Genomic DNA, 112,490 nt, shown 5'->3' on the forward strand with positions numbered 1-112,490 from the left:
AAAAGCACTTTGCGGGTTCAGACATAAATGCGAAACCAATGTTCAAATTGAATTTCTGATCTATTACAAATTGCTTCAGGTGTAAGTGGAATCATTCGGAGGAGTAAACACATGATCTATGATTTTCCGGCATGCTGCATCTCGTACATGCACGCACACTGAGGTAATTTCACTCTCAATGATATTCCACACTGAGCACCATTGATGTGTCAACAGGCATGATCACAAACACGGTAATTGCCACATTACAAAGAACATAATGATCATTTTTGAGGTTGGCAACATCATGTCACTTTCCTCTGAGGGTGAGCTGCGTTTAGTTTTACCTTGTGTGGCATTATCAATTTTTTTTATTTTTCCAGGAGAGATCATGTAAAAAAACAAAAACTGATCCAGAATCTCAGACTTTATTTCCACATTTGTGTAGTATTTGTAAACTGCTGAATCAGTCAACTTTTACAACCTCTTTGGTTAGGTTGGATGCAGTGTGGAGGTGTTTTGTTGTGCCTTTTATAGGTCATGACTAACAGGCTGGTCAGTCGCATGGATCAGCAGGCCTTAGTCAAACTCCTAATGGCTGCCGACGTGGTCGTCTTCGTAGCGCGGGGATAATAGCTGTTTACCAGATGGAGAGCAGCACCTTTAAGCAGCGTCATAAAGACCAGTGGTTTCCACTCTGTTAATGTCTTTATAAAGAAACAATAACACCATAAAAACACGATTCTGTGGCTTGTGCCTTCTGTTTCTGGACACGCACACCAACACTCTGGTAAGCAGAGTCGAGAAACCGTAGCAAACAATTATTACAGATGTCTGTCGTACAGTTATTACGCCTGACCAACGCTCTAAAGCAAGCAAAGGGAGTTAACCTGTTGAGGGACATGAACGATGAATACCTAAATGAAAATCATCAAGAGGTTCGAGCTGAAGTCAACAAATCGCTCTTTCTAATGATTCTCTCAGGTTTGTGTTCACATCTGTCTCTCCTTTTGATGTCAGCGTGAGACTAAATGGGATTCTGTGAGGCAATTTTAAATTTTAGAATGTATTTCTATATGATTTCATAAAAATATATATAAAAAAAAATCCCCTAATTTTGCTTTACGTTCCTTAAAAGTTGTTTGGTAAAAATAATATATCCGTCTTACCAAGTATTTTTAATATTTGTAAGAAGGGCACACAAGAAATGTTTGCCTTGTTTTCCAAGACACTAAATCCCTAATATCTTTAATAATATATAGCTTAAATGAAAAACCCTTGACCTTTCACCTTGACCCTATACAACTAAAATGTTACTGTAGTATGATGGAGCAGAAAATAACTGCGTACCATCAGACCTGCAGGATCACACTGGGCTGTGTGTAAGCGGTCGCGCTATCAGGACGGATCTGTTGTGATATCAGCAACGGAGGGACGTGGGAAACGGGTGTGTGCCGCTCTCAGCAGATCCAAACTCAGATTCAAGGCAAACCTGCTGATGTACTCACTCTTTTGAGCGTGAAGGTGATATTAATACATCTCGGACATATAAGCATCTATAATGAAGCCAAATGTATGAATTTGACCATCATTTGGAGTTAAAATATCCTCTTTTTTTTGGATGTGTTTGCTGGTCTGTTAGTTTTCACTTTTCAGGGGAGTGAATCTTCAAGATAATGAGAACTACAAGCCATGCACAGCTGCGATATATCTCCTGAGCATTTTCCGAGGAACTATTCTTTCTCCACCTTCTGTGCTGTGAAACGCGATGTCAGAACGGCCTGAACCTTTTCTTTGTCTATAACTTTTCAGCTAGAGACATTACCAGATCAATAAATTTAATATGATCAATATATGACCTGTAAAAAGATATTCAGCAGTCAGTGTATTATGTTCATTCCTGATGGGCAATGTTATAATAACATTATAACTACTAAATATTAGCCACTGCTATTTTTTGCACGTTAAATAAAATAAATAATTAAATACAAGATGCATAAATACCTTTGTGTGCCACTTTTTTTTACATTTATATCACATGCATTTGTTCCCAAATGCTTTCCATTTATGGTTGGATTGCAGTTCAGTTTTAATCGGATCGATAACTCAATCTAAAATAAGAAGGAATGCAACATTTTAAATAAAATCATTTATTTTACAAATTTGCACAATTATGGAGTAGTGGTGAACACTCATACATGTAAACACAGCTAATGACGCGTGTAGCCCGACACACACACACACACACACACAGCATCATGTACAGCATAGACCTGATGTACACACACACACACACACACACATAGGTACAACCTCACAAAGCATTTTACCTCCTTCCTTCAAGTGTAAATCAGATCAGGCCGTTTCCATCGTTCCCTTTTCACACATTCGCAGCACCTCCATGACTCAGTGTTCTGACTCGTGCAATCAAACACAAAGAGGTGAATTCTGAAGGTGGGTACTCTCCAGTTCTGTCCTGCGCACAGACGGACGTTTGTGTTCACAGCTCAGGTGTAGCATCACAGCACTGTTGTCACCGAGGGAGTGAGAGTGAGCTGTACAAACAGGGTTGCTCTCAAACCCCGAATAGGCCTTTAAAAGAGGGAGAAATATGGCTTGAAGTTAAAGCATATTCTGCTTTATGTAATGGCAATAACAGATCTAACCTATGGGTCAGATGTCTTGATTTTGGACTTGTGTTTTGTTGGACACACTAGACAATACCTTATAAGGCAAACGAGAGGCTGTGAACGTAGGTAGTGTGCTCTAATTTATGCCAACAGGCTTTATCATTTGGCAATTTAGGTAGAGAAAACATGAGAAAAAAAGTTTTGATTGTTCTCACGCAACTCTTTGTGTGGAGAAATCTCCAGGACTGTTCTGCCACAAAAAAAACAACAACAAAAAGTTTTTTCTTGGTGAGAATATAATTTTTTTTTAAGAAGGAACAGGAGTTGACGGGAAAGTGAGAGAGGTAGGGTTGCAGCTGGGTGACGAGCAAAGGCAAACAACACTAAAGTGAAATCTTGTGAAAAACATTGAGGAAGTCCTCATCCTCATCATCATCATCAGCTCCCACTCTCACTTTGATCTGAACTGCAGCTCCCATAGTGCATCTCTCCTCCGATGTTTGTCTTGAGCGACAGTCAGAAAATCCGATCCCCCTTTTTCCCCCCGTTGAAGTGTCAGGTTGATCAGAATACACACTCAAAGAAATACACAACTGTACGCCGATTCTCTCTCCGCTTTGCCTTGAAGTGTGCTCCACTGACACGAATGTCACACAAACCAGGCACGACGAGCAGAGACGTGAAAGCCACAGGAAGACCCTGCTGCAGGTTTGTAGGTGGATGTCACACCTCCACCTGCCCCTGCATCAGGTGGGCCCTGAGCTGCTGGGCTGCATTGAAGATCTTCCTCTGGTGCCCCAGCAGGTTCACCCCGAGGTTCTGGACATCACTGAGGGAGAGAGGAGGAACGAGGACTTACGCCATGAACGAACTTACAATCCCCAAAATATCTGATCACAGAACCCTGAATAATCACAGTGTCGTCAAGCTAACAGTGAAAAATCAATAGCTACAACGATAGATTAAGAAATGCACCACTCTATACTCACTCCATGGTGAGCAGGCTGACTCTGTCTAATGTGTCCAGGTGTGCTTGATCAAACTCTTCCTGGTATCTCTCCATCCTCAACGCTCTCAGCCAATCAGAGACCGATGTCACTGATGATAAGTCTGTGGGGGTGGGGCTGAGCAGCGGCTGGGAGCACCTTCTGCAGAACATGAGAATGTACACACCATCGTTTTTTTTGTTCATCATCTGCTGCCTCTGCTATGCGTTCAGCTGCCTCACCGCGTTGGCTCCGCCTTGAGGGAGGCGGGGTGCCTGATTAGCCGGTCCAAAGAGGACAGGATGGAGTCGAAGCCTGGCCGGTCCCCTCGATCAGCCTGCCAACACTGAAGCATGAGGGAGTGGAGGGCTGGGGGGCAGTTGTGTGGAGCAGGGAGGCGATACTCGTCTGCTACTGCCTTCATCACCTGCCAAGAGACGCAAGTAGGAGTTGTGGGTAATTGCTCTTTTCAGAAACAGTCGCTGGCCATGTTTTTAGTTGTAAAACAATGGCCTTACAACCATAAATATATTTACATCTTGAATTTTTGCAAAACAATTTAAGCCAAAAACACAATTCTGACTTCCTGTATTCTCTCATATACTCACTTCTTGATTGCTCATGTCCCAGTACGGACGCTCTCCGTACGACATCACTTCCCACATGAGTATGCCGAAGCTCCAGACATCGCTCGCTGAGCTGAACTTTCGATGTTGAAAGGCTTCGGGCGCCGTCCACCTCACGGGAATCTTGCTGCCCTGATGGAGGAAGTGAATCAGTAACGCGTCGAAACAACACGGAAGCGCCAACGTACACTCATGCGCACCAGCGAGGCGGTGTATGTCGGGATGTTGTGGTCCAGGCCCCTCATGAGTCGGGACAGGCCGAAGTCGGACACTTTGCAGACCAGGTTGGAGTTGACTAACACACTCCTAGCAGCGAGGTCCCGGTGGACAAAGTTTCTGTCGGAGAGGTAACGCATTCCTGCGCCGATTCCCCTGAGCATCCCGACAAGCTGGAGGATGCTGAACTGACCCTCATTCTCCTGAAAGAATTAGGAGCGCAGTGAGAGGGGAGGAGAAGAGGAGAAGAGGAGAAGAGGAGCGGAGGAGAGGAGATTCTTTCATTTAGCGAATTGAACTGGGTTTGAAGTCAAACTGTTGGCGGCGTGTTGCTGTTTCACCCTGAGGAAGGTGTCCAGGGATCCGTTCTCCATGAATTCAGTGATGATCCTTTCTGGCGGGTTTTGTGTGACCACGCCCTCCAACTTCAGAACATTGGGGTGGTCAAACTGTCCCAGGACTCCTGCCTCACTGAGGAACATCCCCTTCTCTCTGTCAGATGCGCCCCAGCGTAAAGTTTTCACTGCCACCAGCGACTCCCTGCGCCCCAGAGGGCGGTAGCGTCCCCGAGAGACCTCCCCAAACTGGGCTGTAGCAAAGAGGAGTGGGGGGGGGGGGGGGGGGCAGATTTCACTACACTGATCGTTGTATGTTTGATACATTTGTAAAGACAAGCGCTTCAGGCCTACCTGCACCGATCACCTCCTCACTCTTGAGATGAGTGGGATCTATTTCACGGGCGAACTCTTTGACGGCCTCACTGGGGTCCTCATAAGTGGAAGGATCCACGTAATACTTGACTCTACCTGCATTACGAATTAGTTTTAAAGACATTCATAGTTCAGTTCAGTTTCTAAATAATGAAGTCTGCCCTATTTATTTACATGAATATTTTAGTCAACGACTTTTTTTTTAGGAAACGCAAAACCGTGAAACCCTAATTAATGATTTGTTTCCGAGAGATAAAAGAACTTTGCTTGAAATCAATTCTGTTACATCTATAAATTGCCATCAAATTAAATTAAGTGACACCAATGACACCAATATTCACGAGACAGAGTCTGAATATTGACGATGCCTCTGAATTAATTAAAATGTAATGAGAAAATGTCCTTAAGCACATATCGAATATGCCACTGCTTAATTTGACTAAACTAAATAAAAACAAAATTAAACAACACAGAATTGATCATTGTAATTCTCACCTCTGTGACTGATGTACCTCTGGAGTCTGTCGCTGTACGGACTCTCCCTCCTCTTACTGTAAAAGCAACACAAATGTGTGAATAAAAGCACCCGATTAGAAAATAGATCACCCATGAGATGACACAACTCGATTGATGACTTATGCTACCTGCGAAAAATCACCACAACCACAATTGCTGCAACCACCAGGAGAAACGCCGCTCCGCCCATCACTGACCCGACCAGCAGAGGAAGTCGATTCTGGATCTGCTGCGAATGTTCCTCTGGGAGAGAAAACACTTTTCTCACTGGAGCTGAACACATTCCTTATTGTTCTTTTTTTTCAGGCTTGAGTATTTAATTCAACTATAAAATAGTCCAGGGTTAAAGTTTGAATCCTAAACTATTTTTGCACTTGTAAAATAATCTCCAAGGACTCCCAGGAAGGGAAGTACGAGCAGATCCTCATGTTGAAATACGGTTGATTAACCTGAACTCAAGAAGCTTTCTAATAAAAGAAGATGAACAGACTTATCTTATCACTTTGGTTGAAGCTAAACTCTTTAAAAGATGTAATCTTGAGTGAAGGTTAAACCAACCTGCACTGCAGCCTATTACTAATTAGTGTCCTATCTATTATTTATTTTTATATTGAGGCCTCCGTAATTAGGGTGAATTCTAGCTGTTCAATCATGTGTTAAACGTGACGAAGGAGGTTGGACTGTAATGGATTCTCCACATTTTACAGTGACTATATACCCAGAGGCAGTGTGGTGAAGTAGATGGTGTTGCTGTAGGGGCCGTAACCCCGCTCATTCCGAGCTCTGATCTGGAAGGCGTAGATAGAACCAGGAATCAGCGAGTCGACGGTCACCGTGTTGGTCACGCTGGACGCACTGGTAGCACTGTCCACATCTGAACCCTGGGGGCATGCAGAGGAGGGACAGCTTGAGTCACGTTGCCACTTGGGGCAGTTGTAGCAGCATGCATAGCGTTTTTTTAGGGCATGTACCTTGTCGTAGAATCTCAGCTGGTACTCCAGGATGTCTCCGTTGGGCCTGTCCGGTTGAGGCCAGGAGAGAGTGATGGACTCTGGGGCTCGACTCAGCTGATGCATGACGGGGACTGTACTGGGAACTATGGGAGAGATGGTGCATGTGTGACTGATTGATTGATTGATTGATCACTGATCACAGTCGTTCTGAAAACCCCGTCAACAGTAGAGCAGAAAAGTCGTGTTGGACAGATGGTGACCACTAGGGGGCAGTGTTATAGAATATTTTGTAGAGCATGAATACGTCATGGGCCATTTTATGGACCAATTAAGATCTAGTTACATTTCCTGGCCGTCATTCTGAAGTCTCTTTCATATAATCAATAAACTCTTTAGAGCAGCAAGAAGGTTTCAGACTATTTCGTTTCAGCTGATCTGTTTCTTGTAATAAACTGTGTGATGTTGCACTTTGCTTCTGCCCTCCTCAACGCTCTGTTTGTATTGCGCTCTGCCCGTCCCTTACTCGTTCCACAGTGATTTTAATGGCTCTGACAGGAAATTGTAATGTCGGCCAACCTCCCGTCCACAAAGCAGGAGCAAAAAGTTGGAGCAGAGAAAGAGAAAGAAGGAGAGAAAGGAAGAGAGGCATGGGCTCGATACAAAACACAGCATTGTCATTGGAGCTCTCCTCTTTCATCTCGACCCCGCTGCCCGTTTCTTACCTGACTGGCTCGTAGTGAAATTGATGCTCGCCTGTCGAGCTGGAAAAGGACTCAGAGCTGACACCTCATTCATGGCTTGCACCTGTCAGTGAGAAGAACCGCAAGCATGAAGCTGGATTTGAAGCTTCTTCCATCCCTGACATGTGCAGCTGTGTTGGCTGGTAAACCAACACCAGTAAATGGAAAACGCTGTATCTATACCCACAATGAATAAGAAATAAGCTGCGATTCAGTTGAGCTGAGATAAATAATAAATGCCTGTGTGTATTTGCTGATGTACATCTTATGGAATAATACAGTAGGGAGACAGGAAACGTTTCATCATTCACAGAAACCACTTATAAACAACTGGCAATCACTTCAGTGTAAAAAAGATATTCCCTGGTAACCTAAAATAAAATCAATTACAGTTGGAAAATGACACTTTTAAGCAAACTCTCAAACATTTTTATGCTATTGTGAGATTAAGGTCATTATGTCTTTACCGGCGGTCCTTCCACACTACCTGTATGAGATAAGTGACTCTGGTCAGCAGGTTGTTGAGTGTGACCTTGGTCTGTTTTAGGTTCGTCTGGGAGGGGCCAAAGGTTACCCCCTCCCCACACCACGAGCACAACGTGGGGTTTGTGAAGTTGGCCGAGGGGCAGATGCGACACACGACTCCGTACCACACTTCGGTGCGGCCGCCCATGTCAACTGGGGGGCGCCACCTCAAAGACACGCCCCCGTCCCCACTCTCGTACTCCCAGGACAACAAGACCGGTGCAGACGGAGGAGCTGTTGGGAAAACGGAAAGACAGGGAGGTACACACATGGAAAGAACTTCATAAAGGTTTGGCAGTGACACAATGAATGAAGGAGCTAAATAAGTAGCAGTGTGTTTGTTCTTTTTTCATTCATTCATCTCCTTAACAGCTTTTGTCCGTTACCGGGTCGCGGGTCGTGCTGGAGTCTATCCCAGCAGTCAACGGGGCGAGAGGCGGGGTACACCCTGGACAAGCCGCCTGTTCATCGCAGGGCCACACACAGACAATTTGGTGTAACCAATTCACCCAAATTGCATGTTTTTGGTGATGAGAGGAAGCCAGAGAACCCGGAGAGAACCCACGCAGACACGGGGAAGAACATGCAACGTGCTGCCGTGTTTTTTGTTTGTTTGTTTGGGATTGATTATATTGCATTAATATGCGGGTTCTAGCCAATGACGGTACATCTAGGTTCCCACAGTCTGAGAAAATTACAAATGGCCAATGAACACCTCCCAGAGAGCCAGGCATAAACAAACAGACCAACAAAGCTCACTTGTGCAGGCAGAAGAATTGGCATCGTTGGCTGCCCGATAAAAGCTGCTGCGACATTCACACACAGCCGATCCCTCCTGGCTGGTTCTGCTGTTGGAGGGACACGCTGAGCATGGAACAGAGCCCGGGTCCGACTTGAAGTAGCCCACTGGACAAGCTGCAGAGAGGAGATGCACGGAGGGTTGAGCTTCATCCTCGGCTCTTAATGAAATTGATAAGTTATTATGTTACCACTGTTTCTGTGCGACTCTTTGACCTGCCGTTACTGGGTTTTATTGTTTGGTCAGTTTTGCCTGCATGGGACAAAGTCAAACACCAGAAGCTATTTTTGGGTAAAGCATCAATTTCAGCTTGGCTTGTGGTTCCCTTTCAGTCAAAAGTTCATCTCAGACATAGCGCTCCGTTGTTGCTTTGTGCTGCACAGTCATTAACTTCTGTTGGCAGAGAGCAGCAGAATGGCCCAAGATGGCCCCGCTTGAACCCATGTCAGTGTTTCAGAAGAACAATCTGATCTTTTGGGGGAATAGAATAGAAACTAAATGAATCCATTTCTCCGGTATACATTGTTTACTTCTACGATTGGTTTTTCACACAGTCTGGATGTCCTGCTGTCATCACGTGGTGCTGTCAATTGAGATATCAGATGCTCACAACTTGGTCAAATTGAGACAATAGCGCAGTGATACGTCATTGTTAGCCAAACATCTTGTCAGCCATCTTTTTAAATATTTTCTCTCTGTAACACAATATATTTCTTTGATGCTGCTATTATGCTGACTCTCCACCACCCTCTCACCAGATCCCCCATCTAAATCAGGTAATTAACCGACCTCATCAGATTCATCGGCCACCGCCACCATCCACCAGCGTATATATAGCCGAGAGCTTTGTCTTGCTGCAGATGCTCTTCAATCATAACCTCTCTAAGCGGCAAAGACTTTCTGACAGGGCAATTATCACAAATCATCTTCTGCAATAAACAATTTCATTCACTTGTCTCTCCTGATTGAAGTGATGATGATTATTCTGACATCAATTAAACATCAAACACACATCTCTCTCAAACCACCCACCCACCCCCACACACACACACGCCGCTGAAGGAGTGGAAACAGCAGGTGTCACAGATCAAAACAATGTCTCTATGTTGGCGACACATTTAAAGCAGAATCAACGCCCACTGTTTTAAACAGAGGATGAGGGAGTAGGTGTGAGCTCTTTAAAGGTTCGTGAGACTGAACCCTTCACCTTGTTTATATAAGCTCATTAATAGCATGTACCGTAGCTCAGATTTAACACAAGTCTATTTGTGTGGACTCAACACGAGACAAAAGTGCAAGAAGTGGAGAAAAAAAGGGAAGAATAAATAGGTAAAAGGCTTTCCGTGTTCTCACTTATCTCAGAAAGCCGACTTTGCTTTCAAACAAGTGTGAAGAGGGAAGAAATGGGGGTAAAAGGATGTTGATGGATCACAGAAGGCGCGCATAAATATATAAAGGGGAAGAAGTGAACATGGAGATGGATGGGCCAAGACAGATGCATGATGAACAGTGGGATTATTTAAATGATTCCCAGATGATGGGTGGAAAACAAGGAAATAGACAAGGAAAGAGGATGGGAAGACCCTCCCTCTTCCATCTTTTATGTTCTGGCTCCGCATTACCAGACCTGTCCGCTTACAGTTCTGACGTGAAACATGACTTTGCTACAAAGCCATTATGAATCCTCCTCTTCCTCCCATCATCATCAACCAGATTAAACCAGGCAATGAAAATGCAAGTCCTGAGCCATCTCCCTTCAGCTGCAACCCAACCACCACACCATTTAAGACAGACAGACGGACGGACGGACGGATGGATGCCTGGCACATACATACAGGAGGATACCCACAGCCAATACAGAAAAGTATTTTGGGAAAAGAGTAGATCCATTCATCACAACCGTAATGCCTCTCCCTGCGTCATTCAAACCTGAGAAAGCGATTTACCGCTTCCTCAGCTGGGAGCCTTTTCATCAGCATTCAGTTCCATTCGGCGTCCCATTCACCGTGACGACGTCGCCAGTTGTCTTATCACATCACTCAGGAAAAGATGATGTCACTTTACTCAGATCTGCCTTGATCATGTAATTCCCGAATTACTGAATCAAGTGTTTTTCATCAGCAGTTTAAGACTCATCCTCAAAAATATGCTGTGAATCCTATTGAATGATTCTAAATCTAGATTCGTTACAATATCCACAGATGATCAGCAGTAGCGTATCCTCTGTCCTAATAATGAGGAGGAATCAAACAGACGGAGAGCTTTGTCTAGTGTTGCAGCTCTGACCAGTCTGGAGAAGCCAACGCTAAAGGAATGTTTCATGTGTGACTGAGCAGGTGTAATTGTGTCTCATGCTCAGCTGTGTTTTTTGTCTCTGCTCCATGCCTCTCCATCTCCCTGGTGGGATGCAAATGTCAAAGGAGGAAAAACATATCTCGGTTGTTTAGTAGCAGGAAAGAAGAAACTAAATCCGCAGACAGCTGACGTCTGCTTCTGACGAGTTTTTATTCCAAACGGACCTTTCGCATGTCGCCGCGATCATGTCGGCACCAGATGTTCTTTTATACGCTCTTGTGATAAACAGCTTCATAAATATTTGAGGTCTGATCTTTAATGTGTGTCTGCCAATAAGCCGGCTGTGGTTTTGGATGTTTGATGTCTCCATTCGTGTATTTCATTTATCGGCCGATCAAATGGCGGCGTGTAGCTTTGGTGAGGTTAAATTATGAGAATAATCAAGCCTGTGATTGAGACGTTCTCATTTTATTCCAAACAAACTAGATCTGATGATCTAATAGAGGGAGAAACTATCCCAAGAGTGAGTTTTTTGGATTTTCATTGACATCCGGAAAAATCTTCTCTTGCTCTCCTGACGCCAGCATGCAGGCGCGTCTGCTTGAGGTGGTGAAATTAATTTGATTGACCCGTCGCTGAGTCCCCCAACGCCTCAAGCAGAGACTTTCTAGTCATAGCACATCTTCGACAGATGTAGCTGAACATCGACTACGGTAACAACCCAGACAGGATCTTTATGGTTGTTACCTCTGCCAAGGAGGTTTTTTGACAGTATCTGTCTGTCTGTTTGTTAGCAGGATTATGGAAAACCTGGAAACACATTTTGAAGATGGATCTTGGTCTAAGTTAGAGCCCATTAAATTTTGAGAGCGATCCGGACACCTGTCTGGATATAAAAAATCCAGACTTTCCTATTTATTTAGAATGGAGGATTTAAAAAAAAAAAAATCTTGTAAAATATGCATTCAATTCACCCACCAAATATCACAGTCATAAAGGGGTCTAATATTCACTATCATGTAAAATGTCTTCTGGATCTGATCCGGCATGAGGCCAGGAAAAAATATTACATTTTAACATTGAAAACTTTACGGATTCAAAAATCAGTTAAAAATGCACATCGACTCTGATTCACTTTTACTTTTCATGGTTGGTGTATAAAGATACCACGAACAATTTAGAACCTTTTGATGATGATCCAGATCACCATGTGGACGGTGTGAATCCAATTAAGAGGGGAATGAGCTGCTTGGCGGCAGTCTGTGCTCTCTGAATGCTTTTTAGTTAAATTATTACACTACTGATGACATATTGACTGTATAAATGCTGCTTTTGCTTAATTATTTCATTGCTGAAAAAAGACACATTCTGATTTTGACTGTTTGCTTGTTTTTGTGTGTAAATGACCAATTTGTACAAAAAGGTTTGAGCTACAGGACGCAGGGGCTGCAAAGCGTGTTCAAATCCAACTGTCACGGAACAGAATAAATTGTCCCTAAATGGGATGTCTTGCTTGAGGGGAAAGCCGTGCTCAGAATTGTATTCTCACATGAACGTTAAACTGCATCGACTTCTTTTAGATTTACACAAACAGCAAGAAGTGAGTTCAATGCAGTGGTGAATGTCAGTTATTATCTTTATAAATTTCTCTCTGAAGTGTTCTAAGTGTCTGTAGCAGAAAAGCATTTTATGAAATGTTGCGCCAAGAAAATGTAGTCAACACATACTTTGCATACATAACGGCTTATTTCCTCACTTCGTGCTTCTCTTTAATGTTTTGCGTGGTTAATCTAAACAAGAACAAATTTTTGCTGTAGCTGGGAAAGTTCGACGCTCCACTTTGTGAAGTGAACGCGTGTCAGCTGCTGCTGCGTGGCCAGTTAACCACCTGCCTCCTTTCTCAACATTCCAAGGGAGCCGGAGATGACAACAATGGCGCGATGCCAACCTCATTATTATTCAGTGAATTGATCAACAAAACGTAATCGTATCAGATGTTGGAGCAGCGTGGGCGGCGATGTGTTCGAGCATCCACGGGAGGCGGGAGCCTTCGCTCTGGCAGATGAACTGTTTTGAGTCAGAATTTGTAAGTGGATTTCAATCAAACGCAGACGAACAAAGCGCTGAACCAAATGAATAGGAGCAGATTCCACAGCTGACTGGGCAGGATTGGAGAATCATTTCCCACAGATCAGATTCCCGGCACACATGCTCTGGCGATCCAACAGAAAGACACACGTAACTATCCATTCATTTCTTTTGCACCTTACATTTTGCCTGCTCAGTTCCTTCAGTCATTAACTTGCCTCCTCCCATCGTTCAGTCTCCTCCCACCTCTCCCCCCCCCCCCCCCCTGAGGTTTTCTGTCACTTGTTCACAGACCAGTGGCCATTACATCGCCGTGACCTAAATGTGTCACATCTCTTTCCCTCTTCCCTCCCTCCTTTTGTGCCCTCCCCGTATATCTTCCTGTCTGTTTGGACAGCTCTCAAAAATGTCCAGCCTACATCTCCCCCCCCCCCCCCCCCCCCCCCCGCTATGTACTGTACTGTGAGATGCAGAAATGCATTCTAACATTTTTTTTTTTACACTGGTCTATAGATGCATCTATAGATTGTCGTCCCTCCTCTTCCCTCCTCTCTGGTTAAGTTGGTGATAAACAGTTAAAGCATCTCTATAAAAGTGTCTTTTATGCAGAGATACCACCTCACCCCTTCTAATCTCCCCCCCTAACCCGACCCGCCTTCCCTCTGGTCTTTACATCAAACACATTTATGAATCAGAGCGACAGCAGCTCCTTTCAGCATTGATCCAGACGCTTTGCAAGTCAGAACATACGAAGAAGTGACCTGACAGGAAGTCAATATCAACCCCCCAAAAAGGTCAAGACTTATTTCCAACATGCTAAAGCATATGTTAATTGAAAGGAGCCACTGCTTAGTGCTGAACATGTGATGCTCATTATTATCAATTCTATTTATCATAAAGTTGAAAAATATGAAAATGAGAATAAATTATTTGATTCATATCCAGCCCTGTTTAGCCAAGAAGAAAAAAGGATTTGTGTGAGGTCTTGCAACTGTAACGTGGTGCTTCGACGAGTCAAGGAAACAACCCCAGTGATGTCATCGGGGGGGGGGGGGTATCTCATGCAGAGGAGGTTGTTTGATGAGGGACGTCGGTGCTTTGGGTGGGGATGCTTGAGATAAAGGAGAGGATCAGCCTGTGCTGATTCATTTTTGTCATCCAATTTTAACACCACACAGTAAATTAAATGGCCATGATGCTGAGATTAGAACTCAACCTGAGTACATTCCCTCCTACTTACCCAAGCAGGCAGATCCATTAAGATTCGTCTCATAGCCCGCATCACAGACGCATCCCCCGACGGGAACCATCCACTCGCCTTCAGCGTTGCAGTGCATGCGAGGCGGAGCGCTGCCCTGTGTTCTGCTGTTGGGAACACACGTCCCGTTCTTGGGAACTAATGCCGTTGGCTCTGCCCCCGAAGGAGTTGCCGGGTAGGATGCCAGGTAGACGCTGGCGGCTGGACAGCGGCGGTAGAAGATCGATACACCCATGAGGGAAACACAAGCGCCACTGTCCACGACGGCCAAGACGAATCTGTAACAAGGGTCACACATTGACACGGAGATCATCCAAAACAAGGAATGAAAAAGTGGATTTATTACCCATTGCGTGTGAGTGGTGCAAAACTGCGCGTCTTGATGTTGATTCGGCTGTATCTGTTGGGTTGATATTGATGAGGGGAACTGGGCTCCACCTTTGAGAAACTCTTATCAGCTGCGATGGTGTCGACCTTAACCCAGCCTTCCCTGGTCTCTCGTTTGCCGGCGGACGGCTGCAGCGAGAAGAGAGACAGCGAGTGGCCATGAAAGTCAAAATAGCGTGGACAAAATGTGTGGCGGTGGTGGTGGAGGAAACGATAACAGGGTTGTGAAAAGGAAACGGAAAATCTAAAGTCTGTTAAATACAAAGAAAAATAGGACAGAGTGAAGAGATAAAAGAGTAGCTCCACGTGTGCGTCCTTTAGAGAGGACGAGCAGAGACCTTTGCAGCTCCTGGTGGGCGGTTCACATCCCTGCAAAGACTGACGGCGTTGCAGTGCTTCCTGCTCCGCTGTGACTCTCCACTGATTCCTCATCAGGCTTTGCATTTGCATTTTTAAAAAGCATCTCACTTCCCCTCAGTAGAAATGCATTCATCTATACAAATAAAACCACACCCCTCCCGCTGTGACTGCACCACGTAGGCTATAAGTAGACGCGTAAATAAATACATCATCTTGGGCCAAATCAATGCCAGGCACTTTAAATATAAAGACGACTCATAGATGTTCTAGTAGAGGAGCGGGTGAACTTCCAGAGACGGGTGTAAAATGGTCACAGTTTCTGTGCCTTAGAGCTGTGGTTGGTTTATGTGGCGTTTATGGAGGCCACAAAGACACTTCTTTCCATCTTGTAAGCAATATTCCCAGAGGAACTTCACTCCAGTGCTGCTAAAAGAGGTCATTAATCCCAACTGGCTCTCTTGACGAGCATAAAAATAATCACATGATTGCACAATTACTACTTATCATGAGATAATGAGAGGCTTTGTTTAGTGTGTGTGTGCGTGTGTGTGTGTGTGCACGTGTGTGTGTATGATTCCATCTGATAGTTGTTCCCATCATGCTGCGATAATAACAGCATGAACAAAACTAAGAGGATCGAGGCCTCGTCTCGTTTTTGACTTGACATCAGTGTAATCCAACGCAGCTTTATGATCGGAGCGACGCTCGTCACCTCACCTCGGCTACCCACGTCTTCTCCAGCTCTCTCTGGCTGTCGGCCTGCTTGTAGAAGAGGGTGAGCGTCTCTCGGCAGGTGGGGGACGGCGATCGCAGGCTGGCACAGTCCCGCACCGAGAAACGCAACGTAACAAAGATCCTCGGGGCAGAGTGGCGGTACAGGAACGGCGTGGCCAACCAGTTATCTTGCAGACGGGGATTCTGGTTGATGTTGCAGACCTCGAAGGTTCGTATGATCTTCCCCCGGTCGTCCAGGATGCTGACTTCATCCCACTGAGAGACACACACACACAACTGGAGTCAACTTTAAACATGGAAGCTGTTAAAATCCTTCGTTCATTCATGGTTTTCAGACTGTGATTAATCTTCCTATTTCAGTATCCTTGGAAATGATTACATGATATAAGCAATCACCGCTGCAATGGGGCTGAGATTGGGAGCATGCCCTTTATATGATTAACAGGTCCGACACAATTGTGTTTGATCAGGATTATTGCTGCTGCAATATTTCCAGCGCTATTGCAAACCCTGTTTTCCATTTTACTGATGCCATCTGCTTGTGCATGTTCTTCTTCTCATTTTATTTACTTAACTTTACCATGAACATCCAGTGAAATGAACACCATGGATCATTTAGGAGTAACTCACAACGCCACATTGACAGAGCAAGAGCGCAATAATTTGACGAAGGCTTGTCAAACCTGATAAAACTTAAACAACAAATCTTAAAAGGTCCCATAATTTATCCTTTTTCCACAAGTTAATGCAGGTCCCAAACAGTTTTATGAAATAGCTGTGCCAGTCTTTGGTCAAAATAGCAAACAGATGCTGCAGGACAGCGACCGTCGTTTCTGTCTCAAACCGCTCCGCCAGAAACGCTCTAAACCCGGAAGCAAAAGTACATTCATAGCGACAACGCGCGCATGCACGCTACCATGGTAACCCGTTTTGCAGCATTCTCACAATGACTCCCTTTTATGGGACGCGTGGTCAGTTTTTCTCTTCTACTGATTTAGAATTTGCAAGTGTTTCATTGTTCTCGTGTGACAGGCGGCAGATATTTGTGTGTCTGACATGTGGCAGCTGTTGTGTAATAAAAAGAGCAGGTTTAAACTTGTAGATGTGCATATAGTGGTAAAAGGACAGAATAGAGACATGACTCTAAATGAAACTCTGTGGCACGAATCAAACTGTAAACGGTGCAGGACTTAGTTTCACCAATTGTGCAGCACGATGCATTCGAGGATGAAATGGCTCTGCTCTAAGCCTAACCGAGCCCAGGGTGAGGAGCGTGGCCTTTTCTGTTACAACACAGAGGAATTATGCATTAGTCTTCATCATGATTGCCCTTCCTACGACGACATTGGCGAGAGGACAAACGCTCAGGGTGCATTTGTGTTTGAGGATGTATTTCTGCAGGTGGTTGTCTCTCTGCTGCTGACAGACTGTAGGAAGATGAAATCTTGAACTCGTATTTGGTCAAATGATGGGATTGGTGAGCGGATAGAAAGAGTCTGATGTGCTGTCAGTCGAATGGATTGAAAGGACACATTTTTCTCTCCGCCAGGCCGTGATTCATTCTGCCAGACATGAGAACGAGGGCAATCGGATGGGGGCGGGGCAGCAGTGGGCACAGGGTGAGATGGAGCTGGGGAGATGGGTTCAAAAAATGTGTAGAAATGATAAACAGAGTGTGCGTGAGCTTCAGGTCCAGAACGTAGCCTCTGGTGTCTCTGTGTGTCTATAACCTTTGTGAATAACCCACAGCTTGCATTTGTTGTCTGACCCCAAACCCCAAATCCCTTCCTCCCCCTCCCGCGATACCATCCTCTATGTATCCCCGTTTAGTTTTCTCCCTCCCTAATGGGGGGAAAGAACAGAACGGGACAAATAGGGGAGGAGGGGTGGAAAAAATAGGAACGACTCATCCTCAAGATTTAATTTGAACCGAAATGCCAGGGAGCCAGAGAGCAATCTCTCAAGCGACGGAGGGCAGGAAGGGGCAGGGCCTCGGACACGCCACACACACACACACACACACACATGAAGCGGTAGAGCGAGGCAAGCACATATACGGCAAAACATATGCACGTGCACGTACCCAAAGCAAGCACACAATGGACAAATAGAGTGGAAACAACAAGAGGGGAAAAGAGCAAAGCCTGTGATGGAAAAAGCAGGAAGTCAAGAGTTTTAACACTGAAGGGCAGAGTTGAGATTAAGTTTGGGGGGGGGGGGATTTAAAGCAGCGACCCAGTGGCTGTGGGACGAAGAAGGGCAATGGGATGAAAGGTAAAAAGAGAGCGAGGGGGGAGGGGCGAGACAAAGAAGCAGAGGGACTTCTTGTCATTACATTAAAAGAATGGAAAGATGGGTAGAGAGCAAGAAGAAGCAGGAGAGTGCGACGAGAATATCCACAGACCCTCGAGCAAAATGAAAGATGGGATGTGAAGAGAAAGTGAAGACAGAGTTAAGAAAAGAAAACTCAAACACACACACACACACACACACACACGCACACACACAAACAAACACACACATCCTCCCTTTTTCCTCTTCTCCTCGTCTGTCTTTCTACTTCTCTCAGCTTGATGCCCCGGGTCAAATAACCATATCTCCATCTGAGAAGCACTTCTCATCCAGGGACCATAAAAAAAAAATCATGCAAATGCTTGACTTGATGATACACACACACACACACACACACACACACAGCGCCTCCTATTAGCAGCATCCATCATGGTTCAGGAAACCCAAACACACATGCTGCCCTATGCAGCATCAGTCATGGCCCAACAAAGGCTGGCCGACCGGGGCGATAATGACGACGCAGAACGCTAATGTTTTGTGCACGGTGGGATAAAAGATTTGACATATTCATATATGTATTCTACCGTGACCAGCGTGTCTTCACTGATGGTTTCTGACGGCCATCGTTTCTGTTTCCAGCTCCTTTTATTTCCTGGCTGTACTGATTGACAATCTTAATCTGTAAAACAAGGTTTTCCACATACTGTCAGAAGTAAGGATAGATCGTAAAAAAGGTTCAACAGATGCATTAGAATTTCCTCCACAGTCAGAGTATATTGTCCTTTAGTTCCTCACGTAGTTTGACTGATTATCTCACAGAGGATGACACGAAAGACGATGCATGTGTGCAATTATGAGCCATATTAGAAGTGAAACGCGATTGCTCACACATGAACGAACTCAACCGACCCCGGCACAGTCACGCAAGCGCACACATGCACTCAGACATGTAACCCCCCCCCCCGACACTGCCACTGCACACAAACACACACATTTAAAAGGGCTCAAGGCGACACAGACACACCGGTGTAATAAAACATTTCAGGATGCCGAGGTTGCTCCACTTGCAAGGCGATCGCCACAAGGCCTCGCTCATTCTCCGGCTGTGTGCCGCCTTGCCAAAGTCCAAACAATCAATGTCAGTTATCGGACATTCAAAGGAGGTAATAGCACTGCCCTTAACCCTTAAATCAACACAACAGCTCACACCTAACCCTAACTTATTCCTTATCTTCAAAGTGAGCTCTTTAGTTTTTTTTCCCCTGTTGATATTCATTTGAGGGATTGAGAAGACAGCAGCAATTATGATGTTAAATTTAGGGAACACCTGAGAATGGCCAGCAACGCATCAAAAAGATGGAAAAACATCACCGGGCTGTACTTACAAAGTGCTTTTCTTGTCTGACTCCAATTCTAGCCAGCATTCTCCCTTCATTCACACGGTGCAAGAGGCATCTCCTGCTCTTTAGGAGCAGCACGCATTCACACCATCACTCACACAGCAACAGCCACTGGGAGCAATTTGGGTTCAGCGTCTTGTCCAAGGTTACTTCAACATGTGGGCTAGCAGGGGATCGAAACACAGACCTCAACTACAGAGCCACAGCTGCCCTTCTGCAAAAAAAAAAAAAAAACATCTGCCTTCTAACTTGGACAATTTTTGAAAAAAATGTCAAAGACGCAACGAGAAATGTGAAACGCTGCAAAAGTTGAAACAAGATATTTTATCTGCAGTATTCTTGGAACTCAATTGTACACTAATAACAAAGATCGCCACAAAATTCCTGTGGCCTGCTGTGCTACACGCACACACACACACACACACACACTCAGTTCCATTCATGGTGGGGATAATGATTTATAGCTGCTTTCCCTGACATAAAACAACTGTTAGTAACTTAATGCTTTCTTAACCAACAAGAACATTTCTGTACAGAATGTTTGATGTGTTCTTGTGTTTAACCCCTCATTACAGTTACGCCACCCACAAACGGCTGGGATTGTCATCATACACTTAAAACATAACCATATGTAGCATGTGCTGAACGCATCGGAGCGGCCTCCAGCAGCTGGGAAAAAGCACGGCGGCGCCAAGCGCCCTACTCACCCCCGTGTCTGGGTAGGTAGTCCAGCCCAGCTCTGAGGTAGACTCTGTCGTGTCCAGCAGCATCACTGTCAGGTACGTAGAAAGCAGAGACAGAACAGATAATGAGAAAACAGACGCAAGACGGTCGAAAGCGTGGATCTGCACCAGTGATGCTGAGAGGAAAATTGTAAAGGAGCATTTTTTTGTGTGAAATTAAAAGTTTTATCCTTTTTGTTTTAAGTGTTTGGAAGCCAGTCTCATGTTGGCGATGCGTGATGAATAATTCTGGCATAAAGTTCTCATGTTTAACAAATTAAACTCATTGACCTGAAGAGGCGCCACAATTAAAGGTCACATTTCCCAACTTTGAAAGGTCAGAACAGTCTGTCAGCCGGCTAATGCTTCCTCAATTTAGTCTAAAAGAAGCCCCCCCACCCCCTCCCGGTTTCATGGGGAACTTTACGTCTTGGTTCCCATTTTCACTCAGGTTTTACCTAATATTTTCTCATTTCCGAGGTTCTGGATTGAGCGCACCATCACAGCGTGTGACTTTTATGTTGGAGTGCATTTTCCCATCATTTGCTTTTCGGGCTTTAAAAAGTAAGCTGGCAAAGAAACTGCACGTAGACACACACACACACACACACGCGCGTGCGTGCGTGCGTGCGTGCGTGCGCTGACTGTAATGCTGAGCGTCGTGTGCTGACACATGGCTGCTTCCCAAACAAAACTGAAGGCCTTGAATTTTCCATTAGTATTCCAAACCCGGCTGCGGTTCCTTCAGTCTCTGCGTGGCTCTGTTCAGGAGATAGCAGCTGAACGCAGGCCAAGGTTTATCATGCACACAGAGGAGGGGGGGGGCGGCAAAACATCTTCAAGTTCGGGATCTCACAGATGGCGTTAATACAGAGAGAAAATAAAACAATGCCTGATTCCATTAAGCGCAACACTAATCAACCAAAGGGAAGTAGTCACACACACACTATCTGCTTGCACCTACTCGCTTGCTTTTATGTCAATCGTACTCAATTCACACATTTTACATGGAAGTCTTCCAGGAGTTTGGAGGGATATGAAAAAAATACAGATGGGCTGTGACAGCAAAAGGCTTAAACGCAACCACAGGCATCAGAAGAAATAGTTGTGGGTGCAGCGTATGTCTGGACAGCTTGACGGCTGGAATAAAATCCGCTACAGACAGAAGAATGAATCCCGCAGGCCCGGATGCCTAAAGCCTTTCAGAGGAACGAAGACTGCCATCAGGGGCACGCGTTTCCTGCTGTGTTTGATGATGCGTCTTTGGAGGACAAGCCTTTGAACTGATCTGTGAGTCTCTGTCACAATGTTTGTGTTTCTGTCCTTTAGCCCTCCTTCGTCGTTAAGCAGCAAGAGACAAACAGCTTGTCAAGATTTGGTCTTCAGTGTATGAAAATATTCACATTGATAGTTTCATCTCATTTCAGACACACACACACACACACACACACACTAACACTAACACCTGCACACACACGTGCAGCAAATGTGTCATTACAAATTTAAGTAAGCCTCTGCTTGAGGGCACAGGCATGCATAAATAATATATAGTAAACATTTTCAACGTGATTATTTGTGCCTTTGCTATTTAGCATCTTATGGAAGGGCTTCAGAGAAAACAAAGCCCCCCCCCCCCCCATCGTCCTCTTCTTCTTCATGACAAACCGATACATGAGGATTACATTGAGAGATGTTCAGAAACTTTCATGCATGTCTCATTGCGTGTCATTATCATGTTGAATAATTCCCAGTAAGCGCTGAGCGCCTCACACACACACACACACACACACACACACATACGCACACCTATCTCACATTGACTTGAGTTGATGCGCCGTGACTGGATGTGTGCGTGTGTGGTGAATAAAGTCAAACAAAAGACAGCACGTTTGCTGTCAGGTCTGGTAAAAGCCCCTTTATTTAACTCCGAGACACTCGGCCATATCTGTTATTGACCCGTCTCAGGTCACACACACACACACACACACACACACACACACTCAAAGTTTCTCCGTGACAGTTTGGAGAAGCGCTGAGTCTGCAATCTGGACCTGAGTGCTGCGCTAATGCACGCCGTCTCCCACTTCTCCATGCTTCACTATGGGTTTTTTTGCTCACTCCCTTTTTCTGCCCCCCCCGTCCCGTGTCCCGTGTCCCTTCCACCCAACGACACACCACCACCCCTCTTCGCATGTGTGTATTATTAATCTAAACAGTGACAGCAGGCCAGTCGTTTCTGTATGTTAACTAAGGAGACCCTCTGTTCGCCATTGTTGATGCCAGCTTTGCTGTCTGTTGAATTGGAGACCATCAAATGAAACGTCGGGATTTTAAAGCCGGAATGAGAATAGGAGGACAGGATTGTGTTTGTGCATACAAGTGTCCCTCTTACGCTCTTCCCCGTCTCTCTCGCTCCGTGTGGCGTGGGTGCAACCTCTCTCTCTTCTGTTGTGCAGAGGTGACCTGCATTAGTTCATGACTGTCCCCTCCACCACTCAAGTATTCACTCCCGCTGAGTGACCCGCTCTCTCTGCTCTCTCCATCCCTTTCTCTTCGCCCCAACACTTTGCCTCTCTGTGTGGCGATGCATGCGCTGACACTCTCCAGCGCTAAGTGTGCTGCTTGTTGTTCATGTCGCGCCTCTTTGGTGGCAGATGTACGCTACTTCACCACGCATTTTCCATGCAATGGAGTCCCCCCCTTGACAGCAAAGAATTCCAGCGTTAATATTAATGTAGGCTGTGTGTGTGTGTGTGTGTGTGTGAGCCTGCATTATGCCATTGCGCCAAAGAGAGTACAGAATCGCGGAGCTCACGGGCAACTAAAAAAGTTTCAGGGACACACACTTTACACACACAGTTTCACCCCCCCCAAAAATAGACAAATAATACAATCCTGCAGTGCCTCTAAATATTCTTGACTCGGTTGTGTGTTTTTCGTTCTTCCACTCATCCACCCTTCTCCACCCATTGTTCATACACTCCAGATGCTCCCACCCACAGACAGTCAGTCAGTCAAGGACAAGGCCTACACCAAAGCATCATTAAAACCAACCACAGCGAGAGCATGACACACCAAGACAGAGAGGGAGCCGGAGGAGGAGGAGGAGGAGGAGGTGAAGGTGAAGGAGTAAAGGAAGAGGGGGGGGGGGGGGGGGGGATTAACGCCATTCCAGAAATAACATGCACAAGTCAAAGGGAGTTATCAAAAATGCTCTGGCAGCTGCAACAAGCAGCACTTACTGGTTAGATGACAGAGAACGTCTGCAATGAGCCGCTGAACAGGCAGCAGCAGGCCCGGGTCGGAGAACAGGACACAGGAACAACTTCTACTTGATCCCAAAGCTACTGTAAAGACTAGTTCGGTTAGCGTCTGAGGCTCGGCTGCTGGATGAGCAAAGGAAGCTGCACATCTAGTCATGGAAGGAAAGACCGGCTTAATGCGGGGATCATACGCATGTTCTGTCTCTCGCCACACACATTCATTATAAGTCCAGCTTACTTTCACACGTCCAGACGTTTATTTTGATTGGCGTGTTCTACTTTTTTTTTTTTTTATTCATGAAAGTGCTGAGATACTTTAAATATCTTGTTTCTTCTGGGTTTATATGAAAGCGGCACACATGAGAGTGTCGCCTCATGCACCAGAATTCTCTGCAAGACTGTGAATAAGCATACACCCCAAAATACCAAAGCGTCTTTTTACCCATTACGCCCCCTCCACGCCCCCCTACTTGGATTTGTCATAGCATAATTCAATGAGGCATAATCCGCCGAAAGAAATAAAGCCTATCAAAAACAGAACCTGTTTCAGCCGCTAAGAAAGACTGAAGCATGAGAAAAGATCAAGTTGCTGCTAACTCATTGTGTCGCTCATGAATAGCAAAAGCCTTTAACAATTAAACTTTGCTCTCGCCCTCTTCGGTCGGTGCCAACAGGCAAAGCGCAGCTCCAGTATGAAATTCAAAACTGCAAACTGCATTCCTAAAGTGTCCACCCCATGTGTTGATCTTTCAATTACATTCGGCTCTTACTCTTTGCTTGTCTGCACAGGCACATTATCCATGAGTCCGTAGGCAATGACACTGACGGACTCAAAGTAGGGTCTTGGCTTGCGGCCACCCGAGGGCTCCGACCCTCGTATCACCGAAGGGCAGCTATGTGATGTCATTTGGAGTGGCCTGTGTCATTACAGGCCTCTCAGCAGACAGAACATTCGGCTGCTTTGCAAACGACATGCAAAAAAAAGACAGCTAAAAATAACGCCCGGTCACAGCTAAATGATGCAGCGTCGGTGAATGGGGTGCAGCGTCCTCCCCTTCCTATCCCGATGGGATTTCTCTCGTGCTGCAGCTCTGTGCAAGGCAGGAGGGAGGAAAAGGTGTTCAAGGCTGATAGCATCCATCCCGCATCCCTTTTCATAAGTGATAAATGCAATCAATAACTCCTCCAAGATGTGTTTGTGCAGAAATAATTTTGATCTGTTTTATGTCAATTCATTTATTTAGCATATTGTTTGTTTCATTTTAATTTTGTTTTATTCATTTTATTTTAAGTTGGGAACACTCTTGTCCTTTAAAGCGTGTTTGTCTGCTTATTGATCAATGAGAACTACTGAACAATTGCAAAATGAAGTAGTATTGACTGCAAAATGTGTGAAAATTAAATGAATTAAACAGACAGATTTGTTCTGATGTATTTCCTTAAATTGAATCAAATATCATCCATCCATGCTAAAGTACCTGCAAATAATGAAATGCAGAATTACTTTCCACCTCTGCATTGCACCAGTTGAAACTTTTCCTCTACGTTGATTTTTATTTTTTATTTTTTATAGAAAAAGTGCATTCAAATCCGTTTTCATTTTACTCTTCAGTTTGTGCATCCTGCTGGCTTTTGGTCACAATCAGATTGCATGCTCTTTTGGGGCATGAGGTAAGAATCACTAAAGATACTCGGTTAATTTCTGCATGCACACAGGTCACCGAGCATCGCCGCAGCTCCACTCACGCATGGCAGGAGGAGCTGGAGGGGTCATCAGGTGCGCCTCCTGCGCTGGCCGGCTCTCTCCCTGTGGTTTGTTCATCCGATGCGGCCACATAAACCTCAGCAAAGCTCCAACAGTTTCGAGGTTTGCCTTGTGGCTTCACGTCAGTACCTCAAATTAACAAATCATGTCAGTGAACAACGGGCAGCATGTGAAAAGAAAGCCCCGTCACTGAAAGTCCTGTCTCAGCTGGTCTGTGTCCAAAAAAAGTGGCAAACTTGGTTTTTACTGTGAGGAAATATTCTTTTCTGTCACGGTATCCCATGCGGTCTGCTTCTCTGGCCCTGTTCTAGCCATGTCTTGCAGTGTGGGCGTGGCCAAGGGAGCGTTTGGCTGAACACCTGGAGACTCACCTGCCAGTCATTTGTCACTTAGAAATGGTTTGTTCTTTAGACCCTGCTCTGCTGATGCTCTGCTGCCGGATTATGATATCGGGCTCATTGCCAACTCGTGTGTTTTTTTCCTACTCTTCCGTGACTGTAAGATTGATATATTTTTGCTGTTTTTCCCATCGCCTGCCTGCTATGAGTATTAGTATTTAGTTGTGTTTTTGTGTTATGGGACCTCAGCCAGTCCAAGCCTCAGTTCTTTAGTGTAGCTCGTGTTTGTTTTCTGATTTTCTGTTATCCTGTATCATCATTTGATTTTCGTGAGTGAAGTATTTTTGTTCATGCCTCTCTCTCTTTGCATCCTGGGCTCCACCAGCTTGATCATTTCTGTCCGTGATCATTTTCAGCGCAAATGTGGTAAAGATTAGAAGTGCTAGTTGTGGATACACAGAAATACAGCAAATGCAGTAGACAGATAAAGAAGAATAGGAAGACAGATGATAAATATATATATATATTAGTTTGTTGCAGTACAGGCAGACAATCCATCAACGATCACAGAAGCCAGAGCCTCGCTTTGTGACAAGCTAAATGCTTGATTCCATGCTATTGGGTTAATACTGTCTTATGAAGAGCTCGAGTGCAATTACACAACACAGGCCAGTAACACTACGCAGTCCATCTCTGCTATCCTGCCTCATCTTAGTCCAGGCCATCTGTTACTAGCACAGCTCATATAATGTGCTATGAGGTTCATATATTTATATATAATATATACACACACACACACACACGCACAGTCAAATAAAGGCAGTGGGAGATGAGCGTGAACAGGTGCAGGTCTTTCCAACGTGCAGCCATTATCCTTTGAAAGTAATTACAAGCCGACTGTTAAAATCCTTTCAAGGGTTGAGGACAGGATGTGAGAGATGGCGCTCGGGCAACACGCCAAGGCACACATGCACCTTCAAGAGCACTAACACAGGTGTGCGGATGCACGCACACGCAAAGGCAGCTTGAGTCATCAAATTAGTTCGTTTTCTAAGTCAGCCCACTCTGATATGTCTCTCTCTCCCTTTCTCTCTCTCCCTCTCTCTCTCTCTCTCTCTCTGTAGCTGACTTGCTCATTTAATTTAAAATTAAATGCATGGAGCTGAGAGCAGAGCAGACAGATTCACTGGGGAGAGGGGCCAGGGGTCTCTGGCTGTCACATACATGGGATCATGAGTGACACTGGGGGCGGGGTGGGGGGTCACTTAATCAAATGGGTTGCGCAACTTATTATTCATTTGTGTCCCACCTTATTTCCATATTCTTTTGTCACAGGAGCTTTATGCGCCTCAGCGCACACCTGGCACTTCCATGCCGGTGAAGTCCAGCCAGAGTGGCACACACACACACACACCTACACACACACGGAATACGCTACATAGAGGACTCACACGGGTTGTGCGGGATAAAGGAAATATGTTAAGCATTCGGTGGTTTTCAAGCGTTAGGTGGAGTCTCCCCAAATTATGAGTGAAACTTTCTGGAGGTGCAGCAGCCAGTTTCAGACATGGCCAAAGTGCCCAGTGGTCCCAGTAAGCCATCCTTTACTTCTGGACCCACTATGTGCATGATGATGGATGTGCTGTGCAAAGTCTCCATCACTCTTTAACAACGAGAAGTTGCAAGCGATCGCAGATGCAATGAGAATCAATTCCAGTCAAAGTTTAGTCCTTACCTTCCTCCGCTGAAAGAGGCTGCGAAAACAAACAGAGAGACAGAAAGACGCTCCACATCGCCACAACAGAAAATACACTGATGGAGAGAGAGAGAGGGGGAGCATGAGAGAGGGAGCTAGAGTGAGCGTGTGTGAGGGGGGTGAGGGAGGGGGCGGAGTCAGTTTGCTTTATAGTGAGAGAGGGAGAGGGGAGGGCAGATGGATGAATAGATGATGGGAGGAGAAAAATAGTTGCAGAGCAACACAAGCAATAAATACTCTGACAACAGAGGAAGGGGAGAAAGAGAGAGGTCAGGGGGAGATAAGGGAGGAGTGGGAGAGAGACAGCGAGAAAACAAGAGCGAGTCAATAGGTAAGAGTGGCAGGAGGAGGAATATGAATAAACAAGTTCTAGTGTTTCACAGCGCGCACACATTTCTGCAGACGGACTCTTGACACCCTCACGTGTCTGCGCAAACATTCAGGCTTCAAGCTGTGGCACAAAGGAGGATCCAGCTCTTCTTCCTCTCCTCCTGTTCTACTTTTTACAGAAAATAAGTATCATTGAGTACATTTTTGGATGTTTTCCATCCTTCATGTGGCTACTTTTCCCAACAGCCCCCTCAGACACACTCCTCGCCTCCCTGGATTGCTCATCCAGACTGTCTCTCTCTCTCTCTCTCTCTCTCTCTGAGGGTCCTTTTGGCCCGTGCACGCCGCTCCCTGGTCAGAGTGCTGTACTGCAGACATTGTTCATTCTTAGCTTCATTCATTCATTTTCTGAAATCGGGGTCGTGGGATCTACTGGAGCAAATCTGTCATTCAAACTATAAATCTATGTGAAATACTCTGACAATTTTTTAAAAAGTAATTAATTCCAGCTCAGCTTTGTTTTCCTTTAAATTGCATAAACAATATGCACCAGAACAAAAGTCTGTAATTTAGTCGAATGTTTTCTTTTCAGAAGAAATTCTCTGAAGGTGAAAATATTCCCTTCAAAATGTGAATCTCTAAATGTTGTCCAAATGCAAAAATGGGACTTCATGGCTCCTCCTCCTGCATTCACTCCTAAAAACAAAATGTCAAAGCAATCGTGAACATAATTTTCTAAACGTTCAGCAGTAGTTGGAGTGAAAACTCAAATCGTGAGCTCTGTTTCAGAATGTTAAATTTTTATGGTTATCGCTGTGGTGCAGAAAGGAATAAAAACCACCGTGCAGAAGTACCAGACAAAACTCTCACACGTTCACAGCCTTTCATAGTTACGTGAACTATTCATGAGAAGAAATGTACTTTGACTCATTGCATCGCAGAGAGAGAAACAAAACAGACCACTCACGTAATTCAAGCCGCACAGGCCTTTAAAAGGTGGATAACTTTATTTATTTGTTTGTTTCTCAAAGCAAATGTCAACTCATATTATTACAGCAGGGGAACCAAAGCCATTAAGACAGTAAAGGCCGTCTTTTGTCAGACTTTTGTCTATCGTGGAGTGAGATGGCGACATTCCTGAGACCGACCGTGTGTGTCAAACGATGAAACCGTGCCCCCCCCCCCCCCCCCGACACACAGCTCATTTACATGCAACAGGGTCACAACCATCTAAAGAAATCATTAGAAAGTAGTCGGAAGTGCAAATAAAAATGCGGCTAAGCTCAAAAGGTGAAACGTGCTTGCTTATGACTGTGCACACATCTAAAGAACATCATTTCTGCCACTCATGAGCATACTGTGCCGTAACAGGCGATCACAACGCAGTCCGTGCTGGAAACAAACTCCACTGATGAGATCTTTTTTGTGCTTTAACCACTGAAATAAATACAATCTGTTTAGGATTTTTATTCCAAATCACCACACCATGTGGCTTAAATCTTAGTGCTTGCGATACGTGTCATCGTCAGTTTAAACACATTCAGCAGAAACAACAAGAATCAAGAACCGCCGATCGGTTTTATCTGACATTTTAGAGATTCTATAGGTGTCAAAGGGGTTTCAAGTACCGTGATACATAAGTGCATTTTCAGTTGGAGGCTGATTAACAGGCACAGTGTTACACATTGAATCTCTTCAAATCCACGCTCCGACAATTTGTCCTCTTGGCAGTGAAAGGAAAGCTTATAACACACGGTTTGAGTTCCGTCTCTGAGACAATGAAGCCATTGTTAAGGCTAAATTATATCCCATTCTAGTCAAAACAACATACAGTGCTTGTTCAAACACCACAAATTTACTGCACCGCCCTCCTTCTTATTCATTTACTCTAATGATGTAGCAATATCTGCAATGGTAAACATCTTGTTGCATAAGCGTCTCAATCCCACAGTGCCTTTTAAATGTATCTTTTTGTACAGAACCCAGGTAGCACCATCAAATCATCAACCATCACTGTGTCATTACGATGTCGGAGCCACAGTGATGAACAAACCTCAGGACTCATGATTCAGGAATAACAGCACAGACCAACCGATGCGCCGCAGCAACCTCCCTGTCGATGCGCTCTCTCTCTCTCGCTCTCTGCTGCTCCTGGATGGAGAGGAATGGCAGCTAACAAAGTCGATTTGTGTTATATTTGGTCCTTTTACTAACAAGGAGGAATGCATCCCCTCTGAAATCACAAAAATGGTACGTTGTGTTCCAGGATAAGACAAAGTATGTCTCTTCCACCGACTGCAGCAGATTCTCCACGGCCGTTCTGTCTGCTCGTTGCAACATTGCTTCTTCGTCCTCCTTTGCTTCGAGGCACATCAGGCGGCCAGACAGGACGTCGGGTCAGTCTTGTTTCAGGTCAAACAGCCAGGCTCCAAAAGCCGCTTTTGCACGTTTGACCTCAAAATGTAACGCCGGGAAAAGCTGAGGACTTAACACGGAACACGCGTTCATCATCTCGCATGGCAACGTCCGTGTTTAACAAACATTAAAAGGCAGTAATTCAGTGAGGCGTGGCCCCTTTTTAAAGTAGGACTACGCATGCCATGGCTGACTCCTTAAAACACTATTTAATTTGAAAAAGCAACACTAAAACATGTTAACAAAAAATAATACTGCATTAAAACACTAATTTGCCTTTTTCTAAACACTATCTCATCTCTCTTTCATCATATGTGAGTTAGGAAAAAAACACTCTTGTTGAACCATCTCGTCTGCGTCTGGCACTTATGGATTCTGTGGAAGAGCCACCATCGGGACCTTCTCTGTGGGGGACAAGGGCGCGGCGTCTTTGCTCCCCGGAGGGCTGACGGCCATCGACTCGGGCATCTGGGATTGGAAGGATTTTCCTGCTTCGGCAGCAAATCCCCGAGCAATGTCATCAAAGGTTCTTCCTCTGGTCTCAGGCACACGCAGGAAAGTAAAAATGAAGAAGAAGACGAGGAGGACTGTGAAGATGATGAAGACATAAGGGCCGCAAAGTTCCTGAGAAAGCAAGAAACATGACATTTTGACATCAAATTTCTACTGCTTGAAGATTTTAGTGACATAAATGTCTCAGTACCTCTAGCTTTGGGAAACCCAGTCCCACCAGGAAATTGGCGGTCCAGTTGGAGAAACCAGAGACGGCTATGGCTGCCGGCCGGGGCCCCTGAGAGAAGAGCTCTGCCACAATGAACCAGGGGATGGGACCCGGACCCATCTCAAAACTGGCAACAAAGCCAAACACAGCAACTATTGCCAGGTAGCTCAGAGATTGATTGGTCTTCTGCTCACAGACAGAAACACAGGAAGGAGGTGATGTAATGAGGGAGAAACGGGAAAACAACAAGAAGAAGAAGAAGAAGAAGAAGGAGAGTCGTGGGAACCCAACTCACCACCAAAGACAGGGAGATGGTCATGATGAGGGCGAAGACCGCCATCCCAGCGAGTCCGATCAGGTGCAAAGTCCTTCGCCCCGCCCGCTCAACCAGGAAGAGCTGGAGCAACACAAGAAAGCGATTAATGCTTGATTATTAATGATCCAATAAGCATCATAATACCCGGAATGTGTCGCCACCCACTTACAGAAACAACAGTGAACACCGTGTTGACCACTCCGGCTCCAATGGTGGCATAAATGGGTTGAGTAACGCCAGCTGTGTCAAATATACCTGTAGAGTAGTAGAAGACCTGAAAGCCGAGGTGGGGGGATGGGGGGGGGGGGGGGGGGAGTTACTGCTTATTCCAACCAATCGTATTCGCATTGCAGGTGTAATATTCACTCACGGCGTTGATGCCGGAAAACTGCTGAGACAGCTGGAGCACGATGGCAATGACGATCGGTTGGCGGTAGTTACGGGAACGGAAGAGCTCAAGGATCGTCACTTTCTGTTCCATAGCCATCCTCATCCCTTCTTCTTTCATTTCCTGAATATCCTCGCTCACATCCTCACAGGCGCGCAGACGGACCAGAGCTGCAGAGAGCAGAGGAGGTGGACGAGCAGAAAGGACTGTCTGAATGAATTATGAAAATATAAGAAGGGAAGGGCTTTTTGAACACATTCAGCGGCTCTGGTTTAATACAAGCAGACCCAGCATACGATGCATTCAGGGCCCAGCTCTCTTCAAGGACTGTATTAAAAATTCAAGTTATTTTCGAGTGCAGTCTCATTAAAAAATCATGTTTCCATCTTGTTAGCATAGTGTGAACTGTTTCACAGCTGACCTTTTCTTGCTTCCTCTTCCTTGTTGAGGGTGATGAGCAGGTAGCGGGGGCTTTCGGGGCAGAATGGAAGCATGATGCTCTGCAGCACTGCAGGCAGGATGGTGAGCGCCAGCAGCAAGGGCCACAGAGCGTCGGAGCCGAGCAGGAACTCTAGACCGAAGATCTTAAACACACAGATGCCAGCGGAGGAAGTGTTTATAGTGGACTGTTTATTTACAGCGTGCTTGTTAAGCCCACTAAACATTTCTTTTTTTGGGGGGGGGGGCTGTCTTGACTTTATCAGGCTTAAGATTCTGGCTGTACTTGTGTACTTTTATCAAGAAACATAAACAGATGTAAGGACTGTGAAAAATAAAGTTATCTAGTATTTAAAACTATCGAAATTAAAAAAGCTTTTTTTCTCTTCTTCTCGGCCGACTGTCAGCTTGTAATATCCCAAACATCATTCCATCTCAAAGAAGATGCAGGAAGATCAATCCTTGCATTTGTTACTTCTATGCTGAACTTTTGTTATTCCCACTTTTCAAGTTATCTTCAATTCTCTGAAGATTCTCAAGTTAATTGAGAATGCATTTTTGGTGTTTTGACCAGAACCAGTGTGAGAAATCACCTCTCTGGGTTTGACCTCCCTTCACCTTCTCCCTGATAAAATAATAATCTCCAAAAGTAGAAGGCGTGCCAGAAGCTTATGCTGTCGGGCTCCTCTCCATCTTCCAGTTTCTGCCCAGGAGGCAGACGTCTTCTCTAAAGCTTACAAGGCTGGCGCTTAGCTATGTTGCTATCGGCTTAGACTGCTGGATGACTTCCCAATGATGCACTGGGATGTTTATTTAATGCCTGTGATAAGCTTGGCTTCATCCTCAGTTCTTGTGTGTTTTGGGTCCTGCAGGTTACCGTGGAGTGTGATTGGATCCACCGCTGGGATCATGCATGAAACTCACTGACATCATCAGGATCAACATCAATAATATTATTAGCAGTTTTCTAATTACAGTTGCTATTCTCAATACTACAAAACTGTGGCTCTCTATTACAATAGCTGTCCTTGTTATTGTGATCACACACATTCCTTTCACTCAAGGCTGATCAATGAACTTTATATTAGAAACAACATACAAACTCTAAATGATGGCAGTATATTATATATTTTTTTGGATGCAGCTTTTTGACCATGCCTCCCTTTATCTTGTGTAAAAAAAAAAAAAAGAAGCAAGCATTAATAATAATAAAATCCCAGTAACACCCCACAGATTCTTACTTGTGCCACCAGGATGCCAATGACGACACCCAGCTGGTGCAGCGTGCCGAAGGCGCCGCGTACAGCAGTGGGCGAAATCTCACCGACGTACATCGGCGTGAGTCCCGTGGACAGACCGCAGAACACGCCGATGATCAACCGGCCAATAATGACCATCTCATACGATCGAGCGAGGGACGACAGTCCCATCAGACCCCCACCAAGCAAAGCCAGGATGTTAGCCAGCATCATGGACTTGCGCCTGGCGAATGGGAGACAAGAAATGACGCAGGTCACAGTTAATGAAATTACAGAAAGGTATCAAAATAAATAAACACAAAAGATATGTCCGAGTAGTGTTAATAAGGATGGCTGCAATAAAAAGTTGTTTTTGCTATTAATTAATGAATTTCTCAACTAACCCCCCCCCCCCCCCATTTCAATCTCATCTAATAAATTCAGGACCGGTCGATTTACGGTCTGTCATCTCTTGGTACCGCAGACGTCTAAATCCCGATGTTCTCACCGGCCAAATTTGTCAACCATGGCTCCGACAGAGAACGACCCGATCATGCCTCCCACACTGAAGATGGCCACAGCAAAACTCCACAATATGGTGTTGGCCCCTGCACTGAAAGGTTCCCCAGATCGCTCGATCGACACATTCTGGAAAAACCTGCGCAGTTTCTGTCAAAGCACAGCAACATGGAATGAGAGGCGGCTGAGGAAGTGTTACCTAAAACATCACGAGGGCTTTTATCAATTACATTTGTATCAATGCACATGAGCTCTTCTATCAGTTCCCGTCAACTGCGCTCTGACGTTAGACCAGACTAGCAAAAATAAGGCCGACTCACAAATTCTATATCTATTAATATCCTCCGACTAGAATGTGTCCAGCCGTGTTGCTACGGTGATGCAAGCACACCTGCTCTGGCGCATTGATGACCCCTGTATTGTAGCCAAACTGGAGCGAGCCGATGACCGCTGTTGAAACAGAGTAGAGAAGGTACAGGGTCACCTTCTGCTTTGGCTGTTGAGAGACACAAATGGAAAATTAGCAGAGTGAACAGATGGAGTTTATGTACAAGCACCCCCACAGTGTTGGTCCCACAAAGCTCTTGTTGTTTATTGAGGCACCGACGACACACAATGAGTCTTTCTGCATCTGCCCGCCCTCGTTTGTGCTTCTGCGCTATAGGTGTTACGACACAGCACAGGCGCCACGGTTTACAGCGCCGAGGTATTTCTCAGTAAGCAGCTAAAGAGAGAAAATACGACCGAATACCATTGTGAATGTGTGTTTTTTTTTTTTTTCCCTGCTGGTTTTGGAATTAAAGTGGGTTTAGCTCATAATAACGAGCTAATACGCTCAATATTATTCTCTGTTCATGCTGTGGAGGGAAATATGTAAAGGTTTCCAACAAAGCAGAACAGAGCAATGGGTGAAAGATGTAAAGTCTACAGTGGGGAGGTATGGAAGGAAAGGTGTAATCCCAAATGATGTTTTATTTTGATTTAACTACTGATCCAAGGACTACATCTCTTTTACGTTTTGTGCAATACTTCAACCATTTGACACATTTTGCAAAGCCTCGTTGTTTGAATCCAGCCTGTGATAATCAAGGACCAACATCCACGTAGAAAAAGTCATTTCAATCATTCAGGATGCACCGTCGGAGAAACATTGATGCCGGTAGATGTGCTATTCTTTGTAATCAAGTGGGTGGAAGAACAAGCTGTTCTAGCAAAAAACATTTACATCGACAAGCACCAGGAGCACCAAACCAAATATCTGCACAGATAACACTATCCGTCATCAGACACCATGAAACAGCGTGTTCACTGGAGAACTCAAGAATGCGTCTGGAGACAAAATGTTTGTTCTCTTATCCTATCAATCGCATCCTTTAATTAATTTTCTTAATTGCAAATAGAAAACCTAAAAATTCAAAACGTGTTTTTTTCGGTGCCTGATGTTAGCGGCTGCTCCCATCACATGCTCAATAGCTTAGGATGACCCATGGCATAGATCAGAGCAAAACACTACATGATATAATGAACATGCAATGATAATAACACATTATGCCAGCTGTAATTATAATACAGTGTGTTTCTCGTGACATATAACAAGGACAGCAAGATGCTCTGCTGTGTTGCAGTCGTTGGGACAGTGTGTGAAGAACAGACAAAGTGACACAGGAAACGCTGCAGGCTTGATAAAGTGACAGAGAACAGGAAACACAACGTTCCAGAAATAGAACAAACACATTATAAACATGCAAATAGAAAATGTGGCTGAACAGGAGATTACATGCATGAAAAACTGCACGTGGGCACGTAGCTGTGGTTGCACATAGCTGCATGCGTGTGCGTGTGAAATGAGCAACAGTATCTGCAGCGACATGCTGGTGTTGAGTAATCTCTAGATGGGATGGATTGCATGCCAAATGGCTTTGGAAAGACATCGTCCATTGGGGAGTGGCTGAACGAGCAAAGGCGTTATTGGGTCGCACAGACATGTCTTCTTGCTCTTCAGGCTGCATGATAGGGGGAAAACTGCAATACTTGCAAAATGTATGGCAAAAATCTGGAATAATAAAATATTTGTGTTCTTCTTTCTTTTTTTTGTGAATGCTAATATTCATTAATATTCATTGTGTCTTGGGGGGGGGGGGGGGGGGGTTTACATAACGACAATTAAGTAGCCTCAAGCAATATATGTCTCAAACTTGACTATCTAGAGGAAGTAAAAGTCGTAACAAGGTTTCCGTCTATGGGGCGACGGTGGCGCAGGTGGTTGAGCGGGTCGTCCTATGATCGAGAGGTTGGCGGTTTGATTCCCGGCTCGGGCACATGTGTACACTGTCGTTGTGTCCTTAGGCGAGACGCTTCGCTCACATTGCCTGTGTGAATGAGTGAGCGCTTCATTGTCGGTGGTGGTCAGGAGGACTGGTGGCTGAGATTGGCAGCCTACCAAGTGTGGAGTGATTGAATAATGCACATACCATGTAAAGCGTCTTTGAGTACCCAGAAAAGTGCTATATAAGATCAATGCGTTATTATTATTATCAAAAGGCAAACCACATGGGCGGTTTGCAAATGCAGATAGTAATAGCTTGCTCACTTTCAATGTTGTCAAAAGAAATTTAAATCTGAACTTTTCCGCGTTCTTACAGGCAACACGCCCTGATCCAGTGTTCTGTCTCTTATATCGCCCTGTTACAGACTCCTCATTCCACCTCTACGCAGCGTGTAAATAAAAGCCACACACAAAAACGCACTCAAGTTTAAACTTGTCACTGGCCAGCCGGTTCACAGCTCTTCCCCTGATAGTCATGTTCACGAAAAAACACTCGACTCTGACTCCCATCTAGTGCTCTATGAAAGGAAAGCTACAGAATTCAAGGACTGTGATAGTAAAGAACGACAAACTCCATTCATTGTGAGGTGTTATAAAAGAATGGCACAAGCAGGTTGAGACTCAGGTGTAGCGCTCAGCAGGTCTTAAAGACTGAAAGTGGCTTTACATAACCCTAAATGTTGAACCACTGAGCTCTATAGCAGCAAAAGAAAAGGTTATCTTTACCTTTTCATCGCCCATCCGCTCCATCCTCTTTGAAAAGTAGCTCTTCAGAAGCTCCTGTTATTCCGAGCTGCAGCTTATGTCTTATAAACACAACGCGTTGTGCAAACAGTCGGCTGGGAAACCTGACAATAAACAAACACAAGAGATCACATGGGAGCAAATATTCACTGCACGACTTCCAGAATTCCTGTTTATCTGAACAGCTCGAGCGTCAAGGTGGAGGATCAGCTTTCATTCTAGTAGACTGTAAACTACAGACCTAGTGTCAGACACTGCTGTGCAATAAATGGATTCAACAGGAGCCGGAGCCGGAGCTGAAAAAGGACTCAATCTCCTCCCTCTGCTAATTAGTAAAACCAGAAAGTCAAAAGATAACTCCTCCTAAAATAACGCACGTAGGTTGTGATGGAGTTGGGTGTGATGCAGTATTTATATTAAAATTAAATACATATATAACTTTAAAATCAGGTACCATGGACACATGACTTAACAAATTAGAAAGATGAATAGATTAAAACTTACTTGCAGCCTACCGTTTTCTGAGTTCAATAAACTGTGTCGTCGGGATGTCTGTTGTGACAAGTGTGCAGCCCTTTGAGTGCATCGGTGTGTGTGCGTGTGCGTGTGTGTGTGTGTGTGTGTTTTATACAACGTGGTTCACACGTTCTCCGGCCGCTTCTTCTTTACGCACACTTTACCGCGGTACTAACGCGCGCATTCGGAGGCGTTGTGGTCATTTCGGGTTTCCACGTCCGAGGTTGTAATTCCGCATTTCCGCTCAGCTGCAGGATGGGGGTCGTGCGCGCGCGGGTGTGCGCGCGGTGCGCATGCAGCAGAGATGGAGGAACAGAAAGCGGTCTCTGTTGCTGCCCATTGGCTGCATCCCACTGGGAGCGCGAGAACAAAAGGCGACGTGCACGGAGGTCAGAAACAAAGCCCGGTCACGCAGAAATCATAAGACCGGCTCAGTGGGAGGTAAATAAATGGGAAGCCCTTCCAACTCTTCATCAGATAATCTTCACAGCCCACCTAAATCCCAGTCTGGAATTTGACAAATTCTCCAGACGCATGGATCCGCGTAACTGGGATTATTATCAAATCCACTGATTGTGTTAATAATGTCACTTTTAATATTTGCAAATACCCGGGGCAGCACCTAAGAGGAAGGTGGATGGCATGAAAAGAAATAGTGAAATTATCATTAGAAATGAAAGATTTCAAGGTTCAAGGTTACTTTATTTGTACCCGGAGGTAGACTTGATTTGCTGTGAGATAAGTTAAAACATCCAATATCCATTTAAGATGTCTGCGTGTCATTAGTTCATAAGTAGCCCGAGAACCAAATAAGTCAAGTAAGTGTGGACATTACAACATCTTAAAGTTCATTACTCTTGCATCATATTTAAACGAGTCACTCTTAAAGTACATGTGAAAGAAAAACCACTATGATGCCACAGGAAAGACCAAATATGCACATCTCTAGTCTTAAACTACCGGTATGTCTGATCATAGTGACCAGGTTATGATTTACCATGACCTGCAGAGCCCTATGTCGAAACCCCACTGCTGCTATACGTTGACATTTTTTAAGAGGAAGACCTTTCCAAAACAACGTGGGGGTGTTTCCTTATACTTTTATACACATTTGCACTCTGTAAAATAACATATATTGTATTCAGTCTTGAAATAATCACTTAAACAATAAAGGGACAACGAGAGAGGAGGGAAGACATCCCCTAAATTCTTGCAGCACTATACTTGTACCCCCCCCCCCCCCCCCCCCCCCCCACACACACACACACACACACACATTGATTTCCTACTGGTTCCGGATCAGTATGGTAATAGTTATTTAAAAGCTGATGGGCAAACTTGTTACACGCTAATTTAGTGTAACATTTACTCACTATTTTGGCACAACATCGCCACCCAGTGTTTGAACACTTGTCGACTCATGCTGACGCCAGATAACCTCTCTTTAAAGTTGTTAGAATCTCTTCAAAGAGTTTTTACATTTCATGGCACAAACTTGATATTTGTGTCCGTTTTACAGAGTTCAGCTAACAGAAGGGAGAACAAACCCTTTCTGACATGTCAGGACAAAATCACAGCATAGCTGAGATGAATGGCACGACAACGGCAGATGTGGCAAAGATATAAGAATATAGGAACATTACAACCGTGACCTGACCGTAAAAGCGGCAATTCTGTAATACATTACAATTAAGTAAATCCAATACATTCACGCTTAAAATGACATATTATGGGAATGTGATCAACACATAACGAACAAGTCCCTGGCAAAGGGGTAAAGAGGTAACATTTATTAGTCAGGCTCATGTCATGTGTGGTAAATATTCAACTTTAACAGAGGATCTGCGTTAGACACTGAATCGTAAGACAGCAGGGCTGACTGTCGCATCTTATAAATCATTGATATTCTGCCCCTCCAAAGACAGATCTACACTCGAGGGAGCTTCCACAATTCATTCTGTGGCCAAATTGAACCTTTTCTCTATCTGATTAAACATCTGTATTTCAGGCAGGCTTTGTCATCATTCTCAGCATACAGTGTTTTGTCACTCAACTGATTTTTGCAAGAGAATCTTTAGAAGAAATACCCACAATGTCTTTAGCCGAGTGATCTCGAATGAGCGCGTCCTTGTTTAGAGGACAAGAATGCCAGAGCTGGGGCAACATGACCAGGATTGTGTTATTGGCATGCTGGAGGCGGGCGGGGTGGTCCATCAGATAAATTGTAAGGCTGGCAAATGCTCACCATTCTACTGGAGTGTTTCTACATGGGCGTTATGTAAGGAGAAATACCAAATATACTGTATGTAATAACCCAGAGTCATCAGAATCATGCAGCAGGCGCTGGTCGTTTCAGTGCATGATAAGGATTACTGCTGAACCCACATCTGTCTCAACTACACAATCACAAAGTTAATGAGGAAAAAAATACAGGTTGTCATTTTCAGTTTAATATATATCATACCATGAACCTGTGCATTTTCAGACTGTTCCAGGACTTCACCGTCATTTCTCTACTTCGCTCACAGAGGATGTAAGCTTATAACGTGCAGTTCCAATATTGCATTTGTCTTCCAGACCGCAGCCACTGGCTGCACAACAATCCTGGCCTCTAAATCAGGGGTGGGCAAACTTTTTGACTCGCAGGCCAAAATTGGTTCTAAAATTTGACAGAGGGGCCGGGCCAGGAACTGATGGATGGAGTATTTGTGTGAGCTAATATAAATGACACATGAGGTTTAATTATAATACAATTGTATTTAGTAATATAATTTGGACAAGATTGGCGGGCCAGATTAAAAAGCCCAACGGGCCGCATATGGCCCCCGGGCCGTAGTTTGCCCATGCCTGCTCTAAATCCTCCCACTACTCAAGATGTCAATTTGAAACACTGCCTCAACACATTTTAATCCAAGTACTCCAGTGTCAAGTAAAGGATTGCGACTAAAGTTAATAAAAACCAATAGATCTTAGCATGAATAATGTACAGTTAGTTCAGAGTCAATAGAACCTGTGGTTTTGTCACCACTGCCACCTTCTGGAAAAACTTTGTAGCACAACAGAGACACACACACGAGGGTTATACTGTGTCGGTGTAGGATGTTATCTCGTGCACAACGGGTTAATCCAGAAACTACAAGCCTCTACTGGATATTTTAAGTCTTGATATTAAGACACGGAATGCATAATGATTTGGAGTTGTGTAAAATATTTCCCCTTCAATACCCTGGCTTTTAACAAAGATCTTAATTAGGATTAGGATTATTGCAAGATATTTTCACTATGCTCATCCCTGAACATGTCAGTCACTGAACACTATAAAAATCAGTGGCAGTGCCTCAGTCTTGTTTTGTCTTGTTACAGTTAACAACATCAAGAAAATGATTTGCTTGGAGAAATGACCCAAAATCAAGTCCAAAAAAGTCCTGAAATTGAATAATGAACATCCTTTCAATTGAATCCAGATTGTATTTATTGATAAATCAATGTTGACCGGTACTTTACAATAGAGACAGCAGAAAAACCTCAGACGCTAACATGCAGCGTAAAAGGTTGTGCATGTTTAAGTTAGTAACAGTAAGATCAATAATAATGATGACTGAAATCTGTTTCAATATGCCCAACAACACACAACAGAGGTACAGGTGCAAGTAGAAATCTCCCACAGTGGACGATCCTGTTCAGAAGGAGTCCGGAGATTTCAGATCTTTCCTGGGAAAGATCCATTTTCCACCTGGTCATCCCAATTGGAAACCTGTTGGGAGAGATAACTTAAGTATGCATTTCAGCACAACTATGTCAACAAACAGGATTTGACAAACTTCAGACAAACTTAAACATAAAAAAAGCTCAATTTTCAAAGAGCAAAACAAATTAGAGAAGTAAATATGCATACCAGAAAAAGGGAAATCAGGTGAAGGCCTGTCTGGGCTATATATATTAGTCTTAATTATCAGTATGAAAAGGTATTTACAAAGAAAGATTATTTGGTTGCCCTCGGTAATGTACTCTGAACTGCCGGTTTAACTTACCCAGCTTGTGGGACAGAGGCTCTTGTAAACCTTCTGGTACCATTCACAGGGAGCCACATCTTGATCTTTGGCTGACAGGGCCTTGTTGCACCTGTGGAAGTCTGGAGCCAAAAAAAAGTTCAAAAGGTATTCATCTGACAGATCACTCATCCTAAAACTTTGATTAATAAAAAAAAAATCTAAGTGAGTACAAGCATAACTATATGTCAAGTCTCAAAAATGCTATTGTACAAGTGTCAAACCAGAGGTGCATCGTTTGTTGCATCTACTTCACATCATCAATGTTATAATGATACAAAGTTCCTGTTTTTAGCGAAAGTAGCTACAATATAATTTCTAACCAAAAATTAAGTGACTTGATTTTCTATTGATGCGCCATAGTTTTTTTGAGCTCTCTCATTTTCATCTGCACACTTTATCCTTTTAAAACAGTCAAGTAGCTTCAATTTATTGATCCAGATCCTCACCCAAATAGTTCTGGAAACAGTTGCGGGTCTGATTGGTGTTGGGGAATCGGGCGTCAAATGGAGCTGTCCTGTAGCACTTGATCTTCTCCTCAATGGTTTCAGCCATCTTTATTAGTCCAACGAAATGAGAGGTCTGAACGGCAGAGAAAACATACAGTATGAATTAATTGGGCACATTAAATGACCCTTTAGTCACATCGTCATCTTTGTAATCCCAACAATACGCTATGCAATATAGCTGTGGATGCTAATGCCAGAATAGCCTTGTTTAGGCTACTAGCTGTAGCCTGTACTCTGTGCGACTTAATTATCAGGCTCAAACATAATGTTCAAGTGGGATATGCATCTCTTGACAAAACAATTACAAGAATCGCACGACCACATCAATTCAAGTTAACATAGTTTGTGTAGCTTTGCAAGTCAAAAATGGTTAGCTAAATCCAGTTATTAGCAAGTTGCTAACTTGTCAGCATATCCGCACGGAGTCGACTATCAAAACAATGACAACGCGTGAATGTCCCACCGCTTAGTGGTCTCTATATTACAAATTAGGTTAAATATACATAATGTCAGGATAAATAAAACCAATCTCAGCCATTATCAACAGCTAACCTTGGACGTTTCTCGATGTGTCCTCGGTGCAGTCCTGGAACGTCCTTCTTCGGCAACGCGCAAAGGATAATGGGAAACCGGATGTTCGCTGTATCCGTGAACAAACATCCTGTTCTTTACGGTAGCTACTTCCGGGTTTGTGGATAACTTTGTTTTGATGTCAGTGTCTGCATTTTAAGTGCCTAAAACTAATCATAGGGACTCAAACGCAGAAATTAAACAGCATTTGTATATAGTATAAGGCCTAAACTGTGTGTAGTATACACTTTATACTATTGGCCGTTTGCCGATACCTTCCTTTGTTTGTTAGTTATGTGTGTTGCAAAAGGCGCTAATGAAGTGCTACGATAATGCTAACAGAGCCATTGAAAAGCATGGAGCATTGTTAGCCAATGCTACCACTGGTGCTAAAATGTTTCGAATTATTGTGATTTAGTGTTGCTGATTTGTATATGTATGTTTACCTAAACAACTGTTTTGATGTATTGACATATTTATGAGCGTTATGAAATTTTACTAGTAACTGATTTATGGTATATTTTTGTCACTTTATTGTCATTGCCAGCACAGTACGTACCGAAATTGTTGTAAATAATTTGATTGTTTATAATACTCATGGTGGGTTTTTCTCGACCTTGTTTTTTGGTCAGGTTTTTTCCCCCGACCCCAGACTCCTCTTCAAGAGGTGGCGAGCTGGACCCGCTAGGACGTTTTTTGTCTTTCTAATTTTCAATCTTCCGGGCATCTTCAGTTGATGTTCAGTTCCCGTTCCCAGAAAACTGCCAGAAACACTCAAACGACGTGACCGAGGCTTCGCTCAAAGACCACATTATCATAATTCCCTAACTCTTTTTTCATGGATTGGGTCATTTGTCAGCAACAATCACATTACTTCCACCTTTTTGAATTCTGATACTGAGCAAAAAAAATAAATCGTCTCAGCCCCAAAACGCTGGAGAAATCATTTTTGAATAAAAATGAATGAAAAAAGTTATGAATTGACATTGACAAGAATTCGCATATGTCTGGTCATTTTTTCAAAACCTTTGATTCCAAACCTTTGATGGAATAGTTCAGAGTGGAACATACTAAAAGGCTTTGAGTATGTTCCACTCTGAAATCTTCCATCACACATCAACCTGATCAACACGTTTACCATCCCTACAGTACCAGCTTTTTATTAGAATTTGTAATATATTAAAATCAACAGCAGATGGTAGCATTTCGAGGCTTCACTGATGAACCATTAAGTGAAGCAAAGGGCTGAGAGGCCCCATTGGTTCATGGCTCTTCATTTTTCCCATCACTATCCCCAACTCACCTGTGTCCAAACCTTCAGGACTCAATTCTGCAACTATACTACACAAGCCGAAAGTTTGAAAGGGGAGGAGGGTTATCATTGTATTCAGTCTAAAAATACAGAATTGGGAGGATATAGTTTGTGGTCTGAGACATGGAGGCACTACTTTCTCTTCCCATCACAATCTTTCTATGAAAGACAAGCTCAACGCTCACAGATGTCTCTGTAACTTCCTGTCACTGTATGTTTTCCTTCATCTTTTTAGCAAAACTTCCAACTGGTTTCTGTGTTTGTAACACATGTTCTCATAAAATGCTCATCATTTCAAATCAATTAACTGATTTCCTTTGTGATGTCATTTAACCTCTCGGGTGAAACAGTGACCTCCGGTTTCTGTTTAATCCAGCTTGAGAAAAAGACATATAGATCTAGCTTCAAATATGGCGTAGAACTGAGTGCATAGGATTCCTGATGATGCTCAGCTCTGTATAAATTCACCCTTTTCTTGCTTTCTACCAACCCCCCAACTCAGTCAGGATATAGGTGTTGTCCAGTGCAAAGGAAGGAAATTCTGTCACTTAGAACAATGGGCCCGTTTCTCTATCTATAGACCCAGAGAGGCTCAGAGCCAGATGGCGAGAGGGACCAAATGTTGTTCAGTCAGATGAAACGAGTATTTCATGAGTTAAAGAAGATATGAAATAGGAATTAGATATGTATCTGTAGACTTATGATACACTTAGGTCTTTTGAGAAATGGCATTTTTCTGCAGGAAAAAGAAACCATTCAAAGCTGTTAGATAACTTTCAGCTGGATACTTTTGCATTTTGGTAGTGGTGGGAAAAAAACTCTGTAGCGCACGACAGGAGGATCAGAAGGGTAAGTGTTCTCACATTCAAATACATAAAAGCGATTGACTTTTGCATCGCACTGATTTCATGCATTTCAAAATGTTGCATCATGGATCATGCGGAATAGGCGCTTGTCAAAAATCATGACCAGATTTTAGGTTTGATGTTTCAAGGTTCCGAGATGGGCAGTGTATTTCGTATAGGCCACTAAGTTCCACCAGTAATGGCAAGAAAGAAAGTGTCGTCCGTCATAATTTACTCTCTGAGACACGGAGTGGCCTTTGGAGTGGGTTCTCCCAATCAGTGTAAGCTGAACCAGAGTCCTAGAAAATGCACTTCCTGTTTGTTTGATGGTGACAAACTCGCTATTTTCAAGGGCTGGTTGGATGTTTTGAGTTAATGCCTTTCCGTCTGTTTGCACCATGTTGATGACTGCTGTAGGTATCCTGTTGATATTTTTTTTTTTTGGGATGGTGACATCAGGCCATTGTTTTATTGTTTATATCCGGTCATTGATGATAAATATTCGTCATTACTTTCTGCAGGCGGATAAGAGATAAGGGGAAACGTGACATTTGCAGTATCTTACACACATAGCGCACATTATGAATTTGAAAAGCGGCATTTGTTCTTAGTGTCAGCAGGTCTTTTTCTCTCTCTCTTTGTCAGATGGAGGGGTCTGGAAGTCCTCGTTTCAGAAAGCTCCATTTCCCAGTGGGCCTGTGGATCAACTCACCCAGAAAACATTTTGCCAAGCTAGGGGGCCGTTGGCCGAGCGCTATCTCTGTCAAGTTAGTTTGAACTTCTCCCAAACTCACTTCTTATCTTGATTGGGTTTTTTTGTTTTTTTTATTCCATGTGTATTTGTTGTTAGGGTATGGATGTTACTTAGAGTCTCTAGTTTCCGTTGGAGTTCAGTGCCGGATAAGTATTGTGTACTTCTTATCTTGTGTTCCTTCCACTGTCATCAGTATCCTTCCAACTCTGTAACCTTTGCTGATTTTATTTTAGCCCTTGTTTAGTCAGTCATAATTCACAGCTGACTGGCCCCTTCCTTTCTCCTTCCTCTCCCCTCTTTCTGTCTGTGTTGCTCCAGGTCAACCACCAGCTCTGATGCAACCTCCCTCCATGAGGCCCCCACGGCTCCTTCCTCTTCCCTTTCTAACTCGACCCCCTCGCTAGCCTCCCCTACCCCGTCCCCATCTCCATCTCCAGCCTTCCTCAGGCCACGGCCTGCTGGACCCCAGTCCCGCACAAAGCGTCTTTCCCATCTCTTTCTGCGTGGCCGCTCTAATAGCGACAGGGACCGGGCGGTTGGGGAGAGGGAGAGGGAAATTTGGGCTCATTCAGCTGCTCCCTCTTCCCACCACTACTTGCCCCCTGCTTCTTCCTCTGCCCCAGGACTGATCAAGATCTACGGCGATGCCCTCTCCAGCGGAGCGAACTATCGCTCCCTCCTGGCCAACGTCCACTCTACAGCCAGGCAGCTCATCGCTCAGGTCATCACTCGGTACACTGAGAGAGAAAGGGAGGAAACAGATGACGTAGTAGGTATGAGAGGGGGAAACTTTCTTCCATTTGGACCGCTGCAGCAACCCATTACTGGGAATTGTTTGCCCAAATATCTTTAACCAATTGGGACTGGCTAAATACAAACACAAACCACAGCATTATGGAAAAATAATTACCCTCCTTTCCTCCATTACCTTCTAGTTCTTCAGAAACACAGCCCGGAGGACTTCCTGTTATGTGATGTCATTGGAAAACCCATCCAGCAGGCAGATGGAACTCTCAAGTGGGAGACAGAGTGCCGGAGAAGCGTTGCCCCGTGGGAATGTCCTCTGTTGTTAGTGGACATGTGGCGGCCCAAGGACGGATTTGAGCGACGCTTCGAAATCCAACGAAAGGAAGACTATGAGAGAGAAGAGAGGGAGAGAGAGAAGGAGCGTGAGAGGGAGGGCGAGAACTGTCAAGGTATGCTTAAGACGCAACAGGAAAGTGTGTTCGCACACAAAGGAACAACCAAACACTTACCTAGTCGGTCTCTAGACTAACCAGTCCTCTGGTTACCTGTCAACAGGTGTGCGCTGGCGGCAAAGCAGGATGCAATCAGGGGGCGGAGCAGAAGAGAGCGAGCGTGGCCACCGCGGTAGGAACACAGAGCTCAGGAGGAGCATCAGTGACATGAACCTGAGTCTGCGGCGTCGCCAAGGTAACCACGTCAGCAAAGATCCACCTGGCTCTAGTAACCCAGCCAACAACAACGGAGGGGTACAGGACAGGAAAAACATTATAAGCATGATCAACCCACTGCCAGGGGAGGTAAGGAAGATGATGCAGAGAGAATTAAACGGAACACCTCGAAGCGTCTGGTGCTTGAACCTTCATCTCTTTTTCAGATTAGAGCATCAAAAGCTGAAGCAAAGGTCGGGTGGACAAACCAACCTCCACAGGATGAGAGCGATTACTCAAACTGTGACCTGGAAGTGATGTCACAAAGTTTAATCCTTCCACCCACCGACCGGCCGTACTTCCTTTTGCTGCAGGGTTATGATCAGAGCAAGGCAAGACATGCTTACAGATGATATCACACACAAACACTTAAAAACAACACCCACGTACAGGTAAACTTCGGAAACACAGACACACACACAAAGCATGGAATACTTTATATCAACGTGCTGACTAACAGACGCGTTGCACAGGCTTGTGAAGACGTGCGTGCGCGCACGCACTCTTTAGATGACATCATACCTACATGTCTTTAATCGCCACGTACCATCAAGGTTTACGTTGCTCTCAAAGCCGCTCCTATTCAGCGTTCTGCACAAAACCGCCTCAAAGCAGCACAATGCCTCCCTCTATCATTATGCAATAAAAGTACAAAAGCCCACTGTGTTTCGCACTCGCACACAATGATCTCACTCAGGTCTCCATAGTTGCAAACTGTGACACACTTCTTACCTTATCAGCCACTTTCTGTTCATCTCAAAGATGGAGGGTGGAAAAAAAAAACTTCTAAGATAACAGACCTCCCTGACGTTCTTCTACTCTCAACTGTCTTTTGTTTAGGATTTTGTTTTGTACATTATGGTGGGACATATGCATGTGTTTGGGAGAAAACCTACAATGAGGGAGCGAGAGAAGGAGAGAGAGAGGGAAAGGAAAGGGAAGAAGTCTATGAAGGTGGACACGTTCCTCTCTGCGCCCGACCTCTTGGCCAGACACTTGTTGGTCAGGAGAGACTCGGCTGTTCCCGAGACACCCACTGGTCAAGGTAATAAAACAGTCACATATATACACGTAGCACTCGCTTTTTAAAAACCTTTTTTCAAGTGTCAATCTAATTTTATTCGATTTTAGCTCTGATGAGGCCTTTCAGAGGCGGTGAGGTCACGCACAATGGACTGGCCCTTTACAGGGAGACAGTCCTAAAGCCTGGGGATGTGATTGGTCTCGGGAAACACTTCCTTTTCCTCTACCGTGACCCCCGTGTGACTCCGGCTCCACCTCTGGCATTGACCTTGCCTTGGCAGGCAGATGTTTCCACCGCCTGCTGCCCCTCAGGTTTGGTGGACAGACAGGAAGCTCTGAGGCAGTACCTGGGATCCACCGAGGCAGTTCTGAACTTTCACCCCCGTCATACAGATTCCCTGTTGCAGGTGAGAGATGAAGAATAAACGTACAAACAACCGCACTGCAAATGATCTTGCATTCTAGAGAAAGTGCCTTGATGATCCCTCACTTTTCTCTTAGGAGATAATCTCCAAAAATTCCTCTCCAGACTCCGGGGGTGGGCCTTTAGCTCCTGCTTATCTCCTATCAATCATGATAGATCATGCATCCAAACACCTGGACCCTACACTCACACCACAAATATTACTTAAGTCAGCCAATCTGATTAAAGAAATTGTTTGGGTAAGTGAAAAACAATGAATTGTGATATATGAAATATAAATTCTATATGACATGCCCTGGTAGCCTAGGGTTGCACCATCGGCTGGATGAACAATGGAGCTTTGCTGCATGTCAGATAACTTTCCTGTTATCCTTCTGCGGTAAATATTTAGGCAAAGCCGTGTTTTGTGTGATTGTTAACAACAGATATGCTAAGATTGTCTGAAAAGTTAACACAGAACAAAAAGTGCATGACCTACATAGAGTGTTTAACTGAACTTTTGCCCCAATGATGGTACAACGTTAAATAAAGGTTACCAGAATCATTAGGATTTCAATCTAAGAGGAATATAAATGTCTGAATTACATTACTTAGGAATTTCAGCTAAAATAACAAATGTCAAACTCATGGTGGGCCTAAGGATTTTATCCTTTAAGATGTGTCAATCCATCCATTCAACTATTTCTGAGCTAAAGTAGTGCACAGAAAGTGCATATTTCTCCATTGAACAATGGTGAGGCTAAAAAAAACAACTAATGTGGAAAAACTCTAGAAATAGATCTGTAAATATGAGATGAACTTGTTGTGAAAGTTATTTACACATTTTTGTGTGACAGTGTGCTTATGTCTAGACCGGAACAAATATATATTTAAGCTTACTAGACAAGTAAAATAATTTTGCTGCATGAATTATTCATTTCAATCATGTAAATAAATGTCCTGCTCCGATGTCTTGTAATTCAGCTGCTGTTTATTTTTAGGCATTTTAAGTAAGGTAATGAAATATCTGTATAGCTCATAAAAAGTAACCAATAAAATGTCTTTGGGACAGTATTGCATAACAACATGGTCATGCTCAGACTGAACTGAGAATCACCCGTTAGTTAGAGTCAGACCAGATGCTTATCAGTCTGTTGGTATGCACGATGAATAAATACGGCTGCGAATTTAACATTAACTTTGAAACATTCTGAGGAAGATCAAACTTTGCAATTATTCAATTTGAGTAAGATGGAATACATTTCTTAAAGCTCTGCCTTGCTTAGGTTTCCACTGCTGTCCCCTGATGGGCTTGATGGTACCTCTGGAGTGTTTGCATAATTATTCCTGCAAGGCAGATTGAAGGTGCCAAATGAAGTCAGGCATGAAAATCATCAGGCAGACATATCGTGGCCTGTTACATTGTGGACAGGAGAGAGGATGAGCTGATGTCACTGCCATTCTACTGGAAAATGTGCTGTAATTGTCCTGGCTTCAGGGCCAGACGCTGCTCCCCCTGCTCCACGCCCACACTAAGTCAAGATGTCTCTCCTCTCTTCTGTCTCCAACTCTCTTTACAGGATAACATTAAGGAATTTGGGGATAAGCATCCCACGCAAAAGTAAGAACATTTTTGATCTACGTCATGCTCCCTCTATTTCGTGATCTCTCCCTGACTGATTCATGATACATTTGCGCAATTCTGTTGTGTCTTTGGTAAATTTTTGTTGTGTGATGAAAGCATTGTGAGACAGTGATGTTGTAAAATAGTTTAAATACAGTTGAGCAAAGAAATCAATCCATTTTCACTCCTACAACAAAGCACTGACAGGAGAATGTTCACAATCGTTTTAAAGCTCACATAACTTCAGCATTACATAAATGTGTCTAGTTCCACAGAGCAAGAGGGCGAGATAAGCACGTTAAATGTCCTGAAACTTTCATCTGACCTTCGACCCCTGATGTTCTGGATGTCAAATGCCACAGAGCTCCTTAACTTCTTCCAGGTCAAAGTAGAAGCCATGGAGAAAGAGTGGGAGTTCGAAGGTGAGAGTGACCTACAAACACTGTGAATTCAACGTTTCAGGAAGGTATATCTGAAATATAAGCAGACATGAACCTTTATTTTAATGATACATTTTCTAAAGCCCCCGGGGATCCACTTCTGACGGCCGACATGGATACCTGCTCAGAGGCTCTGGCACAGTTGGATGATGTCATTATGCACACCTTCCAACAGTGTGTGTATCACCTCACCAAGGTACAGCATAAAAAAATAAAAAATAAAATCATTGATCCAAACCAACAGGAGATGTTATTTCTATACAGTAAGACATTTTTTGTCATAGTCACTGCTAAAAAATATCCCCCCCCCCCCAAAAAAAAAGCCTTTTTCCATTTTAAATGCATGACCCAGCTGACAAACTGCAAATGAATGAAAGGTCTTAAAATTAAAATGAAATCATGTCTTTCTTAAATCTTAATATGGTTCTTTTTTTCTCATCTTTCTTTATTCATTGCATTCATCAACAAATTGAAAATGCATTTGTTGACAGAGACAGAAAAAGGCCAGCCGATTGCACCAGAGATGTTTCAATTCTAGCCACAACTATAAATCTCATGGTGATGCTAGAGGATTACCAAAGACAGCAGGATGCTACCGCTGGGAATCGATCGATCCAGCAGTGTCTATTATTTCCTTTTCATTTAATCAAACATCCTTTTTAATCGAACAAATCGCCTGTCTTTCCTTTATGTCCACAAAGACCCTGTACTCACTACTTCCAGCTCTCCTGGACACCAACCCATTCTCCAGTGAGGAGAAGGAGAAGGATGCCGTCCGGGCTGCAGAGGGAGAAGAGAAAAGAGAAGGGGGAGGAGAGGCGGACGACGTGTCCGCCTTGCCACCCAAAGTTGCCGGGCTAATGGAAGTGTATCGCTGTTCCCTGATGCTGTCGCGCGAGGCGTGTCTGTCCCCACCCCTCACCTCGCAAACCTTTGGCTACCTCTTCTTCTTCACCAACACCTCCCTGCTCAATACTTTGTTGGAGAGAGGTGAGAAGGCGAAGGTTGAAGAGAGCCCGTGAACAAGTAGCAGAGACTTATTAATCAGCAATGCAACTTATAGCCATAAGACACATCTCACTTCTTGCTAAGAATAAGAAGCTGGCCGTACCCGACCAAGAAAGTCTTGCAGAAGTTTTGCTAGCGATGGCTGGTTGCTCTATGCAATGCAATGTAGATTAAATATATATTGGGTGGACTTGGAAAACAGTGGAGGAAAACATAGAAAAAGAAAAAGGCAATCTGAGGTGAATGTATTTAATGGGCAAGGAAATATTAAAAACACTTTATTATAGTGGCTGAACCATTAAAGTGGCCAGAACGTTAGAAAAGCCAATATATTTTGACCACTAGATCTTCATCGCAAATCCACTCAGCGATATGGAAAAAAAGTGTCTGGAGTGATGATGGGGACATAGCGGTTGAAAACAGTTGCTGTTTTATTGATTCAGCCTCTATAATAAAGGCATTTTAATACTCCTTTTCTCATTTTGCACATGGGCTTGTGTTTAGAGTAACTGCATTTCCTTTTTTTTAATTTTTTTTTTAAAGATCTCTCACGTTGGAGGTCAGAGTTCTTCTGAGTCACACATTATCAGATGAGGTCATTCGGTTATTCTGTTCTCTCCCTTTAGATGGTCTGTTTTCGTGGTCTAGAGCAGTTCAGATCCGTACAAACTTGGACTTGGTTCTGGATTGGCTACAAGGGGCAGGATTAGGAGACATAGCCTCCGAGTTCATGAAGAAGCTGTCAGTCACGGTCAACTTCCTCTGCATTCCCAAGACTCGACTTATCCAGGTAGAAACGCCACATATGGAGCGTTTCCTCTCAGATTGTCATCTTCCGCTCCTTATGGACCTCTTGTCTTCCAGTCATCCTGGACCAGTCTGCTGGAGGATCATGTCTTGTTGAGCCCTTCGCAGTTGCACCACCTCCTCACTCATTACAAGCTGGGACCAACCAGAGCACCACCTGCATCCTGGGCGCCTCCACCAGGCACGGAGCTTAGTGGAGGTAAGGCATAGTTCAACTAGACAGCACTCAGACAGGAAGTTCAGTTTACATGTGATGCCATTGCACCCAAAAGCAGAAGTCCCAAGATAGTTTCAACCTCCTAGTAGGACTCAAAGTCCATGAAAATCTGGCCTTAGAATTTGGAATTGCTTTGGTGTCATTATTTGTTTCATAGGTATTCAAGCAAAAATGTGCTTTTCTTCAGGATGTAGTTCAAAATTAAATGATTCCTTCTGTGCTTCTCCCTTCTACACAGTTTCATGATAATACTTCAAGCACTTCATGTGCAACTGACACATTATTTTTTCCAAAACATTCTATCATGCAATGCTCAAAAACGTTCCCAACAAAATGTTATGCGCAAGTGACATAATGTGTGGGTCAATTGCTTCTTTACAATCTTCCAGACATATTTGAGAGTTTCCTGGATCACCCTCCTCTGATCCTGCCGAATGAGACCCCCCGCCTTGACCTCTCCCAGCCAATCCCCAGCCCTGAGCTGCAAAAGGAAGTGACTCGTCTCCGCACCTTCTTGTGGGGACTCGACCAGGATGAGCTGCCTGCCAATCAGCGGACTCGACTTTGAGGATGCCCATATTTGTCTCAGTGAAAAGGATTTTTACACAGACAAACAAACAGGCACACTGGATATACTTTCGTTTAATCATTTGTTGTTGTTGTATCATAACGTTTCCATAGCAATTGATTCATTTAGACATTTTCAAATGTAAAGGCTTTGCCGTGTCTTTATAGAAACAGCATGTCTGTCAGGGCATGCGATGTTGTCCTGTCCTGATTGCTAAACTTGGCTTTCATTTATGTTTATAAACTTGTTTTTAATAAAATACCGAATTCTAGGTTAAAAGACGAACAATTTTCTCATTAACTTCGCCGAGCTTGTTTCCCACAGCCCCGGCCCCCTTGGGCTTGGCACCCACTTTGACTTCAAACACCAAAGGAATATTCCACAAGGTGGCAATGCAGGACTCGTTCCCCTCTGATGTTAAACGATGAGTCTGCAGGTAGAATTGCTTGACGAAGGAAATGATTGTTCGACCGGCGCTACTGTCTGCTCCGAAGGCTCGTTCCCGTTTCCTGTAATAACGGCAGTAGTTTAGGAAAAGGTCGTGACTCAGGCAGCAAATGGGACCATGTGTCGACCACACACAAAGGGGCACCTTCACCAATGTGAAACTGTTGTCAAGGTGAGTTAGGAGCAGGGGAGACTTTCATTTCCCTTGGGTCGATGTGACGCACTAAAGTGGTCCGATTGGTCGGGTTTCCCCGTTTCATTATTGAAACATCCCTCACCTCGTAAAAAAGTCCAGCTCATTAAGCACAAATTAGCGAGCCCCTGTCATGCACAGACATGAGACGGGTGACATCATCAGGAGTGAGTAAGAGCTCGGCTTGAACTTGAACTGTCACAAATTTGTAATATCCAGTCAATTTCACTGTCTAGTCGGCCAGACTTGTTTGGAAACCACTTTTCTTTGTTTAAAAAGTGAAGCTCTATATGACGGCTTTACGAACTTGATTTCATCATCATGCCCCTCCTCTTCTGGCTGCCTTTCTTCCGGTCAGCTTCACAGATGAATTCCTTTACGGTAAAAGACTACAAAAATGCATCAGTCCCGTGAGAGACCCCCCCCCCTGCTTGCATCATCACCGTCGCCCCCGGTTCTGTCTGTCTCCCCCCAATTTCTTAGTGTGCATTGAGCGAGGCTGCTTATAGATTATGAATCATGAGAAGAGGCTCTCCGTGGTTACATTTATCAATTAAGTGATTGTAATCACGCTCGATTGAAATTCGCTGTGGTGAGCGAATGAGAAGTGAGACTGCGTTTGTGTGCTAATTTCAACTTTCCAGTAATGCCAAACAGATGTAGCCTGTAGCTTCATAATGAAACACAGACGGGGTTCAGACGGGTAGAGATACACGCTGCTTGTATGATATGACACGATACGGTGACCAATGTCTGAGCGCATTAAGTAACATGTAAGGTTTAGTAAGCATGTGACACACACGCCGTTCACTGTGATCTCAAGCGCTGACGCAGACGCAATGTCACACACACTTTCACCCACAAGTTCAGTTACACACACCAGCTATCTGTCTCCCTAACACACACACACACACACACACACACGGACTGAAGATGACTGTTTCCCCAGGTGCAGGGTCCCACACCTGTTGCAGCAGCTCTCTGTAATTAGCCGATACACAATTATCATTGGTGGATGTGTGTGTGTGTGTGTGTGTGTGTGTGAAGACAATGGGCCAGTTATCGCCTCCCTATCATCTCCTTCTCTCTCTCCCTGCTGTCGAGTAATGAAAGATTCTTCCCTTCTTCAAAGAGACGGATTTTCCGACAAAAACAGCTGAGTCAGAGGAGAAAAGAGAGAAGGATGAAAAGAAAAGGAGAACAGTAGGGAGGCGAGCGAGGTAATGCAATGCTGCTGGTGTGAGGCCCAGCAGACCACAGTGATTGTGTTCAAAACGGGAGTCATTTTCAGGGAACCAGAAAAGGGCCCATGGCTCTCACATTTTACTCTAACAGCTACAACCTGGCACGGCCGCAGTATCTATTTGCGATCTGGTAGCATTTTATCTGAGCCCTGCGTCATCCTAAAGCCCGCAGTGTAAGGAGGTTTCTCAGCCCATACGTCAGGGGAAAGGGCAGAATATGATGACTGTCGGGCTACAAACGGAGGTTGTGAGACACGTTTTATCAGGAAATTGGAAGGGAAAGAGTGAGGATTTAAGTCCAAAGGAGTCATCATGTCTCTCATGGCATCTCAAAAGAGAAGCAATATTACTTTTATGAGTTTGGCTCCCCAAAAATAAAGTTACATTTCTCATTTGAGTGAACATTTTTAAGGACCTGGCTCTGCAAGTCAGAGAATCAGCTTCAGTGTGAAACAAAATTAGAATATTACACGAGTCCAGAAGGGAAACAAGGGATCTGGAGAATGTCTGCTCTGTCACAGGCAGACAGAGGAAAAGCCAGACTGGGGGGGGTGGAGGAATCTGCATGAGGTGTGAGACAAGTGATGTGAAGGTCAGAGGTGGTCGGGACAAATATCAGTTGGATCCAGACAGATGACAAACTGTGGCCATGAGGTGGACAAAGTGGACAGCGGGGACATGACTAAAAGGCCGAGGGAAAAATATTGGCTTACTTCAACGCACAGATTTGTTTTCTGCTGGTTACGTCGCCCGAAGATGAAACACATATAAACCTATTTCTTTATTTTTTTGTACACACAAATGCACACCGGGACATGTGAGGATATAAAAGATCCCCTGTGAGGCCAGATCCACTGGGCTGAGGCTGCCCACTGTTAGGAGGACCGGCCAGCTAAGCCTCGCAGTCTCACTGGCAGCTAAATCCACCACCACCAACCACTATGCCCTGTTTTGCCCTGCCCTGCCCTGCCCTGCCCGGCCCCGACCTTCTGCCCACTGGGGACTGTCTGTCCCGGCCTCCTCTTATTGGTTCTCAGACAGGAGAAGCCGTTTGTGGTACGTGGTCAATTGGTGACAGGGTCAGTGCCACCAGTTTGGGCCTGGCATGCGTTTCCTCTTCTCTGAAATGTCCTCATCTACCTTTTACCTCCTGTCCTCTTCTTTCCTCCGGGTTCTCTCTCTCTCTCTCTCTCGTTTGTGTTCAGTATTTTTCTCTCGGACCAGGGGGCCTGTGGGTAGGGGCCTTATTCCATTTGCCTGGGGCTTCTGTCAGAGGCTTGTTCCATTTTGCGTCATGGTGTTGACTGAGCGGACCCCACACTTAACTCCCATAGAGCTCTGGGGTTGGGCGGCAGGGCGGCCGGCGGAGGCTAACGCGGCCCCATGTTCAGCATGGTAATCTGATGGCCATATTTATTTTATGCAGCTCTCCTTTGATGGGGCAGAAAAAGTCTTTGGGCTTTTTGTTTCAATACTTTCACTGCCAGGTCAGAGGTGCTCGCCGTGGTTACGCTCAGGAAGAATAATATTTGCCCTTATATTCGCTCCAAACAGGTTTTTTTTTTTTTCCATATTAGTGTCAGGGATACTCTCCGGGTTTCTACCTTCCACCGATTCGGCACTTTAGAGGTGAAGGATGATGGGGAACCGCACCTCAAAAGCATTGTGCCCTGGGGGTCAACAGGGGTGTTCCATAGGTCCCCCCCCCCCCTGAGTGAATCCCCGTCACACTCGGCAGCAGACCTGAAAGGCAGCCCGGCTGCAGCCATATATAAATCCCAGCGGTGAAGGAAAACACACGTAAACGCATGAAAACTTTCTCCCTCCTGCTTTGGCTGCCCCGACTCCACCTCAGCTGTCAGTCGTCCAAAACTCCAATGGGCTTGTTTTAATGGAGTTACACACACAAAACAGAGTTACCTCTCCTTGTCGGCCTGCTCAGAACTCACACACACCCACCTATCTGCCTTGTGTCAGCTGTTTAAGATAGGTCCGAAAGCCAGGGGAACCGCACAGTCATTCTGTGTGGCTGGACCGTCCGCGTCCAGTGGATCTAATTCTCACACAAATGTGTGTTGTTGTTTTTTAAACCACACCATAAAATACAAATAAAGTCTGAAGCAATGTCGCTCATCCCAACGTCCCGCTCCTACCGTGCTTCTGCCGAGTTCTACAATGTTGATCTGACCTGGGAAAATATTCCCTCCGACATGAGTCGGATTCGTCTCGTCATGCAAGAATGGGTTTTACTTTGAAGATTAATTATTATGCAGCTCTCGAGAAAAGAACCCGAGATTACGGCCGTAATATTATTTACCTGGCCAATGACTATGCTGTAATAATGATATTACAGAGCTGACTCATTGCCAAGCAAGATAAGTCACCCTGGGGAATTTCAGCGAGATAATGTTTCATTTCCTTCTTGGCTGTGTATTATTTATAGTCTGAATAAAGAAAAGACTGGGTTTAGCCCAGATAGGAAGAACAAGCACACACGGACACAAACTAGCGTCATGAACAGAAACCGGATCGCCACCGTCCGACCTCTACAGTTCTTACATGAATAGAAGATCACGTAGACGAACAACTGTTCACGCTCCCTGCCCCCCTCCATGTATCCTGTTATCCACCTTTATGTGACCAGACATTAGGCATGTTTCTGCCCCCCCCTCCCATGCAATGGGGAGGTATGCACTTATTCAATGATGCCGCAGCCTGAACTCCAGAGGAAACAGGGAAATGAGAATTGACCTACCCTGGTGGTAGGTAATCCAATACCCCCAGTTGGAATTTAGCAGCTCAAAACAGTTACCGACTGGTTGTCCCCCAAATCAGCACCAGCAGCCTCACAAGAGGGCTGCCGACTTGCTATTGGCCCCTGTAATGCCATGTCAGATTGAGACCTCCACTCCAGAAGGGGTAGCCAATCTGGTTAAGCATTTTCCAGTGCCGTGTTTGCTGTTCAAACTGATCTTTAATCCCTCTGCAGATGGATCAGGGCGGGACACAGTAGGAAACTTGAGTTACTGAGTCACAAAGAGGCGCCATCACTCAAATCCAAGGAGTCACCAGCCAGAAATGTGCCCAGGAGATGTGTGTGGATCCTCCTCCCACTCACCGTCACCCACCCGGGGACTGATTAATGCAGGTTGCCCTTCCTGTGATCTCTATTGCCTTGCCCTTTCTGTACTTCTGCCCTCTTCCTGCTCCGCCGCTGACTCCCAGCCTCACCCGACGCCCCTTCAGTTGGGGAACTTGCATGTTTTATGTTTTTGCCGTCTTTATCTGTGTTCAGTGATTCTCTTCCATGGCATCACTTCTATCTCATCCCAGCTCCACATCACTCACTGGTTCCTTGACTGTCTTACCATCCCTCCCTAATCCACTCAACCCTTCCTATTTCTGTCCTTTCTTTTCACCATCACGCCATCGTCATCATTCCCAGCTTCCACGTAAAGCCACAGTTGCTGTGTTTATTGCCTTAGTGTCAAATATAGGCCCTATTGTCAGACCAGGAATCCTGATCCATCCCCTCCTGCGCTACTCTTTGTCGTCATCCCTTTCATTTCTTCCCAGCAATTGTCCGTGTGCGTGTTGCTTTTGGGCCGCTGGTCCAGTGTGATGTGGGGAATTTCCTTCTTATCATTCACTGAGCCATTCCTTACATTCCTGGCATGCTTCCTGGCAATACCAGGGGTCCAGCCATACGCGAGGGCGTCTGTAATGCAAGGCAGACGCTGAGGCAAACTGACACCATTCATGCATCCAGTGCGAGCCTTCTAACAAGAAGGGACAGCGTGATTAATGAACAGAAAGAGGATGGGGAGGCACTGAGGAGGGAGGAAAGGAGGAGATATAAAAAGACAGAGGCAGCGTGGGTGTAAAGTCTGTGCCAAAAATAGAACATTCTGGACAGCTTTAATTTTTCTGGTCCTTCAGTGAGACTGTAATGATAACAAAAGACATGTTGAGTATTCAAATATCTCCAAACAGGACCATGTTTGGGGACTAATTGGAAACAGGAGGAGGTCAAAGTGCACGCAAACATTCAGAAGAATGGCGATTAAAAGAGCATTCATGTCATTCTTCTTAGTCACAGGATAACGCCAGTTTGCTAACTATGGGCTGAACAAAGCTTTTGTGTGTTCCCATAATAAACAAAGGTTAAAAAAACAAAATTAGAACTGGAGAAACGTCACAGAAATGTTCCGGCAAAATAACGTTTGTCAGACTCCGACTGGAGATAATAATAAAGGTGACAATGAAGAACGCAGGCAAACAACATTACTTCCATCATTCAACTCACGATTCCAGAGATAAGCTAATCGATCCAACGGATCCGTCACCGTTTGTGTCAACATTGATATGGTGTGTTTCTATCAATCCAGGAGAGAATGCAAAAAAAAAAAAAAACATGCAATATGACAGCAGCTGCAGAAATGTCTATTTAAAAAGAATCAAAGGGAAGACAGTGCATCTTCTGTGCCGCGTTCTCGCCGCGCTAAGTTAAACCAACGGTGACATTTCAGTGAACCTGAGGTGCAGCTCCCCTCCCTGTGCGGTCAGAGCACAGCCAGCGGAGGACGGAGAAAGGACTTTTGGGATTAGGAACATTTTCAAAACGCGTTCTGCCTCCAAACCGTTGTGCTCAGCACCCAGTCCCACTTTGTTTCAAAACATAAACAGTGACAACATGCGGATATGAAATTTCCTTTCCTGTGTTTGCTCTCCGTTATGATGAAATTTACACACTCTGCGTGGCTGACGCACAGGAAGTGGTCGACAGAATGACAAGCAGAATCAATACAGCTGGCCATGTGCTCCTTTACAAGTTATGTTATCTGCTATCATTGTTGTGGGAGGTTGATTTATGGTCGTCATCACGTAAACGAGCGTTAATTTAATGAATGACCAGTGACGGAGGGGTCTGATGTGCGTCAGCGGTCACAGAAGCAGGCAGGCCACGTCAGATTTAAGGAGCGAGGGGGGTTATAAATTGTTTTAAACGCTAGAGTCAACTGCTCTAAAGACGTAAGCATACGTGGGTTTCGGTGACATTGTTTGTTTGTGTGCGTGTGTGTGTGTGTGTGTGTGTGTGTGTGAATCCATCTGTCCGTAAAAGGGCATCCTCCCATCCCACCCCCACGGGACTGAGGTCACATCACATTGACAAAGTCGCTCCGTAGGGCCAGATGAGACGTCACAGAAGTCCTCTTCCTTTTGTCTTCCCGCTCCCCTCACTCTTTCCCCATCATGACTCCACACACCCCCCCCCCCTGCCCTCTTACACTCACACACACCTACACACACACACAACCCACCCCCTTTCCACTGGGAAGTTGCTGCAGCGCTCAGCTTCCGTAGAATAACATGACAACAGACTCAATTTGAGACTGACGAAGATGCCCGGCAGACCGGCAAGTAGTGGTCAGCTCTGATGTACGTCACTCACACACACACACACACACACACACACACACACACACACACAGTATTTCAAGAAGCAGGCAATGCCTGCATAATGTCTCCTGTGTAACATTTCTTCGTGTTGAGGAATGCACCAAAAATAAATCTCTACACTTTCTCTTTTTACTGCCTTCATGAAAAGTGACCCCTGACACCGCGCAGAGATATTACAGCCATGCAACACAAATAACTCGTTGTTTGTGTCAGAGCATCATTGAATTTGTGCGCTTTGATCATTTAAAGCCCGTTGCTGTTTGCATTTCACTGATCCATCCTGCCGTGCACCAGAGAAAGACCGAGCGACCCGGGAAAGAGAGAGACAGATCTAAAGAGGAAACGAGTGCCTGGAAGAGAACATTCGAAGGAGCGGTAGGGGAAGCACTTTGAAAAGAGATGGCGAGAAAGAGGGATGCAGACAGGGCACGGCGTGACGGAGGAGGAAAGAATGTTTAGGGCGACTGAGCACGGCGGTGAGAGGAGCGGGAGGGAGGACCAGCGGAGAAAGAGGGAGCTCTGAGGCAGACCAGGGCTCTCCAGTGTATTAACACCAGTCTGAGATTGAGGGAGCAAGTGGGGTAGATGGAAAGTGTTTGCACAGTAAAAAGTTCCTTTTGCGTGGGTTGCTTGCTTGCCGTTCTCCCCCCCCCCCCCCTTCTCTCTCCTCCGCCACCCCCCCACCCTGTCTGTGACCTATTGCTTTAACTTGTTCATTCAGAGATTTCCTCACGGCGAGAGGCAAATGTGAGCAGGTGAGCAACGCAGACTCAAGAGAGGGTTGTGACTTTGTCTTGTAGTAACACACACACACACGCATTCACGCACGCACACACACACTGTGTGTTGTCACGTACCATAGAATGTGCTTTTCAAACAGAATGAGCCTCATAAATGTGTGTTTAATAGAGAGCTGATTTGAACATTTTGCTCCCCCCGGTTTCTGCCAGGAGAGACGCTCGCCTCGAGTTCTCCCTTTCATCCCTGCATCCTCCCCTTCGCACGGCCCCGCCAGTGGAGAAACCTGGAATAATGATACTGGTTAATGTCCCCCCCCCACACACACTTTAATGGTCTAATAAAAAAGGCAAAGCAGCAGATGCACAACAGCCATATCCACCTCAGCTATAAGCAGCTCACATGAAAAAGGAAGCGAGCAATTGACAGGTAATTAGTAAATCACATCCATGGGGAGGGTTTTTTTTAACTGAAGACTTGCCAATGGGGGGCGGGGACTTTGAGAGAAGGATCGCTTCACATAGATCCATTCAGAAGGAACTTTGACACTGAGACAGAGACATCACTTTGTTGCCCCATGACTGCAGCGTGTCCATTTCTGCCCCCCGACCACCCTGAAATAATAACACACTCACTGGCTCTTTGACGTAGGTTGAAGTAAAGGAACAAGGGGAGAGGATGGGGGACGATGACAGTGGGTACCAAGTTAGGGTTACCATGACAACTCTCCAGATAGCCCTGGTGGAGTCAATGGTCTCACACTGAAGTTAAAGTGACACAATTTAAAAGTATCCCCACGCCGCTACATATTCTATAATTGAATGATTAAACCTAATGATTATTTTCATGATGTATTCATTTTCAGCTTTTTTTGGTTTGTAAAGCATCAAAAACGATGAGCGAGAAAGAGAGAAAGCTTTATTTTTTTCATCGATACACTGCAAGCACGCAACGAAATGACCTTTACACCCGAGTACAGCGGGCCCCTTGAAACAACCGCACATGCAGGGGCCCTGAGAAATGAGAAATGGCTTCACAATCAATCAGATAAATTACTTTCAGCTCTTCTTGTACAAACTGTTGTTTGTTGTCTGTCCCCTAGAAATGATTTGTCCTTTGAACATGATCTCCGTGTTAGATTACTCAGGACCTCCAGGAATCTCTACAAGGAAACGAGGGTGCAATAAAAAATAAAAAAGTCACATTTATTACTTCTCACTCTCCCATATTACCTTTTACCATTTGAGCGCTGTTGCGTCACGGGCGACATTTGCTCAGTTTGCATGTGACATGCTACGCATCTACGGTAAGCAGAGCACACAAGTTAACCCTAAACACCCCAGGACTGCTTTATCATCCACCTGGACGTGGAAATTAACCTACGGCAACAAACACCTATTTGGAAAACCCGCGATGGGCTGATTTGGTATTTGTTCTCATAATCAAACTACATCCTTAATCAGAGTAAAGTACACACACACACACACACAAAAAAAAATCCCCAACCTTTAAAAGAAAATGCGCTTACGCACATGCTCTTCCTCGTCAGAAAGATAAACGGTGACGAATATTACAGTAAAGCTCAACCTGGATTTGCTCAGCTTCTATATTGACTTCGGTAAATGGGGGGGGGGGTGAAAAACAACTGCGAAAGGTGAGCGGCGGCGTGTGGAGGCGTTCAGATGATAGGAACCCTGCGTAACGCCATCCGAACACATGCCACGGCGCACAGGAAGCCCAGTGGCAACGTGTGAGCGAGCTGCGTGGGGCTTTGCGTGCGTAAAGCCGGGCTGGCTGTGAGGCCCGGCAGGCCCAGTCACAGGTTCCCCCCGTTCTCTCCCGTTCTCTGATGCCTTTGAGGTCGTCGTCTGAGTGTCTCACTCTGCCTCTCCTCCTATGGTGGTTTACACAGATTGGTGATGTAATGGGTAGCATATGAAGGCCACACACAAACACGTGCAGACGCACACACAAACACTGATGCGCACGCACGGTACACAGACGCCGCACTTATATACCACCGCATACCCATAATTACACACGTGCACTGTGTACGCGCACACCCATTTACACAAGCCCTGGATTCCCCCTTTTCCAGCGGGCATGTGCCAGTGTTTGCTCGCTTTCTCATACGCAAAAAATAAAAGTCAAGACAATCATATTTTTTATTTGCCGCGCTGCCACCCATGCACGTGTGCGCACACACACACACACTCACACACACACGCTCAAAGGGAACCCTTCCATTGATGATTTGTGAGCGATCGATGCTGGCGGATGGCCTAATAGGGGGCTGAAACCACCCAGGAGACCCCCATCATGAGAACGAAGGAGAGTGACTAACTTCACTTTTTCTTTTCTTCTCTCACCAGCTGTGTCTTCAAACAGCCCTTTGATGTGGGGACATTAAAACGAGCGAGTGTGTCAATATCTCCCTACGTCCAACCGCACTCATCTATTTCCTCCCCTCCGTCTCCTTCGCCTGCTGTTCTTCACTACTGTTGACCCGAGAAAACACATTATGACCTCTTTTAACCACGACAACTCTGCCACCCACTCGCTGCCACCGAGCCCTCAGCGTTCAGTGGTGGTGGGAGGGGGGGGGGCGTTTGTTTGCTGCTGTAGGCCCACCACTGGACAGGCAATACTGTGTGTATGTGAGTGTGTCAGTGTGCGCATACAAGGCCCACCACTAATTATTTTCTAACCACACCATGAGTGTATGTCTGTGAATGAGGGTCTCCTAATCTCACACCCAGACTCAAAAGCCCCCCCCCAGTCTCTCTCTCTTAGTTTGTGTTTCTGTAACTGGGGTTTCACCCAAATTTACCGAAAGACTAGGACGCATTTTTTTTGTACAATTGACAAAAGACGACGAGAGCGTGTCTCGACTCTGCAGGTGTCATTACAGCCGATCCTCGCTGACCCCCCCCCCCCCCCCACCCTTGTCGCTAAACGATTTCCTCGTTAAATGACCGACAACTTGGCCGACATTTTTGGCCCTGGTCAAAAAAAACGTCTATGTCTGCATGCGTCTAGGCCGTTTCTACTTCACACATGAACGTGCTCACTCACAACTCTGCAGCCGGTGCATTCCGCTCATCGCGACGACGATTCCTCGTCGCTAAAACGCTTTCGTTTAAATTTCGGAAAGTCCGGCGTAACCACCGAGTCACCCATAAAGGAATATGTCGTTAAGTCGGGACCACCTGTATAGTGCAGCAAAAAAAAAAAAAAAACAGTGACGTAAGGGCATAGTTGAACTGTAACAGCTTTCGGTGGAAAAACATTGCAATCCAACATTTATTTGAGATGGTCTTCTACATAATCTTCATCAGTGCACGTAGGCCTGATGTCCGTGCACGCCCCTGGTGATATGAAGGACGGGGGCGACGCATCACCTGTTCCTCTGCGGTGGCTGGAAACTCTTTCTTGATCCTTTGCAATAGTATAGGCCAAGCTTTCCTGCACCTGACGGCATGTTTCCAGACTGCCTCACTCTGCTGTGTGTGTGTGCGTGCGTGTAAAACACACAAAGAGGGTATGAAACCCAGTAGTATTTTGCCGCAGAGTATATTTTCGTAGTGTTCTCAGCTATTACAGCAGCATGCCACTGTTGCACTTGCATCCGTGTCGTGTGTGTGTCTGTGTATATGTGTCTTTCTGCCGTGTTGACCCCAAACACCCCCCCGCAGCCCTTAAAGCATGTGTCTGTGTTAATGTCCTGCGGTGTGTGTTTGTGTGTCTATACGTGTGTGTGTGTGTGTGTGTGTGTGTTCACTCGCTGTTTCTATGCAACACTTTCAGAGGCCCCTTCTGGTCTGGACAACACCTCTCTCCTGCTCCTATCCGTCTCTCACTCCTCACTCTTTCCTTCACCCTGGAGAGGAGTGAAAAAATAGGAGGTGGGTGGGGGGGGGGGCCGTGGAAATAACAGGCTGCTGTCTCAGGAGGGGCTCTGAAAAAAAAAAGAGCATGGGGTGAGAGACGGAGGGAGAGAAATGGGGGGCTGGGGGGGGGGGGGGTGTAAGTGCTTACTGCGCATACTGGCTATAATGTAATAAATAAGGACAGGGTAACCGAAGGGGACCCCGTCATTTATGAAACAGCGCACGTGAGAACGCTTTCTATGACAGCTTGCTCTTGAACGCAGCACGACGCAGGAGAGAATCACTGAACACGGGCGGGCGAAGTACCGGCTCCTGAACGTTACACGGTCGCACGAGATTTTCTGATCCACGTGAAAACAAAGTTTTATGAAAAAAAATAAAAAAATAAAAAAATAAAACGCGTCTGCAGTGACAGCGAGAAACGGGGGAAGAGATTTCGAGATGGAAAGATTTAAAAAAAAAAAAAAAAAGAAGAAGAAATAAAAGCGGTAGATTGGCGCCGGTGAGCGGGATGCGGCGGAGGAGATAACGAGCGGACGGGACGGGAGAAAGTGATCAAGGAAAAACAACAACGGAACATATTTTAAAGTTTCGCAAAAGGGAGACGGGCACCGGGGAGGGGAGGAGGAAAGAGGGAGAGAGGAGGGAGAGAGAGAGAGAGAGAGAGAGAGAGAGCGTGTGTCTGTGTGTGTGCGTGTGTGTGTGTGTGTGTGTGTGTGTGTGTGAGTTTTTATGAATGAAGTGAGTCACTGCCGATGTGTCATAGGCCCGACGTCTTTATAAAGGAAGTTTTAAACAAGCCTAAACACTTCACAGCGCGCAAAAAAATTGGACTTACTACACTCGCATCCCTCTCTCTGCATTTCTGTTGCGCTCTCTCTCTCTCTCTCTCAAACTGTCAAAGTGTCTCTCTACCTTCAGCACTGCATTAAAACGACCAGGTCTCCTCTTAAACTTAACCCGAGACAGAAAGCCTGACTAGATCCGACTCTTACCTTCCTCTCCGAACTTTCTCCGTGGTCCATCACTTCCTCTCTCTCTCTCTCTCTCTCTCTCTCACTCGCTCTCTCTCTCAATCATTCCCACTCTCGTCCTGTCAACTTTCCTCCTCGCGAGGAGCGCGAAGAAGAAAACCGGAGAAAGTGCGTGACAATTTCCGGAGTTCAATTTATTTATTAATTATTTTCCATTTATTTATCTAGCTGCGCTTTCTCTGCTGGTTTTTTATCTCTTGGGATCCGAATCAATATGAAATGTAAGTCTTTGCTCAAGTGTATTTTGGATTCATAATGACTTTCGTGTTAATATACTTTCTTTCCAAGAACTTTTTTTTTTTTTTTTAAGAATTAATTTGAAAGAATAAATGGACGTCCATAGCATTGATGTGACTGTTAACAGCTACCTTATCTCCCTCTTGCTCTTTAAATCAAACTGCACAAATGCCAATGTCCTGACGTGGGGCGGTGCACCGGGGTCGAGGGCAGGCAAGATGCTCCCTTCTGTGTTATTTTGCCTGCAATTCTTGCGGTTCTCCTGTAATTATCGAGCGTTCATCATTTCAACAGCACTGCGGTTCCTTTTTTTTTTAATACTTAAGTCTCTCCCTTGTATTTCAACTTGAAAGGAAAAGGATGAATGAGCTTACTGTTGACTTGACTGGGTCTATATAATTTATACCACCAACTCGCATACTTATCCAGTTACAGGTGTGACAATCGGCGGCATTCATTGCATTGCTTATGGCAAAAGGACGTGATGGTGATATTCAGTGTCAAAGCCCGAGCATTTAATGATTTAATGATTTGCATCCAGCTTGTGAAAACACGACTGCACCGCCGAGGCGCTCCAGGATTCCTCTGCCAAGTCTGGAGCTATTGTTTATATTATGGTGCAACATCTTCCCTCGGCGCTGACAGCCCGTGGCCTGAGGTCTTCATCATTATGGCAGAGATGACAGCGCCTTTCCTCTAATTGTTTCCGTTTTGTTCCTCCCCTGCAGTGCTACTTGACTCTTCCTCATCGCTCCTCTTCTCGCTGCTATTGGCTCAGCTGCCTGTGTTCACGCCCGCCTCTCCGTTACCTCAGCGGCGGTCCAGTGACATGGATAAACTGTCCAATCAAACCAAGAATCTAATGAAGCTCACTCAAGAATTGCTGGTAAGAAAAGGTGCTCTCGTTCTGATAGCTAATCTCAGCTATTGATTAGAGGAAATGCTGATGAGGGCCTAAGTATCCTAATTGAATGGTTAGTGTGAGTGTGTAGGAGGAGAGTGGGGGGGGGGTCCGGACCATTACACCACAGCCTGTCTTGATCGCATCACATCTTCAAACTGCATTAACTTTGTACTGGTTGAAACCGTTTGGATGAACTCTGCTCAGTTTTCTCAGGCAGGATTCAGTTTGATTTACGTAGCTTTTATTGATGACAGATTCGGCTGGAGGCCATCTGCATGCTTAGATCTGGTGATTGGTGACCAAGCATGTGCCTTTATCCAGTCCAGCAAATGTGAAATAAAATCAACATGTTTTATGAAAATAATAAGCATAAGCATTTTAAAAAAACGTTTTTATTTTTTACTGTTACATGATACGTGATGTATCCAAGGGGACAGAAAAACAAAAACAGTTTTAAATTTCCCATGAAGACACATTTACAACTTCATATCAACACCGTACCTGCATCCAACAAAGGTTGAACTTGCACACCAGCCACGGAGTGACAGCAGAGGACATCTCACGCTTGTTTACATGAAAACATGTTTGGGTTCTGCGGTTGTACTGTGGAAAGGTACCAAACTGGTGACTCTGCTCCCTTTCATTGTAGTGAAAGCTGATGAGGAAAATAAGATTTGAGAACGCAGCCAAGCGTTGGCTCCAGCTGCGTGATTGTGTATCAACAATGTGTTTTAACAGGCGAAAAGAAAGTAGGATAATGTCTCTGGATCTTTGGTCACACATGACTGATGCAGATTCTATTTTTGCAAATGTTTAAAATTTTAAAATGTTCGGGGGATGAAATTAAAAATAGCAACATACTATGTAGTCCTGGCCACGATACTGCGTGTGTGTGTGTGGGCAGAAAGGCCATTCTGCAGAAGCAGTGTTATTATAATATTAATAATACATTTGTTTCTACCTTTTTCTTTCTTTTTGTGTGGAATTCCACAAAATAACTTACAAAAGTAAGAAAACAGAGATGCAAGGAAAGTCCTTGCAAAAAAAAACAACAACAACAGGAAGAATCGTGCATGTGTGTGTGTGTGTGTAAATCCTCAGTGCAAAATGCATGCACGCTTTTGTATGCAATTGGGCGGCCCTGTGTGTGAATTGAGGGTTCTGTAAACTGTGGTGGTTGTGTAGGTGCAGTGTTCAGTGTTTTGCTTTTGGTCGTCACAGCAAAGTGACCTGATAAAAATCCAAAAGATTTATCACATTCCAGTAGTTGCATTCAGGAAGAGAAAAGTTGCATGCTAAGTTCTGTCAAGGGTGAGGTCATGATCTACGATGGAGAGAGCAAGAACAGAAGGATAAGAGGCAGAATTAAAGGCTGAGAAAGATGGAGCAAAAAACCCACAAGGGATGAAGACATCAGAGAGCCAACTGATGACAAGCTAGTGGCGAATGTGTGCATGTGTGTGTGTGTGGGGGGGGTGCATGCGCATGTTCACGTGATATTGCATGTGCTGGCGCACCTGGTGTGAGACAGATAGAGGGAGAGGAGAGGGGAAGTCGGGCATGGAAGTGGACCAAAGCACTGAAGACAAAACATTTGAGCCACAAACATAAGTGAGTTCTCATTGAAGCCTGATGAATGTGGCACATTCATCACACAAAAACATCAACACAAACTACAGACCAACAAACACCGCATTAGCTACACACAACCTGTTAACACAAAGCCCTTCTCAGCACTCATCAGTCATCAACATTTATCTCTTGAATGAGGCGTTCACCTTTGATACTAAATTGCTGCCTTTTTCAAAGTTGGGCCTGCAATCAGATTGTTACTCCCCTCTGGTGGCCATCGCGGGTACTACACCCGCCGTCTGAACAGAACTTTACTTAACACAACACGCTGGGCAGCAGCACTGCGTCATTCCATCTTTTTATAGCTGTGAGTGACCCTGGAGTTTCCCTACAGCCCTGCGTTGTCTATCCCACTCGGAGCTTTCTTAGTCACTGCATATGTTGTTATCCTTGCTCTTTCTTTGTAGAAAACATCCTGTGGGTTCAGGCCATTTGCTCTTACTGTTGACATTTGGGGTGGCTGAATTTTGGGTGAACTCACACTGACCTGATCGACCGCACTCCTCTCAGTGCAAGCTACCATCGCTAAGCACAGAAAAACAGTAACCCAGTCGAGGTGCTGAACTAATGCTTTCCTCGTGTTGCCGTGACTTGTCTCGGGATGAGTAAAAAATTGCTCTGAAGCAAATTACTAACCGGCTGGTCTGGGTCTTGTTTTCTCTTTCAGAAGGAGCATGCATTTGACTCAGATGTGGAGCCCCACAGGTTCAGGTCTCTGCCAGAAATGAGCAACAGATCAGTCAATGACCTCAACAATCTTGAGGTAATGCTCTGATAATGTATTAGTGTGCAACTGTGTGTGTGTGTGTGTGTGTGTGTGTGTGTGTGTGTGCGTGCATGCTTGTGAAGGGCGAGGTACCGGTCTGTTTCTGTCTGCACAGTTGCATCTTGCCACACCCATGCAAAGTCTCTAAAGTATGTCTTTGTTGTTTCCAGTTGAAGCCCACGCTCTCTCAGCTCCATTCCGACCTGAAGCTGTACGAGCACCACTTTGAATGGCTGAACAAGGTTTCAAAGAAGCACCACCACCCTGCACTGCCCAAGTTGGTGGAGATGATCAGAGAGATGAAATCGCTCATCAGCCTGCTGCACCGTCAAGTAAAGAACTTGTTTGTCTTCACTGTCAAATGTTATATTTGATCCATTTTATGTTTCAGCAGGACACCATGCAATTTAGCAAAACCTTGTTCTAAATTAAGTAACCATCATACAAATACTAATTGTTGTCTCCTCACCTCCAGATGCTCAGAGTTGAAGCACCAAGGCTGACTCCGGCCACCCCATCCCTCCCCCCTCAACTCCCCTATCAGTTTGATGTCCTGCAATCAAGCCACGAGCTTCTTCGACACTTCAAGCTCTTCTGTGATTGGGCGTACAGAGCATTCCTCAGCCTCAAGCCCAAAATCTCTGCAGTACAATCATAATGCATACCCGTTTGTTCTTTGCCCTAAACCGCGTGTCAGAGTCAGCGAAGAGAAGTGGAGTGCTGCCTCTGCCGAGCGGGGATTAGGACCATAGTTTGCACTGCAGTCAATAGCATCCCTTACGAAAAAATGTCAGCTGTGTGACATACGTGTTGAAGAATGTGTCTTTCCGTCAGAGTTGTTGAGGATGCTCTATAATGCAGCCATCAAGATTTGCATTAAAACAAATTGCCAATTTAACTACAACGATCACGTCACCATTACCCAAAACTCTGTCTGAAAGGCCTTTTTCATGATCATGTTATTTATGTATTTATTTATTTATTGACTGTCGGTAATTTATTTAATTGTATTTATTTGAAGTTGTAATGTGTCACTCTCATCTTTATTTCTGTGTTTAATGTGGATTTATTTGCCCGCATTTCTATCATCTTTATTTTTTGTCTTGTGTCTCACTGATCCGTCAGAAAAATCACAGTAGCACTTGTTGAAACCTATAGCTATAATAATGACTCGTTTAAACTAATTTAATCTACTTCACGTTTGTTTATTTCTTTCAGTGAATAATTCTTCCAGTAGATGTAGCAGATATTTGGGGCAGCCAAGGTTCTTATTATGTTTCTCTTTCAGTACTCTTAAGATGCAAATGGAATCTTCTAACCATAAAAAAAAACATGCCATGTATTAAAATATCAATCGATAGCCTATGAAATTAATTACAGAGTTAACATTTTCAATGCCATGTTCTGCATGATGAGGCGTATTTGATGTTGTGGGAACGCTGTATGAATGCGCTCTGTTCCTGAGCACTGATTGACCTGATTCGATTCTTTGCACAAACTTGTTAGGATTAGCCTCTTGGATGAGTGAGATGGCTGATTTTGAACATGTGCTTTGGGGTATAAAAGTTTTTTTGTTTGTTTATTATTGTAAGTTAAACACCCAAAGCCTTAAAATACTATGTATTGTGACACTATATTCTGTACAGGTGTACATAAATGTACAAGAATGTAAATTGTTGTATACAGTGCATCTGTGTATTATGTTGTTTTCTACAACATTAACTTTGCCAATTTTATCACTATACTTTTGATTCATTCCTATTCTAGTATTTGTTACAGTATTTACTATTTATTTAAGTAACATGGTGGAACTATTTATTTTGTGCTGCAGTGGAGCAAGCCTCCTATCCTTTTGTACTTTTATACAGTTTTTATTCTTATTTACTATTCTAATACCATCGTGTTTAAATTATTATTGTAGCATCAAGATGTCTCTTCCACACCGTGATTGGCCTCAATGTGAAATATGTGCCTTGGTGAAATAAATTCTAAAGAATGTGCACAATGGGCGTGAGCATACATTTGTTACGCTAGTCGACGTAGAGATTATTTGTAAACCAAAAGCAGTTTAAATAAATCTCTGTATTTTTTTTAAGAACAGGAGGGCGGATAGTTGGATCACTGATAATTTGAAAGGAAAAATGATTTCAATGCGATATTTAAAAACGTCAATCTGTCGGATGAAGCTCCCGACCAATGGCAGTGCGCGATCTTTCGGCGAAAGCAGCCAATCCCGTTCGCTGTTCTTGGGAGGCGGCATCGGGCGGAGAACTGCTGTTAGTTTGCGCTGTGTTTATTGTTAAGGTTGTGTGGATTAGCACTGCGGTACCCCGTTTCCATTTCTGAATATTTTCACAACAAAATAGCTTTGAGATGAGTTAAAGATGCTCGGTGAGTAATACTTTAGCCTGAATTAATGATTAGCATTACGGTGCGGGCTAAAATGAGCTATTCCGCAATAGCTAGCGGTAGGTTAGCTTTAAATGAGGGCCGGTAGCTAGTTTTTTGTTGTTACAACAAACGCGGATATTTTCTCTGTTGCGTTGTGTGTCGGCTCGCTGACCGGTTACGGTGGGATACACTTTTATAGCGTCTTAATTTAGCTGTGGCCTCTTTTAGTGGTGAGGACCGCACTGCGGGGAGGAACAGAATCGGACTGACGGCCAGATGATAGACAGCAGGCGGGGGGGGCGGGGGGGGTTATACACGGGAGGGAGGCAGGGGTGGAATTTAAAGGGGACATTCCTTCCCAGAGTTCCCAAGTCTTAATTGTGTGTTTATTTCCATGTCAGACCTGTCCGGGGCTGCCTACTGAGGGAGACGGCTGATGTTTCCAGTTGCCGACAGGGAAAGAATTCATAAAAAACCGATGAAAATGTGAACACGAGGAAAGGTGAAAGAAAAAAACCCCAAAACATGATGCTGCACCAAAAGTAATCCACATCTGCTTTCCCAAACAACCCTCATCTGCTACCAGCTTGCTCCAGTAATGGCAAACTCAGTGGCCTTGGTGGTCCAAGCAGAACTCTTACCGCCTCAGTCAGCCAACTCCCTCTCTCCTTTCCCGTCCCTTCTTGGTTCGGGAGAGGACGGAGACGAGGACGAGGACAGAGGACAGCTGCTGGATGGAGACAAGGCGGTCGCGGAGGGTGAAGTCGAGGTGGTTCTAGACATGGTGACGTCTTCGGTGCCGGGCCCGGCCCAGCCGCCTGAGCATCCCTTTCAGTGCATGGACTGCGGGAAGAGCTTCAGGTGGTCGTCCAGGCTGACCCACCACCAGCGGAGCCACAACAACGAGAGGCCGTACCGCTGCAACCTCTGCCCCAAGGCCTTCAAGGGCTCCTCTGCTCTGCTCTATCACCAACGGTACTCACGATCGCATCGATCGGTTATTGTTTGCTGTCCTTATTAATGTGTTGCTGTCACAACGGCGTAACGATGACGTTAATATGACCCGATCTGGGGCACAGACCCACTCCTGCTTCACTTGTCCGAAACATTTATATTAAACTCAAAGTAGCACGAAAAGTACCTGACGTATAAACCTAAAGTACAGCCTTTGCCAAGGCGCAAAGCATATACGGTAGTTTTTTTAATTGATCCTCTACCCACTTTGTTACCGATCGTACTTTTCCTTTGCAGGTCTCACTCGGGGGAGAAACCTTACAAATGTCAGGACTGTGGAAAAGCCTTCAAGCGCTCCTCTCTGCTCCAGGTGAGACGTTAAATAGAGTTTGATATTACATAAACAAGGACTGTGTCTGGGGAAAATGGGAAAACATCCATTCTCCCTTTTGTCCCACAGGTCCACCAGAGCGTCCACACTGGAGTGCGGACTTTCATTTGCCCCTATTGCCCATTGACCTTTAAATGGAGTTCTCACTACCAGTATCACCTGCGCCAGCATACCGGCGAGTGTCCCTACCCATGTGACACCTGCCCCAAGGCCTTCAAGAACTCGAGCAGTCTGCGGCGACACAAAAATGTCCACCTTGGTCTCAAGCCTTACACCTGCTCGGTGTGCAACAAATCCTTCACTCAGTCGACCAACCTGAGGCAGCACATGAGGATACACACGGGAGAACGGCCCTACGTCTGCAATGAATGTGGGAGAAGCTTCACGCACTCTTCAAACCTGGCCCTCCACAAGAACTCGCACTCCAACCTCAATGCAGGGGCGAAGGAGGGAAAGAGGGGAGAGGAGGCAAGGAAGGGAAATGAGCTAGTGGAGGTGGTGGTAGGGACAGAGGACGTGACATCATCCATCTTGACAGACATGGTAAGATTTGTGAGCCAGGAAGGGACCGACGGAGTCGGGGTGGGGATGGAGGAAGTGTTCCTGTCAACCGCCTCCTCCGGGCAGAATGCGAGCCTTCTCCCTCAGCTCACCCTCACCTCCTCCGGGGGAGACGTGTGTTCGTCCAGGGCGATCGGGACGGAGGTCCACCTGAGCACAGACACTGGCGCCAGTGTGCTGCTGTACAGCTGTGGCAGCTGCAGCCACACCTTTGGCACGCGAACAGACCTAGAGGAGCACCAGTCCATCCACACGGTTCCAGAGGAACAGGGGGCCGGTGCCGAGGCGGGGCCCGGCGCAGGGATGGAAGTTGGGGATGGACTGGTAGGAGCCGGTCACCTCCTGGCTGATTTTGAGGAAGTGGTGGAGACGACCACAGTGGCTGAAAGCGGACAGTCAGCAGAGGTGCTCCTTGGCCTGACGGAGGGAGCAGATGGAGGCAATGCAGTGAGTGATGGGATCTAACAGATACCCGTTAAAAGAGGGCGATACGTCCCTTTGTTTACGGTCCAAGGAAAAACTGAAGTGTGTGTGTGCAAAGGGAATCGGGTCATGGGGTGGGTGGGGATGTGTGTGGACCTCTGACAGAGCTGCTCAATGTTCTTAACCAGCTAACTGATCGGAGGATGGAATGTAAATGTATATATATTCCAAAACAAGCAAAACATTAACGGAATAACAGGTTAAATTAATAAAAAAAATCAGAGTGGCCTTCCATTCTATTTAGAAGGTCTTCCTGTATCTGAGCTGTTTCTATTATAATTTTAGTTGGTCTAAAAAAAGATCTCCTTGCCCTTTTATAAAGTGCGATCTGAAGATGTGTTTTTACATGCGTTGCTTCCACAGCATGTCGGAACCACCCAGGCCCAGTTTGACCTGCTGCAGAGCTTCACTGAGGTGACTCAGAGCGCCGAGACCATCCAGCCGGAGGCCAGAACCGCATGGGCAGGGCTGTCATGTGGCTACTGTAATAAGAACTTCAAGACCAGTGGAGGCCTCAGCAGACACGTATCACTGGTGAGGATAGTCTTCTGCTAAGGGACTGAAATTAATCGGATGCATTTTGATTTTTTTCCCTCCCCCCCGTTTGCTTGTCCAGATGCACTCTCTTTCATCGCAGTCCCGCTCCCAGTTCAGCTGCTCCGCCTGCGACCGCTCCTTCCCCCTTCTGTCCTCACTCCTCACCCACCAGCACTCCCACACCCCTGAGCAACGTCTCCTGGCTGAGGCAGAGGCTGAGATCGTGTGTCCTCCTTCCCTTTCCCTGTCTCTCCCACTTCCGTCCTCTCCCAGCCCGGCTGACAAGCAGCAGGAAGGCCAGAGGGAGATTCACGTCAACATCATCACTGAGGGTGAGGAGCAACCTGCCAAACCAACAAAGGCATCCAAAAAGACAGGAGCGAGCAAGAGCACTCCTGCTGGAGGTACGGGACAGACATCGCCGCTGCACCGCAGACAAACCTGCATTTCATTACATTTCGGATATTATAGAGTAGAAAGAATGCTTCGGGTATGATAAGAACTCGTAGAGCAAAGCTGTGATAAATGCTTTTTTTTTTTTTTATTGTATACAAGTGAGTTTTAAGTTCACTTTCCTGGCGCTGTTATGCAGAGAGGCCGTACCGTTGTTCGGAGTGCGGGAAAGCCTTCAAAGGCTCGTCGGGGCTAAAGTACCACATGAGGGATCACACCGGGGAAAGGCCCTACCGCTGCACAGAATGTGGAAAAAGCTTCAAAAGGTCATCGCTGCTGTCGATCCATCAGAGGGTAAGGCGCACTCTTCCTAGAAAGTTATAAACAAGTTGTTTCCACGGGAGAGGTCTGTTATTTTAGGACTAAATCCAAGAGGTCATGTCACCGTAAAAGCTGAAGATGACTAGTTTACTGCGGTGGTCTCGTATGTTTCACAGACAAATGCAAAAAAGCAAAGGACATTCGTTTATTTCATTGCAACAACACTCGAGTTACACCCGACTAAAACACTTCTAACAGCTGTAACCTTTGATGCCATACATGTCTGATATTTTCACTTTCAAGCTGCAGTTACAGAAAACATGTGTAAATGTTCATCAGGATAATCCCCCCCCCCTCCCAAAAAAAAAGCATAAAGGATTCTTTATTCCATGTTCACATCGCCCAGGTACACACAGGCGTCAGAGCATTCCAGTGCCCCCACTGCCCTCTCACTTTCAAATGGAGCTCGCACTACCAGTACCACTTACGTCAACACACGGGCGAGAGGCCATATGTGTGCAAAGAGTGTGGCAAGTCCTTCAAGAACACCAGCTGCCTGCGCAGACACAGTCAGATGCACTCCGGCCTGCGACCTCATACCTGCTCAATCTGCTCAAAGTCTTTCTCGCAGACATCAAACCTCAAACAGGTCAGTGGCATCTAGCGCAGATTCAGCTACGGACTCGACAATAAAAGTATTTTTGATAATTCTGTCTTTTCTCAACCCGTTTTCTCCTTTTGTCTTCCCTTGCTGGTATTTTTTTTTTTTGTGGCGGACCAGCACGAACGCACGCATTCTGGCGAGAGACCTTTTCATTGCACGCACTGCAACAAAAGTTTTACGCACTCCTCCAACCTGCAGCTTCATCTTCGTACGCACTCGTCAAGCAAGGACTTCAAGTGCCCGTACTGCTCGAAGGAGTTTGTCATGCACTCCTACTTGCAGAGGCACATCCGTACCCACGGCAACGGGGTGTCCCTGCCCGGCCCTGGTGGCGGAGGCAGAGATGGAGTGGCTGTGAAAGCCAGCGTGGGTGGAGTCACAACCACCACCACCCTGCTCAACCCCATCACTCTGGAAAACTCAGGAAATCAAGGTAGTCTGATCGTGTCCCAGCCATCGCTCAACATCCCCCCCAACACCTCCCAGAATTACTTCATGATTCAAACGACCAGCGGCCTGCAGCTCATTCCTCTTTCATCCCCTATGCAAGCCCCGCAAGCTCCTCCGCCACAAGCGCTGCCGCTTCCATCCCAGCCGCAAAACTTCTTCCTTCTGCAGTGCCCCTCAAACAATGGCGGCCATTCCAATTTGATTCTTGTCCCGACGGCGAATAACCCCCCACCAGCTCCGGAGCTTCAGGCCTTGCCTGTGCTTCAGACCATGCAAGCACTCCAGCCTGTCCTAAACCAATCACAGACTCGTATGCCTCAGTTTTCAACCATATCGCAGCAGCAGCAGCAGACCAGGTTCATAGTCGCCAACAATAATAACGCTATGAACGCTCCCGCTGCCTTGCCGATGGGCACTCTCTCAGCAAACTCGCTACTGACCAAGCCCATACTAGGGAAAAGCACCCGGACGGCACGGGGCAGACGGGGACGCAAACCAAAAGCCGCTCTCCAGAAATCTACAACCGCGCCTGTCAATCAGGCTGCAGGCGGAGCTCCGTCGGCGCCGGGCTGTCATGTGACCAGCGTCGCCCAGACTGATGCTGCTTGTAGCACGATCACAGAGTCATCACTCTCATCCGCATCCACGATGTCCCGCTGTCCCTTGTCAACATCTGGCACTACTGTACCACTTCTTTCAGCTTCCACCACTCTAGTGGACACCTCAGGACATCCATCCGCTGCTACCACGGTTACACCAGTCGCCACAGTAACCGCGGCATCAGTTCCTACTCCTGTTCCACCGGAAGAGAATGCCTATGCTACTTTGGGGCAACTGAGGACAGGGGAGACGATGGCGGGGAAACAGTTTGTGTTGTGTTTTGATCATGAAGGACGGTCAAAGGAGGAGATGACAATGGAGGAGGGTGGGGGTTCGTATGTGTTGCAGTTTGAAAGCAGTGCGCCGGGAGAGGAAGTGGAAGGGGAGGGGAAATCAATTGTGTTGCAGTTCCAGACAAATGGTCAAGGGGAGGGGGCAAAGGGGGGAGATAAGGAAGGCATGATTTCACTTCTGCGTGAATGGCGTGGGGACAAGCAAGGAGAGGCGCAGCCAGGAGAGGAAGGTAGCCAGGGAGAGTCTTATGTTCTGCATTTCCACACTGAGGCACAAGACGGCAGTTCATCCAACGCCGCCTTCGGCCAAAGCCAAGAATCCAGCCTGCAGCTTTCCTGCGCGCCAACCCAAAGCTTGTTACCAGTTGACGGGCAGGAGGTGGTGTTTGAACTCGGGGGTGGGACCAAGATAGAGCAGGGACATGAGGAGGGCATGCAGATGATAGCCCTGATCGAGGGTGAAGGGGGGTTGGATTCCAACCCCGCAAGCAGTAGGGTGACTGAAGGCGGAGAAACCATGGAAGGTATATTTCAGCTGGAAAATGGAGAGGAAATAGTTATAATTGAGGTCAGCACCAGCAACCTAAGAGATGGAAGAATGGAGAGAGGGAGTGGGAGGGAGATCTCACAAAGTGGCGAGATGAAGGGTGAGGGTGTGACGGCGGAGGCAATCGAAAGGTCGGTGGAGGAACACGCCTCCACGGGCGACGGAGAGGTACGGACGTCAACCGAAGACACGATAATAAATGGACCTCTGCTTAATAAAGACGGGCAGATCTCCAACTGATGGGAGAAGAGACGGTGTGTGCGAGTGTGTGAGTGGACGTCGGCTCATTCCCACTGAAACGTACATTTGACTTCTGGAGCCGAGGGGAGAACGTAGATGAGTGCTGTGTTGTGATCCCATGGTGCCGCGTGCTAGAAATGTTATACATTCAAATAGGCTGTCGTGGACTATTGCTAAATATATTAGTTTAAAATCATACTGTCTTTGGCAGTTTGTTTATGAAATGCATTTCTGTGAATAATGTAAATGACCAACTTTGTTTGCAACGTTAAACGTAACTAGTACCTAATTATTAATAAATATGTCAAAGTATTTCTCATTCGCCTTTTATTTTTGGTTTCTTTCGGGCCGCTGCTTACGTGGTGACGTCGCGTGTGATATTCACGTAGCGTTTACGCAGTGCGGATTTGTACATACGTAAATGGCGTTTGGAAAACGTGCAGGCAGAGATAAAACAAGCGTATCTCGATATGCAGAATTCACCTCTTGCGCAAAAAAAAAAAAAAACCCACGCTTGGTGGTCGCTGAAACAAAACCAAACGTGAAACGACCTGCGTGGACACGAAACGGATATCCGGAAGTAGAGTGTGCAACAACAACAACAACAACTCCGGTCTAATTTGAGCCGCGTGCTGCACACGGTAAGCGGAAACGGAGGGTCTGCAGGCCGACAGACATAAGGATCTAAAAAAGGGTTCTGTTCTAGTTCGACTACCTTCTGATGGTTCCGTCGTTACACGTAGACGAAGGCTCTAATGGCGGCCGCTGCAGATGCTCTTGATTCCCTTCTGTCCCTTCGGATCCAGCGCGGCTGTGCTGTTGCGTGTTCGCCGCTCAGCAAAGCAAACACGGAACGCATGAAATACTTTCAGCTAGATCTCTGTTAAAGTGTCAATCAATAATGGTGTTTGATCACTGTCTCTGTTTTACCACAAAGCGCAACTATCCTCCCATGTCATCTCTGAATGTGTGTGCGTTGTTGTTGTTGTTGTTGTTTTGCAGTAAAGCTAAGCAACTAGCTGTTAGAACATGGTGAGGCTAGAGCTGGACCAGGTGGTGATGAGGAGGATGAAGGAGGAGGACATAGAGGCGGTCAAGACCCTCATCAAGGTGTGTGTGCGTGACGATGAAGGCTGTACACGTTCTGTTCTCATCATGGTCGGGGGATCTTGTGATTTGACTCTGACGCTTGTGATTTTTCCCAACTTGCACCGATGTCTCTCCAGGAGGGCTGTGAGGGCACAGAGAACCGTCTCATCCTCCACGTCCTCACTCGTCCACTCTGCCTCTTCGTCCTGGCTGTTTGCTCTTCGGCCCTGCGCTGTCTTGTCCATTCTTTCCTCCTAGCGCTTGCTATTCCAGTCTTCCTGCTAATTGTCTTTCTGAAGATAACCATGCCGCGGTCCACAGGGGTTCTGGGCAGCAGCCGCCCCTCCTGGGACTATGTGGGAAGCAGCTACAGAGGGACACAGGACGACGCGCTGAACAATCCATACTCTAGGATCAGTGCGAAAACACCAATGACTAAAAGGGTCAGTGTTTTTCTGTTGTTATTATCTTAACTTCAATTAGCTAAATAATATTATTTCATTTGCTCAGCCAAGGCGCGGGATTGGACCCAAAGAAAAAGACAAAGAGATGCCGACAGAGCAGATCAGCCCGGAGCGGGAAAGGACAGTGGGGCAGGTCTGGGTGGCAGACTGTGAGGGCGACATCCTCGGCTGCATCTTCAGGGAGAGCGAGAACCGAGTGGGCATCGCAAGGATCTGCAGGTTGGTGACGGGCAGCTGGCACCGGAGGGGGGGCCTGGGCCGGCTGCTCGTCCAGAGTCTGGAGCAGAGAGCGAGGGAGACGGGTGCCCGCCGAGCGTTTGCGCATGTCCCCTACCCATCCAAGGTGGGGGAAGTCTTCTTCAGGAAACTGGGCTATCGGCAACTTGGGGAGGGGCCTGATGATGATGAAGAAGATGATGAGGAGAGGAAGCTAGAGACCCCAGAAAGAGGTTTTCTGGGACACCCTCTGACTAAAGTGTTTTACAAAGACCTGTGACGCAGTGGTGATCCAAAAATGCACCAGGAATGTCGAAAGATGAAGGTCGTTGTGTCGTCTGCGCTATATATATCTATATGTTTGCATTATTGATGCGAGTGTTTATTTACTGACTGTGCTGCTGTTTGTTTTCACCTTTTCGTTATTTCCAGAATAACTTAATTTCATGAAACGCATGTATTTATTTTATGGTTTAACGACGCAGAAAGTGACACGACTCTTCAGTTGTTATCCTCTCACAATTTTGTTTCCAAATAAAAATATTTCAATGTGCGTTTGCTGAATGTGTGCTTGTGGTTCTCAACGCAGCCTAACTCTGAGGCCAACCTTGATACGGGTAGCAGCCCTCGCGCTCACCTGCACGGCTAGCCTCAGACGATGTCGGTATAGCATTAGTGTGCCACAAATAAACACCACAGGATGTTTGTACAACGTTAATGAGTGTGGGAAAGAGTCGTATCTCATCTGAAGTGAAGACAAACACGAGCTTGTGCTGGTGCACGGTCCTTTAATTATCTCGGATGAAAAAGCCCCGACACCCAGTAACGCGACATTGTTGCTCCTTTACACAAGTGTGTGTGGTCTGATCGTTTATACGGAGCTGTGCTTTGACTGGAAGCACGTTTTCGGTCACCGTCGGGTTGTTTCTTCAAGACTGTCACACAGACACCTGTTAGCTGGGCCTCCACTCGCCTGATCTGGAGCTATTATTGTTGTCAGGAAACAGATGTGAGTTCACACACTGGAAAGAAAGTCTGTTTGCGACTGTGGTCGTGTGTGTCTGCACGTTGTGGCTGTGTGTGTGTGTGTGTGTGTGTGTCGCTGTCCGCGCGCATGCAGGGTGTGGGCGGGTGGGTTTCGGAAAGTATGACTTGGCATTTCCTATAGCCGGTTTCTGCCCCTGACTACAGTTTAAATGCACAGCCATGGCATGTCTGGCTATACTATGCCAGTTCACCACACACACACACATTCACAGGGCGCAAGAGAGGGGTAGCAGTGCGAGTGAACGTTCAAGTATGACTGTGAGGTGACCTTGGTCAACTGTGGTCAAACCCAGAGAGCTCGGTGGGAAGTGGTTGAATACGTGTTGGCTCTTGATCAGCCTCTTGAAGTCAAGAAAAGACAAATTAGCCCTCGAGCTCCGTCAGGGTAATGTAATATGATGGGAGGTTGCTGACAGCATGGAGACACACACACACAGTTTAGGGGGGCACCGTGCATTTGTAGGATGTATTGGATAAATGTGTTCCAGATGATGTATAGCATATAGGCTGTGTTGATGACATGCTTGTACAGATGGCCAACACACACACACACACACACACAGAGATGAACTCCAAAAACAGCCATCCTGGGAAACGGTGATTTCCCCAAACCACAGACTGCATGAGAGGGTGAGGGGAGTCGTGGGAAAGCAGTGCCACTGAGTGAGCGGCCTGGACCAGAGCAACGCAAACACACGAGAGAGATCATCATACGCATCGCGTTCTGGGGATGATCGATGAAAGCGTCCGATGGGTCAAAGGCTCTTTAGTGAGATTCAGCCACACAGTCCCGTCGGTCAGCCGAGTGGCTGTTCTAGCAGACACGCAGGGTCGATTACAGTTCTACGCCCGGCCCGACAGCTTGGGGGGGGGGGGGGGGGGAACCCAGGTTAGGATGGAGAATAGTAGGTGTGAGGGTTTCCAAGCTTTGGGAACGCCGGTGGCTTCACCATACCTCGGATGAATGTGTGAGGCTTAATAGAGGGACTGTGTCTGTGGTTGATCCCACGGCAGGACAAGGTGAGAAGTTGACGGTTCATGCTCTAAGAAAGCAAATATGGACGGGGCAGAGACTGGATTGTGTCCTAAATGTCTGGAAAGTTCCAGTCAGTTGGCTCACTTTACCGGCGTCTGTGAAAAACACCAACATGTACAAATCACATCAAACACTTCCCCTCTCAAGTGCGGTCACTGAAATGGATTTCAGATGTGTAATCTACCTACCTTGTTCCAAAGAGTAGGTCAACTTCAATCATCATGTGAGCTAAAGATATTTATATACTGTGTATATATATATATTTGAAAAAGACACATAACACACAGAATACCCTGAAAAAAGGATTTTGCTAAATTTGTGATTCATTCATAGCATTAATTGTTTCTCATCAACGCAATCCACACAACTAGTTTGTATCACACGGCCTACGTCTCTTTTTTTTTTTAAAGCGTTCCACCCAACCAGAAGCTGCCTCCGTTGTTTACAGGATGTTTGTAGAGGTATATACTGTGTTCTCAGTTCCCTTCCTTTTAATGCAACACACACACTTTCACTCTCTCATTTACCTTCATTCATTTCCCACGTCCGCCTAAACGAAGCGCATCTTTCGAAATGATTATGAAGCTTGACAGGTGAGCAGGAATGGATGCAATTGACGTTTATGCATGCTTGTTTTGATCCCTATTTTTATTTATATTTTACATGCACGCTTTTTTCCCCCATAAATATTTATACTTGTATTCTTCAGTGGAATTCTGTTCCAACATCTACGCCCCGGTTGCATCGCTACAAACAGGTTTCGGTATTAATGAGTTCCGCTAAATGTTGTGAAACTGAGACAAAGAGCAGTGAATGTTGTCGCCCGACTGTCCGTCACTGGTGTCAAGTTAACCCGCAGGTTTCACATGACTTCATTGGGCTTAAACTTTGGATTAAAACCCTGATTCAAGTGTGAGTCGTTTGAACAATGCAAACGTAACTCATAAGAAAAAGGGCCGTTTTCTTTCTGTTTGCCTCAGCGTGCTTTTGCCCCGGAAAAAGTTCATCTACCATTATAAGAACATGCGCTGGGCAAGAGGCCGGCACGAGACGTACCTCTGCTTTGTAGTGAAGAGGCGAGTGGGGCCAGACACCTTAACCTTTGACTTTGGACACCTGCGTAATCGTACTGGCTGTCATGTGGAGGTAAGCACTGCAGGTACCAGACGGTCCGGTTCAGAGAAGGGGAGAAATAATTTAGTCCATTCTCCCGTTTCTCCATAGCTACTGTTCTTACGCTATCTGGGGGCCTTGTGCCCCGGATTGTGGGGCAGCGGGGTTACTGGGGAGAAGAGGCTCAGTTACTCCATCACCTGGTTCTGCTCCTGGTCTCCCTGCGCCAACTGCTCCGCCAGACTGTCTCAGTTCCTGAGCCAGACGCCCAACCTTCGCCTCAGGATCTTCGTCTCTCGCTTGTACTTCTGCGACCCGGAGGACAGCCGCGAAAGAGAAGGCCTAAGAACGCTGAAGGGAGCCGGCGTGCAGCTCACGGTCATGAGTTACAAAGGTGGAGGAATAAATCTGAGCATGTGACGGAGGAATAAAATCCCTGTGAATAACGATGGTTGCGTTTTGGGCTCTCCTTTTAGACTTCTTCTATTGCTGGCAGACCTTTGTGGATAGAAAACAAAGCAGCTTCAAGGCTTGGGAAGAGCTCCACCAAAACTCTGTACGCCTTGCCAGAAAGCTGAACCGCATCCTCCAGGTAAAGGTTTTGACCATGTGCAGCTCATGTTCCAACAGGATCAAGGTAAAAAGCCAGTACTGAATGTATCTTTCTCTCCCAGCCGTGTGAAGCAGAAGATTTAAGAGATGCCTTCAAGCTGCTTGGACTGTGACACGATCTGGTGTTAGAGAAAACACACGCTTGGTGTTTGCTCAGTATCGAAACCAACGGGAGGAGAACTGAGAAGAACAGCTTTCAAGCTGCGGCAAGGCTTTTCACATTCAGGTAAATGCGGCTTGCTGTTAATGTGGCAGCGTGGTAATGTGTAATAAAATAATAAACTGTCATCTGTCGTCAGTTTAATGTCATCAAAATAGCATTAACATCAGAAGACTGATTCATCTAATTATCTCGGGGAGACTGGACTACTCACAATCTGAGCTTCAAAGGGAACGCAAAACTCATTCTACAGACTGCGGCCAAAAAAAGAACACACACACACACACACACACACACACACAGAGAGAGAGAAATTCACATTACAACCGGTTTTAAACCTTTGCACTAGCTCCCAGTAATTCACAGGTTCCTTTCATATTAATGGTTTTCCTATCCCTTCTGTGGTAGTGGGATAAAATACATCGCTGACATGCTTGTGCCACATGAACCATCCAGAACGGCAGAACCCAGCATCTGGTTCTGGTTTACTGGTTATCCTGAGAGTCAAATCAAAAAATGGGGAAGCGGCATGTTGCTATGCGACCGCACAGTTAATATGAGAGCTGCTTAAAATATTTTTTCTTGCCACTCCCTACTGCGTCCATTAATGGATACATCTTGTTACGTTGTCTGTAATGTTTGCATGTAGTTATCCTTTTAGATTGTGAGCGTTTCATCTTTATCACTTTTAACTCTCATGCTAAACTCATGTATGAAATGTGCTTTAAAACATAAAGTTGTCTTCATTTGCCAAAATGTTGTCATGTGTTGATTTTTTACTTGTGTAGCTCAAGAATGATTGAAAAACAAATTTGGATTTGCTGAGTAGCAATAAAATATTAAGGCAATTCCTGTGATACATTATTTTATTTACTGTAACAAGACCATAAGACCTTTTAGCTTTTATTGCTTGATAAATACTTCTTAACTCCACACAATGGTTTTTGTAAATGTGTTGCCACTCCTCCATTAGTATGACGTCATTTGAGTACATTATTGTAATGATCCCTGGGGGATTATTGGTTTGCACCGACGTTACATTATTTATTTATTTATTTTACTTGTAACGTATCTGACAAGTAATCTTCCCGTGTTTGTGTGTAAAATCTGGGATGGGGGGTACCGTAAAGCGGAAACAGGGTCCGCCAAGCTTGTGCGCAATTACGCGGTCTATTACGGTCACGCAAGCCGTCAACGCCGCAAGGGCGCACCGCTCACGGTCACCACGGACCGGCGTAACACCGACTGAGTCAAAGCCAAGATGGCGAATGACGGTCCGTCTGAGTACGAATCGATTCTCTGCGTCAAACCTGAAGTCAACGTTTACCGAATTCCACCGAGAGCATCTAACCGGGCCATCAGGTGAGACGCGGGCGGGGGGGGGGGGCATTAGGAACCCGCATCGTGAGGCGAGGGGGGGGTCGACCCCACCTGCTCAGCTTACCGCACCAATGAGGCGTCCTCAAGACAAGGCGGCTTTCACGTGCGTTCTCTCGTGTTGCGTAATTACGAGGTCGTGTTCGGATTGATCCAACAGCGATAAATAACGGTCCTGAGGTCCGGATCGCTTTATTCTACTGCTGGAAAAATATTGCTTTTATTTTTTCGAATATTTTCCGAACAGTTTTGCTTCGGATCTTCTCGTTTCTCACCTGTTTAGTATAAATAATAGTCAGGACAATTTATCAGTGTTTTAAAAACCCAAACATTTACCAGCTGTTTATGTCCTTTTGTAGTGACGTCACGGGAAACGGTTAGTGTAGTTTAAATGATGATGACAGTGAATTGTTTACCCCATTTCCCATTGGCTGCTGCATCCGAGTGGACACTACAGCAACCAAACAGTAGCCAGGCCCAAGTCCCACGAGAGACGCCATTGGTTAACCGGTGACCCTATTTTACAGCGAGTAAAGGCCGATGATGTCATACCTCAGCCTCAGGTCTCAGTGAAACGCCCCTCTGAAGTCTTGTTTGCGCTCCGCTCACGTAGAAACGGTGCCGGAGTGTGTCTCCATGAATCATAACAATAACACACACACACACACGGACAAATCTCCTTTCCCGTCTTTTTTTTTCTCTTCCTCTCCTTCCTAATCCTTCCGTCTCAACGTCAGCCTCTTTGAACTGCTGTCACCACTTCCCCTACATCACAGTGTCTCACGGACTTCCTGTGTCTTTTGCGTCCCAAGGGCTGCCGACTGGAAGCTGGACGCTCCCGACTGGACGGGACGGATGCGCGTGACGGCGCGGGGCAAAGTGGCCTACGTGAAATTGGAAGACAAAATCTCTGGTGAGAGGAAAGCGCACAGGACAGTGGTATTTACTGGTGTAAATTACTTTAATGCGTGCCTCCTTTAATCCAATCCGGATACCCGTTGGGATACAAACAAAATCCTGCTTTTCCCATTTACTTATAATGGAGGCGTTTAAAAAAATAAAAAAATAATAATATCTTGTAAAATATGCATTAAATTCACTCACCAAAAATCACATTCATAAAAGGGTTCGATATGAATTATCATGTAAAACGTCTTCTGGATCTGATCCAGAACCCACCTTGACTAATAACTGATATCTCTAAGTCTTCCTCCTTGATCCAAGCGGTCAGTGCATCATGCTGCAGGTCGATAACGAATGCTCTTATTTTGCGTGACTCTACAGGGGAGCTCTTTGCTCAGGCACCGGTAGACGAGTTCCCAGGCATTGCGGTGGAGACAGTCAGCGACTCAAGCCGATACTTTGTGCTCCGTATTCAAGATGACAATGGTGAGTCAAACCATAGCTAAGCGTTTCGTAACTGTCCTCACACTTTACCAGACAGGTGTGAAATTATTGTTTTACACGATATCTTAGAAACTGTGTTTTTTACAGTGTGGAAAATCTGTTTGCGTGTACTTTCCCCAATATATTTAGTCTCTCTCTCTTATTCCTGCTCATGTCGATTAGTTTGATCGAGGCTTTTACCGAAGCCTACGCTCGTGAGCTATCCCTAAAAATACTTTGTCCACTTCCTCCACCCAATACAAAGAATGATCAGCCATATTCACTTCAAACAAAGGCGCACGAAAAGCATAATTTCTCTGAGACTTTTGCAGGTGGTGTAAAAAGCATTGTAAAATAACTGGTGAAAAGTCGAGTTAAAGGTCTTCTCGTCTCTCATAGGTCGCAGCGCCTTCATCGGCATTGGCTTCGGTGACCGAGGCGACGCCTTTGACTTCAATGTTTCGCTGCAGGATCACTTTAAGTATGCAGACTTCATGAATCGTGAATAATGCTGGAGTAAATTTATTCACGACAGTTCAGTAGAAAAAATATGATCCTTTTCCATCTCACCCGATGCCCCCCCCCCCCCCCCCCCCCCTCATTTTGTCCCCCAGGTGGGTAAAACAGGAAACCGAGTTTATCAAGCAGGCACAGGCGCCAGATTCCACCCCTAAGCTGGACCTGGGCTTCAAAGAAGGGCAGACTATCACTCTAAATATTGGGGTAACCTTGATTCAAATACTTCAGGATGCCCTTCGTGATTGAAAGACCGAGTATTCTCAACTGTTTTATAAAATGTAACTTTGTTATGTGACTCAGGAAAATGAGTTCATTTGTCAAAAACCCAATCGCATGTGTTTTTCTGTCCCCTTTTTCCAGCAGTCGAAAAAGAAGGACAGGTCTCGTCCTCAGAGTTCAGGCGGTCTTGGACTACTTCCACCTCCTCCCGGAGGAAAGTTAGCCCCACCCCCTTCATCCAGATCTACCAATCATAACATCCAACCATCAGCAGAAGGAAGTGATTCTGGTAGGTAGCAGTAACAGTCTGTTTCACGTTCTGTTTTCTTCTAAGCCTACCAATTCAAAAAAAAACATCATAACCTCCGTCTGGTAACGTTGACATAATTATTGCATGCTCATTTATAATGTGTTACATAAAGAACACAAAATAATACGTTTGTCAAGGTCACAAAATGCATTCCTCGTGATGAGGAGACACGTTTAAGAACATTGACTATATTTGAATATCTTTGAGAGAGTGAAATGTGTGTCCTCCGCCTTTCACCCAAACTCAAGGACCGGGGATTAGCTGATGCAGTTACGATTAAGCGCTGCTACTAGTCTGAAGAGATAAACATTTATCACCCCAATAATCCATCACATTGCAGCGTTACGTCCGTCTTCTTGGTTCAAATCGGTGCAGCTGCTGTACGCGCACGCAAAGAAAGTTAACGCAAACGTTCCCCCCGTGGAGCAAACAAAGTCATTTTGTTGTTTCGTTTGTATTTCCATGGTGTTTGTTTAAAAGCTATTTTCGGTGAAGCATTTATGTCCACAGTCTTTTACAATGCAAGTGGTGAGTGCGATGTCACGCTGACTCGCAAGAGCATCAGCCAAAACCTTTAGGGGGACTCCAGTTGTAAAAGGCTGTTATTTTCCTCCTTCTCCGGCCAGCTGTGGCATTAGATGCCTTTGCACTGGATTGTCACATTGATTCATCTCACAAAGCTGCATCGATTTTATTCCTACACAGTTTATGTTCCGTGTGCTGAGGCTTGTCGATGCCCGTCTCTGAGATTGAAAGCTCAAAACATTGAAAGCTTTTAAAAAAAAATCCACAGCTATTTGTCTCATCTGGAAACAGTTTTCATTGGAACTTTTCTAAACCAAAGAAATAGTCCCCAATAAAGGATGAGGTGTGGTGTGTGTATGTGTGTGTGTGTGTGTGGGGGGGGGGGGGGGTTGCTATAGAAAAAACTCTCTAGAAAATTTCAAACTTCATACTTTAACAGGTGACTTGCAAGAGATCCTTGCTAATGGAATATTTTACAGCAATTTTCCCCAAAGACTAGTAATTATATGTATGTTTCACTACTTCCTCCTTTTTCAGAGGATCCTTATGTGTTTTCATTTACTTCCTCTCCAGGATCATTACTGGACCTGGACTCCAGTAATTCCAACTCGGCGCCTCCATCCAACGCCGCCGCCACGGCCAGCTCTGACCTGTGGGGGGATTTTGACCCTGTGTCCCCCATGTGAGGAGATATTTGTTCATTTTTCTGTCTCTTATCTTTCTGTAAATTTACGCAACACCTTTTATAGCTTTGTCTTCCCTGTTATTCTTTCACCTACTGTATCTCTCCCTGCAATACTAATTTGTTTTATTTTAATTCAGGCCTTAACTGTGCTGAACTGAAATAAAACCTTCATGCCCCATTATTCTTAACTACCTTTATTTCTTCTGCAAATTATATACATTCTATCTTCCTAGTTTACATTGTCCTTCTGTTCTCATTGTGTGTTTTTTAATGCAAAATAGACATTTAATCGACATTTAATTCTAGGCGACATAGTCAAATATCTCTTAATGAAATCTAGCAAAGTGTCATACTAAAAATAATTTCTGTACAGACCATGCTAAATTAATTTATGTACAGAGGCTATCTATTTTAAATGTATTAATTGTCAGTAGCTTGTAACCTTTGCTGCTGGAGTTAACTTAATGTACTCTTAATTTATAATTCTCCAAGCCCCGGGCAGAGGACTGACTGGCAGTCTAGTCTGTCTACGTGAATCAAGTCTGCATTCAACAACGGGTTTGTTCAGCATTTAGTTTGAGGTTTTAGTGAAGTTTACCCCCAAATGATTTGACTTGAAAGCGAGAGGTGATGTAGAGCAGTGCTGCGCTCTCTAGCACCCCCTAGGGGAGCTGTGAGAGAACACATTGAACAGAGCTGCAGCTGTTGAACACTGAGCACTGGGTGCATTGTGTTGTGTGTAAACCAGTACAAGGAGACGGGGACGTGGGGCTGTTGCGATGTGATTAGCTTAGCAATGGAGTGCTAAAGGAAATGGAGGCGTTAAGTGCTTTTATGTGTCCCAAAGGGAACCCGAGACGATTTTCTGCTACGTCATCTTTATTCATCGACAGCTGCGAAGGCTGAGACTGAGTCATTTAGGTTCTACTCTCCTGCTCAATGAATGGGTCTGTGTGCGCTGCCCCATCAGTCCGGGGGAGAACTTCACCTCCTTGAAGCTTTATGAGGAGCCGATCGGGTCATCGACCTCCAAAACGCAGCAGGTCGTACTCGACAAACTAGCGTTAACTCTGAATCCCAATTCCATGTTAATAACGGTACTCTGCAATGTGACAAAATGCAACGTGGGACCAAGCGTGTCTGTTTTTTTTTTTTATTGTGATACTGCTAAATAGAGAGAAATGGAACATGTTGCACACGTATTGGCACCAGATGACAGTGAGGAATGGCATGAGGTGGATGTCGAATGGAACGCAGACATCAGCTGAGTTTCAATTATACGCATCTCTCCCAAATGTTACTTGTTATTCAAACTGTATTGTATGTGTGGACATGAATATGCAAAGAAAAACAAAGACGACACTTCATGACCATGATCTTTGTCTTCGTGTTTTTATTCTGTCTTCGCAAATAGAGTGCAAAAAGTAACAAATCAATGAGCAAATAGCAAATAGGGTGTTTATTCTTTGATAGAATAGTACACATACTACTGGATTGCATACGTGTACCTTACAATCCACAACAGAGTGGGTATTTCTTTGATCAATGCCATGACTTAGTGCTGCTCTAGAAACATCACTACAGTGCCTTTAAATGCTTCGTAAATCCTGAAAGACATGATCTGTGTCCAATAACACGCAAATTAAACAAGCTCTCGTTCGGTATCCACACACAACAGACTTAAACATGCACGTAGTTACGAATCAGCGCACTCACACGTACGTCTGAAAGAGAAATAAAAAGACCACCCCCCCCCCCCCCCATCAGGTGGTGGATTTAAGATGTTGAGGGTTGGTTTTTGGGGGCTCCATCCTCTCTGGTGGCCCCATCAGGCCTTGTTTGCCCAAGTTGCGGGGTTGCCACGGCGATTGCGACAGCGTCTCCTGTTGGATGACCTCTGGATTCGTCTGGGCCACCCAGACAACTCTCTGCACAGTTCAGCTGTAATGTGGAAGAGACGGATGTTTCCATAGCGCGTCGTCACGTACCCGACATGATGCTTAACTTCACTGAGGAACGCTTTACCCTTCAGATACTCGTCCTGCTGGCACACCGTCCTCACACAGATCTCCTTGTTGATCACGTAGACGCGAGGAAGGCTGCATCGGAAGTGTAATCATATTCATGTGAGTGATGTCAGCCTCACGCTGCACATGCATCGTGACTAAAGTATAATTCTTTCATGCATTTACCAACAATAAATAGTCACATTTGCCTCACCACCACCAACTACTATTAAAACACTGTTTGCTAATGCTAATGGAGGGACTTTGATAGTATTACTGTTATTTTTTTTGTCATATTTTTCTAATAAGATTTCTTTCATTCTGCTTTTGTGTCAGAGGGCTTGGTTGGAGGTGTGTGATGTCGCATACTTCCTCTGACCAAGGCAAGCAACATTTTCTTCTTTGTATCAATCAATCTAATGATAGATGATGCTTTGACAACCAAAGTGTGGACCCACACAGCCCCGATGAACCAGTTAAGTTCTTATAATCGGTCATTTCTAAGGATGTGTTGGTGAATTTTCATTGTTTTATTACTTTTTTCTAATAATTGTTTAATACCAAAGAGGAAAAAAGTGACAAATTTATAAAGATGTTTTCTTGTCAGGGAATATTTAGTATATAGTTTTAAAATGACCGGTGAACAGTCATGGCTGATGCTGCTGATCGCTGCTCATTCATGAAAGTGCAGGTAAAGTGCTGCTCACCTGTAGATGCAAATGCCACCAACGTATCGCTTGACGGGCCGTTGAACTGAGTACATCCTGGTGCAAGGGTACATCTCCTCTCTACAGTCTGTGGAGACAGAGATTCAAGATTCAAGATTCACAGGCACAAGACACACTGAAACTGCATCGCTCTCGTAGCACTTCATCGGGGGGGGGGGGCTCCACAGAGAGAGTTCAGAGGTCACCCGCCAATCTGCTGTCGCTTACTGGCTGGCAAGGCTCCTCCAGGTGCCAGAGTGGTCTCTGGAAACAAGGAAAGAGGGCGCCATCAGACTGGAAACTTACCAGTGACCCATTGCAATGACTCACAGACGGACAGATGTCGTGCACCGTAAATGTTCCTGATTGAAAATGTGACTTGTGACGAGAAGAGCATTTTACCGTCCTGCTGGGCTCGAGCTACAGCTGTGAGCGCTGCGGAACAGAAACCACATGAAGGGGAGCGTTTTGCAGCATGAAAACAAAACACACCAAGACTCGAGCGTAATTAAACAGGATGATTTGTGTGTTCTGCTTGGCAGTGGTACCGTGGAAACTGCATAGGAGCAGGACCGCTGGAAGGCCGCCCATTCCTTCGGTTTGTAAGAGGCGAGCTTTACGAGCTGGAGGAAACCAAAGAGGAAACGAGTCAGGGTGATTTCACAGAGAGGAACTGTTCAATATCCTTGCTCAAGAGTTTTTGATGCTGTTTATGTTTCCTTTAATCTTCTTGCTTAAACATGCTCCGAAAGTTCCAGGTCACGGTAATGTTTTCCCCTAAACGTTTCGCTGCCTCTGAAAACAGAGAGTCATGCTATGTTTTGGACAACAGACAAGTTGTTGCGGGGTGCCGTGGAATAATCCGCTCGACAGTTTATTCTTGTCTGTTCTTGTATTTGGACTGCGTGTAAGCAAGGAGCAATATTTAAAAAATAAAATAATCTTTTTCTACCTGTGAAAATGTTATTTTCTCTTTTTCCCTCAGTGCTTTTGTTGCTATGGCTCCTTCCCTCTCCTCTCTGCCGCCCCTCGTCATTCCTCTCGTGATGTGTCAGTGTAACTTTGGCGTCCAAAGAGTGAGTTCTCTCAAAAGAATGTGTTTTTTTGTGTGCCCCATTTGAGGACCCCTCCGCCCCTCCTCTGTTAAATCGTGCATTGTACTTTTCCAGCTTTCTCTTCATAGAACATTTCACTGTTTTCCTACTGTACAATCCCCACCGGCCAATCTTTATCCTCACAGTTTGTCAATTTGTGTGTTTTCTTGCTCTGATAATTGCAGAGTCATATATGTGACATTTCTCTCTGGATTGTCCTGGCTCATCTCACTGCATGCCTCTTTTAATTTGTTTTTCGGGGTGACTTCTTTTTCCTCTGCTTGTCCTAACAGGACTCTGCAAATGTAAAGTATAAATTCTCACACCAATCAGCCAAACATTCACGCCACGTATTCCTTTACCTCTCTATTTATATCTAATCGGTGCAAAAATAACTGCATCGATATTTTTGCAATCCACGAGCTATTCTGTTAGAATTAGATATAAAAGAAGCATAATGAATATGTACTCACAACTTTTGCTGTCGTCCACAACTGCTTTAGTTTTACGAATCTTTTGTCTTCTCCTCTTTCCACTCCTGCCCTCTCTTCTCCTCCTCCTCCGCCCCCTCCTCCCCTTGTCTTAACCATTTTTCTTGCTCTTTACTTTTTTTTTTCAAATCTGGCAAAAATAATCTTTATTTAAATAATTGTATCTTTTTTTTGCCTTTTTATCAGTCATCTGAAGCAACTTGGTTTTTTTTTCTCTCCCTCTCATGCCTCAACAAGTGTCTCATCAAAACACGAAGCAAAACATGTGTTCTGTTATTCTAACTGTATTTTTAAATATTGTTATAAGAGCATGCAGAGTTTTGTGGACCTCAGCAAATTAAAAAAAAATCAATAAAGTGGAAAAATCGAGAAATGAAGAAATTAACAGGGATTTGACCACAGTGGGTTTTGAATTTAACTGTTGCACTACCTAATATAACCAGCGGGTGGAGCCGTGCTCTTAAATGCACGCATTCACGATCATTGGTCAGTAAAATAAAGTCTCCATGACTTCAGTTATCACTGCAGAAACATGCATTTCTTCATTTCTCCTCCTGAGTGCTAATGGGCGTTTTTTTGTAACCTCTGCCAAGGAGGTCATGTTTTTGACAGCATCTGTCTGTTTGTCTCTCTGTTAGCAGGATTACGTAAAAACTGCTGGATGGATCTTGGTCTCACTTAGATCCCATAAGATTTCGAGAGCGATCGGGATACCCTTCTGGAACAAAACATCATATCGTGTAAAATATGCCTTAAAGGGGTCCGATATGAACTATCATGAAAAACGTCTTCTGGATCTGATGCAGAATGACGTTCGGAAAAAAACATGACATTTTAATATTGAAAACTCAATTTACGGATTTAAAAAACGAGTTAAAAAAATACACATCAACTTTTCATGGTTACTGTATAAAGATTCCAAGAACAATTTAGAACATTTTGATGATGATCCAGATCACCATGTGGACGGTGTAAATCCAATTATGAGAAAATTGAAAAGCCCATTCAAAGAATCAGGGAGTGCAAACCTCCACTAAGCAATGTTTCCATTCTGTCATTGATCATAAACAACGGTCCCCTGACAGTTTGACCCCTATAGTACGACCGACTCCTAGAACGTTATTATTAGTTCATTAATGAATAAACATTTCTCATGTATTTGTATGAGAAGGTGTTTGCGTTGAAAGAGCCCATACATCCGGATGCTTACAGCAGTATTAGGAGCGAAACCCGACTCTGCACTTGACCAATATAAATATTTCCACACGCAACCCCTGAAGTCACACATGACAAATCTCACTCTGACTCTCGGCCTATGGGAAGACCCAGTCAGTTCAAGGGGGGGGGGGGGGGCATCAGGGCTACCTCGTCTCCAAAGCGAGCACCTGCGGGGTGGCCCTAACAAGGTCGCCCCAGCAAGCCTGATGACAGCTTAACAGATGGGGGGCCGTGTAAGCAAAAGAGAGGAGGAGAGGAGCCAAGCCAAGGGGAGTGATCGCAATCCTTCAAACTGCCACTCTGCCTACTCTGTTGGCGGGGGGGGGATAAGGAGAGGACAGACAGGAGTGGAATAGAGGAGACAGGTGGAGAGGGAGGTGGAGGGAGCAGCACAGTTCGGTTAAGTTAAACATACCAGGTAGTAAACACATGATAAAGTATGGACTTGTTTATTTGTCGGAAGGCAATGTGTGATGCGTGATGCGTGCCAGCTCTGCAATAGATTCTCCTTCAGTGACCTCCTCGTCATTCCAACGCATTCCTCGCTCTACTTCTTCCTTACTGTTACACTGTACACACACACAAACACATCCATATTCATGTCGCCGCGTGACGCATTTGACGATTGCGTCCCTTTGCGTCAGGTGAAAGGAGATCTCCTGATCCTCAACTGGACATCATGAATTAATGCCCAACACCAATACTACCACTAACATACATCTGACCTGAACCCAACAGCCCTTTGAAGTAAGGGAGGAACAGCCAAAATGTCAACACGCTGCAGAAATGTCTTCACTCGGTGGGTTTCAAACTAAAAATAGCAATGCAAGAATACAGACGGGGGGGGGGGGGGGGGGGGGGGGGGGAACTGACTCTCCCAGGAGCGCATCGCACATCTCAGGAAATGCTCATTCAGGACGTGCTGCAAACTGGATCCGATGTTGCTGCTCAGCACTTCTCACTCTGCAAAAGTCATCATTTGGGGTGTTGAGCCTTGACAAGCGACCGTGGCGACACAGGAAGTCGGGATAAGTTGAGCCCATACATTTTGCTGACCTTCACGGGGGTTGAAAGTCTTGCTTCAAAGTGAGCTTCATTCAATATGTGATGAAATCTGAATCCTGCTGACGTGACAAATCTAAATCGGATGTTCTTGTCCATCTCAGTTTACAGTTGCGTCGTTCCTCTTCACAAACCTCTTCAAATATATAATGACAAGCATGTTTCAGGTGAAAAGAGGTTCACCTCCTTGACGTGACACTTTTTAAAATGATTTTGGCTTCATCATGGAGCTGCAAGTCCTTCTCCTGTTTTCATCCCTGCTGTCCTCATCGACCTCGAGCAGATTTACACCTCGATTCCCGTCTTTGTGCTGGCAGTCTATTGTCTCAATGGATCACACCATGTGTTTCCATTTGTCAGGCCGGGGTCCTTCATTAACCCCATCCAAGTATCGGATGACTCTTTCTCCTCTGTTTCCTGGAACGCGACACTATCCAGTGTTTTATTGTGAAAATACTGGAATATGAGATGCAAAAACACAGAAACAGTTTCTCGGTTCACGTCACCGTTGCCCTGAGAAGAGAAATGTTCAGGGAGGGACTGGCTGAGAACGGCACATTTTGCCAAAGGTTGAGACATGGTCCAAGTGGCGCAAGAGGAGCAACACAAGGGGAAAGTCAGTCGGAGACCCGGAGACAGAAACGAGCAGAGTAAACAGGCGAGATGGGTCGCAGTTACAGGCCTGCAGGCGCCAAGGTGGCCTGGTTGATAGTCAGAGAGAGGTGGTGACGTGCATGCTGGGTAAATAGATGGGTCTGGGGGTCTATTTATACATCCATCTGGAGTGGCCCTCAGCACAGACCCTAATGCCATATACACACCCCCTCGCCACCAGTGTTGGGAAAGTAACTAAAGTAACTAGTAACTTAAAGTAATATTACTTTTTTGGTTTTTTTTTTTTTACCAGTAACGAGTAATGTAACGAATTACTTTTTCATTTTGAGTAATAATATTACACTTGCTTTTTTTTCAATATATTACTTTATAATACTTTTATAATATATTACTTTTTGTAATATATTATATTATGTGGGAAAACCTTTGATCTCCTCGTGTCATTCTTAAAACTGCATTTTACCGTGTTGAAGGCAGTTTTCCATCCGAGGATGAAATTGAATTTAGGTCACCTAATTTCACTTTTGCATCAGAAAACATCTTTTTTTTTTCCGTAAAAAGCATTTTACTTTATAAATACTTGCCGACTGATGCCTGAATTCATTCATGAAATGAAATTTCTTAATCCCAATTTGGCAACAGAAACTGAAGAACGTGCAGACACGTGATCAACTCTGAAAACAACATAGGAATGAGCTGACGGCCATAACAATAGCCAATCATGCTCATGTCGATTAATGAGAAGTGGCACATTGATCAGTAAATAACTTTACTGAGCGAAAGTAATTGAAGTACTTTTCTCTGTACAGAGTTTGGTATTTTCCTACGTTCTAATTGAGACACAAACGCAGCATCATTTTGTCTCTTGGCTGAAACTTGTAGGTCTTAATTAAATTCTCAGATGTTGAGACATTCATAAATCGCTTAGATTAAATGTAACAAAGAGAATCTGTTCTTGTCACTGCAGTAACAATACTACTATTGATAAACTGGATTTATTACCTGTTCCATGTGTGAACACCTGTCGCCGGTGTTCACACATGGAACCCGGTCAGACAAACGGGTTCCACTGTGTGATGCCTTAAAGTTCTTATCTTTCCATCAGCGAGAAAGATTTAAATGAATTAAGCACTTACGACATAAAGTACGTTGAGAGCGGAGAGCGTGTTTTTGGTGCAAAAGAATCCTCCGCAAACCATCCTGCCCGCTGGAAAGCGTCAACCTGCGCCTTCAGATCCATGGAGACTGAAACCGCATCACGGGATGGCTTCTGGTCTCCAGGAGTCCTAACCCTGGTTTTATCATTTCTATTTTCTAACTTTAACTTTCTTTGAGCTGTTTTCGGGTTGATAAGGACCCAAAATCACCATAATAGTGTAGAAACATGGGAAAAGTGAGTTTTTCATCATGTGGGACCTTTAAAAGAATGTCCTTTGCAACAACTTCCATTTCTGGTTGCTGACTACTTTCAATAATGCCTCTGCAGTCAGAAAACAAAGTGATTTTTATTAATATATTCACACAGAATGATAGTCATGAATAAAATATTCAACACAATCAACACTTAAGAACAAATATTTCTACATAACAGGTTCCTGAAGACAAAGTTCAATTCTCAGCAATCCTTATGAAAGAGACTGACTCGTTGTGCTCCATCTTACAAAAATCTCAAAAAATTGACAATTCAGATACTAAATATATTTTTTCATAGATATGTCAAAGGGAGGCCTTCCCCCCAGGGTGGACACATTTCATGTGGCGTTTCAAAACATTGGCGTAACTGAAAGGTTCTTCACACATTTAAACTGTCAGTCTTTTCCCGTTTTTATTGTCATGTGCCTTTTCAAATCAGAATTTTGTGTGAATTGTTCACCAAATGTCTGACAATCATAAGGCTTAACCATCATTGTGGATTCTCATGTGGACTTTCATTTTGCTGTTTTCTTTCAAATCTTTGCCACATTCAAAGGGATCTCATCAGTGTGGATTCTCATGTGCTTCATAAAGGTACTTTTCTCTCTGAAATGTTTCCCACATGTTTTACAGCCAAAGGGCTTCTCATCAGTGTGGATTCTCATGTGATTAATAAAGGTACTTTTCGTTCTGAAATGTTTCCCACATGTTTTACAGCCAAAGGGCTTCTCATCAGTGTGGATTCTCATGTGCTTCATAAAGGTACTTTTCTGTCTGAAATGTTTCCCACATGTTTTACAGCCAAAGGGCTTCTCATCAGTGTGGATTCTCATGTGCTTCATAAAGGTACTTTTCTGTCTGAAATGTTTCCCACATGTTTTACAGTCAAAGGGCTTCTCACCAGTGTGGATTCTCATGTGATTAATAAAGTTACTTCTCGTTCTGAAATGTTTCCCACATGTTTCACAGTCAACGGGCTTCTCATCAGTGTGGATTCTCATGTGATTAATAAAGGTACTTTTCCCTCTGAAATGTTTCCCACATGTTTTACAGTCAAAGGGCTTCTCACCAGCGTGGATTCTCATGTGATTAATAAAGTTACTTTTCGTTCTGAAATGTTTCCCACATGTTTCACATTCATAGGGCTTCTCATCAGTGTGGATTCTCATGTGGACTTTTAAGCCTGCGTGTTTTGTGTAACCCTTGTTACATAATGTACAAACATATGACTTCTTACTTGTGTTATTTCTTCTCTGGGATTGAAACTGAGGCTCAATCTCAGCATCTCTTCTGCTTGTTCCACCTCCCTCATCATGGCTGACAGATACGTGAGAGCTGTTAGAGATCAGCAGGTCAACGTCTGCTGCTCCAACCACAGAGGTTATAATCGGCATGTTGACATCAGACTCGGTCTCTGCTGCACCATCTTCATCTTTCATGTACAGAGTCTGAGCTTCCCTCTGGTCATTTTCCTCATGAGTCGGAGTCAACATGACGACATGAGTCTCCTCCTTCAGCACAAGCTGCTCTCCCTCCTGACTGGTGAGGAGTTCCTCCGGTTCCTCTTTCAGGTGAGGAAGCTCTGGGTCCTCTTGCTTCATGCTGGACTTCACCTCCTGGTTCCAGAGCTGCTGGTCAGCAGGGACCTCCTCCTCCTCCTCCTCCTCTTCCTCCTCCTCCTCACAGACATGACGCTGTGGGCGATCTGGAGGGACAGAGAACAAGAGGAGGGTGACGCTATTGTGATGACACAGACGTAGATGATAATGATGATGCATATATTTATTAGATAGAATGTTAGAGCAGTACAAGTACAGTCAAACAGTAGCATGTATTACAGTACAAGTACAGTAAAACATCTTGTCTAAGATGAGCATTTCAAAAAAGCCCTTGCTGTCTTGTTTCCGTTGAAAGTCCTTCAACAATATATATATATATATATATATATATACGAGGAAAAGAGTTATCGTTTGATAAAATATGGATAAATTGACCGCCAAATCTTCCGTTTTATTAATATTTAATGACTTTTTGTTTACCTATCCTGCGTAACTTTAATTCGAGTCTAAGGCTGAGACCCAGCAGTCCTTGCTGACGATTTATCTCTTCTTCGTCCTCGGCGGGAGTTTTATCAAACTTTCCGAAAATATCCTCTTCAGGAGCTGTTAGTCGATTTTTAACTACATTTCCCAAAAACTCAAATGAAGACATTTCTGTTAACTGAACGAAATACTTGAGAAACAAATAAAATACCGACTTTCACTGATCTCATGTGCGCAGAGAGCTAACGCTACAAAACGCATTTGTTGACTTCCGGTTGTTGTCCCCCACAATATCCTCCGACTCGGAAATCATCTCAGCGTTTTTGTTCCGCTGTCGCTGAGGGTAAAACTACGACGACTGATGGAAGGGAATCAAAATTCGAGTGCTTCAAATCAATAGAAAGGAATAATCAACTTCCATTTATTCCAGCAGGGGCTGAAAAACTCGAGAAACTCAATTTCCTGAAATTTAAACGAGACATATTATACCCTTTTTCCACAAGTTAACGCAGTTCTTGGGCACTTATATGAAATAGCTGTGCCAGTCTTTTGTTAAAATAGCAAACAGATACTGTGTTGTCTTGCTTATACGATGCAGACAAGGTGCGTTAACTGGTCCGTAATATACTTTATTCGGAGCTTGCATATTATCTGTGCCGCGCTACAGTCATAGCAATCCTGTTCCATCACGTACAGGTTAGTTCTGCGCATACTCCACTCCTGTGGCATGCTGGGTAATGGTGTTCTTATTTAACTAAACGACTAACAACACAGATACTCCAGGACATCGTCCGTGCACAAAAGGCATAAACTACTCGCTGAGTTTAAGTGTTACCAAATGTTTGTTCTATGGCGAGGAGAGTTAGACTTTCACCAGGGCTGCATGCAAAGACAAAGATTAAACTAGTGAGAAATAAAATCTAAAATTAGTGCATTAGTGCAATTAGTGCACTTTATCCACAGAATATCGGTCTAATTTATACTTAAACATATATTTATTCTGTATCAAAATTTGCTTTTACAATTTAGACATTTCACATTCATTCTAGAATACAAAATGTCAATTAATATTTCGTCTGAATAAACGCTGCGCCTTTCCTGCGGCAGGTAGAGTATCTGATCCCGCTGCCATCACGATCACGTTGTATTGTTCGGTCCAATTTTAGACGAGCTGTTTGTGTCCTGCAGCACCTGTCGCTTCATCTCGTAAAAGATGGCACCTCTTTCCTTGGGTATACGTGTCCAGAATGCCTTTTAAAGCTATCAGATGTTGTCAATGATTAAGTGTATGTAATTGCCTTCATTAAGGGGGATACGTTTTCACCCGTGTACATTTCTTTGTATTTGTTGTTGTTGTTTTGCTGATCATATGCAGGGTTGCTCACTCTTTGCAGATGTCTCTGCTGTACTTTCATTCTAGTCGATTTACTCACAGAATAAGGGAACATTTTTACTGGTTGAACTTTGAACTGCATTCATTCTTTTCATTGCATCTTTAATTTAACTCGTTACTGACAACTTGAGCCCTTTAGGGCTTTAGGGATTCCTTTTCTGCGAGATTCTTCTAATCTCACAGCTCTCCTCACACACATGTGAAGGCTTGAGGTGACAGCAGCGATGGAATGACAGTCTGATCAGAGCAAAGTTTTTATTGTTTTCACAAGGTAAAATACAAAACTGTACAAACACCTCAAATTGTCTTTCTATTATTTCTATTTCTCTTATTTCTGGATAAAGAGATATATTTTTTGGATTGTCCACTATTAAAACAAAACTGAGCTGAAGTTGTGCTTTGCTTACAGTGTGTAATGAAAAGTTGAGGTAAAAACAAGGTGCTTATTTTATTCAAACAATAAGTCCAACACAGATTTGTAAAGTCATTTATATCTCATCAAATCTTTCTCCTACAATCTATGGATCTATGAATGCACACATTCTCTGGAATACACAGGAAGTGCTAATTTAAACAATAATCTGTATGAAAATATATCACTTAAGAGAGCATATATTTGAACCGCATTTAAATTCTACACAAAAATACATCACAATATAATACCAGGCAACTTATCTCCAAAAAAAAAAAAACTTTTTTAACTGAAGAGAGAACTCATCTCTCCCCTCGTCCCTCCCTGATCAGCTCATCTGCGACCCCTCCTACCTCCCTTATTTTTATCGCCTCCTTCTCAGCTTCCTCTGCCTTCCTTTTCTCCTCCAGCTCAGTCTCCATCAGCCAAGGCCCCCCCAGGTAGCTCAGGATTTCTTCGGGGCTCCCTCTTCTCTTGGGCTCCGGATGGAGCAGCTCCTTGAAAAGAGTCATCACTAGCGGGCTGAGGCCCGCAAACTGTGAAGGAGGGGGGTTGTCTTCTAGGCAACTGTCTCTTTCCTCTTCATTGCTCCACTTACCGTCCCCGATCTTCTCCTTTTCAGCCTCGCGATGGAACCACTCCTTGTATCTCCGGTAGCCGCGGTCGTCGTGGGTGCTCTCCTCCCAGGGGAAGCAGCCAGTTAGGAGGCAGTAGACGAGAACGCCGAGGGCCCAGCTGTCAATAGAAGGCTCCACCGATACCCAAATGTCCTCCATTTGTTCTTCGGTCCCCTCACACACCCTTCTCTCCATCTCTTTCTCCGCCTCTTTGGCAGGCTCCACCTCTGGAGTGCAAAAGGGCGACTCGTACCAAACGGCGCGAACGCTGGAGCCGACGGCTCGAGCGAGGCCAAAGTCGCCCAGCTTGACCCAACGGCAAGAGGCGTCACACAGGAAAATGTTTTCAGGCTTGATGTCACGGTGGACGAAGCCGAGAGAATGCAGATGTGTCACAGCGCCGCTCAGCTGGGCCATCACCCTCTGGACACGTTCTTCACTCACGCCAACCTGAAACAGAGGCCGCCGCGTCAGAGTGCTGGGATCAGGAAGTAACGGTCCTTTATTAGCACGACGGGAAAGTAGGTTAAGTAGCGAGAACGTCACATCAAAGACTAAATCTGCGTCATCAGAATGGAAAGTGACGCTTTAGGAAACAAGTGCCTTCATGTAGTGAGAACAGGGCGTCCCCGGTCTTATCGTCAGGCTCTATTATGTTACTGGCAGTGACACAGTCAAACAAGGGACAGCTGGAAACGTCTCGCAAAAGCACGCAGTTACCGTTCCACAAAATCCCTTCAAGGGGAAATGAAGTTGAAGCTTGTTGTTGCATTCCAGTTTTGCATTTAATTCCAGTTTTTCATGCAGATGTCTGTGTGCAACATTCCCTTCCTTAAGTTACTGTTTTATGCCATCGATGATTTTGCAACCTAGATTTATGTTTCTATACAAATTAGCCTGGGTGACAAAAGCAAATTGGTCAAGGCTGAGGAAAAGGTTGGGATCTTTCCTTTGGATGAAATCTTCATAAAGCTCTCCGTTGACTTTGCTGTAACCTTTCCGTTTTAAACAACAGCTGAAAGTTTGTTTGTTTTTCTAGATGTTGGAAGGAAAACGCGTGAAAAAGAAGTTTTAACATTAATATTTTTCAACTTGCAATTACAATTATTCCAAAAGATGTTGATTTTAAAAATTGATCTGGTTGGCTTTGTATTTTTACATTAATTTTCCACGGCCAATCGACAAGCCCTTAATGAACGCCTCCAGCTGCAACCCGGGTTACATGCTGGCAGGAATCTGTTCATCTGAAACCGCAGAAATCGCTGTTAGTTTTCTAACGGAATGTCAGGATGAACAAACATTCGCACGACATCTCGCGCCACAAGCCACCACCTAAACTGACCTCTGACACTATCACGCTGTAGAGGTCGCCATATAGACCCGCTTGCTGGGCGAAGACGTAGTAGGACGGTGTGGAAAAGAAGATGCCAAGGGCCCGTGTCAGAGAAGGATGGGTGCAGTACGAGAGGGAGAGATTGTATTCACGCAGGAAGGAGGAGAGCGAGGTCGTCTCGCGGGGGAAGATCTTCAGCGCCATAGGGGTTCCTGAAGGGAGTGAAGCAAGACGGCGTGTGTTGAATGCTGCAGCCTCTAATCAGCTTTACACAGACTGTCATCGTGGGTGGAATGTGAGCGTCGACCATCATTACCACTGCGAACAAATATAAACTTCCCCTTTGGGGCCGACTCTGTTACACATCTACAGCCCCAGCTATGGCAACACGATCTCCCAGAATGCACCAAGGCAATCCATTACAGCAACAGAAACGCAGCAGGTCGAGTGAACACGATCGTAAGACAGATCAGGTCCTCACATTACTGCAGCGCTTACCCAAACATAAACCTGAGGCTGAGGCGAATGTGCGGAAGTATAAATACACCATATCAGCCACTTCAGATGAGGCTTGGGATTGAATCAATAGATGAGCATTGATTAAACAGTAACTGCTGAGGCTCCTGCAGACTCATCGAGCTGCAGAGTAGCTACTTACCTCTCTTTCTGTGTACAGCTAACATGACTTTCCCATAGGATCCCTCCCCCAGGAGCTTCACCACCCGGAAATGGTCAGATAGCTTCAGACTGGGCAGGGACTGCGCGGACAGGAAGCACCGCTCGTCAAGTTCCTGAGCTGCTGCGGCCTGTTCACACACACATGCACACACAAACACACACACACAAGCAAACACACGTACACAAATCCAAATTCACCATCACTGCTCGATGCCAGACGGCGAGTGACACTGATGCACCAAGCGAAAGCAGATCCGCAGCGTGATCGGCATGTGTTGATGTTTGTGACAGATCGTTTCACAGAATGAAGTCGGAACCCGATGCCGTGATACTCGGACCTGCTGCTTTTAAAAGGACCGTTTTGTTCTTTCTTTTTTCTTCAAGCGCATCGCGCAGCGGGACACTGGGGATGTTTATGTGCAGTCTAGCATGTTAGAGCATCTTTTGCTATTTCTGCTCATCAATGTGTTGTTGTTGTTGTTTTTAAAGTTATTAACACTTGAGAAACAATTCAAACATTCTAAAGGTGTGTGTTTTTCCTGTCCAATGTCCCACTTTCCTCACATACTGGTACGTTCAAGCATTTACTTATAGCCAGACATCCATAACCCTATATAGATATAAATCATATGTTCATAGATTCAAATGTCCATTAAGAAAAAATAGCAATTCCAGATAAGGCACAAAAAGAAAAGAGGATGTCTTTCTTTCCATTTTTAAAATCTTTTACAATTTGGAAAGCTTCAAAAATTTTGGCATTTCCTTGGCAACACCTTTCATTATTTAAAAAGGAAGGAAAATGTCTATTCATGCAAATACGGTCAATAAGATGCCACCTCATTAAGATTTAGTTTATCTTGCCTTTTCTTAACATTCACATGCCGTTCCAACTTACGTCTGTCAAAAACCAGAATAATATACAGGATTTGCTTTACTTTTTTTTGTAAATCTGACATAATTGATCCATCATTTTACAAACAGGTTTAACTTTTAGAAATGAGCACGTCGTCACGTCGGGAAGGATCAGCAGAAATCCCATTTAAGTAGTTCCCCTCCACTCACAGAACTAATGAGAAAGGCTGTGAACATTTAGCATGCATACCTTCACACCAAGGCGAATGTGGCTGGAGGACGACGGTATATTTTTACCCTTCTTTATGTTGCGTAACCGAACTTACTGAGGAACAGACATTCATTTTGGTTAATTAAACTACAGTTTACTCCCTCAAACAAACAAACAAATATTTATGTTGGTTTGATATGAATGATTCATGTCTTGTTTGTGATAAATATATATCTGATAAATATCTAATGATGACAAGAAATCAACAGCTTCCAGAAACACCGAAGATTTATTTTGCCATACCTTGATTGTTGGTCATTTAATTTAACTGATGGATCGCAGTTTTGAGTTCCTGTGTGACAAACAAATGTATCTGAGACACAGCCTAAAATAAGACTACGAGTTTCAACCAGTCCGAGACCAGTGTTCCTTGGCACAGATTTTTTACATGGGCAGCTCTATTTAAAATAGAGCGATAGAGCGATGAGGAGCTGCCTCAGGATCAATGGCGTACTGATTGATCCTGCTCTGCTGGAGTACCATCAAGCTGCAGTGTGTGACTACGGAGCACCAACGTTTCAGATTGTGAGATTGTTTGATCAGCTGTATTTGTAAGAATAAAAGTGAAATATAAATTTGGAAAATGCTGGTTGGTGATGTTGGAAGTCACTGATCTGTGGCTCTTCATCAACGAGAGAATCCGATGGGATGAGAGAGAGAAACTGTCTTTTTTCATTCACCTATGTCTTTTCACAGTTTTAAATTCAATGCAAAGTTTAAAATTCCTGCAATAAAAAGCAAAGTTTCATTCAAAGCGTTCATCTCATTATTATGTTCTCCAGCTTCATTCCACTCATGCCAGAAGCCCAGTTCAAATAACTGATCATCCTTTATAACTTTTAACAGGCTTATCCAGGTTACTCTGTAATTCTGACTCTGATACATTAATCGTGGAGATAGATACACAACATCTTTTGCAACTGGCGCATCCTGAAATTAGCCACGTTCTTGCAAACCAAGGTGATAATCAACTATCCTCCTGTTAGTCAATGGCACTCTGCATAAAACTACAAAGTGAGATTTGGATAAAGGCTTTGCGTGAACTAAACATAATTAGATTTGAAACTGGATGCAAGAGCTCAACATTACAAGCTGACGATCCTCATAATCAAGTTGTCTGTCAGGCATTTAGCTCAGCGTAATTTTGCAATAAAAAGTCAGGCATGTATTTGTGCCATGCCTGCAGGTTATCTCACGGTATTATTGGAAAACACATTTGTATATATATATACATAAGAAAAGACAAAGGAATAATACTGAAATCGTATGGTTATAATTTGAGCGTACATGCATCCTGCTACTGGATTTATCTTCACAGGGAAAATGTGCATTACTTACCGTCATTTTCTGTCCAGTTGGTTGATATCTGTTCGCTTTTCCCCTCTTTTCAGCCTGACAGGCGGGCCGCCACTAATGCAGCTTCTGCTCTGGCTCTCAAGTGTCTTGCCTTCAACCGGCCTGATAATTTAACTTGATTTGAAGCTGCTATTTCTGCTCATGCTCCGTGCTTCCATGCAGTGGAACAGTTGCTTTACAGCGGCGCCTCAGAGATGTTCGCTGCAGACCTGGATATTAACTGTGCGCTTCTCCCCAGGAGACACGCGCTGAACTCTCCCTCTCTTTTCCAACTCTTCGTGCCAACTCTCTCCTGCTCTGTCCTCCCCTATGTTGGCAAATACATGTGAACCAGCTACGAGGCATGTGCCCCCCCCCCCCCCCCGCCCTCCTCCGTCCCGTCGCAGCAGCACCAATATCACACCGTTTCCAATCTGACAGCCTGCCTGAGCACATTAAACAATCACTCTCCTGCCTCTCCTCCTCCCCTCAGCAATCCCTCACTCCCTAAAGCCCCACCACCCCCTCTTCTCTTTCCATATCCTTCTCTCTTTCTCACCCTCTCAGCCAGTCCTAGTGGGTGAATTCCCCCACAGTGTAGGATTCCCCTTTTAATCAACGGGCTATGCTGGAATGATAGGAATAAGGCCAACATGCAGTACTCCTGATCCCTTAATCTGACTGGGATTGTATGGTCATGATCTCTACCCTTGTACTGTCCAATTCCTGGGCCTTTATTTATGGATGACTGCTAAATGTATAGCAAAAAGGATGATATTATAATAAGAGAACATCTTCTATCCTCTTGCGTCTATGTGAGGAGCATCTTCGAGCTGTACTTTTCAAATCCCCCCTCATCCATGCCTCATGGAAACCCATCTCTCCTTTATCGCTTTCCAAGCGCGGGACATCACAGGCTGACAAAGCTGACAGCTATAATCTTCACTGTGTAAAAGCCCTTCATTCTGTGCAGGGCTGCCTACAGACCTGCTGCTTAACACCAGCAGCAGGTCAGGCTTCTTCTCCACCTCCCATGACCTCAAACCCCTTCTCCCCTGGTACTACATACAACAGGGCTATTATTGCCGCGAATGTGATGGCGGTCAGTTATGTAACACAAACACTGGCTGCTATCACAACAGCCTGGTCCCGGTTCAGGTTTCCGTGCTGGTCGGGGGGTCTTTTGGCTGCTGCTGTGACAACCTCTGCTACCAAAACAAATATTTCGTCGCTTTTACTAAGCTGCTGCTGCCAGGAGCAATTTTCATTCACAAAAACAAGATGCGACACACTCACAAACACACAAGTACACAAATGTATACACAATCATGCTCTGCATGAGTATGGTTCCTGGATAATGATTCAGAGGTCTTATGAGAATACACACAAGTTGCATAATGTTTGCCCTTGCTATTTGGTGACCCATCTATATTTTTCTGTGTGTTTTTTTGACAAGCAGAAATGGAAATAGCCTGTGCTCCCACGAGAGTTAATGAATCAGATCAATTAAAGAAAACACTCAATGCCAAGAAATAAGGTTGGTTCAGACTAGAAGTAAGCAGGCTAATACGGGCTAGTACAGAATGATTTACAATTTGCAGTAAGTAAATATGCATTGTATTACAGATCTGGAGGTATTTGAAGGCGACTGCCCCGCTGGCTTCCTGATCATGGTTCTCGTTGGCCTGTTGGCCACCCTGTAGTTGTAACTATTTTGAACGCTTGCTATCCCGCTGTCTGGTAAATCCACCCCATCAGAAATAATCACCTTCCCTCCGCTTGCCACTATGCAGCCAAACCTTTTCCGACTGAATGACATCCTGATGTTGCTTGAGTGGAGCCCCGTGAGTCCGTCTCTTGCTTACTGCTGGTGTACATCTTCACCGTCTCTTTTCTCCCACCAGGTCATGCCACCCAACTTCGTTTGAAGGAGAGGTCACTGAGGATCGCCCTATTTTAACCTTGCAGCAAAATGCTTTGCAGCCAACTCATTTTCTAGCTGCAACATATGGGTATAATAGAATGTAATCTAAATAAAAGGTTAGTCTCTCTAATATTTTTGCATGGGGGGGTGTAAGATTTGTCAGGGCCAGCTCAATCCCGCCATGCTGCTCAGTTCTGTTCCCATCGTGGAGGGATTACCTCTCGATCTCTAGCTTTGTAGCATCTTCCTACTGTGGCTGTCGGAGCGCTGGGCTCCAAGCTGCTTCTTGGTCAGTGTAATTTGTAAGTATTGGTCTTCTGCTCATTTAATTTTTCCACATTTATTGGATATAACCTCCCTCCCTGTGTCCGCTGTGGCGATTCATTAATTCAATACCGTATTCTCAGTTCTTGTCCATACGGGCCGTGATCCATCATCAGATGGGCCTTGTCCCTAAACATGTTATGCAAACCTTGTAAATTTGATTGATGTGTTAGCCAGTCTGGCTTTAGTCATATGCTTCTCGAACACCGTCTCAAGTATGTTTGTAGCCCACCTTTAACATCAAGGGTCTCCCTGTTGGCTTCGGTGAAGCCTCTTCTTTCTTTGTTGTGAGATTAATTGAGAAAATATTAATGCAAAATTGATTTATTTACAGATTTTCTAGTCTGATTCTCTATAACACTTTTGTGTTTTGTGATTTTTAAAAAAACAGCTATGTTCAATTTAAATTAAGCTTTAATGAGGCTTGCTTGACATATTAAATTCATTTTGCAATAATTTATTACCTGTGTTTTCTGAGCTGGAAGTGGAACTTTCCAGTCCGATCCTGGTGACTGACAGAAAGCAGCTCATGAGTGTAGAAGTATGGTGTAAAGATTGTCTGGGACATGGCAGTGGAACAACACCTACCATAATAGCTTTTACGCTTCATATAATGCCTGTATTTCTTTATATATCTGCATGAGGTTAGTGTTTCCAAAAGCAGCGAGGCACTGTTTTACAGTTATATTGTTTGCATCAGTCGTGCTGCCATGTTTACTTAATTCCCATCTGCCCGTAGAGAGAAGACAGAGATAAAAGGATAAAGAGATGGAGGATAAAAGGGGCGTTTGTATCACAAATGCACACCAGCTGTTACTGTGTTGTACCGATCTGCAGGGCTTACCATCAATTATTTTTAGTTTCACTGATAGCCTCTCTGGGAGAGGCTGTTGGCGCAGAGTTGGTTTAACTGCGCCTCTTTGTGGGCACTGTGTGTTATTACATGACATCAAACGAAGAAAAATTAAGAAAAAGACACTATTATTTGTTCATAACTGATACTGAAAGAAGAATTCATGCAATTTTGCATCTCTCTTTTCCCTGGCCTAAATGGGAAGCCGAAATAAAAATTTGCCTGCCTGGGAAGGCAAGAGGATTTTAAGTATAAATGCTTGTGCTTGGTGGTCATGATTGTATGAAATTGAAATCACAATAAAAAAAATTTAAGTACAAAGCATAGTTTACAAATTTGCACTTAAGTTAATTCAGTTACTTTTCAGCACTGCAGACTTTTTGCTCCATAGACGTAGGTGTTATAAATATATATAATAGTCTAATGTCATTAGAATATGTGAATTCAAAGTTTTAAAAAAAATTAAATAGTGGAATAATAATAGTGGAATAATAATAGTAATCATCGTCATCATTATTATCATCATCATCATTATTAATCATGGAATTTGGTCACATATCTAAAAAAATATTCTATTTCTTCCGTATAAATTGAAAGGTGGGTTTCTGGATATCTCTGTTAATATTATTGTTTATTAAACTCATTCATTATTCATGAGCCGCCCACGACCAGCCCAGGAAAACAAAGCAACAGGGGGCGCGGTCTCTCCCGTCGTCTGGCTCTGGAGCGGAAGCGGAAATTCTGCCATCTCCTCGTACATTCAGGCTACAACAGGTCAGTATTTCACACTTGAATTGTTATTTATTGTGCAGTGTTGTTTGTGTTTTTTGCTGATATTATTATTATTATTTAACCGTTTACTGTCCCGAATGTGCTCTTTTTTAAATCATTACAGTCTGACAGTCCTGTTGCCAGTTGTCAACTAACAAGCTAGAGATAGCTCGCTAGCTGCCACCTTGCTAGCTGGCTAGAGGCTAATCTTTCTCAGCAGCAGCAACAGAGCTGCAGGTTATTTATTCTATCAGTCAAACTGGCATGTCATTTCAACCTTAGTTTATCGTGTGTTGTGACGAAAATATAACTTTTGGTTTGTCTTTTGCATTTTATGCCAATTCGTCTGATCCCTGTTTATAGTTACCCATGCTTGGCAAAAGTGCTAGCCAACTGTTTCGATATGCTTAATGTGAGAGTGGAGGAGCTGTTTGTTATCTGACGAATGTAAACTGAGAACCAGCCGACGTTACCAGAGCAAATAGATATAGCGATGACTGGCTCCATGTTTATCCCACACATTGTTTTAGACTCTGTGCTCGTTTTATGGGAATCGTGTTAATGATCAAAATATGAGTCAGCTACTTTACTTTTCACTAAATAAAAACCGTCAGCCAAGTTTGATATCTTGCTTTGTGAAAGCTGCAGTTGTGTGGAGATGAGTAAGGAGTGTCAGCCTTATCAGCTCGCAGGATAACTGGGTCAACGTTTGATGCAAAGTCAAGTTCCTCAAAATTAGAACGCTGGAGATGAATCCCATCTGGATGCAGAACCACCAAATCCTGACTAGAGCACAGTGTAGATGTGATTTGTAATTTACAGATACTCAGTTACTGTCGTCCTTTACTTGACGTCTGTTCTGATATTCGCCCAACAGAGAGTAGAAGACTGAGGGATTACCGTATTATCTGTAATGCAAGCGTTAGGGAGCATCAGACGATAACTCGACGTTTTCTGTGAAGCCTGGAGTTTTGCAGACAGATGTTTCAAACAACTGAACTTGCAAGATAACAAAACGGTGTTCCTTATCGTACTTGTTGCCGTGTTTGAACTTTGGCACAGCCCTTTAGAAGTACATTAGCTGGCCTTTGCAATGATTGCCTAATGACTCGTTACGCATTTGTTGGGCCAACAAATCTAAGTACGAATTTAATGCTTTATATGTCTGTCGGCGTTTTAGTCAAAGTAGATGCAGCACGTAAACAAATGGTAAATTACGTGTTGGCTGGGCTTTATAATTCTTGTTATTAAGTTCAGTTATGATCAGTGAAAGCAGTCCACGGGCATACCGGTAGTTATTATTGACAGAAATAGGTGTGATTCACACTTTTTATTTTACATTGGTAAGAAAGAACTACTACTATTACTACTACTACTACTACTGTACTTCTGGCTTGTCCCGTGAGGGTTCACCACAGCAAATCAATGTTCTCCACTTCACACTGTCCTTTGCATCGTAAGAAAGAAGAACAAAATGATGAGAATTAATCTTGCTACTCCCATGACTGTCAGACTACATGTTGTTGTTATCTGTGAAAGTCCTGCTGGGAGCTACCGTATACAGTATAGTTATTTTTGACGGATATTTAACCTCCTGTTTGAGTTGCAATTTCAGTCAAAATAGTATTGTTTTTTTCCCCCCCATTTCAATTAAGTTACATATTCTTTGTTGGGTGTACACAAAACAAGCATGTATATTTTGTACAGATATGAGAAATATTTCTAGGCAAGGTGGTCTCTGTTGCAGCACATTGTCTATGTTTTGGATATTATACTTTGCAATAATAGAAGTTTGGTATGAATATGATTCACGTTTTTATAGCTTGTTTGTCCTTACTTCTCAATGGTTACCTTTGAACTTAGATTTAGGACATGGTTTTAGCTTGTTCTTGTTTGCGGTGGTTTTTTATTTTTAACATTTCAGTCTTGTTTCATAGGTTTCTTCCCCCCTATGCCTGTTAATTTGGGGGCCAATGTTGCCACGGGAAGAAAGAGACAAGCTGTGAATGAGTGGCTTACAAGCCAGAAAAACGAAGAGCTACCAGGAGGAGAGAACCCTGACCTGAATTATTCTTGTG

General features: G+C 44.7%; 12 protein-coding genes across 12 annotated transcripts; 6 read left to right on the forward strand and 6 right to left on the reverse strand.

Annotated features, from left to right (window-relative positions):
* Positions 1 to 3,332: 3,332 nt before the first annotated feature.
* Positions 3,333 to 27,376, reverse strand: ephb6 (eph receptor B6). The gene is made up of 19 exons (XM_068756877.1): positions 27,319 to 27,376; positions 20,203 to 20,267; positions 15,786 to 16,058; positions 14,668 to 14,837; positions 14,304 to 14,599; positions 8,641 to 8,796; positions 7,844 to 8,115; positions 7,339 to 7,420; positions 6,635 to 6,759; positions 6,382 to 6,544; positions 5,792 to 5,906; positions 5,643 to 5,698; positions 5,127 to 5,243; positions 4,779 to 5,026; positions 4,422 to 4,640; positions 4,204 to 4,353; positions 3,838 to 4,022; positions 3,599 to 3,757; positions 3,333 to 3,438 (listed from the first exon to the last, which is right to left on the reverse strand). Exons 1-19 carry the CDS (start codon positions 27,374 to 27,376, stop codon positions 3,333 to 3,335), a joined length of 3,015 nt encoding a protein of 1,004 aa, XP_068612978.1.
* A 1,294-nt stretch (positions 27,377 to 28,670) lies between these two features.
* slc2a3b (solute carrier family 2 member 3b) lies at positions 28,671 to 36,995 on the reverse strand. Its single transcript, XM_068759737.1, has 10 exons — positions 36,757 to 36,995; positions 34,096 to 34,200; positions 33,694 to 33,854; positions 33,189 to 33,429; positions 31,931 to 32,093; positions 31,492 to 31,679; positions 31,291 to 31,395; positions 31,101 to 31,202; positions 30,788 to 30,991; positions 28,671 to 30,708 (listed from the first exon to the last, which is right to left on the reverse strand). The coding sequence occupies exons 1-10, from the start codon at positions 36,778 to 36,780 to the stop codon at positions 30,451 to 30,453; spliced, it is 1,551 nt and encodes a 516-aa protein (XP_068615838.1). The 5' UTR covers positions 36,781 to 36,995; the 3' UTR covers positions 28,671 to 30,450.
* A 3,749-nt stretch (positions 36,996 to 40,744) lies between these two features.
* Positions 40,745 to 42,477, reverse strand: cox6b2 (cytochrome c oxidase subunit 6B2). Its single transcript, XM_068758904.1, has 4 exons — positions 42,401 to 42,477; positions 41,789 to 41,921; positions 41,322 to 41,422; positions 40,745 to 41,044 (listed from the first exon to the last, which is right to left on the reverse strand). The coding sequence occupies exons 2-4, from the start codon at positions 41,892 to 41,894 to the stop codon at positions 40,991 to 40,993; spliced, it is 261 nt and encodes an 86-aa protein (XP_068615005.1). The 5' UTR covers positions 41,895 to 41,921; positions 42,401 to 42,477; the 3' UTR covers positions 40,745 to 40,990.
* A 2,740-nt stretch (positions 42,478 to 45,217) lies between these two features.
* On the forward strand, positions 45,218 to 53,133 carry rasip1 (Ras interacting protein 1). Its single transcript, XM_068760403.1, has 15 exons — positions 45,218 to 45,342; positions 45,648 to 46,102; positions 46,265 to 46,525; positions 46,632 to 46,873; positions 46,951 to 47,115; positions 47,624 to 47,828; positions 47,915 to 48,213; positions 48,308 to 48,469; positions 49,790 to 49,830; positions 50,101 to 50,255; positions 50,357 to 50,469; positions 50,975 to 51,263; positions 51,908 to 52,071; positions 52,146 to 52,287; positions 52,695 to 53,133. Exons 1-15 carry the CDS (start codon positions 45,221 to 45,223, stop codon positions 52,871 to 52,873), a joined length of 2,994 nt encoding a protein of 997 aa, XP_068616504.1. The 5' UTR covers positions 45,218 to 45,220; the 3' UTR covers positions 52,874 to 53,133.
* Positions 53,134 to 66,093: 12,960 nt separating this feature from the next.
* il11a (interleukin 11a) lies at positions 66,094 to 70,189 on the forward strand. The gene is made up of 5 exons (XM_068755509.1): positions 66,094 to 66,100; positions 66,845 to 67,002; positions 69,320 to 69,415; positions 69,589 to 69,750; positions 69,894 to 70,189. Exons 1-5 carry the CDS (start codon positions 66,094 to 66,096, stop codon positions 70,074 to 70,076), a joined length of 606 nt encoding a protein of 201 aa, XP_068611610.1. The 3' UTR covers positions 70,077 to 70,189.
* A 2,218-nt stretch (positions 70,190 to 72,407) lies between these two features.
* On the forward strand, positions 72,408 to 78,543 carry znf628 (zinc finger protein 628). Its single transcript, XM_068755489.1, has 8 exons — positions 72,408 to 72,784; positions 73,061 to 73,133; positions 73,224 to 74,162; positions 74,562 to 74,732; positions 74,815 to 75,139; positions 75,328 to 75,482; positions 75,856 to 76,098; positions 76,231 to 78,543. Exons 1-8 carry the CDS (start codon positions 72,408 to 72,410, stop codon positions 78,241 to 78,243), a joined length of 4,296 nt encoding a protein of 1,431 aa, XP_068611590.1. The 3' UTR covers positions 78,244 to 78,543.
* Positions 78,544 to 79,244: 701 nt separating this feature from the next.
* On the forward strand, positions 79,245 to 80,542 carry nat14 (N-acetyltransferase 14 (GCN5-related, putative)). The gene is made up of 3 exons (XM_068760435.1): positions 79,245 to 79,353; positions 79,470 to 79,775; positions 79,843 to 80,542. The coding sequence occupies exons 1-3, from the start codon at positions 79,273 to 79,275 to the stop codon at positions 80,290 to 80,292; spliced, it is 837 nt and encodes a 278-aa protein (XP_068616536.1). The 5' UTR covers positions 79,245 to 79,272; the 3' UTR covers positions 80,293 to 80,542.
* A 2,126-nt stretch (positions 80,543 to 82,668) lies between these two features.
* Positions 82,669 to 83,933, forward strand: aicda (activation-induced cytidine deaminase). The gene is made up of 5 exons (XM_068755498.1): positions 82,669 to 82,688; positions 83,076 to 83,241; positions 83,320 to 83,602; positions 83,685 to 83,800; positions 83,883 to 83,933. The coding sequence occupies exons 1-5, from the start codon at positions 82,669 to 82,671 to the stop codon at positions 83,931 to 83,933; spliced, it is 636 nt and encodes a 211-aa protein (XP_068611599.1).
* Positions 83,934 to 85,220: 1,287 nt separating this feature from the next.
* Positions 85,221 to 89,002, forward strand: necap1 (NECAP endocytosis associated 1). The gene is made up of 7 exons (XM_068757939.1): positions 85,221 to 85,342; positions 86,170 to 86,270; positions 86,642 to 86,746; positions 87,143 to 87,224; positions 87,358 to 87,466; positions 87,623 to 87,770; positions 88,890 to 89,002. Exons 1-7 carry the CDS (start codon positions 85,242 to 85,244, stop codon positions 89,000 to 89,002), a joined length of 759 nt encoding a protein of 252 aa, XP_068614040.1. The 5' UTR covers positions 85,221 to 85,241.
* A 1,761-nt stretch (positions 89,003 to 90,763) lies between these two features.
* mfap5 (microfibril associated protein 5) lies at positions 90,764 to 93,384 on the reverse strand. Its single transcript, XM_068760429.1, has 7 exons — positions 93,282 to 93,384; positions 92,263 to 92,337; positions 92,117 to 92,149; positions 91,943 to 91,978; positions 91,715 to 91,802; positions 91,027 to 91,100; positions 90,764 to 90,942 (listed from the first exon to the last, which is right to left on the reverse strand). The coding sequence occupies exons 2-7, from the start codon at positions 92,303 to 92,305 to the stop codon at positions 90,830 to 90,832; spliced, it is 387 nt and encodes a 128-aa protein (XP_068616530.1). The 5' UTR covers positions 92,306 to 92,337; positions 93,282 to 93,384; the 3' UTR covers positions 90,764 to 90,829.
* Positions 93,385 to 97,698: 4,314 nt separating this feature from the next.
* LOC137917740 (zinc finger protein OZF-like) lies at positions 97,699 to 99,818 on the reverse strand. The gene is made up of 3 exons (XM_068760465.1): positions 99,647 to 99,818; positions 99,107 to 99,312; positions 97,699 to 99,013 (listed from the first exon to the last, which is right to left on the reverse strand). The coding sequence occupies exons 1-3, from the start codon at positions 99,816 to 99,818 to the stop codon at positions 98,141 to 98,143; spliced, it is 1,251 nt and encodes a 416-aa protein (XP_068616566.1). The 3' UTR covers positions 97,699 to 98,140.
* A 1,471-nt stretch (positions 99,819 to 101,289) lies between these two features.
* On the reverse strand, positions 101,290 to 106,652 carry sbk3 (SH3 domain binding kinase family, member 3). The gene is made up of 4 exons (XM_068760315.1): positions 106,544 to 106,652; positions 104,063 to 104,210; positions 103,414 to 103,616; positions 101,290 to 102,521 (listed from the first exon to the last, which is right to left on the reverse strand). The coding sequence occupies exons 1-4, from the start codon at positions 106,547 to 106,549 to the stop codon at positions 101,757 to 101,759; spliced, it is 1,122 nt and encodes a 373-aa protein (XP_068616416.1). The 5' UTR covers positions 106,550 to 106,652; the 3' UTR covers positions 101,290 to 101,756.
* Positions 106,653 to 112,490: the final 5,838 nt, after the last annotated feature.

Source organism: Brachionichthys hirsutus, chromosome 3, assembly GCF_040956055.1.
Source record: "Brachionichthys hirsutus isolate HB-005 chromosome 3, CSIRO-AGI_Bhir_v1, whole genome shotgun sequence".
NCBI lineage: Eukaryota > Metazoa > Chordata > Actinopteri > Lophiiformes > Brachionichthyidae > Brachionichthys > Brachionichthys hirsutus.

Coding starts and splice junctions, on each gene's coding strand:
- ephb6 (XM_068756877.1), bottom strand. CDS start 27,376: ATGTGGAGCGTCTTTCTGTCTCTCTGTTTGTTTTCGCAGCCTCTTTCA. Junction 20,268..27,318: donor GCCTCTTTCAGCGGAGGAAG/GTAAGGACTAAA, acceptor CGTACCTGACAG/TGATGCTGCTGGACACGACA. Junction 5,027..5,126: donor TGAGGAGGTGATCGGTGCAG/GTAGGCCTGAAG, acceptor TCTTTGCTACAG/CCCAGTTTGGGGAGGTCTCT.
- slc2a3b (XM_068759737.1), bottom strand. CDS start 36,780: ATGGAGCGGATGGGCGATGAAAAG. Junction 33,855..34,095: donor TCATCAATGCGCCAGAGCAG/GTGTGCTTGCAT, acceptor GTGCTTTGACAG/AAACTGCGCAGGTTTTTCCA. Junction 30,992..31,100: donor CCATCTCCCTGTCTTTGGTG/GTGAGTTGGGTT, acceptor GTCTGTGAGCAG/AAGACCAATCAATCTCTGAG.
- cox6b2 (XM_068758904.1), bottom strand. CDS start 41,894: ATGGCTGAAACCATTGAGGAGAAGATCAAGTGCTACAGGACAGCTCCA. Junction 41,423..41,788: donor CTGTTTCCAGAACTATTTGG/GTGAGGATCTGG, acceptor TTTTGGCTCCAG/ACTTCCACAGGTGCAACAAG. Junction 41,045..41,321: donor GCCTCTGTCCCACAAGCTGG/GTAAGTTAAACC, acceptor CTCTCCCAACAG/GTTTCCAATTGGGATGACCA.
- rasip1 (XM_068760403.1), top strand. CDS start 45,221: ATGGAGGGGTCTGGAAGTCCTCGTTTCAGAAAGCTCCATTTCCCAGTG. Junction 46,874..46,950: donor TCAACCCACTGCCAGGGGAG/GTAAGGAAGATG, acceptor TCTCTTTTTCAG/ATTAGAGCATCAAAAGCTGA. Junction 49,831..50,100: donor GATAAGCATCCCACGCAAAA/GTAAGAACATTT, acceptor AAATGTGTCTAG/TTCCACAGAGCAAGAGGGCG.
- il11a (XM_068755509.1), top strand. Junction 69,416..69,588: donor ATGACCTCAACAATCTTGAG/GTAATGCTCTGA, acceptor TGTTGTTTCCAG/TTGAAGCCCACGCTCTCTCA. Junction 69,751..69,893: donor TCAGCCTGCTGCACCGTCAA/GTAAAGAACTTG, acceptor CCTCACCTCCAG/ATGCTCAGAGTTGAAGCACC.
- znf628 (XM_068755489.1), top strand. CDS start 72,408: ATGGCAAACTCAGTGGCCTTGGTGGTCCAAGCAGAACTCTTACCGCCT. Junction 74,163..74,561: donor GAGCAGATGGAGGCAATGCA/GTGAGTGATGGG, acceptor TTGCTTCCACAG/CATGTCGGAACCACCCAGGC. Junction 76,099..76,230: donor AGACATCAAACCTCAAACAG/GTCAGTGGCATC, acceptor GTGGCGGACCAG/CACGAACGCACGCATTCTGG.
- nat14 (XM_068760435.1), top strand. CDS start 79,273: ATGGTGAGGCTAGAGCTGGACCAGGTGGTGATGAGGAGGATGAAGGAG. Junction 79,354..79,469: donor CGGTCAAGACCCTCATCAAG/GTGTGTGTGCGT, acceptor ATGTCTCTCCAG/GAGGGCTGTGAGGGCACAGA. Junction 79,776..79,842: donor AAACACCAATGACTAAAAGG/GTCAGTGTTTTT, acceptor TCATTTGCTCAG/CCAAGGCGCGGGATTGGACC.
- aicda (XM_068755498.1), top strand. CDS start 82,669: ATGATTATGAAGCTTGACAG. Junction 82,689..83,075: donor ATGATTATGAAGCTTGACAG/GTGAGCAGGAAT, acceptor TGTTTGCCTCAG/CGTGCTTTTGCCCCGGAAAA. Junction 83,603..83,684: donor CACGGTCATGAGTTACAAAG/GTGGAGGAATAA, acceptor CTCTCCTTTTAG/ACTTCTTCTATTGCTGGCAG.
- necap1 (XM_068757939.1), top strand. CDS start 85,242: ATGGCGAATGACGGTCCGTCTGAGTACGAATCGATTCTCTGCGTCAAA. Junction 85,343..86,169: donor GCATCTAACCGGGCCATCAG/GTGAGACGCGGG, acceptor TTGCGTCCCAAG/GGCTGCCGACTGGAAGCTGG. Junction 87,467..87,622: donor CTATCACTCTAAATATTGGG/GTAACCTTGATT, acceptor CCCTTTTTCCAG/CAGTCGAAAAAGAAGGACAG.
- mfap5 (XM_068760429.1), bottom strand. CDS start 92,305: ATGGGCGGCCTTCCAGCGGTCCTGCTCCTATGCAGTTTCCACG. Junction 91,979..92,116: donor AGCTCGAGCCCAGCAGGACG/GTAAAATGCTCT, acceptor CCTTGTTTCCAG/AGACCACTCTGGCACCTGGA. Junction 91,101..91,714: donor GGTGGCATTTGCATCTACAG/GTGAGCAGCACT, acceptor CTTCCGATGCAG/CCTTCCTCGCGTCTACGTGA.
- LOC137917740 (XM_068760465.1), bottom strand. CDS start 99,818: ATGTCTTCATTTGAGTTTTTGGGAAATGTAGTTAAAAATCGACTAACA. Junction 99,313..99,646: donor ATTAAAGTTACGCAGGATAG/GTAAACAAAAAG, acceptor CTGTCCCTCCAG/ATCGCCCACAGCGTCATGTC. Junction 99,014..99,106: donor TGCTGAAGGAGGAGACTCAT/GTCGTCATGTTG, acceptor GCAGAGACCGAG/TCTGATGTCAACATGCCGAT.
- sbk3 (XM_068760315.1), bottom strand. Junction 103,617..104,062: donor AGCTGTACACAGAAAGAGAG/GTAAGTAGCTAC, acceptor CACTCCCTTCAG/GAACCCCTATGGCGCTGAAG. Junction 102,522..103,413: donor ACAGCGTGATAGTGTCAGAG/GTCAGTTTAGGT, acceptor CCTCTGTTTCAG/GTTGGCGTGAGTGAAGAACG.